The sequence below is a fragment of the Eublepharis macularius genome, chromosome 13 (assembly GCF_028583425.1).
Source record: "Eublepharis macularius isolate TG4126 chromosome 13, MPM_Emac_v1.0, whole genome shotgun sequence".
In the NCBI taxonomy this organism is placed as follows: Eukaryota; Metazoa; Chordata; class Lepidosauria; order Squamata; family Eublepharidae; genus Eublepharis; species Eublepharis macularius.
Genome location: NC_072802.1, coordinates 50,855,480 through 50,999,658, shown reverse-complemented (window position 1 = coordinate 50,999,658; position 144,179 = coordinate 50,855,480). Strand labels below are relative to the sequence as shown.

Here is a 144,179-nt window from a genome sequence, read left to right as displayed (position 1 = left end):
GGCAGGGAAAATGTATACTTGCATTCTTCCTCGTATAGATTGCTTTCTTCCTCGTATAGATTACAGATTTTCTTGTGGTGTTCTCCAGTTTTGCAATCCAGCTCTGTTGTATTGTTTGTATGCCTAATACTGTGTCTGTACATTGTTCTCTAAGTTTGTAAGCCAGTTGTATTCACTGTTGGTTGTATGTTTAATAGTGTTCTTACTGTGTGTGTGTTTTTTAAAGTGTGTAATCTGCCTTGAGTCTCGGTGAGAAAGGCGGACTACAAAGGAAGCAAATTGTCACCTAATAACAAGCTCATGGTAGAAACAAGACTCCCAGGTTCCCAGCTTAGTCTCTTGTTTGTAAGATACTAGACGTCTGCCTGTTAAAGGATTACCAACACTGGATTGGTGGGCTTGAACCTGTTGCCTCAACAGCCACTGCCCTCCGGGAGTATGGTGTCTGCAGGCTGCCTCTAGCTAAACAAGCCTTCTTTTCCTACAGTTCAAAGCCACTCTGGCAAAGATGGACTATGCCAAGAAGTCTCTGGGCCTGCTCTCTCCACGGTCTCTTTCCAAGTAAGTAGCCATAAGGTGACTATAAGTGGTGGGGATGTTTTTTTTTTTTAACTTTGCCTTGGACCAGGAGCAGGTGTGGCATCAGCAGTACCCTTCTTAAGGTGACATCGTGCACTGCTAATCCCAGCCAGCCCAACCCATCACATTGTGTCAATTGTCTCATTTTTTCCCCTACTGTTTTAAACAGACCAGGTCATACCCAGCAGGCAAATCAGGTGGAGGTTAATGGATTTCCCAAATCAAACTGAAAAACCAAGGGGTTTTTACACATTGGTGGTTTGCCCCAGCTTGAACATGGTTAGGAAGCAGGTGATTTTCCTTCTTCTCTAGACAGCATCATGGTGCTTTTGTGCTCTTCCGGGTATTTCCACATTCTTTCCAAAGCCCATTTTACTTCAGTCTTCCTGGAAAGGTTGCAATGACGGCAGGGTGGCTTCCATGTAGACAGGGAAGTGTATGTCTTGCCCAGTCCCACCCACATCAGTACCATTTTCCCCTCATACCAGAGGGCTTTTAAAATTGAAGAATGCTATTGTGAGATTACTGTTTATTGTAAAAATGTACTAGTTCCCAGCTTTCTTTTTTAAAACTCAGTCTTATCCCTTTTTGTTGCTGAGTAATAAAGGGAAAGGTGTAAGCTTTACACCAGGCTAAGAAGCCACCCTCAAGGATTTACAGGCAGGACACAGAGACTAAGACCTGCCCTGGTTGCCCTAGCAACTAGAATTCAGAAGTACACAGCCTCTGAACAAGGATGTTCCATTTAACTATGATTAATTATCATTGATGGTCCTATCTTCCATGAATTTGTTTAATCACCTTTCAAAACCATTTTACTTTTAGCTCATCACTACATCCTGTGGCAGTGAGTTGTACAGGTTAATTGCATCTTGCACAAGGATGTCATGGGCAATGCCCCCCCCTAAACTCCAACTCCTAGGGCTCCTGACAGGGAGGGAATGCTTGTTAAGTCAGATGAAATATGTAGGGCAGATATGAGTTGAGATTCCCAGAGCACAAACCATGAGCTCCTAGACTGATTATCTCACTTTTTCCCCTAGGTGTGTCTCTGCCAGTGCCTCCATGACCCACCAGCTACTAGCCACTCCTACTCCCCGTGCCCGGCCTTACCGGGTGAGCAATTGGGAGCGTACCGTGCGCAAGGGGATTATGGCTGACAGCCTGGAGGACCTCCTTGAGAAAGTAAGCGTTTGAAGGTCACGTTTCTCAGGTAAGATGGGAGGGCAGTTGTACTGTGGCAGTTGTAATTGCATCTTTGTTCATTCCTACAGGTACGTAGCGCCTTGCTCTTGGTGGGTACCATATCAATTGTCATAGATGAGGATGGCACCAGCGTGGAAACAGAAGAGTTCTTCCAGACACTAGAGGAAGGCACTGTGTTGCTAGTGTTAACCAAGGGTCAGGTCTGGCGCCCGGCCAAGGTGAGCACTGATGGGCTAGGTCAAACTCTGTGAAAATGGGAGGGCTAATCCTGGAAATAAGGTGCCGTATTAAGTTGGAAGGGGAACGTTTGGTGACCCTGGCGATGCTACGATGTGAAGTGGCCACTGATAACCAAAGCTGGTCAAATGATTCTTTGTAGGGACATTTCCACATATCCTTAAAGGGGCAGTCCACTCACTGAATGCTGGCAGCTTTTCCTCTTGATTCCAGATGCCTCTATTTGCAAAATGGTTGCAGGCTCTTTTGCTTCCATTTTTTCGGCACCTTTTCTGGGAACACATTCCATGAGTGGGCCATTCCTATTAGGACGTGCGGAAACAGCCTAGGTCTGGGGTTGGGCAAATGGCATACATTAAATTTAATATCCATGAAAACTGGAATTACTGCAATTGAAAATACTTGCTAAGGAATAGGAATAAGAGGCATAGGCTAAGATAAAGAGGTTCCATGGTGGGAAGGGATAGTTTGCCAGTAAAAAGCAAACTTTCTTGGGATTGTTTCTGATCTCCAAGCTTTCAGTGAGGGTAATCGGGGCTAGAAATCTGCTTATTTTTATTAATAAAAATGAAAACTGAGATTCATGGGGCAATTGGAAGGTCTCATTGGTGCTTTCTTAATAAAAGGTTTGCATGCATAAGATCCTTCAGGCATGTTCTAGTTAGTTTACTGTTGTGTGAAGGTTTTGAAAAACCTAATATGCATTTTTCCCCCCTCTTGGGCAGTCGGCTGGCTACCAGCTGTCACTATCCCACAGGCCCCGGCACAGGATTGATGTGGCTTGTGTAACCTTTGACCTCTACAAGACCAATCCTCAGGACTTCATTGGCTGCTTGAATGTCAAAGCTACCCTCTATGGCACGTACAGTATGTCCTACGATGTGCGGTGCTATGGGGCCAAAAGGATAATGAAGTGAGTGATAGAGCTTTCTTCTTCTCTCCCCCTGCCCTGCCCACCTTCAGCCCTTCAGTACAGTACAGTTTCCTAAGATAAATGTCCTTTGAACTATCTGAAAGCCTAGGTCTCATGTGCAGGTTACTGAATAGCCTGGACCCCTGGTGAGAGGGTAGAGCTGGAGAGAGTTTTGTAATGGTTAAATAAAGGCCTGCTTCTTGCCTTCCTGTTTAGAAATGCCCAAAGCTGTTAACAATACACACAGAATGATAAAACAATTGGTAAAGTCAGATAAGGAATCTTTAAATGATCAAGTGAAGTGAGACCTTGTGTGTCTTCCCTTACACATATTTGATTCCACAGGGAAACTGTACCTATGTTTGTGACCTCACTGTCAATCTGAAGTCCAAATGGCAGTTTGATTTCTGTCTGTTTTCCGAGGGAATATTTTGTGTGAAGACTCTAATGTGAGAATTTAGGCATTTTTTTTTTACCTCAGGAAACTGTGGTTCTTAAGGTTATACGGGACAGGAGAGCTTTGTGCTCAACAGGAATTAGGGATACCAACCTCCAGGAGGGGCCTGGAGATCCAGAATTACAACTGATCTCTTGATAGAGATCAGTCCTGGAATAAATAGCTGCTTTGGAGAGTAGACTCTATGGCATTATACTATCTCTTCCTACATCACACATTCATTGTAAGGATAAAATGGAGTAGGTATGAAACCTGTAGGCTGTCCTGAGTTCTTCAAAGGGACATGGCACAGAAATGAGTAGGCAGGATTTTTTGACACAGCTGTCTTGAGAGCTGGGAGGGAAGATACACTGTCTCTCCTTGGAAGGGAGGCCTTCCTGGCCTTGTGTGTGGGCCTCTGTGGCCCAGACAGAGGAGATGTGATCTGACCTCTCCATGTCTGGCTTTTTAAGTAACTGTTGGGATTGCAAATTGCTTAAGGCAGACATATGAGTCACTATCAGGACAGGCATATTACCCCAAGAGAGCAAGTAGATATTCTGGGGGGCCAAACAGTGTAGGGGAAAGCTTCAACCTCCTTCTCCTGTACCAGATATGAATTGGGGGCCCTTTTGAAGGGGACGGGAGAGTGGGTACATTCATGAAACTCCCAATGTCTTGCATAGTTTCTCGGTGAAAAAGAAGCGCTGTGGGAGGGCTGTCTTGTCCTCACCCTGCGTTGTTTTCCTGCTGTAAATCACTTCTCCCCCTGCCCCTATTAGCCCTGATGTAGGTCCTCCCAATCTTTCCTCCATGGGCTGAAAAAGCAGGGGTGGAAGTGTGCAATGGCATAGAAGGAAAGCATTAAATCTCTCTCTCTGCTGCATGCTATTATATCATTACAGTTTTTTGCAAGTGCTCTTATGTGCAAAGCAAACAGAATCCAATTGGTGACCAGGGCTTCATTCTGTTTTCAAAATATTTGGATAGTGCTGCTATGAAAATAGCAGTTACCTTGAATTGTTCTCTTAGCTGCCAGGGACACTCCCCCTTTGGGGGCGGGGTAGGCTATTGCTTAATTTTCCATGCTGTCTTGTTAATAAATATTACTCAGAATACAGAGGGAAGAAAATCTACCCTCTTCACCTTTGATCCTGAAGTTGGAATCCTTGCTTTACAAAGTCCTGTGCACCTTTCCTCCGTCCTGTGAAAAAAATGAAGGGGCCAAGCGGGTGCTCAGAACTTTAAACTTGACATGTTCATTGTGATGGTTCAGTGTTCAAGGAGGGATATTGCATACAGGACTTTATCTTCCCAGTCCCCTTAACTTGAAACATGGACTTGTGTCTTGGACATGCATAGGAATTCCCATTGCAATATGTTAGACTAAATTCTGAACAAACAACCAGGACCAACTTCATACTACCAATTTGTCCTGCAGTTTGCCTTCTCTAAGCTGCCAAGATGGGGGACAACTTTTCAGGATCCCTGAAAACAAAGAGGTTTGGGGATGGTGCTGCTACTATGCAGCTGTTAAGGCAGTGCCCCTTTTATTGGAAGGGAGGGGAGATATGATCTTGGCCTAATAGCAATCTGCCTAGACTAACTCACAGGGCTGTTGTGAGGATAAAAGCAGGGCTTTTTTTCAGGGGTTACTGACACCTCTTGGGCATACAGGACTTGAGGGGGGTGGGGGAGAAGAACATCATGAGTACCAGCAATCCAGCACTTAAAAAAAAAAGAGCATTGAATAAAAGTACACCGGAGTTCACTGACAGACAGGTGGGATATAAAGATCAAGGAAACAGAAGAAAATATGAGCTCCTAGACATGAAAAGCTAAAAAGCCAATGAGAGCTTATGTTACTATATGTTGGTCCTGAAATTGCAGCAATTTGTGTGTATTTATGTTTGTTTACTGGGACAGCCAACAATCAGTCTATTCAAGCTAACAGTCATGTGATTTCTTTTATGATGACTGGGTTGGGTCAGGAGTGGCGGCAACAGAGGCCCGTAGGGAATTTTTTTTTTAATGGGCCTGTGATGATGCTGGGCAACCTTGGCCGAATCCACACATTCCCGCTTTTTTTCCCGCCCGTTATTCGCTTCTCAGAGGGCTGTTCACATACACTTACCTCAATCCCGCCATTCTCTCACATCTTTCACGTTGCACCTCAGACGAATTTGTCTGGCATTCAAACGTTTCTCTTGCGCAGTGTTTCACAAGGAGACCGCCCCCTTCAAACCACCCCACTTCCGTGTTTGCAGCCTTTCCAGAACACCATCCCTCTTTGCCGTGCAATTATCAAGCTTTTCCACTCTCTCCGCAGCATGCCTGACTGCCCTCCCTTTCCCTTTTTTTTAAAAAAGGGGACTTTCCCAGCATTGTTGCACAATCCCAGCCATAAATCTTAATCGGGGTGCTCCAAAATCCTCGCAGAGACATCAAGGGGTGGCGTCATTTCCATGTCATTTTTAGGATGCTGGACAGTCGGAAATGTTGGTAGCTGTTAAAATTAATTTTTTTAACTGTTGAAATTACCGTTATAGCAGAAATCCATCATTCTAACATTACATTCAAGCATCAAATAATTAGTCTACCCATTTGGAGAGTTTGGATCACCCCCACCTTAAATATCAGTTCAAAGGTAGGGAAGTGTGGATTCGGCCCTTGTGTCTTTGCCCTGCAGCCCTTCTGGGTCTGTGACAATGATCCCTTCTTTTCACAGGGAAGCTCTACGCTGGACACTCTTCACCATGCAAGCTACGGGCCATGTGCTGCTTGGCACTTCCTGTTACATGCAGCAGTTGCTGGATGCCAGTGAAGAGCAGAAAGAAGCCTCCTCCTCAGCTCTGCATAGCCTCTGCTCTCCTCCCACCAGGAAGATGCTGCACTGAAGGTGGTTCCTTCCTGTTATTTATGCTCTGTATTGACAGCTGTTGGCTGATATACCAGCTCCTGCTATGGAGTAAGGTGAAATAGCGGCATCAGCACTCTTATGCTCCATGTGGCCATAAACACAGTTGGGAGAAAAGTTGCTGGGAACACAACACAGGGTGTCAGATTTCTTCTTCATGCATCTGGTTGCTCAGATGTATTGTGCGGTGGAAATGTGCAATTTCAGTGTGCCAAGAAGCACTGCTTATTATTACTTGGACGGCCTAGGAAACTTGCCTAGACTTTTTTTCAAAAAAAGAAGAGACTGTCTGTTATGGATGCGTTACTTGCCTGGTGTCCCGCCTTGATGAGTATTGTATTGTGAATACATAATATTAAATACTGTTTCTTAAATCATGACCTCCCCCCCTTTTACTCTTAAGCAGAAAGAAAAAGCATCAACTTAATGCTGGTCAAGGAATGTGCCAGTTGGCAGACACTCCAAGAAGTCAAGATTGCTCTTGTGCAAGCAACTGCTTTTCTAAACTTCATTAGGGAGGAGGGTCATTTATTCGGAGGTAATACTACCTCTACCCTTCCTCTATGAGTGGACTCTGGGGGGTGGGGAAGAGTTTCTATTTAAGCTGCACGATTTCAGTCTTCCTATCCATTATCTGCTCTAACATGGAGACAGGGGTAAGCAGAAAATAATTACATTGGTCCTGTATTGCAGTATTACACCACTGCATTGCTGAAATTCAGGGCAGCCTTATTGGTTAACACTTCCTTCTAGGTCGAAGATCACAGCCTCAGCAACTCTTTCCTCCACCCCCAACTATATTAGACATTTATGAAGGCTGCCCTTGGCCTGTTGCATGCACTTCCTCTGCAACAGACTGACCTATGTTGACTGCATGCTTTAGGGAGCTCACCCAAACACTGAATATATTGTATTTGGACCTAGAAGGAAGTGTTAACCAATAAGAGAACACAAGTTGAACCTAGGTATTTCATCTTGTGTGTTTCGACTGTTAGAGCCAAGCTACAAGTGACATCTTACCCAGGTTGGATACTTGTCAGTTTACCTCAAGTTTTGATGGGAAATGTAGGCATCCTGGTTTTACAGCGTGCCTCTCCATTACAGCTGCAAGACCAGGATGCCTACATTTCCCATCAAAACTTGAGGTAAACTGACAAGTGTCCAACCTGGGTAAGGCGTCACTTGTAGCTTGGCTCTAAGAGCTCAGTCTTGCTTGGACTCTGGATGAAAGTCTGGAAGTCCGCTTATTGGCTCAATGTGGGGAAGCAAGCGATAGCTTTATATTACCATCTAAAAGTGGGAGGGTGGTTGACTCAGAGGGGTCTTTCACATGGAAGCTTTAATACAGTTTGGGTACGGAATCACAGTGAGTGTTTTCTTTGTCATCATGACATCGTTGTCCCCCTTGGTGTTTTCCTGTGGCTTCCTTAGTGTTCTGCCTGAGAAAACCTGGAGGATCAAAGGTAGTTTTTGAGAGAGTATGAAGATATAACAAACTATAGAAAGACGGCAAACAAATGGCAGTGTTGTCAAGGAAGTTCAGAGGGGAAACAACTGCAGTTCAGCACCCAAACAGCAAGAAAACTTCTCTGTGAAAGACGTCAGGTCTAAAATTACATAACCACATAACTGCCAGAGCTGCTGTCAGAAAAATGGCTGTCTCATGTACCATCAGAGAATAAAACTGAGAAACTCATAACATCATGGCGTGCTTATATGTTTGTGTTTTCTCCTACCTTTAAGATAGGTTAGTCGGGCTGGTCTAAGGTCAACCTGTAAGCTTCTGGTCTGCACCACATTGGTGTTCTAGAGTCCAGACACAGATGGGATTCTGTGTACAGTACTGGCTGCACTGTCCCAAAGGATGTTCTAGATTAGGTTCAATGAAGAAAGATAAAAATGTTTGCTTTTTCAAAGTGAGACAGATTGCACACACAATGTACTGGTGAACTTCCTTCCCCTAGGGAATTGACTGGCAGGTTTAAGACAGGTGTATGTGGGGGAGTATGCCCAGTGCAGTCTGTGAAGTACAGAAGATGTGATAAATAAATCAAACCTCCATCTTCAGAGGCGCTGTATCTCTGAACATGAGTTACGTGGGTCAGGCAACAAGAGGGAAAGGCTTTCTCTTTTGGGCTCCTGTAGGTCCAGCACCCGGCTGTTCACTGTGGGCAACAGAATGGTGGACCTTTGAGCTAACCCTGTAGCAGCGCTCTTACGGGGGAAAGGGAAATGATGCTAGGAGACCAGTGAACTGCTCTTCCCAGTGGGTGTGTTAAAGGCAACTATGGAAGTCTCCGGCTAAGAAAAAGGCATGGCATGGGGACAGGTTTGTTTTTGTAAAACTCTAGAATGGGGAAAAGGAGGCAAAGGGGTAGCCAACTAGCCATGTTAGTCTGTTACAGCAAAATAAAATAAAAGTCCAGTGGCATCTTAAAGATTATATTTCAGTATGAGAGAGATTGCCGGTCATTTTTTCATTACTGCTCAGAAACTTTCAATAGGGAAAGGATTAAACCACCTTCCCCCTCTTCTTCCTTTGCTCTTTACCTTTAACAAATGCAGGGAAGATCTATTCCCAGCACTTTCTAACCTTATTTCCAGAGGAATATTTCCAGATTGGATACAGGAGAGCAAACGTGGGGGAGGAAGGAAATGGAGGGCCTGTCCTTCCTGCCTACCTATGAACTTTAGTAAGTTTTTCATCACTTGCTTTCTTAAAAAGTCTCCCCTCCCCGCCCTGCCCCATGCTTTTGACACCTGCCGACCTCACTGCAATTAAAGAGGAGAATTACGTGCGTGTGCTCATGCGCATGCGCGTTCCACATTATTTGTGGGGAAAAGCAGCACCTGCTGCATTTCTGAATGTGACTCAGAGCCTGAGTGTAGGAAAAATAACAAAAATGTATACACTTACATGATCAATAGAGCAGAGCCTAAATTGCTCTTGCAATTTCGGGAGGTTTATGTCTTTTTGTTCCTGAAGGGCCCTCACCACTTCAAGTCCGTTAACTCCCATTCTTGGCTCCCACACGGCTAAATTCAAAGGAACGGATATTGACTTGACTCTTTGTCACTGCCAGTTCCCCTGTTCGTATAGCTCCATTCAGTGAGCTTGCAGACAACTTGCATTTCCCTGCCATTTAGAGCAGCCGTACAAGAACAACATCATCTTAACCTACTCTAAATGGAGCAGGACTGAGCAAGCTCACTCATAAGACAAAGAGCACTTTAGATGCAGTGCTCGTCAGGATATAAATAGCTTTTCAATCATCATTCAGGCTGGAGGGTGCATGCTATATCAATTTCCTGTAGGGGGGTTGTTTAAGGCATAGTTTGACCCTGTATTCTTAACTGGGAGACACAACAACATGGTGCGTGTTTCTGCTATAGCATAAGAGCTACCAGGCAAATGCGTTCCTTTTTCTCCAGCCTTTCAGCTAATAGTTAACACTTGTTTTCTTCATATACCTCAATGGTCAAAAATACTTATTCAGTGACTTTTGCCGGTTGCGTAACAGCTTCTGCAGTCATGCCCAGATGCCCCAACCACCCATGCCCCATCTCCCCAACTGGAGCAGGAAAGAAGAAAAAGTAAGTTCCTTCCGCAGGCACTCACATCAGGCCGTTTCCACACTACTTTCCTTCATCTGGAATGCTGTGGAACGCTGCAAAAAACCTGCGGAAGATAGCGCAAACCTCGCGTGAGAAGACGCTATCTTCCGCTTCTTTTTCACGACGTTCCGCAGCGTTCCGGATGAAGGTAAGTAGTGTGGAAACGGCCTAGGTCTGTTTGGGGCTTGGGCCACCCACTACCAGCAATAGGCATTCAAGCCCACTTTGCCTGGGGCTTGGGCAGCTGTTTATGCCTGCTCCATTCTTTGGTCAGTAGTTGAAAAACGGAGAGAGCCGCGGTAATAAGAACACTTGAAGGAGAAAACGCCGTGACTATCTTACTACAAACAATTTAAGAAATTGACATAAATTGTTTGTAGTAAGTTAATCGCGGCATTTTCTCCTTGAACCATCCATAGGTCAGGCAGCCAGCTCTCTGCAACGGAGTCCCACCCTCCTTACACTCAGAGCCAAGCTACAAGTGACGCCTGACACAGGTTGGACATTTGTCAGCTTGCCTCAAGTTTTGATGGGAAATGTAGGCATCCTGGTCTTGCAGCTGTAATGGAGAGCCACACTGTAGAACCAGGACACCTACATTTCCCATCAAAACTTGAGGCAAACTGACAAGTATCCAACCTGTGTAAGATGTCACTTGTAGCCTGGCTCTAAGCAAGCTCCCAACAAGGAGGGGTAACAGCAGTGATTGTGGCGCCCCCTCTGGGCTTTCCCCCAGGACTCCAGAATCACTAAGACCACCCACCTGCAGGAACCTCATTCTACTTTAAAACGGTATGGAATTTCTCTAGCTAGTTCACATCCCATGTCATGAGACCCTAATGAGGATTTTACCTTCCCAGCCTTGTTTTATCACCGCCCACAATATAAATAAGATTCTTTTTGTTGTAATCCCCAGAGATACACTAGGTTAATCTGAAAACTAAGTCAGACAATTTTTCTGTATGATGACCCTTTCTCAAATTAAGAAGCCCAGGTTTTTCCTGGCCACCTACCCCAAGTTACCTTGGACATAAGGGATGCTTAGGGAATCTCCCTGTTGTAGTAACTTCAATCCAGAATCTGAATCTGATTCAATCCAGGCTAGTGTCTGCCTTCCTTTTCCTTCTACTTTGGCATGTTTGTGCCAAGTTCAGCCTTGTAGAGGTGCAGACAGACCTACATAACACCAACTTCATAAGAGAGAAAAATAAACTTCCTCATAATTGAAGTTAATAGCAAAAGGAAAAGCATACAGTTATACTCTTTGCTCAATACCTACTAAACAAAGGGAAAACTGCAATATTTATTTTTTAGGCCTAATGTTCCTCTGTGAGAATGAATTAAAAGATACCATTATTCTGCTCAATTATCCACATTGGTTTCCATCATTTTGTGTTGGTTTTCTCAAGATCTGCTCAAGAGTCCTCCCCCTATTCTCAGCCATCCCTCACATTTCCCATTCAAAACCCCTCACATTTCAAGCACTATTAGACTCTACCTCTTTTACTTGTGGAAACATATTCATCTGAGCAAGTGTCTTCCATGGTTTTAGTTATTTACTTACTTCATTTATACACTGCTCACCTTCACAAATGAAGACCCAATGTGGTTTACAACATTCTCCTCTCCTCCAGTTTATCCTCACAACAACCCTATAAGGTAGGTTAGGCTGAGTGTGTATGAAGGGCCCAAGGTCACCCAGCAAGCTTCTAGAGTGGGGATTCGAACTTGGGCATCCCAGATCCTAGCCTGACATTCTAACCACTGGCACTCATATAATGGAGTAATAGAGAGACTGGTTTATAATTGAGTGCCTCCTAAGAATAGCACTGGGCGTGTAGCCAATTTTAACTTTTGTTTCCAGCAGAAGTGCCTCAAGAACAGCTTCTCTAATTGTAATGTTTCCTTTTGTTTTATGTCAGGATTTCAGGTTCCTGCTCTCAGGTTCATACAGCAAAAAGACGTGTCCTCAAAACATTTACAAAGTGATACAATGCTCAGGAACCCTGTCTGGAGAAAAAGGCATCAAATCTCCCCTCGGTATTTATGTGTGGTTAACTAAGGCTCAGTTCAACATGTTAACTCACAGAAAGGGGGGACTATAACCTCTGGGGAGTGCAATTGAGACCTAGTTATTCATTCCATACTAATTATTCCACAGTAAATAAATAATCTTCTGTAAATGTTCAGTTCCATCTGCAGCTTGTCTGTCAAGTCCGATAGGTTATACTCACCACACAATTAAGTACCCTATTATTCTTGTACGATCACAAATAAGAACCCTTTAGGGAATACTACAAACCAGCTAGATAAAGCCTGTGTGTCCATTTTTACTGACTGTGGGTGACTGAGGGGGGCTTAAACAAATAAAAGGAGAAGCCAGACTGTGAGATTTGGACAGCCAGAGAGTAGTTAGCACAAAAAGTCTCCCCCATCTCTTCTCCCCAGTCCATCTTGGTTGTTACCACACTGGCATCAACTGTTAAACAGATTAAGCAGGGGACTGATGCAAAAGATCCCTACCTGAGACTAGACATGGGCATGAACAGAAAAAAAACTTAACATGGTGTTTGTTGTTCGTTGCCATCAACGAACAACGAACATTGATGAACATGATCTTGTTCACGAACATATTCATTGTTCGTTGTTCATGGGGGCCAGCAGGCTCTCCTCCAGCCATCAAGATCCCTACCGCATCACTCCCAGAAACCCTACCTGAGCAGGCAGCAGGAAAGGTACCAATAATAAATAATAGCTTGGCCCCTGAGCCTGGCAGCAGCCCTGGAACCTGAAGGGGTAGATCCCTATCCCACCACACACAAAGAAAATTCAAGCTCCAATGCACTCACCCTGTCTCTCTAACAGCAGCTGTCTCTCCCTGAAAACTAGAGCTGGGAGCCCCCCTCCCCCTTGGTCTTTTCCTCTTGTGACAAATTTGGAGCTCCAGTCCACACTTGGAAGGAAGACCTGCCTATCAAGCTAAACTGGGCTTAGATTGTGCCCATCTCTCTTCGTGAGGCCCCATTCTAAATGAACAGGTGGTCGTTGCAAGCCAGACAGTCTGGCACCTGCAATCAATTCCCTTGGCAACTTAGGCAGGGATTGTCTGAACTCTGTCTGAACTCCTGCTGTTGCCCAGGAAACCCCAATCTAAGCCCAATTTAGCTTGCTAGGCAGGTCTTCCTTTCAAGTACGGAGCTCCAAATTTGTTACACGGAACCAAAGAGCAGGGGGGAAGGGGGGCTCCCAGCTCTGGTTTTGCAGACAGTGGAGAGGGAGAGACATTTGTTGTTGGCATTTTGAGAGACAGGGAGAGTGCATTGGAACTTGAATTTTCTTTGTGTGTGGTGGGATAGGGATCTACCTCTTCAAGTTCCAGGGCTGCTGCCAGGCTCTGGGTCAAGCTATTATTTATTACTGGTACCTTTCCTGCTGCCTGCTCAGGTAGGGTTTCTGGGAGTGGCATGGTAGGGATCTTGATGGCTAGAGGAGAGCCTGCTGGCCCGCACGGACAACAAACAACAAACATGTTCGTGAACAGGTCATGTTCGTCAATGTTCGTTGTTTGTGGATGGCAACGAACAACGAACACCATGTTCGGGTTTTTTCTGTTTGTGCCCATGTCTACTCACGAACAGCTTGTTCATGAACAGCAGATCGGGCTGTTCATGGGTTTTTAAAGTTCGTATTGTTGTTCGTGCCCATCTCTACCTGAGACCTTGGAGAGCCACTGCTGATCTGAGCAGACAACATTGACCTCGACGGACCAAAGGTCTGATTCAATATAAGGCAGCTCATCTTGCCTACTCTTCTAGTTAACAGAGAACTAACTAAGCAGGGACTCCGCACCATGAGACTAAATGAAATTGTGAGGCAAGTATCAGAAAGGAAAATAAACAGACCCTCCATTGTAGTGTATACCTAAACATTGCAGGCAGTATCTTTAGTTGCCTTGTCTGCTCTCCTCCTCCTCCAGGTAGCTTCAGAACTGTATACTTCCAATGAATTATATATGAAATTCCCTTCTATGGAGTTAGATCATTGTTCTGTCAAGGACAGTATTGCCTACTCTGGTAATGACTGCTCAGGGACTCGGGCAGAAGTCTTCTCCATCACTTACTAACTGATCCTTTTTATTGGGTATGTCAGTGATGTAACCTGGGACCTTACACATGCAAAACAAGTACTTTAACACTGAGCCACAATTCCTCATCTTTTCCTCTCTCTGCCTGTTCTGCCCTTTGGTGCCTTGGGTCAGCTCTATCTCTAATCACAAGAATTGGCCTACTGGTCCCAACTGGGAAAGTGAGCCCAGCCCTTGCCAGACATTCTCTCCAAGTGATGTCAACCTGAAGTGCACTACATGCTTAAGGCATAATATCGTTCTCTGTATTGTCTGTCTCCACCACCCTAAGCAAGCAAGCCTGCCTCATCCCAGTTCCTGTGAGAATTCCCTATCACGGCTGAATTGTTGGCCACAATAGCCTAATGGGGATCCAAGAGGCCAACGTAAAGAGTAAGCAAGGCAGCAAACACAGGCTATAAGGAAACTAAAACTTTAATAACAGTACATACATTGCATTATTTTCTGTAACAGTGCAGCAAGATTGACCATCAGCAGGTCACAATAAAAACAAATACAGCCAGGACAGCAATACAGCTAAGTGACTGAGGCCAACCCATAGCAGCTGCTTCTTGCAAAATGTGCAGTTTCGTGATCCAGGCTGAAGGATTTCCCCCTGTGCCGTTGGGAAAGTGAAGGTGACCAGCCTTTTAACTTCAGCCTCTTCCAGAGGGTGTAGATCAGCTCCTCTTGCAATATTTAACATCGTAAATTGCACATATACAAAACAGTGTTGTGTAACATATGCAAAGTGACCAGATTAAAGGGTAGCACCAGGAAAACTTTGAACAAGTGGGTGGTAGTGGGTGGGGGGGGGGGAAGAGATGTGCAAAGGCTTGTGTTCCCCCAGCAGGCTTTGGGATAGCACATGCTACAGGGTCTGGCCATAGACCTCATCGGAGCTTAGACAGAGGAAGCAGGAAAGAGCTACCCCCTCTCTTCTGTACAGGTGTCCTGAGGCATTCTCACTGCAACATCTTTCGGGAAGGAAGTGAGCAGAGTCTGCGCAGAGCCAAGGGGGAGTCTTCACTGCCTTGCTTTTCCTCCTCGCTGGCATCCAGCAGCTGCTGCACATAACAGGAACTGCCAATGAGGACATGGCCAGTCGCTTGCATGGTAAGGAGTGTCCAACGCAGGGCTTCCCTGGGAGGGAAGGGAACAGCAGAGCAGCAGGAATAGCAAAGACCCATAAGCAAGCTGGCACCATTCTTAACTTAGAAGAGGAACAGAAGTTCCCTCCCCTCCCCCACACGTTGGTGCTAGAATTCAGAGTCACCTACTTAAGCTAAATTGATACAAGGGGGGGAAGTATTTATTATGATACAACACAGCAACAGAAAAGCTAGTGGACAACATCTGGCAGCAATCTAAACAGCCCCTTGAATCTACACGTATCCTTCATGCATTAGCTATCATAGCTGAAGTGGGACCTTGACGTATGGAAATACTATACTTCTACATTCCCAGTACTAGAGGAAAGAAATGTCCTTTCATGCCCAGAGGCACCTTGCTAACCACAGCTGGAACACAGTTTTGGGTTTCCATCAGATTTATTAAGGAAATTTGTTTGCCACTTCTTCAGACCTGCTTAAAGGCACTCACGACCCAAATTATTATTATTTATTATATCTATATCCCGCCCTCCCCGCAAGTGGGAAATAAATTCATTCCATTCTCTCTCATTGAATACAGCAACTTGTGGTGGCCTGCAGGCCTACACCATGCTTCAGTGGGAGCCACCTGAGGAGATTCCAAGTGGCGGGGAATTTTAATCCTTTTCTAGAGCACAGTTGTGTTCTTGTTCCTTGTGCAGCAGCACTGTACAAATTCTAGCTCAAATTTATACCACCATATTTACTAGTCTAGTTTAGACTCAGACCTAGAACCAGTGTCCACACTGTAGTTCCCATTGCTTCATGCCCCCACTTTCTCTGTTTCTCTTCAGAATAATGTTTATTGTATGCAGTCAAAAGCCATTAACAATTAAGCAAATAAAACACATGATGAGCATAAATGATAAAACTATAGAGCCCCATGGCGCAGAGTGGTAAGCGGCAGTACTGCAGCTCAAGTTCTGCTCGCAACCTGAGTTCAATCCTGGCAGAAGCTGGGTTCAAGTAGCCGGCTCAAGGTTGACTCAGCCTTCCATCTTTCCGAGGTTGGTAAAATGAATACCCAGTTTCCTGGGGGTAAAGTGTGGATGACTGGGGAAGGCAATGGAAAACCACCCCGTAACAAAAGTCTGCCAAGAAAACGTCATGATGCAACGTCCCCCCATGGGTCAGTAATGACTTGGTGCTTGCACAGGAGACTACCTTTACCTTTTTATAGTGATAAAAACACAAAGTACATTGAAGCGATTAGCAGCTTTGTTTACACAGGTGATGGAGTCTCACCATTAAGGACCACTCGAGTCCAGATTAGCTGCCAGGGCGAACTGTGCTACTCTCTAAGAGACAATGGATGCAAATCAGAAAGGAGGGGGGTGGGTTAGTTTTTCCACCACAGGAGAAGAATCAACATTTTAAAAAAAATTCACCAAGCAAAGGGCAGAACACCATAACATTTCACCATACAAAGGGCAGAACAAAAATATAGTGTGAAAGGTCTTCGGGAACTGAAGCTCCATAAACCCAAAAACAGGCAGCAATCTGTATTTGCGCATAATGACCATCTAGAATAGCTGAGGGCATGGAATGAAATCTCAGAGAAGTTAAAGCCGTTCTAAGACTAGGAAAGGTGATTTTGGTCAAATACAAGGCTCTACTATGGCACCTCTTGAACAACTTCAAAACTACGGAAAAAATTTGGAACACAGAGTTGTACTTCTGCCCAAAGCAGCATTGATCCTAAAGATCCCAGGCAAGTCTGAAGGTAGTTGGTTATTTCAATTGACTGTTCACAGTCAGTTATAGATTGATCTCCCCTACTTCTCTTAAAAGCTGCCTGAGCCCCAATTGCATGAATTTTATAACAGTGGGAAGTGGCCCAAAAAGAGAAGTGGTCCCACCGAAGGAGCAAGCAACAAACCTAGGCGTTCTTCACCTCTGCTCCATCCTCTCAAGCTAGCATTAGATGGCTAGTTTGACACTTACAACACAGCCCTTTATTTTTAATTTTATTACTGTGTACACTGTATAATAAATATTTATTTTCAATATATTTTAATGGCCATAGCTTGACTCTTGTAGCATCCATGGTTTGACACTTACTTCATGAGCCTTCTGGCCCCATAGCAACGCATGTCATATGAGATGCTGTATGCGCCATACAGTGTGGCTTTGAAGTTCAGGCAGCCAATGAAGTCCTCTGGGTTGGTCTTGTAGAGGTCGAAGGTCACACAGGCCACATCATACCTGTGGGGAGGTTTGTGAGACAGGGCGAGCTGGTAGCCTGAAGTCTGTGCAGATATAGAAGCATGTGAGTGGGCAGACAGGGACAGCTTTAACATGGTCTGTGGTGTGCCAGTGGCAGATTTATGACTCAGACCCCCCCCCCAAGAGACTCTCCCATAGCAGTGCCTAAAGGAGCCAATGCATGAACATATTGCAACATATTATGCCCTGTACTTACCTTGAGAGGGCTGCTGCAAGTTTTAGTTGGCAAACTGGAGCTTTAGTGGGGGGGGGGGGCAAGCAGGATCAAGGGCACACTCTGTAACGTGTTATTGTTGATAGGAAAGATTTTAAGGCAGCATAGAAAAATCAACATGCGCCACAGCTTCGCATTTATTTATATAGCACTTTTACATACAATAGCTATGTAATCTCATGTTTCCTTCAGTGCCTGAAGATACCAAAGCCTCACTACATTAAAAAATGCAAGTGTGACTCCATCCAACTGAGCTTAGCCTTTCATTGGCCAATAGCAGCTTATTGAGACTCGGGGCCAGTTCTCTTGGCAAGCAAGTTCTGAGGGCTCTAGCCACCTCTACATTTCTAGCTTGTATTTGTTAATTCTGACACCATGCTGCCGAACTGAGATTTCTCAGGTTGTTTCTTCTGAAGTTTCTATTCTCCAGTGCTTGATCCTCTGCTGATCTTCTCCCTCCAAGGGAGCAGGCTTGCCAGCATGTTCTACCTATACTCATCTCAGGAGCTTGGGTGGAGTGTGCCTTTCTGAGCAGACTCTCAGATATACCATGCACTCAGGGCTTTTTTTCTGGGAACAGAGGTGGTGGAGCTCAGTGGTGGAACTCAGGACCGTGCAACGACATCACTTTAGGTCAGCTCGAACAAGGGGGGCATTTTTTAAAGTTTAAATCGCCCTCGGCGAAAATGGTCACATGGCCAGTGGCCCTGCCCCCTAATCTCCAGACAGAGGGGAGTTTAGATTGCCCTCTGCACCGCATGGCGCGGAGGGCAATCTAAACTCCCCTCTGTCTGGAGATCAGGGGGCAGGGCCACCGGCCATGTGATCATTTTCAAGAGGTGCTGGAACTCCATTCCACCCCGTTCCCGCTGAAAAAAAGCCCTGCATGCACTGAACTAGTCTTCCTCCTACTGGCAAGGAGAATGCCACCATTCTTCATAAGCCTTCCAAGGTGTGTTAAAGTCCACGGGGAAGGACAGCTATGCATCACTGGAAAGGGTCAGGAATATTAGGGTAGTCACAAACGTATCTGCTGAGATGCAGGCATTATTGGATCCAATGGCCTTTCCTGGCCAAATGCTCCTAAATTTAAGAGAAGCAGCCACACCCACTAACCACTGGCCTCTGCTGTGGCTCACCTTCACTGGATACCAGGATTGTCCTTTGGTCAGCACGAGGAACACTGTGCCTTCCTGCAGTGTTTGGAAGAACTCCTCTGTTTCCACAATGGTGCCATCCTCGTCCAGGACAAGGGTGATGGTCCCCACCACTGGTAATGCAAGATGCACCTGCAAGAATATAAGCACACTAGGCGAGGTCTGACTAGGCAGTATTGCCAACTCATCAGAAGGGTAACTAGAGAGGTTTCAGCATCTGGGCTTGTGGCCAGAATTGGTGAACAAAAGCAGCACTCTACACACACATCATCACATGCACTGAAGTACCAGGACACCAAACTTGGGAGCCCCACTGAGCAGTGGCTGAAACAGCACAAGATCCCAGGGGGCTCATGCGCACTCTCTCCACAGCCAGGCTCCCTTCAGCCAAGGGTAGCCAGAAACCACAGGAGAGAGGAGGCAGCAGCAGTAGCCTATGTGGGCATCATTTCTGCTTCTTCAGCTTGTGCTAGACTGAAGCTCAGGTAGAGTCCTTAGGCTTGCCAGCCATAGCTACAGAACAGAACGTTCTTCCTTAGCTCTTCCCCCACGCCTGAGGGATGCACCAGACTGCCTCTCCACAGCCCAAAGCTTAGCCCCACCCAGGCACAAAATCTGACACATCTTCTAAAGATTGCTTTCACCTGGCTGCAATGCTCTACATTCCCCTATGTCAAGTCCAGGTTACTTGTACTAGGAGGACTATGGGATGCTACATTGCACTTTTAAGTGGCTTGATAGTCATCCCCCCCCTCCCCCAGAGAATTGTACTTCTGGAAAATCACGAAAAGCACAATTCATATGTAATGTCATAATTTGTTGTACTGATTATTGCATGCATATTTCATTTGTACTGTATGATTTTTAATTTTTGCCATCTTGTTGCATTGCTTATGGTTTCTTTATTGCATTGCTTTCCTTTTTCTAATTTTATTTTACATCATTTACACCCTGCCTTTCTCCCTATCTAGAACCCAAAGTGGCATACAACATTGTTCCTTCCTTCCATTTTATTTTCACAACAGCCTTGTGATGTAGGTTAGGCTGAGTCCATGTGACTGGCCAAAGGTCATCCAGCAAGCTTCCCTAGCATGAGCCAGGGTCTTCCGAGGCCTGCACTCTAATTGCAACACCGCACTGGCACACATTTTATAATCCATTTAAATGCATTCATTTTGTAAACCAACTAGAGCTTCAGCAAGAAAGATAAAGCAAATAAATAAAATGTAGATATACAGCTAAGAAGCACAACACGTGGCCCCGCCCCACACTCGCCTTCTCAAGCAGATCCCGTAGGCTGTCTGCCATGATCCCTTTGCGTAAGGTACGGTCCCAGTTGCTCACTCGATAAGGCCGGGCATGAGGAGTGGGCATGGTCCATCGCTTTGGGGTCACGGGGGTGGAACCAGCAGACACACACCTGAGGCACCAGGGGCAGAGACATTATTTCCACTTGCTCCTTTCTGCTCTAACCAACTTCCGAGTTGTGAGAGGGAATGAGCTGCTTTCTTGCAGGGCACGAGGACCAGGGTTTTAACGCTTGTATTTCTCCATTGCTTTTTAGTCTTCATACATGCCATAAAGTCTATTTTCCTCCCAACCTATTCTCTAACAAGCTTCCCATTTCTTACATGCTATGAATGCAAGGTCCAGCATTTGTTGAATGAGATTTGATCGATATTGCTATTAATAACCCTTCTCCACTCCCATCTCCAGCTGGTTTCATCTCCAGTGTAGAAAAGCCATGAAAGAAGCTTGAACTTACAAGTGGTCATGGAATTAGTCAATGTCCCTAAAGCCTCGATTCTTCCTCCCACTCATATGCACACATCATAGTATAACTGTAAAAAAGCTTTGCCATCCACTCACTGCAGCCACTTGTGGGGACAAAGATAATTCCTACCACGGCTGCCTTCAATGTTATCTTCAGCTCTGGCCTTCAATAATTGCAGCTTTTCTTACAAGATGTCCTCCCTTCATTCTCTGCCAGGGATACCATTGGAAACTCTTTACTTTCCCAAGCACCGAGAAGTTTCAAGGAGCACATAACAGCTGCCAGTGCCCTTGTGAGGTGGGGAGAGGGAAACTACTGAAGGCTCGTCATTTTTATGAGCCCTCTCTGCACATTTCAACCTCTAGCAGGAACACAGTTCTAGCCTTCAAAGCAGAAACAGTCCCAAAACTGCTTCTTGTCAGCCAGTTGAAAATTCTTAGGAAAGCCTTTGGACAACCACAGTTAATTAAAAACATGTCCCCTCCATCTTTGCCACAACCCTTGTAAGGAGTGCATGATGTGCCTATCAAACTGATTTTGTTGTTCAAGCAGTATCATTAGGGTCTAAGCAGGACACCATGTTCCTTTGCAGAGGTAGCAGGTGCCATATATTACAAGCTCCAACATTTTCCTGGATAGGAACAGAGCAACTGCCATGAATTCCTGGAATCTACATTAGAATGAAGCTGTACAAGAACTTACCTGGACAAAGATCGTGGGGAGAAGAAACCCAGAGATTTCATGGCATAATCCATTTTTGCAAGCAATCTATCTGACCTATGCAAGGGGAGGTTAGAAGGAAAGTAGAAAACACTTAGTTTCCTTCCTTGTTTGCTTTTGAGACTAAGCACTACAAATACAGAATGGTCTATGAAAGCAGAGTTCTTGAACATCTGCATGTTCTACCATGCTGAAAAGACACGGAGTCAGAGCCAGAGGGCCAAGCTACAAGTGACAAATGGCACTTGAATGGCAAGTGAACAGACTCACAGGTATTCCTTCCTGTTCACTTGCGCTCCACTTGATCACAGAGTGCAAGTGAACAGGGAGGAATACCCGTGAATCTGTTCACTTGCCATTCAAGTGCCATTCATCACTTGTAGCTTGGCCCAGAGCCAGCTTTTCTGAGGTTACAGAGAGATACGTTTTGAAGCAAGGAGAGCCCAGGATTTCAGTTGTGTGTTGCAAGCTCACTAAACCACTAGCAGCTGGATTGCTCTGAAGTTAGCTCTACTGATTCCAGTGATGCTTATTTCCAGGTAAATGCACATTTGACAGGAGCTGTCAGCTTCCCTTAACAAGCTACTGGAACTTTGGTTTAATCCAATGCATATTGTTCAGCTTTGAACTCAAACAGAGTATTAGCAAGGGCACAGGAGCCTGTGTTGACTCCTTTCACTGGCTACAGTGGTTAAGTAGTTCAGCTGCAAATCAGCGCTCTACTGGTTTGAATCCCACTCCTGCCATGTGCTCAGTAGGTGCCCTTGGGTGAGCCACTCCTCTCAGCCCCAGCTCCCCAGCTGCATTGTGGGGATAATAATAACACTAACTTGTTCACCGCTCTGGGTGGGTCACTAAGCTGTCTAGAAGAGTGGTATATAAGCACAGTTGTTGTTGTTCTTTTCAAAAATACCCAGGAGGACACAACTCATGGAAACTTGTACAGCTAGCACAAGTCACACACAAAAGTGCTGCCTATAAAGACTCACAGCTACAAAAACAGGACACAGTTTTACCCATTTGCATGACCCTAGGCAAATATATATACCTTTGCAGCCTTTCCCATACTATTGCAATTGCTACATCCCTATTCAGAACTTTTAAAAGGCTACCAGTTCGTTGCATGGTAAGAACACCAGCATCTCAGCCCCTAAAAGAGAGCCTGGGCAAGGATGCACGACTGCTCTGCCAAGCCCACGCAGAACTACACCTCCCCAAAGCAAGCCACAACAGTGAAGGTCATTAGCAAATTGGTTTGCTTAGTAAAGAGCTTCAAGGGATGGGGAAGTTCAACCTGGGGCAGCTTCTGGAAGTCTGTTAGTGCAACAGACGGAACAACTAACCCCATAAAGTTTCTAAGCTACTCCAGAAGGAAACAGAAGCACCTTCTCGTAAGCATATCAGTCTCAAAAACAGTTGAATTAAGAGTCATTTCTCTCCCCATGGAACGAGAGCACGACTATTTAATTTGGCAATGTACCAGAAAGCTCTAAATGGAGGAAGAAACCAGATTTTTAAAAAAAATTAGCACCTTGAACTCTAACTCAGGGCCAAGCTACAAGTGACGAATGACACTTGAACGGCAAGCGTATGTCTCCCTGTTCACTTGCACTCCATTCAATCCACTTGCCATTCAAGTGTCATTCGTCACTTGTAGCTTGGCCCTCTGACAGTCTACCTGTTGGGCAGGACCCAGCAGCTAAGAAATTAGTTCTGTGGCTCCTTAGTTGCCCTGGAGGAAATGGTAGCTTCAGAGGGTAGACTGCATGGCATCACATCCCCACTGAGCTCTTTCTCCCTCCCAAACACCTCCCTCCCCAAACCCCCAAGGACTTCCCAAACCAGAGTTGGCAACCTTAGCTTCCCCATAGGGACCGACAACCCTAAACAGAGCAAAAGTAGATTAGAATAAGAGCTGAAATTTATTTATTTATTTACGTCATTTATAGTCCGCCTTTCTCACGGAGACTCAAGGCGGATTACAGTGTATGAGGTTAATACAATCAGTATCAAGTACATTTCAATACAATCCCATAAGGTAAACAGATACAAGTTTAAAAGACATAGCATTAGCACGGACAGAGTAGAAAAAATACTGGAGCAAAACATAATAGGACTAACATAAGACAACATGGAGCGCTGGTTGTACATAGGAGTACATATTTAAAGCAGCAGATAATATATAAGGCAAAAATAGTAATCAGACTGCATTAACTTAATAACTATCCACTGGAAGGCTACCAGCAAGAGAGTGTGATGTACATGTGTGTACCTCAGCTCTTAAGAACTTATTTACGTTTCCTCCTGAAGGCCTGTATGGGCAGGGCCTCACTCACTCAGGCCTTGTTCTGCACTTTCTTTGTCTGTGGGCATTCTCTCCCGAGCAGAAGCAATAAAGAAGCTTGGTGAAGCCTCCCTGGGTTTCCTGCATGTTGGATACAGAGCAAGACTGAAGGAGGGGCCAAAGCAGGAAAGGCAAACTCCCCCCACCCATGCCTCAGAAGAAACTACAGAGAGGCACCTGCTTAGATGCTTCTGGTGGGTTGTATTAACCAAGGAAATAAGCTCCCTCCGTGTTTAAGTAACTAAACCGCCTTTCTTCACACCTGCACTTCAACAAACAATTCAGGACAAGATGTGCTCATCTAAACTCATTTCCAATACCCAGGATTTCCTTCTTTAGTACACCATTAATGCCAACCAGAGAGCAGAATCACGACAACAAAAGCCTTCCTTCATTACCATCACTGAATACTTACCCCACAAAACCTCCCAGTCCACTCCATCTAGCCCCACTACAGCTTCCGGCTCAATTTATATGATGGCAAGCCCCGCCTATCATTGCCTATTAGCCAATCACATCCCCTTAGGTAGTTGGGTATTAAAAATAGGTTTGGTTATAGCTAAATTCTGGGATGGTTGGCTCTGAATTCTTCTGAACTGAGTGCAACTAACAGCTGTCAACTGGCTGGGGGAAAAATCTGTCCCTTTAATAGAGGTTTAAGGGGCAAGAAATGGGCAGCTGAAACTTTTCATAGCATGGAGCTAAATAATATCACCATGCAGATCAAATTAATGTTAAAAGGAAAGCTAGAGGAACCAGCTTAAAAACTGGCAGCTTGAGGAGCAACTAAGATGGGGTGATCATAATTTACATCCTGAATCCTCCCCATATTTACTCAGGAAGCAGTCTGACTCAATTCAGTGGCTAATACATTAGTAAGACATGTAGTCCACCCTTACTTGGGACAAGACAGAATAATTAATTTGGACTTTCTTCATTGTAAACTTATATTAAGCATTGCAATTATGTCTATTTACTCAGGGGTATGTTCCAATAAGTTAAGACTGCAGCCTTGTTAGGTTTTGGGGACTGATGATGTTTTCTGTCACTATTAATGTAATTATTTACAGTGCGTGTCACCAGCCCACATGGAAGCAGCTGCGTCATTTGTTTAGAAGAGTGAATTTCACAAGCGAACTTTCCCCAGCAGTGGTAGCAGAGTGGCAGGAAAAGCTACACCTGCCAAAACTTTCCAATACAATTGGATGATTTAAAATTCTCTCCTGCTTTTTTTTTTAAACAGAGCCATTAATGGTGTGGAGAAAACCTGTGAAAAACAACAAAATATAGCCATTCAAGAGAGTTAGATCAAAAGCAAACTATAATGGCTTCTAAAGGGATCTCAAGAGACTAGAGGAGTAGGAAATTATATAGCCAATAAAATTCAGCGCTGGTTGGCGCAACGTCTTTTACTGCTGGAAGGTGGGAGGGAGAGACAGCTCTAGCTATACCCACAACTCACTGGGTTCTGCATTAACTATTTCTGATCAAAAACTTCATTTTGAACAATTAGCTGGTCAATTGAGGCATTCCTTTGCTTAGTCTGATTTAGTCTGTGGAGCAAGAAATTACAGGGAAGAGGAAAGGGAGGGAAAACAGTCCCCCCACTCTTTCTTGTCAATCTCCTTGGCCACATCCTGTTCTCCCCTTCATTGTAGAATTCAGTTTCCTACTTTAATTTTATTTTTAGCAGCACAGCAACCTTTATTGGCATCAATAATACAGACATTTTTATTTTAAAGAAACAAGCTTCTACATGTTATGGCTGCAAGATATGCTGGAAAAAAATGTAGTCAAGGCCCGCTGAAACTTTTTCAGTTATTTGGAAACCTTTTATAGGTGGTTAGGTGTAGACCTGCCACTGTAATTATCATACTCTTATTTCTGTTTTGTATGAGGTTTGTTTTATTTTTTTAATTATAAAAACTCCTGCTGAATTTTTGGATATCAAAGGCTGCTTAATATGAATCTCAACAGCCAGAACAACTAGGTTTGACAGCTTTTAAAGGGGCCCCTCTAGCTGACCCTTTAATTTCAATTCAATCTGCTAGCAGTTATCAGGTTATGTTATTTATCTCCATGACATGAAAAGCTTCAGCTGTCTACTTCTAACAACAACAACAACAACAACCAATTTATATACCACCCTTCAGGACAACTTAATGCCCACTCAGAGCAGTTTACAAAGTATGTTATTACCTCCACAATAAACACTCTGTGGGGCTGAGAGAGCTCCTAGAAGCTGTGACTGACCCAAGGTCATCCAGCTGGCTTCAAGTGGAGAAGTGAGGAGTCCCATGCTCTTAACCTTTATTAAAGAGACAAGATATTTTTTCTGGCCAGCTGGCAACTTTAGCTTAGCCCAGGGAAAGTTTGTTAAGTGCAGAGACAGAGCATGTCTGGGGCCACGCTGAGAGTGCATGGCTACAATACAACTTCCTGGGATGAACTCAGCACTTTGGCTGTTCATCAGGTGGTAGGGAGTGACCTTTAACTCCTGGAGGCTTTTTTCTGTTCTGTTCAAGACACCTTTGATTTCCCTTTCCCAAGAATCAAGAAGAAAGGGGGCATCCAGAAATATGTCACTGGTGCCACACTAGGAACTGCAGCACTTCAGGGCTTCACTTCCACTGGAGACTTACTCGCATTTTGCTTTATTTCCAAAAATTCATCCAGAAGGTAAACAAAGATCTACTGCAGGCAGCAAACACACCAGTGCAGCATTAGATTCTCAAGATCAGCTGCCACAAGACCCTACAAGGGAAACTCCAGCAAAGCTCTATGTTTACAGTATTTCCTTACAAAATTTGGCTTTATCATAGGTATGCCATAAAAAAAGAGTGAGTCATTTTACATTTGCATACAAGTTACAGTTATGTCCAATAATAGTTTTTTTTATGAGTGTATAACATTTTGGGGGAGGAAAAGTGGCATGATCTATAGCTTGATCTCAGAAACTAAGCAGGGTCAGTATTTGGATAGGGGACCCCAAAGGAAGACTCTGCAGAGGAATATAATGGCAAACCACCTCTGCTTCTTGCTTGCCTTGAAAGCTCCTTGCTGGGGTTGCCACTAGTTAGTTACAACTTGATGGCACATTCCATACACATACAACATTTTAACAGGGGGTCATTTTTACACTGAAGGTCATCTTCCTTTTGGGTCAATAGGGCACTATACAGTTCGCCCATCATCATGCAAAGGTGCTCAGGGTGTCAGGCATGTGATCGCTTACCCTCCCACTTCATCCTCACAGCAACCCTATGAGGTAGGTGAGGACAAGAGCAAGTGACTTGCCGAAGGCCTCCCAGTGAGGTGCATAGCTAAGGAAGAATTTGAACCCAACTCTGCTTTGACAAGCTGACTGCTTTGCTACACCAGCCATTTACTCATCTCCAAATTCAAAACTATCAGACTGCTGCCATTTCTTACCCCAGTATCTGTAGAGTACATATCATTCAGTCTTGCAGATGAATTGCCTGGTCAGAAAATCAGCCACTGGCATGAAGAAACATTAATGTTCTTTGGGCAAACCTCTGCACACTCATTCACAGTGATCAACTGACCAGTCAAAGAACAATGGGTCCCTTTGCCCCTCTGGTGCTCTTCCTCTCTTCATTAGGAAGGGCATAGTCCCACCTCCCAATTTATATCTCACTGAATGAGACTGATGATCTCCTAATGGCATGAATGGGAAACAACCTGTGGTTTTGAAATAGATTGCAGAGGAGCATGACCATTCAGCTGCACCAGTTTGACCACATCAAGTACAATCTGCAAGAGGAGAAAACCAGCAAGCAAGGAGGGAAGCAATGAGGGGAGGAGGCAAGGGAGAAGAGTGGGTATAAGGCTAGCTTATATCTTGGGGCATTGGCAAGCTGCTTAGCCCTGCCAAGGACTGGTTGCCATTTCTCAACTGCTGCTGCTGGCCCAGCTCAGGCCAGCACTCAAGCCACTGGTTGTCTGTGACTGATTCCCTTTGCCTGCCCAGTGACCCTTTAGAAAACATCCAGGTAGAGCCTGTACTGTAGTAAGGACCTGGGAATGCCAAGACCAAGCACCAATGCTTAATCTCAGCCAGGACTCACTTGGAACCTGCAAAGTACAATATTAATGCTAATTAGTATCTGGATATTTTCTGTGAATGCATATGTGAGCCCTACAGAGCTGGTTTCAAAATCTTAGGAGCCTGCAGGCAAATGCCCAACTTGCCACCCTCTGGGCTGTATAGATCACCACCTGATCACCTGCTCCTTTACATTTCACACAGACTTCAAAGACCAATCGAGGTGATCTCTTGGTGAGCGTTAATGTACTAAGTCAAATTACCAAGGGCAGGTAGAGAAACATTTGTGGCAGCTGTTCAATAACTCTGGTCAACCCATGTTGGCTTTTAGCAGTCCTGCCATTTGTTGAGCTGGTTTGCTGGTTGCTGATGTTACCTGAGAAGTGCCATCTTGCTGCAACTAAGAGTAGGAGCAGCGAATTCACAGGTTCAAATCTTACCCCAGCCACAAAATCACAGGTCTTAAGCAAAACACTTTGCTTTATTGACAATATGAGAGTAATAAATGTAGCCTTCCTGGTAGAGTGTAAGACAGACCAATTAAATGTGGACGAGCCAGCATCTTGCCCACTTTTCTCTGCCTTTGTCATTCTTTGTGGTGCTACAGCCGATATATTCAACTGGAACATCTGTTGTGTCGGTAACATGCATGCTTTCAAGCTACACAGAATTCTCCTTAAGGTAGGATATAAAGAGGATGCTCTCTATATTCTTCAAAGCATCTCCACTGATGTACAATGCAATTCTAAAACAGGTTGCACCTACCTGTAACTGTTGTTCACCAAGTGTTCTTCTGCGCAGGCACACATGGGAACTGCGCATGTGCAGGTATGTTATGCATGTTACAGGGTTGCACCTACCTGTAACTGTTGTTCATTGAGTGTTCTTCTGTACAGTCCCACATGGGAACTGCATGCGTAGTTCCCATGTGGGACTGCACAGAAGACATGACAATGAAACACAGTTACACAACTCTAAATCTGTTGAAATCAATGGGCTTAGACGAGTGTATCTCTGATAAGGAATGCATAGGTATTCTGCTCTGTTGGTAAAAGAGCATGAAAGCTTTCAAGCTACCCAGCTTTCTCTTTCAGCCAGAATGATGAGATGGTTAGGAAGTTCTTGCCAGCTTCTCTCCGCCCTTGCCAAAATGATTCTTTAAGGGCACCTCAGCAGGTTTCCAGCGGAGCCAGCTGCCCCAGAAGGGAGCAGAGTCAGGACTTCTCTGTCTAATGGGAGAATCTGTCTCTCGTACATTCCGGGAAGTGTTATTAACAATCATTAGCACCCAGGGAGAAAGAAGGGCAGTAGGACATGCCAGGGTCACGGGCAAGACAGATTAAAATGTCCCGCTGCCCAGCCTTCCACCTTGTGCCGTATGTTACCCAGTGAGTTTTGATTAACAGTTACCTCATCAGTTTCCAGCATCTAGAATTTTTTGCAGGGCCTTAGAGAGATGTTGCTGAGCTGCAGTGCCGCTCTTTCTGTTTCCACTCCATATTTGAAGGTTTTTTTCCCCAGGATGCCTGTATAAAATATATTAACCTTTAAGAGATCCATTTTGTCCTCCAGAGGTTGCAGCAGAGAGTCACCTAGCATGTAAGAGCTGAGTGATAGATGGTTCACAAAGTGGTGTGGATGGAGTGGTTGCATGCTAGAATGGCAATGAAAATTTCAAAATATTCAAAGCATGTTGGGGGGGGGGGGGGAAGGGAGATTTCCATTTTGCCACTCGGAGTTTGAAGGTGACATGTCAGATTCCAGCTTGCATTTTCCATGGGAAATGTTAGTTCAGAATTGGAAATGAGAGGGTTTTAGACTTATTCTCCTCTCTTGGTTATTTTGGCAGTATGAAATCTCATAAGTTGTCAAACACTAAACACTATTGCATGTCCTCTGTTAAATACTGTCAAATACTACATACTATCTCATGCCAATTGTTGATTATCAGAAACAAAAATCAGAGCATATCAAATATATGTACTAAATATTCACAGAATGTCCAGTTCATTTGGAAGGTTTTGCAGAATGTCTAGCCAATGTATTCTGAAAATCTTGTTGGTCTCTAAAGTGCCACTGAATTCAAATCTTGCTCATTGTCCTGATTGTTATTACAGGCAATCAGAAAGCCTCATTTCTTCAGGCTATTTCGGTGCATTGCTGCCACCACTCACTTTACAGAAGGATGAGGGTTCCCCTTGCAGCACTAGAGAGGAGCAAAGCAGCCTTAGGGTCACAGCACTGTCCTTGTTCCTTCTCTGCTGTAAAGATAACACCTACTAAGGGACAGATGGCTGGTAGCAAGTGGGTTATCAGATTTCTGGGACCTCAAATCTGAGACTGGGGGGGGGAGGAAATGTGGAGATAAGGAGTACTGCTCGTCAGTTTAGAGGGGGAGCTTGGTGTGGTAGGGTGACACCTACTGGCACTTGGGTCAAGATGTCAAACCTGGCTAAGCCTAGTGGCTCAGGGGCATGGAACCAGAGCTATCAGCAAAAGCTGTCATCAAGCCATGCATAAAATAGCTAAATCCTTTGGCTCCAAAGAGCTGACTAGCACTATTAAGGATTATTTAACTATTATGGATTTATTTACTTGTTGAATCTGTGTGCAATTAAATTTGAGCCTGCGTTGCAGTTCAATGGACCTATATATTAGTCTTGTCTGCCCAACACACAAATTCCTTTGCTTGAAAAAGAAGATGGCTTTAATCGATGTTGGTGTCATTATGGATTACAAAGGAAGCAGCCATAACACATTCTCTCTTTTTGTGCAATTCAACCCTGAATATATCCGAGAATGAATTTTTGCTGAAAACCCTCCCACCATATATTTTTGCCAGTCTCCTCTTCACAGAAAATTGATTCCCCCTGCCCCGATCTCTATCATTTTGAAACCTGCCAAGACACAGAACAGCATATTCAGCACCATGGACAGTGGCAGGACGACAATTACATGCCACAGACAAACCAACATCTGACTAAGGGTGTTTTCTCTCTAAATTCTCAGCTTTCACACACACACTGAATAATGCACTTGCAATCCATTTTCAATATACTCCATAAATCATTTGCAAGTGGATTTTGCCATTTCAAACAATCCAGTCGCATAGTGCATTGAAAGTGGATTGAAAGTGCGTTATTCAGTGTGTGTGAAAGTGCTCAGTGTCTAGGCTAACTGTACCTGCTCCCAATGTGAGACCTTATTGTTGGAGCATGTCTTGGAAAAGGTAGGGGGGAAGAACAGTTGATGGTGTGGACCTCATCTTCCATGCTAAATGCGAATCTATTGGAATCTGAGAGTCTTGGGCTCTGCACAAACCCAGCAGCAAACCTTAAACATATTACAGTGGCTCCTTTTGAGATAAGAGGAAAGTTTTACTGAGAGTGAATGGATTCATCTTGTACCCACTGGGACAAAGGACTCATCCAAAAGCTGTTAGGGGAGACCTTGGCTGAATCCCACAACCTGACTCAGGACAGATCACCTTGAAGACGATATCCTGTAATTGGAAATGGCTCTGGTGAGACAGAAACCACCGTTTGGATGGATATGTTTGCTGGGGGCTTCTTCTCCTGGCTCCCCCACCCTGTCACTCCTTTCTAGAGTGCCAACCCCCAACAGTAGACCAGGGGCTCTATGGGGCTGCGTTGTGAGCTAACACCAGCTGCTTCCTGGTTCTGGTGTCCCTCTGTTCGGCTTTCTCGGGCAGTATATTCATATGGCAGATTCTCATTCCTCTCTCCTAACAGGCTGGGCAACACATAGCTGAAGGGAGAAGCCCTCGCTGAATCACAGAATTTATGACAGGTGGACAACCAGTTATCATTTGATCTGACAGACGCTCTTCTTTCCCTCTCCTTCTCATTTCCTCGACTTTTAAATCCACAGAACATATATAGAGAGGGTCAAATGATGATCACTTCAGGTCTAAGATGAAATTGTGCGCAAATGTGTGTTACCAATTCCCACATTCCTTGACATTTAATTTTATTTAACATGAAAGAATTGATGCCGACCTTCTAATAGTCAGGTGAGTTTTTTTATTTGTAACCTTATGATAAATCTCAATTGTTATGTTGGCTCCATTTTTGGATCAATAAAAGAAAATAATGCAATGGGGATCTTTTTTTATAACTACCTTGCCAGTGCTAAAATGTAAGATGAGGAAAGGAATCCAGACAAAAGAAATGCATTCTCAATTTACAGAAACCAAAATAAAATGTGTTGTAAGGTCAGTTCACTGATTTTTTTTTTAAGGCAGGAGTTTTCCATTTGCCTTTTCTCATAATTTTTATATCTTGGTAACATAACAATCCTAAGAACACGCCCCATTGAATAAAATGGGATTTACTTCTTAGCAGGGCTTTTTTTCTGGGAAAAGAGGTGGTGGAACTCAGTGGGTTGCCCTCAGAGAAAATGGTCACATGGCTGGTGGCCCCGCCCCCTGATCTCCAGACAGAGGGGAGTTGAGATTGCCCTCCACACTGCTTGGCAGCGCGGAGGGCAATCTCAACTCCCCTCTGTCTGGAGATCAGGGGGCGGGGCCACCAGCCATGTGACCATTTTCAAGAGGTTCCAGAACTCCGTTCCACAGTGTTCCAGCTGAAAAAAAGCCCTGCTTCTTAGTAGGGCTGCTTAGCATTGCTCCCATAGGCACTTGGAGCCCCCTCCCCCCTCTAGACAAAGGCAGGTCAAAAATATGACCGACAGTACCATAGTATCGAGTGTTAATAAGATTTGAGAGCTGGCCAGAACTTCAGAAAAAGAACAAAATAAGACCTAGCAATCAAAGAATTTTTTTTACCAGAATAAAACATCAATCCAGACACATAATATAAAGCAGAACAGTGTGCTAAACTGCTAGAAGGCAACTGCAAAATAAAGCACTTACTACTGCAAAAATTTTTTTACCAAGGCTGACAACCAATTAAGAAATTAATTGAAGGGCGTGAGAAGTAACTTAAAATTTAATAAACAGAAGCTGCCACTCATTGCTAGGAATTAAAGCCAGCTTTAATATTTTATTCTTCATTACCTGTTATAGTGACATGGCGGGATAAAAAGAGTCTCTGAAATAAATGTCCATCGTTAACTTTTAGTTCCATCAAAATTGACCCTCACTAGTTAGACAACCAGCATAAGATCCCAGCAGCCCTGTGTTTCAGACCCAAATTACTGTAGGAAACTAGCCATATGGCAGTGGCAAGTAGCATGGTAGACTCATTCTGCAATAGTCATGCATGTAAGTTGTACTGATCTACAAACCAGGTATACAAGTTCTCCTTCCGTATTATAGCAGAAAGTTTAAATGGCCAAATGTAATAGTGAAGCAAGGGGTGGGGGTCAGGGTGAGTAAAGTAAAATTTGTCTACAATATAATCATGTTTAGTATCTACCACTTGAATGTTCAAAGTAATCCTGAAAACATCCCTGTAAGTTTGGTCACCATCATATTGCCGAGGCTGAAAGACATAGTAGCTTTTTAATGCTACCTAATGAGCATTACATGAAGCTGAACCTGTCTATGAACCTGAATCTGAATCAGATCACTGGCTAAAGGCAAGCTAGGCTGAGTGGCTCTTGCAGCATTACAACCCAGGCTGCGGGGGCTACTCCATCCAGACCTTGCCAGAAACACCATTCATGAGTGTCAGCCAACCTGCTGCCTCCTCCTACTTTACCACCAAGTGGCCTCCAATCATCTGTGATACAGGAGACAGTAAGTGATCCAGCCAGGTCTGAGCTAAATGGCCCCTGAAGTGCTAGCTTGGGTCTGCCTGTTCCTGCTGGCCAGTGGCCTTCCAGGGCATTGACCCACTTGGAACTTTCCCTGTAAATCACATGGCCAGCCCACCCCTCCATTAGGATCAGTATTGTCTGCCCCGACAGCAGTTCTCCAGGGCTTTTCCAGTAACTGCATCTTCAGGCTGCTTTAACTGGGGATTGAACCTGGGACCTTCTAAAGTAGGAGATCAACCACTGAAACACAATCCTGGCTTTCAGCTCAGCCTCTTAGCCATCATGCTGCATTTGCTCTAAATGGGCCTTTGCTTCACCCCAACTTCATAGCTCTTCTGTGTCTGGTCAGCAGGCAGGGCCCAATGGTTTCCTCTGATCTTGCAGTTCCCGGACCATGCAGCTTCATCTCCAGTGAGTTAATGGCTGGCAGATTCTTGATAAATGATCCCCGGTCGCACTGGAGGCTTTGCTTTTGTGGTAGTCTCCTCTCCAAGAGTGAAAGCTTGGATTTTCAGTCACTGGACCCATCAAGCTCCTGACCTCTTGCCCACTTGAAACTAATGGAGGAAATGAGGCCGGAGCAGATGGCCTCATTAAGGAGTGCTGACCTCAGCTTATATTCAAGCTGTCTGGCTAATAGGGCTGCCGCCTTTCCTACGGACAGAGTCTTGGCCCCTAACAGCTGCTTAGGAGGCTGAAACTAATATGAGACGCCTCCTTCAATCTTACCACATTACCATCGGCTGCACCTGTTGATAGTTTCCCCTTGCCATATGCTAGTTAAAAGCAAAGAATTGTTGTCCAACTTGGAAAAGAGTCGTTTTGGAGGGTCTGTATTGTCTGAACAGCATTTTTGTCTTCCCCGTTGTGCAGTAGCCCCCACCTACACGCTTATTCAGAATTTATTCCCACTGCATTCAGTGGGATTTGCTGCCAAAGAGGTGTGCACAGGACTGCAGACATAGTTAGGCAACATTACACAGCAGCCGTACCTGTGATGAAGTCCCTCTAGTGATGCCCTCCTGTTTTGGTCTTCTCTCGTTTCTCCCTACTGGCACCCACTGCCTCTCCCTGGTGTACATTTTACAAGATAGGTAGTCAAAGGAACAGATGAGAGCATCAGATTGTGCTGCAGTTTGCAGCGTCTCCCTAATTTCCCAGCTGCTCGATGTTGACAGCTTTTCAGAAGTGGTATTAATTGCATTATAAAATGTGGTAGATCCCAGGATATCCCCCTTTCCCCTTCTCTCTCCTTCCCTCCAGGAAATGTACGATGGGGCAAGATGCATATACATGGCATATAGGTAAAGGTGCAAGCACCGAGTCATTATTGACCCATGGGGGGATGTCGCATCACGACATTTTCTTGGCAGACTTTTTACGGGGTGGTTTGCCATTGCCTTCCCCAGTCATCTGCACTTTACCCCCAGGAAACTGGGTACTCATTTTACCAAACTCGGAAGGATGGAAGGCTCAGTCAACTTTGAGCCGGCTACCTGAACCCAGCTTCTGCCAGGATCGAACTCAGGGATAACTCATGGCATATAAATGGCACAAAATGCCATGAATAAGCAAGCATGCACAAACATTTTTTTAAAAAACTATCCCTAAAATAAGCCGTGTGGGATTCAAACGATAGAATCTGCTTATTTGGGCATCAGTGTATCACTTGGGTGAGCCACTAAAGGCCAGAGAATGAAGGGTGAATTGTTTTATCCACCCTGGCCATGCCACTGAATTATATCAGCTTGAAAAGCAGAGCCTCGGATTTCTTGGTTTTGCTTGAAATGTTTTTTTCAGGGGGAAGGGGGACTCCAGTCTAGACAAACTGAGTGGCAAGGGAGTCTTCTTTTCCCCACACTCAGCTGCTGCAGGAGGAAACAGGATCAACCTTGGCCAATGGGTAACTGGGGCATCTATCCTAGGGACCACTCTGGGGTGTATGTAACTGCCCATAGATCCATCTCCCCAATGGAAGAGGAGAAAGAAGAAGAGCAGGAACATCCACTTTGCCCAGAGTTGGCAGCCAGCTTGATGGCAGCCGCATGTGCCTGCCCTATGGCATCTTCTTCTGTCTTGCAGGAGAGCAAAAGTTGCCTTTTGCTTGGCCCCAGCATGGGAGGGAAATTGGGGGGGGGGGAGGTTGCAGTGATTCTGGAGCCCCATCCTGGACTTTTACCCAGGGCCTCAGAATTACTAAGACCACCCCTTGAGGGGAGGGGGCACACACAGCCAACTGCCCATAGTTGGGAGACAAGAAAAACTGCCCTTTCTTTAGCCATCTGGCACCCTCTTCCTTGCATGGTTTTCTTTGGCACTTGTTGGCCATGCTTGGGACCAAAAACAGTTGGTGACCAAATTAGTGCCAGGCCTGGAACTATCCCTGGATGACAGCTAGACTTGGCCTTTCCTAGTGTGGCATCCTGTCCTTGTTCCAGGCACTGCTGCCTCTCAGTCCGCTTGGTCCGCTGTTGCCTCCCTGTATATCTGCTCCCCCTCTCCAGCTTGCTTATCTCTTTTCATGTCTTTTGCCTACATTTCACATCCCCTTTGGGTTGGCTTCTTGGCTTGGGCTCTTGCTTGACCCTGGCTCTACCAATGGCTTTGACCTCCTGCAGATCAGCTCCTGCACTCTCTCCAACTTTGCCCCCAATCTGGTCTCGCACATATGGACTAGCACTGTCATCAACAGCCACAAACACATTCACTTTCTGCTATCCCATCACTAACTATGCCCACCAAGGGCATACAGGCTTGATGCTTGGATCCTTCTACTTAAAGAAGAGATGGTAGAATAGCAGAAGTCATATGAACACATGAAACTGCTTTATACTGACAGCAGTAGTCTTCTCTGACCGGTAGAAACTCTCTGAGATCTCAGGCAGAGGTTTTTCACATCATCTACTATTTGATCCTTTTCACTGGAGAACATTGAACCATGGATCTTCTCCATGCAAAGTAGATGTTGTACCACTGGGCCACAGCCCCACCTGTGCACAAATTTAGTACCATGTAGGTACGGATATATGCCTTCATTGTGATGTGGTGTGGTGGGCGAATGCATCACGTAATGAGCTTCATGTTTGAGTGGGAATATGAACCTGGGCCTCCCCGTCTGTAATTTGGCATTTTAACTCCTGCACCACGTTGGCAGACACCAACCACCATTGTCAAAACCATGTGGGAACCCTCTCATGTGTGACTCAATTCCTAGAATGGAGAACCTCAGGCAAAAGATTTGGTCTACATTGATCAGGTTCAGACATGCATATCTGCCACTTGTTGATTTCTCTGCTGTCTTTTGTGAGAGGCAGTTGAACTGGATCCAAGGGGAAAAGCACTGCCTCTGAGGTGACCTCAGTCCAAGTTGAAGGGTTGTCTGGAGAGTTGTACCCATTCAGTTATGCAAGTGGCTGTGTGATGTCTTCAAGCTGTGAACATGCACGTGTGAAACAGCCCTTGGTGGTTAGCTTGGCCCTCAGTCCAGCATTAAGCTTAATCTCAGCCCCTTGGGCTAAGAACTGCACTGTTCTCTCTTGCTCCACCAGTGAGCCAAACTCCACTGTCGCCGTTCTGTTAAACTCTGGCGGCAGCTCAGCTCACTCTTTTCCCATCGGAGAGCTTTTGTTTTGTATAAACATGCTAAAATTAGCTTTATGTTTCGCTCAATTAATTGCTCTGACTAGGAGACACCTGTGCAATCAGCGCTCAGCCACTGCTGGATGGATGTCTCCTTTAACCTGTTGGCTTTGCTCTCTCAGCCCAGTGGGGATGAAAGGGGTTCCTGGAAGTTTGCAAGAAAAAAGGACCCGAGAGAAAAACACCTTTCACACCCTCCCTTTAAACTAAAGCATACAAATAAGGTTAATTTGCAATAATGAGAATGACTCAGGGCTACTAGAGCAGAAATGAATTTTTTGCTCCCCCAAATTCTTGAATAAATGAAAGTTGTAACAATAAAGGGCAGTATTTCCTACTCTGACTGGCAGAAGCTTTCCATGTCTTAGGTAGAGCACTTTAGCATCTATTACTTGATCCTTTTCATTGGAGATGCCAGGGATTGAACTTGGGACCGTCTACATGCAAAGGAGAGGTTCTGCTATGGAGCCATCTTGTTCTTCATTTGCTCATGCTGAAAATCTTGTAGGTTAAGGTGCCACTGGACTAAAATCCTGCTGTTCTACTGCAAAACAACACAGCTACTCACCTAAAATCACAACGATTAGTGATTGTAGCTAGGTTTTTCTGACCACCTGGAAGCTCTTTTAAGTTTCCTTTGTGAACTCCAAATTCAGTGGGCAGTCCAAACCTATTGGCAGACTCCAAAGGAAAGCTCAGGTGCTCTGAAACACAGCAGGTTGGGGACAACAGCCCCACTGGCACCCTCTGGTAGGTGAAAATATGCTTTCTGGTAAGATAAAAGAAAAGCAGCATGACTGCGGTTATTTTTAAAAACATACTTGAGCACCAACGGTGTGGTTAAAAAGGACAGACATTGATACCTAAGTGACAGCAAAGATGACACCTAGAAGGAGCTCCATAAGGTAGGGGCAACCACAGCAAAGGCCCTGTCTCCGGTAGACACACCTAATTTCTTGTGAGGAAACACCTGGAGAAGGACTGCTGACAATCTCCACTCACCTGCAGCTTCATGTGGGTTTTAGATTGTGGAGGCAGGAGGGGAGGTGTTCAGGCAAAGCTTTTAATTGTGATGCCAGCAGAGGGGGCTGTGCCTGCTCCTGCAAGGCTTAATTCTACCATTTTCCATCAGTGCAGTATTGGGCAGGGTGAGTCGTCAAGATGACTACTTACAACACTCACATCCCAAACTGCAAAAAATACCTGCAAAACACCTTGCACACCCCACAACCCTATTTAGTTGAAGAGATGCTTTAGAAAAGGCTTAATTTGCCGTGCCGCTTTCCCTCCTCTTTCAAGTATGCATTTCCACCCTCTTGAAGGGTATAATGCAATTATCACCCTCTTCAACGGAATATTTAAAAGATACTTATTATTCACTGTAATACAATTTAGTCCTTTAGAGAGAGAGAGAGAAATCAATCCATAAACCATTGTCAGCATAATGTACTGTGAAGCAGAATAAAATCGATGCTTTGTGGGTTTCTGCGATCTGGGCTGAGGCTATTTTACCCACAGAAAACACTGTATGTGTTGTTCCATGCATTTAGCAAGTTTTATGAAATTAGAATACGTGGGATCTTGAGGGCATGTAGCCATTAATGAATCTTCACAGAAGGTCTGGAGAGGAGAATGAAGTTCAAAGTAAAACAATTTCTATTAGATAGGGCTGCCAACTAGGCTGGAGAAATGTCCTGTCCCTTTAATAGAATTTTAATGAGATGTTATTTACCAGATTTCTATATTTACACCAGTGCCATGAAAAGCTTCCATTGTCCAGTCCCATACATTAAGCCTCTATCGATCAATGGCCAGTTGGTAACCCTGTTATTAAGATGGCAATGGAATTTCATACAGTTCAGATTACAAGATTAAAAATGAAGTTTTCTGTAGAAAAGAATAATTACAGTGGAATGCTATCTTTGAAAATTCCAGAGTTGTTCATAAGCTGTTTAAAAAAAAAAAAAAAGAATTATGTAGCTATTATTCTGGAATGTCCAAGAGAGCAGTCCTAAGCAGAATTACACTTTCTAAACCCATTCACATCAATGGACTTAGAACGGTATAACTCTGTTTAGGAATGGAAAAAACCCTTAATGTATCTTACAACAACAACATGTAAGTTTTCAGGCAGAGATACTGACATATGAAGCCGGCCTAACTATACGTTCACATTTTCCCCTGGGTTGACGTGATCAAATATGTATTGTGAGTTTTGTTCTGGGAACTTAGTCCCAAGTATGCGGGTCCAGTTCAGATAAACACCATGGTATGCAGGGAGAACAGGCTTCAGCCTATGGCATGAAGTGGCCCAAGAGCTATTTTCTCCATTCTGGGCTCCACATGGACTGATGGCGTACATCTAAATTCCCCAGATGAGGCAAAAAGCACCCCAGGTTCCCTTGAGTTCAGGAAATAGTGTTTGTGGAGGGGAAAGGATTAAACCACCTCTCCTCATGCACTGTGGTGCTGATCCAAAATGGGCCCATATAAGTGTGGCCTTAAATTCCCAGCACTGAACTTGTAAGCACAATTATTATTAATATATGCCATATTATTATATAATAATAATAATATGGCATATATATTATTCATATATTATTAATATATACCTGGGGAAACCACATTTAGGCCCTTATATGGAGTTAGGACAGTACCCACTGTCCGGCAAAGTCTGTGTAGGAGTTTGAGTGGAGATTCTTTCCTAACCCTGTTTCTTGGATCACCAGTGACTGAACCTTGAACTTTGTCATGTGGAGTAAGATAAGTTAGCACTGCTTAGTTATGCTGAGGGGCATCTCAGATGCCAGAGGAGAAACTGGGTAGGATTCCCAGGAGCCAGGGGAAGAATATGATGGATGTAGGACCTTGCAGGCTGGTGTGTGTATGAGAGAGAAAACAACAAACTTGTACTTAGTTTAAGTTTAGAAAGGAAATAAGAATTCTTTATTATAGGAACTCCATACTGTGATAGGAAAGAAGAGAGAGAGATTCCTATCTATCTAGTCTAAGGATGGGACTGGATTGCAGGTCAAGTCCTGCATCCATGGTGCAAGATGGAAAGAAGGATGTCATGCCCTGTCCTCTCTATCTTTCTAACTTTCTAGTTTCTCCCCCTCTGAACTTTGAGGAAAGGGACAACATTGATCTTTCTAAGGGGGGTAGAGCTTCTGTGCTTTGCAGACCCTCGCTCCTCCCTATGAGTAGCAAAGGCATATTGCATTATTTATACAAGTTGCAGGAATGGGGGGGGGGGAGTCCCCTGGCAAAGAACCTGGGTCTATTGGTGCAGAATGTGAAGGATCCATTTTGTTCCTTGTGCCAGGGAATGAAAACTGGGAGATGGCTGCAAATCCAAGGAAGAAGAAGCTCTCTTATTAGGCAAGGAAGCAGCGAACACTTGGCAGGAGAGATAAAGTGAGCTGACAATCAGAGTAACAGCCAGTAAAGTGCCCGAGGAGTTGATTCAATTTGTCGAAACCCGCTTGGGCGAGATTGCCTCGCACTGAGCCGCCAGCTCTAATTGGGACCAGGCAGGCTTTAAATGACACCCTCCGTCGCCTTCACCTTCCCCCTTTGCACACTGACGGGATGAGACTGGACCAGACACAGCAAGCCCTGCAGCTCAAAAAGAGGACAAAACCCCAAGCCTGGCAGTGCAGTCTCTGGCCCTTTAAGGAGCTGCAAGGGGGTGGAACCAAGGAGGCTTGACTTCTTCCTCCAAGAAGCTCAAGGTCTCTTAGTATGGGCTGTGTAGGCAATCTTGCCTGCACCATGAAGCAGAAAATGTCTTTCTGTATCTGTTTTTGGTTTGCATCATATATTTTGCTAACAAGATTGCATGGCACTAGAGGAAAGGCGGCTTAATAGCCAGTCTCCAGTTAATTCTTAAGATGCTCTTTTTACATCATAAGAAAATTAAGGCAGCTTGCCCAGCCCATTGTTCACATGCTTTGTTTTTCCCAGTTCAAATCAATTACAAGTTGACGTTATCATCCCCCTTCTCCAATTTTAGATAAAAGTCTTGTTTTGGAATTGCAGTCCACTTGAGCGTATGAACAAGGGCTACTTTAGAGATTAGCAGGTCACAAACAAGGACTGTGTGTGTTTGGGGAGGGGGTACTGTATTTACCGGCCATCAACATAGCTTAATGCCCACTTAAGTAGGCGTAAATGCCCACTGAGGAAACATCATTAGCTAAGAGTTGGGCAAAAGCATGGAGAAAAGACCATCCTTTCATATTGTAAGGTCTTCACACCATTTCAAATGTGTTTCAAATAACAAATTATTTATATAATAAAGCCATTGTGTCTAATATTTCTATAACGTCCTCCCTCTCCCCACATCTACAGAAGCATATTAGATTGAAACATACTGACTTTTTATTTATTTATTTGTAATATATGTTATGTATAGTGGATTACACAATGTAACTCAATACTTAAGATTAAACATGACATGACTTGCTCCATTGCTAAAGGATTTGAACTCAAAAACACTCATGTCCAAACACAACATGAACTACTCTGGCTCATCTGACGAAGAGGACTGTGGTTCTCAAAAGCTTATGCTACAATAAAGTTGGTTAGTCTTAAAGGTGCTACTGGACTCTTTTTGATTTTACTCTGGCTCAGAAGCTGCACTGGAAATTAAAAGCTCGCTTTGTATGCCTGCAAAATTCAGTGGGACAGACCTTTGGATACCCACAACTTTCCTTTCTTTTTCATGCTGAAAAGTGGTTGCATAATTGTCTGTTCTGGGCCATGACTCCTGCATTTCTAAGCAAGCAGCCAGAAGGGTGTGTGTGTTCGCAAGTGATTTTCCATCTCCCAACCACAGCGGAGATAAATGTTCTATCACCGATCAGGCAACCTGTGTTGTCCCTCATTCTCTCAGTCTACATTTCTCTGTGCCCTCTCGCTGTTTTTCTGGCCTGAAATTGCTGCCAGCAGGAGCTGTGGAGAATGAGAAGTGTAAGGATGTGAGGAGAATGCAGAAGGTCAAACCTCAAGAGGCCTCCAGCCATGGAGAGAAATGCAGCTGGAGAGCCGGGGCAAGTGGATCACAGCATCTTTGTATGACCCTATTTAATTAAGAAGTAAAGTACTGAATGCCACACTCAGTCTCCTGGCGTGTTTTGCATTCATGCCTAATACAGGAGTTCTCTTTTGAGGAGGAGGGGGGAGCGCACAATAATAGTTTCCATACTTGTGTGTTAGGTCTGAAAACACTGCAATAGGCTGAATTTTTAAATTTTGCACATTTTAGTACTGAGGAGAAGATTCTAATAAATTCATTAGCTATATTTTCAGACCAGTTTGCCCCTACTGGACTTTTGTGTCTCTGTGCATGTACACATTGCACTCGATATTTTATTTTATTTATTTATTTTATTAGTCTTCTATTCTGTCCTCCCTGCCGAGTTTTGCCAGTTTTCAAACGAGATTTCGGTGGAATTGTTCCCATCCCATACAACCCCCTCAGGAGATGACTGAGTCCCCTGCCAAGCCCATCCCTGTTCATCCATACAACTTTGCATACACAAAGGCATTTCCATACCAGCACCTCCCCTCTCCTCCACTACCACCTCTAGCTACCTTCTGTGTACCAAGAGCTGTCTTAGATTTGTGTTTCAGGGATCTGAATATCATGCAAGAAGTAATTGCTTCTTATAGTGTATACATCACATCCCAAAGTTGCTTCTGGTAAATAGGTTTTAGAGGTTCTTGTATTGTTCCAAAAAACTACAACGCCTGTTTAATCAGCGGTAGGTAAAGGCAAAGGCAAGCACTGAGTCATTACTGACCCATGGGGGCACGTTGCATCACGACGTTTTCTTAGCAGACTTTTGTTACAGGGTGGTTTGCCATTGCCTTCCCCAGTCATCTACACTTTACCCCCAAGAAACTGAGTACTCATTTTACCGACCTCGGAAGGATGGAAGGCTGAGTCAACCTTGAACTGGCTACTTGAACCCGGCTTCTGCCAGCTTGGGCTGCAGTACTGCAGCTTACCACTCTGTGTCACAAGGCTCAATCAGAGGTAAGAGTGGAATAAAAAAAAGAGCACTGCATGTGTGTATACACCACTGGAAGAGAAAGCTCTTTCATACTATTTCCAACTCACTTAAATCTTTTTCTTTCTGCCTCGTTGCATGGATTTATAGATTTACGAAGGCTGAGAGGGGCATGGAGGTGATAGGAGAATGCTGAATGGCTTGATTTCTTCTTTTTGCAATGTCCGGATCTTTCAAGGGGCTTACAGACAAAACAATAAATAATAAGCCTCCATAGTAAAACACTGCATGAACATTCACCTGCCTGCTAGAGAGGGAGACACATCACCTGAGAAGGTTGTGTTGCTTTTTACATTGCTTGGAAAGGCAGTGAAAGGCAAGAGGGACATCAGGCCAGGCTAGAAATGGCCACAGAAAGTCGCAGGGTTGTCCTGCAATGAAACAACGTGAGGTAGCAAAGACTGACAGTCCTGAGCTTTGAGAGGCAAATTCTCTCTAGGCTTCTCTTGCACTGAGGCCTACTGAAATGAACACAAGCTGAGCATGATTATCTCTCATTTTGTGGGATGTTTGGTTTTTTCTTAACTTGGAAGCCAAGCTCTTGGAGCAAGGGATTTACCTTAATCTCTGTGTGTAAATGGCTGGGGAAATGAAAAGCACTGTATTAATTAGAATTAGCCACATTAAAGAGCTGGGGCTTGACAGTGCTACTAGCTGCCCCCTTGTGCATGACACACTTTATAAATGCAGAACATGTGCTCTGAGCTATAAGCTGTTGTGTCTTTTTGACCCCTGAACACATGACACTGTCGGGGCCAAGCCAAGCCCATACCCAAATTGACTCAGGCGGGAGGTTTTCCAATCCCGATTCTCTGCTGCTGCCTGGAACCAGATCTGGGGACTTCAGCCAACACCAAAAGTGCAGAAGGCAGAAGATACTGCTCTGTTAAACAGGCAGGAACAACAGGTAAGATTTCTGGAATTTACGGCCAACCTGGAAGCTTTATGCTTCTGCCAATTGTAAGGACCTCTGCACTTCTGAGTGAACCTATGGATAATTCCCAGGTTTGGCCTAATTCCTGGTTCAAGTCACAGAGTCCCTGACAGATTTCATTGCTGATGCTCTTGCCTGGATTTCCAGGTCAGAATCCTTAGAGAGAAACCATTGCTCAGCCTTAGATTCTTTGATTGTCTGTTTATTGGACAATGTAAACAAAAATGGTAACCTAAAATTGACCAGGAACAGGAAAATGAGCACCCATCAAACCACTTCACTGGAAAAAAATCCCCACACTACATTTCTAAGGGTTATCAGTCATTCATGTTTCTTTGCTTGGTGCATTGCTTAATCATTGGATTTAAAATATGCATTTAAACACTTACATACCACTTTTCCAAGCCAGTGCAGAGAGGTCTATAGTTGAGACACATTTACAAGGGACATGTAAAACACACACAAATGAAAAGTGATTCTCAGATTTGAGAGTGGGACTTCCCCTTGGGGGGAAGATAGGATACTGGTGTGTAAAGTTCAAGGAGAAGTATAGGATCCTTAAGCAGGTAAAGCTTTCCTCTCCCAGCCCATTAGTCAAGTCCTGAGTGGGTCAAATGCCCCCTTCAGCCAACTTAAACCCATTACTGTTCCATCCCTTTCCCTGAAACCCAATATAAACCAGTGAGGAGTGATTAAAATCTGCATTAGAAAGCATCCCTTCCTCTTCATTATCCCAAACTAACTTGGAAAACAAGGAAGTAAAGGAAAACCCCCTGCTCCGTTGTGAAAACTCCATGGGTGGGATTTTAGAAAGAGGGGGGCATCTATTCCTCTACTAATACCAGTGTTAGATTCGTGCCAGAACAGGAGTTAATATACCTTCAAATGAAGTACCCAGTAGGGTACTTCAGTAATTCAGAGTGGCTATAGCATAGCGGTTAAATGGCAGGGCTCCAAATCAGCACTCTGCTGGTTTGACTCCCACTACTGCCATGAACTCTGCAGGTGGCCTTGGGTAAGCCTTTCAGCCCCAACTCCCCAGCTGTATTGTGGGGATAATAACAACACTATGTCAATTGCTCTGAGTGTGGTACAAATCTGTCCAGATTTGGAACCAAAGCACATGGATGTTGTTGTTGTTGGTTATCGTTTTTATTATTAAGAGAAGAGCTCAACTGGATCAGACTATCTAATCTAGCATGCCTCTGTGAAGCTCGTAGGCAGGCATGAAGGCATTAATTAGCCCCCCTCCTGCTGTTGTCTCTTCAGCAACTGGTATTCAGAGATACACTACCTCTGAAGATGGAAGCTCTATTTAGCTTTCACAGCAAACAGCTGCTGGTAGTCTGTTGTTCCATGACTGTGTCCAATCCCAGCATGCTGAGTGATGAAATTTTGCCATTCCTGAATCCACTGCCAATCAATTTTACTTGGAGACTTCAAGCTCTAGGGTTTTGGGACAGGTGGGAAAAAGTCTCTCTCTCCCTCTCTCCCAACCATTCATAGTTCTATAAGCCTTCATTGCATACCCAGACATGACAAAGGTTTATAAACTGATGAATGGTATCTTGGGATCTCAGGAGCTTCCCAGAATTATGGCTTGTCTGTCCTCCACCCAGCACCTTAATCCGGATTAGCATCACTGACATTATTAATGTGACACTCTGTCACACTATTTCTTTCTCAGCACCAAGGGAGTAACATCAGTGCTAATATAGCAAATAGGTTACTGTACTTATAAGAAAATACAATCGCTCTAATGGATACCATCAGCGACCTGGTTGATTCCATCACTCCCAGCAGACCAGGGTGCCGCTGGTGGGTTGGTTGCTTTCCGAAACGAGGCACAGAACAATATTTCTCAGAGCCAAATTGCTTGCGACTTCAGGGATCCATGCTCAGATCCCCAGATGGGTAATTTAGAGTTGATTCAAATGTTTCGAAGTCCACATATCCCCCATGTGGAATTTCAACAGATGCATTCTGGGAATTCAGTATGCAGGTGCCTAATTTGAATTGGGACTGCAGTACATGGGAAGAATGGCTTAAATTTCCCCCCATGCCATCTTCTCAACCTGGAATGGCCTTGCAGAGTCCCTGTGTACCTATTTGGAAAGCTTATATGTAACAATATCTACATGCTAGTTTCTACAGTGAGCTTTCCTCATCTCTTGATCTAGATAATGTAGAGCAGAATACAATATGATCAGTTTGTACCTGTTTTGCATACTGCATTTGTCTTTCAGGACCCCATCAATTTTGCTTATCAGTTGTAAGAGATCTCTAAAGTCTAGGAGGCACTATAAAATCCAAATCATTAACCAATCAGATTTGATAGTGCAGGCCACTATTTGTCTCTGGCAGGCTGGGGATTTGAACCTGGGTATCCCATAATCTAGTACAACACTCTAGTCCAGGAGTCTCCAATGTGGTGCCCGCCAACATCTTTTGCAGTGCCCACAAAGTGTTTTGATAAAATGGGTGGGGCTTTTGCAAAGTATGGAGTGTTGATTGGCTGTGCAGGTTTTTAAAAACGTTGCTTTGGCAGAAACTGCATCCACAGCACAAGGATCTTCACTGTGTGACTGAAGGTAAGTTTTAGCAGCCATTTTGTGGCTGGTTCCATCTCCTGCAGCAGCCATTTTGTGGCAGCCATACTGTTGCTGTGCCCACCACACTGTGTCAGAATTCCAAATGTGTCCACAAGCTCAAAAAGGCTGGGGACCCCGTTCTAACCATCATACAACACTGGCTTTTAGCCCACCCTTCCTGTCTCCTCTCCAAATAAGAGACTCACAGCTATCTGGAACCAAAGAAAGAGGACAAACTGTTCGTGCCAACGTAGAAAACATTCTTGCAGCCTGATCATATTCTAGGAACGAGGAGGAAGGGGAAATGGAGAAGTTCCCCAAGAGTTCAGTGGGATGTGGTGCTGAGTAAACATGCAGTCATACGATGCATTTTTACACAGAAGTAAGTCATACTGGGTTCAGTTGTGCTTACACCTAAATAAGTATGCATCATACTGCAGCCTCAGGAACAAAAGGTTGCTTGCACGAGGGAGACAGTGGTGGACCCTGCAAGTAGCGATGGCGGGTACTGAAGTTCTGAAGAGTGCAGCTACATTCTGAAGGCCAGGCAACTAAGCTGCTTTATATTTCAAGCTAGTAAGAAAAATGGCTGTGCTTTTGCTCACAACATTAATGTTACATTTAGCCCAGATTTCTGCTTCCAGCAGTGAACAGCAAGATACCTCTGCAAAGCCAGTGAATAGGGCATGAAGACAGCAGGCCTCTCAGGTTCTTTATCTCCGGGAGCCAGGGTTTTTTTCAGCTGGAACGCAGTGGAATGAAGTTCCGGAACCTCTTGAAAATGGTCAAATGGCTGGTGGCCCCGCCCCCTGATCTCCAGACAGAGGGAAGTTTAGATCGCCCTCCACAACACTGTCTGGAGATCAGGGGGCGGGGCCACCAGCCATGTGACCATTTTCGCTGAGGGCAATTTAAACTTTAACCCCCCCCCTCGTTCCAGGTGATGCAAAGTGACCTCATTGTGCTGTCCTGGAAGTATGCATGCACTTTGCGTGTGCGCATGTGGTACCAGGGGCACCACCTCCCGCCAGGAGTTGCCCCCTGTGCTGGCAACCCACTGAGTTCCACCACCTCTTTTCCCAGAAAAAAGCCCTGCTGGGAGCCCTTATTCAGAGGTATACTGCCTCTATACATGGAGGCTCCATATAGATGTGTCTCAAGAGTTCTGGCAGAATCAGGATATGAGTATCAAGCAATATAGAAGTAATTTGTTTTTATAATTTTACAAAAGCAGAATTTTAGTAATATTAAATGCTAGTTGGTCATCTTCATGGAACGTTAAATCTGGGAGACGGGAGCACGTTAACTTCTTAGTGAACAATCAGGTTGAGTACTGCTACTGTGTTTTTCTTTCCTGACATCTCTGAGGGCAAGGGATAGAAATGTACTTATTTTAAGTGCATTTGAATCATTCATTCGCTGATTCAGTTTAATGTGAGAAGCAAGCCAGAGCTATAGGAGACGCCGCCTGGGCCCTTTAGAGGCATCTTGGGCTTCTTATTTGAAAATGCAAGAAAGGTGTCCGACACAGCTCTGAGCAGCTCAGGCTCTGGGTCACAGCAAATTGAGAGAGGGAATGAAGGATTCAGATATTCATCTATTCATCCCCATTCTCATTACATCTGCAGTTTTGTGGCCGGAAAGACAAAATTAGGTGCTCCTCACAACTGTGGATTTCTTTTAACACATAGCCAAGGATTACTTTCCCTTTTTCACACATTCATTATAGGACTCCTATCCCTTCCGCTCTCTCACTGATGTGTTAATGGCTTGAGCCAAATTGGGAACTCCCCAGTTTTTACTGGGAGCCCACAAGTCGCAAGTGAGGCCCTTTCCACCTGTTACTTCAGCAAAAAGCACCTCCGTCCGTCAACTGCTGCCCTAGGCAAGCACCTAAATTGTGAGTGTGACAGCCACCCCAGCAACACCACTATCAAAGTCATTCTATAGTAGCAAGCTAGAAAGAGTGGAAATGTACCATAAGCAGGGCTTTTTTTCTGGGAAAAGAGGTGGTGGAACTCAGTGGGTTGCCCTCGGAGAGAATGGTCACATGGCTGGTGGCCCCGTCCCCTGATCTCCAGACAGAGGGGAGTTTAGATTGCCCTCTGCACGCTCGGTGGCACAGAGGGCAATCTAAGCTCCCCTCTGTCTGGAGATCAGGGGGCGGGGCCACCAGCCATGTGACCATTTTCAAGAGGTTCCGGAACTCCGTTCCACTGCGTTCCTGCTGAAAAAAAGCCCTGACCATAAGGATTAAGCCACCATGCCAAATGCATCCATCACTGCGTCTGAGGGGCCTTCAACATACAGGCAATGAGATCATCCCATCTGGGACTGAGAAAAAATGAACCAGAATTTCTGTGTGCAGCGCTGTTGGCATGCCTCCGTTGTGGGATCCCCTCCACACAACCCTCTGCCTGGTGCTTAACTTGATTAGCTTTTGGCATCAGATTCAGACTTTGGGGGGCTAATAGACAGCTTTTTAATCTTTTTTGATGCCTTGTATTTGGTTTTTATGTTTTTATTTTTCTCTGTTGCTATTGGTTTTATTATTTCACTCTTGCTTACAACTGCTTATTAGATCTGGTCCGGCTTTACTTAGTACTTCTTTTAATGGTCACCCAATGAATTTTATGACTAGTGGAGATTTGAATCTGGGCTTCTTCAGTCCTGGATACCCTAACCCAGTGATCTCTGTCATGGTGGTGATAAAATAAGGACCAATGGTGGGATCAAAAAAAGGTAGAAGTTTGTGATCTATAGCTATAGGGACTCCATACAGGCCACCCTGCCCCGTGAGTGCCAGCTACATGAAGAACCAACCATCAGGCAGAACACACACTCTTGAGGCAAAGAACTTGTTGCAACATGTAAGAACTCAAGACAGAGCCCAGTCTCCAGGCAGAAAATAAAGAAACATTCCCTTAAACAGGCTGAAGCAGAACCAATCCAAACTCAATTTGCTCACTCCCGTGTTCCCCTCCCCCTTTATCTTGTGACTTTTTAACTGTGATTGCCAAGATGGAGTCTGTTAAGTTTGAAATGGACACGACATCTCCAATACGGCACCTACCTGCTTCTTCCTCCATGCATGACATTCCCAATCAAAGGGCCAGTCCTGACTTTCCTTCCTTACTGGATCAGTAAGTGCTTCAGTCAGGTCAAACCTCAAGAAGTATCCTTTGGGTCACGAGGGAGCACGCATTTGGAAATGGCTGTGCCCATCACAGGAGGATGCTTGGATTGAGACCTTCCCGTCTTTTGGTATTTGTCCTCCAAAGCAGCCGTATTGTGTGATGCTTTCCACTACCTTTTCTCAAAATTCCAGAAGAGTTCAGAGGCTCGACAAGGCTAGGGGACCCTGCCTAGTCTGACTACAATCCTTCTGCGTCCTTATTCTCAGCCATGACTGGGAACGCTCCCAAATCGATGGATTTTTCTACCCTTTACCCTTTATAAACTGAACAAGGAACACTGATAATTGGATGAAGGGCAAGGGGAAATCATGATCAATAGACAGACTGACCTTTTTCAAATCAGTTTAGGGGCAGCCTGGATACCTTGACCCAAAGCCAGTAATTTTTCAGTGGTACCACAGAACGAGAGAGGTGGCTCCCAAGTCAACTCTGAATTTGCCTGTTTAATGTCCAGGCTTCTTGATCTTGTATAGACGGATTGCTTTAGCTGGTTTAAAAATAAAACACAGTTTCCTTGGGAGCTGTCATAACATTTTTCAAGGGCCCAAGATCAATCTTGGACACTCTTCTTGGCTAATTCCCTGCAGAAATGCTCTGCTTTGGTGCACCAGTGTTCATTCCCTTTTCAACTGCTGGACGAGTCATTTGTAGCAGTGGCTGTTTTGCTCGGATGTAAAGCTTGCACTGAAATCGAGTAGCAGGCCTTTCCTTTGAGTACACTCCCCTTGCCCATCTCCTTCTCCATCCTCTCCCCTCTGCTCTCCAAAATCATTTGACCAGAAGAAATCAAGGATTAAAGACAGCAAGAGAATAATTTTACTCTGTCAGCAAAGGTAGCTTGCATTTGTTATATTTCAAAAAGAGTCCAGTAGCACCTTTAAGACTAACCAATGTTACTGTAGCATAAGCTTTCGAGAATCAAGTTCTCTTCGTCAGATGCATGGTACAGAAACTGGTCAAATATAGAAGAGGAGGGGGGAGGAGGGGAGGAGAGAGAAGATGCAGTTGCAATGTTTTGGTTGCATCCTCCCTCTCCCCCCCTAACTGCATCTTCTCTCTCCTCCCCTCCTCCCCCCTCCTCTTCTATATATGACCAGTTTCTGTACCATGCATCTGACGAAGAGAACTTGATTCTCGAAAGCTTATGCTACAGTAACATTGGTTAGTCTTAAAGGTGCTACTGGACTCTTTTTGATTTTGCTACCACAGACTAACACGGCTAACTCCTCTGGATGTTATATTTCAGTTTGTGTACTTTCGTGGACCTTCAGGAAACCCTTTGAAAGAGGGAATTTTTCTGATGGTGTTTTCTCAAGGTCCAGTATTGTCCCCCATGCTTTTCAATATCCACTGGATAAGATTGTCCAAAATTAAGGGATGCAGCAGATAACATGTTCACCTGAACTGGAAGCAGTAATATCCCTGAATAGGTGCCTAGAAGCAGTAATGTCCTCCTGGATGAACCAAATTAAAATTCAATCCAGGCAAAAACAGAGCTGGAGATTGTGGGGCATGCATTTGCCTGGCGAACTGGGGAGATAGTTCTGGACAGGATCATGGCATCCCAGAAATAATATATATCTCTTTTATTTTCTATCAACCATAGATGTATCCTCCCATTTCTCCAAGAAAGTCAGGGTAGCATATATAATACTCTTCTTGTCCATTTTATCCTTTCAGTAACTCTGCAAAGTAGATCAGGCCGAGAAGGGGGGGGGTGATCCATGGTTACCTAGAAAGCTTCACCAGAGCAGGGATTTGAACCTGGGCTTTCCCAGACCTAGTCTAGTACTTCAACCACTCGAGCACACCTTCTCTCCCCATTATTTATGCTGCTGGAGAAACCTACATATACCACAAATGGCACCTCCCAGGGCCATTTCAAATTGGGGAAATGGCTCGGTACAAGACTTAAGACCCTCCGCCCAGCATATCGTGGTCCCAAACCAAATCGGGGTCCCATATACTCAGTGACTGAGTTCCCAGAGGTGGAGTCACAGTTAGCTTCTGGTTGAAAGTCTGACTGAAAGTCCTTGAGGCAGACTTGGGGAGAAAAATGTAACATGTAGTTAGGACTGAGAGAGGTACTTGTTCAAGGTCACCCAGAGAGCATCATGGCTAAGTAAGGAGTGAAATCTCAGACACGCTTTAAGCACTACACTACCTTGAGGGTGATCCCCAGATCCAGACTTATTTCTGCATTCCTGTATTGCAGCTGTGATCTACACCATTCTTTCAACTTCAGGTGATCTGACAGCGGTGTGCGCTCTTGAAACACAGAGATCTGGCCAGTTATTCACACCCCAGTGACTTTCAGATTCGACTATTGCAATGTACCCATCATGAAGCTGCTCTTGAAGATTATCTAGAAGTGGCAAGGAATTCATAATACTGCTGCTGGGTTTCTGACTGGTGTAAGCAGATGGGATCATCTTATACCAGTCCTAAAAAACAAGAATTAATTTCCTACATCATTTCCAGGTGCAATTCAAGATACTGGTTTAGTTCTGTAAAGCCATACAAGTCCTGGGATCAAAGTATCTCGGAGAATGTCTTCTCCAGCATGAACCTTCTGAGAATTAAGATCTGTTTAGAGCTTTCAGCAACTATCTTTTGTTGGGCATGATTAGCATTCATTAGAAGCAGAGAATTCTTGGTGGTGGCTCCAGTTTTGTGAACGATGTTCTCAATTGCATAGCATTCTATCTTTTTAATCTATTTTGTCAGGGGTTTTTTGGGGGTAAGACCTTTCTTCAAACGTATTTCTGGTATCAAGGCCTCTTTTCATATTTATTCTGCTGGTATTCTGTTTCTTGCTTGACTGCTTTCTTTTGCTTTATTGTAGGGATATTATGTTTTATTCTTTTAAATTGTACAGCCTCCTTGAAAATCAAGGATTAAGAGTGGTATATTCATACTGTAAATATCTAACATCCATCCCATGGCTGGCTCAGAGCTGGAGAATTGGCACTTGTAAGGTTAACTTTGGATCCTAAATTTTGGCAAAAACAACCTCCTTTATGGCTTTTATAGGCATGGGGGCATTTTCAACTCCACATGTAGCAGATTTCAGCTTCCAGGATTCTGTGGGAATGACTTAAGCATTAAATGTGTGTATGGGGGAGGGGTAACAATTTACCCCTCCCCATTTGGCTGGAGAGATGTTCAAACATTCCCCTTTGAGACTTAAAAAAAAAAGTTCAGAAGTCCCAGTCTACTTGTGTACCAAATTTCAGCTAGTGAGATGGCACTCTTTGTCTCTCTTGATTTAAAGGAAGTGTGCAAATGTCCCTTGTTCAGATTTCTCAAGGAACCAGGATATATCTTGGAGGATATATGCATTGTATTCCACTTTCCTAAGTCCTGTAAAAGTGCCCTAACAGCATCCACAGCCCACCCCCAGTCAATTAGACCAAAGGAGGATTATGTATGCTCGTAACTCATAACAGCGATAAGGCTGCAGGAAGACCCATACAGTCAAACAGCACTTAAAACGCTATTCTGATAATAATCCTATTAACATTCCCCTGAATCCTGAGAGACAGGTCAGCAGGATCTGCATTTCACTGGCTGATGGGTTTAAAATACAGAGTAATAAAAGCATGGAGGGGGAGGGATTCCCCCCCCCATTGCTAAATGATATCCCAGTAATGCGAGAATCTCAAATTATTTTGCAAAAAGGAAAACACTGAGAAAGTAGCTTTGTTTAGGAGCTTTAATTCCCCAAAAGCAGAGTTCAGCTTTCTTGCATCTTCTGTCACAGACACAAATGCAGAAAAACTGCATTATTTATAACAAGGATACTCCCTGTCTCTACGCTTGATACTGAAATTGGGTCAGCTATTCTTCTTTTAATCTTTTTTTTATTTTCCAAGCTTGTGCTTAACAGAACACACACTTCAGGCATCTCCCTGTCCTACACCCCCACCCTTCCCTACTTTTCCTGTCACTAAAGGAGCAGAGTCCGTTTCCAGGGCAGAATGGAGTTTCAGATATGGAGGTGAAGAGAGAGAGGCCAGATCAAACCATTTTCTGAGCCAATTATTAACTGCAGGGTGGCGAGGCTGTGCATAAAATATGGCAAACAGAACCATCAGCCTAGGACAAGTCCTCATCAAAAGCTAAATTTAATCTCCAAGGGATTTTTTTTTCTTTTTGCTGCCAGACTGTGCAAACACAGAGAAGATAAACAACTCTGGTGGTGCATTCATTAAGTGGCGCAGGCAAACCTGGGGCTTTGAGAATGGGGATGCGTGGATTAGCACGACACCACCAGAACAAGGCTGGCCATTCCCCAGAAGGCCACGTCTGCCCTTTGCTAGCCTACAAGAGGCCTTGTGCTTCTTGGGAACAAGTCTTGCCAGTAAACTACAGATATTAAAAGCATCACTTCCAGTTCTGACTTAGCTCATGTTAAACAGATCACATGTTTATTAGCAGATCTAAGAAGGGGTTGCATCGCCACTGAAAGCATCTTAGGTAAGGCTGGGGCAGACTCTGACCTGAGGCCCCAGAGAACCATTAGCTATGTGCTGGGCCAGATGGACCAGGGCCCAGCCTAACTAAATGGGTCGCCGCCTTTCATTTGAGAGTGCAACCTCTTCCAACGGTACACATGCAACCAAGGCTGGCTGAAGTTCCATGTCCACTGTATTGGTGTATTAAGTATAACTGCCAAGGGACTCAGGGAAGCATACACAACTGCCCTCCGTCCCTCAGTGTAATTTTCACAATCCCATGAATTATCTTAGACTTGAGATATCATGAGTCACTCAACGAATTTTATGTTTGGGCCCAAATTCTTACCATTGCAAGACTATATGCCAATGCCACACCTGATATAATCTCAGAGGCAAACTTGGGTTTACTGCCATAGGATGTTTGGAATAGCTCTGAACTGGAGCATGACCACCATGCCAAGCAATACTGGTGATCTTTTTGTTTTTGCGCATCCTGAGAGAAATGGGCACAAGATCCATAGACATCAACGTGTCCCTCACACGATGGGCAGTTTTTGCCTGACTTACCAGTGTCACAAGAGGTAGCCTATTTAGCAAGCAGGATTGACACAAGAGCCACCTCTCCCCACCGGCAACCTACAGAGCGTTTGACTGACAAACCATTGCATCCCTTCAGAGCCAAAGAACTTCACAACTAGATGGGGAATACCCAGGGATCATATTATCTGGCAGAGAGACACAGCAAAGGGGCAAGCATCTGACAGGGAAAACAGGATCATGGAAGTATTCGGGGCAAGGAATAAGAAACATAATTTAAGAAAGGATTTGGAGATAAGAGATAATAAGCACAAGAGTGTTCGTTTGACGGGAAAGCAAGGGAGATTTCCAGTACATCAGTCAGCAAGCAAGAGAACTAACACAATTAAAGATGTGCTAGTCTTTCAAGGACAAAAATTCAGAATTTCTTCAGGAATTATTGTTATTACTAATATTTGCTTGGCTTGGCAGGATGCTAGACACAGATTCCAGGAGAACAGCTGGGTTAATCCTGGTATAATCTTTCATGGGCCACAGCCCACTTTGTCAGCCAGACATCTGATGCAGAATACTCTGGCCCATGAAAGTGTCTTCCACAATATATTTGTTCGGTCTTAAAAGTACTGCACAACTATTAACTATTTTGGCTGCAGCAACAGACTACCAGGGTTACTCCTCTGGAATCCTTTTGGAAACTCACACATAACTCTTGTTAAAGGCTCTAGGGTAGGTGCGACTATCCTTCAAGTCACCTTCCTCCACTTCAAGGAGCCTTTCTTCAATAGAAGAGCAACTTAAGTTGGAGGAAGTCTTCAAACTGGGGCCAAAAGAAGAGGTGGGCTATAAATATTTTAATAAATAAACTTTGCTCAGTGGAGTAGTAGGACAGGGGTAGGATTCATCCCACTCTGGCTGTTTATATATGCTTTCGCATTAGTACCATTCAAAAAGTGACATGCAAATGTGAATGAACCATTCCTGGTTGAAATTACTGTGGCTTTTTGCATTTGTTCCAATATACAAGGCCTTTCTTTCTGTGAATTCCATTTGCGCCTTCAGTAGAGAACCCTGGAGGGCCAGTTCACACACATTCATCCCTCAGGGATGGCAGCATTGTCATGACTGAGTGCACCAAATGAGTCATCTCAGGTCAGTCAACAGAGATTGCATTTCAATACCATTCAATATCATTGGTCTTCGGTGGGTGAGTCAGGACCCCAAAGTGGGTTACACTCCAACTTAAAGTGAGTCATCAGCACTATTTTCTTTCTTTTATAAAAGAGACATATGGTGGCCAGATGCTAAGGAGGAAAGGCCCTGGGCACATTAATCGTTGTGCAGGAGACTGAATAACAGCAAGGTACAGCTCACCTTGACACTCATCACATTATGTCTTCATCTTTCAAGAGCACAGGAGTCTTATCCCCATTTTTCACCTGGCTACATCAGAGAAAAAGCAAGACCCACTTTTGGTTTCTCAAGCTATGTGGCAGGTTGTGATTCACAGGTCTGAAAAGGTTGAGGATGACAGCTATATGTCATCTCAGGGACAATTCACACATTACAAAATCCTTGTATCCCACACATACGCTGTTGACAGATGTGGCTTGGGAATTATGTGCTTGGAACTTAATTCCCAGTTGTTCAGGGTCCAATTCAGGACCATGGTACACAGGGGAAGGGGACTTAAGCCTTCCCCTTCCCCCTCCCCTACAGTTTTCTAAACCTGAATTGGCTCTGGGGAGCTGCAATTAAGTGTAACCCATCATTAGTATATGTAAATTTCCCCAATGGGGCAAATAGCAACTTTTGGTTGTTTCAGGTTGGAAAACAGTGTGAGGGGAGACGTAAGCTCTGTTTCCTTGCATGCTACTGTCCAATCCAAATAAAATCTCAGCACACTTGGGAATTAAGTTCCAAGAACAGAACTTCTGGTCAACGTGTCTGGGATGGTCACATAGCAGACAGGAAGACTTTGTGATATGTGAATTAGGTTTCTGAAGACCATACTTTGCAATGGAAACAGCTGAAATCAAAACCCATTAAGGAATCCAGGCTAAAACTAGACATTTCTACATGCAGATAAAACTTCTGTGCCAGAGAAGAGAAACTGGTGGAGAAGCACAGTTGATTGCTTATTTGTATGTTACGTCAGTCTTAGAATTGCTTACGCTTAGTTTTAGCATTTCTTCAATTCTGCATTGGATTCTTGCTAGTTTTAAATCTTTGCAAATTTGCATTTATATATCCTATTATATTGTTTATTGAAATATCTTTGAAATTGACTGTATTGACTCACACTGTGTAATCCGCCTTGAATCTCAGTGAGAAAGACAGACAATAAATAATGTAAATAAATTAAAATTTTGGTAAACCAATAGGATTGGATCTCAGCCCCCTTCTCCCTTCTGTGGAAAAGAGATGGAAGAAAAGGACTTTGAGGTCTCACTTTTGAACAGTTCTCCGTAAGAGTCTCTCTCTCTCCTCACAAGAAATAAGGAACATGATCAAAACCCCATGGATCTGATTGCAGAGCTATAGAAATAACACAGAATAACACGTTTCAATGTTTTAACATAGAACACTCACCAGATTGATTCCAAAAGGAACACACAGTAAGATGGACTCACCTCTGCATGCTGGAAATTCCTTGACACAGAGATAGAGAAGGACGGCTGCAGCTGTGGTCTTGTGTCAGAATTACAAAGAGGGTATATGTGGGGTAGAGTTGATTTGTGAACTTGTAGTTCACAGATGGTATGTTTAGCATTCTGAGATAGGAGGCTCATCTCAGCAATTAAAACCACCTTGCAAAGTTGAATAATAATAGACTAATTGTGGTGCTTTTGTGTTGTTTTAGGACACACTTCCCCAAGATGGAATATCACAACTTCTCTCTCTCCAAATGTTCAGAATTTTTATTAAACCTAAACAATAAAACAGTTGGTTGTGCAGAGTATATAACAATCCATGGAAATAGAAAATAGTGTCTACCTGTACCGGATCTTGTATAAGGAAAAATATAACAGGGGACAGGTGGGAGAGGCTGCTTCAGACATCTGAATTTCAGACAAACTTTTCTGAAAGATTCAGTTCAGATGAGGACATCTTTAAAAATAAAAGTGCTAAGAAAATTCAACTGCTAAAACAAGCCAGGGCAAGTAGGTTTACTGCATCAAGCCTTGGGCTGAACATCTGGGCCAAACTTAAGCCTGGTACCTAGTGGCAATGCTTAAGAGAAGAGTGCCAGGAATCAGACTATCTAGATATTATGCCACTCCCAGGCCAGAGTCCCTGCTCTGTAACAGACAGCCAGGTACATCAGTACAGGGCTGCTCCATGCTTTAGACAGCAAACAGCATTTTCCCCTGTTGAAATGCAATAACATTGTTCTAAAACTGGACAGCCAATCTGCACCACAGGTGTCAGTTCAATGGGCAGACAGAGGTTTTTGGAGAGGATCAGAAGGGCGTGTGGACCTGGCCATGGCAGAAAATCTAGCTTGCACTCCTACCTCCTACTTCAATGCTGTGGTACTATCTGCTCCCTGGTTCCACAAAGTAGAGGCAAAGACAAACCAGTTGCAGCAGATAGTCTGTGTCAAAGCATGAATGCAGAGTAAACATAAGTAGAATTTGAAAAGTTTAAATTTTGACTGATAGTGGCTGGATTGAAAGAAACTAGATGGTGGGTGACAACTTTGGAGGCCTTGGTCCACTTAAGAGCAGCTGGACATCAGTTCAGTAACAACCTAGACAACCATCTTAGACACTAAAAACAATTCTACTGCAAGTCTTGTGGCTTTCTCAGGAAAAGATGGATACAGGTGTACATCCCTAAGGCTTCAATGCATGCAGGGTAAAAGCATAAAGGGGAAAAAAAACAGCAGCACTTAGAAGATGTCAGTTTCAAAATTAATGGGTATACAAAAGCAGCTTTGAAAATGTAACAAGCCCTTAACGGTAAGAGAGAGAGCTGTTGGGATCAAATGTCTTTTACTCCAAAGGCCCATCCTTATCAGGCATCCAGAAAACAGTTTGTTAAGTAGGAAGCCGTGTTTAAGTTATTGGGGCGTTTGAGCCTCAAGAGGCTGAACCTGGCAACTGCCTGGACAACCATGTGGATTTGACTCTACTGGCTCACTCTCTTTGTCAAAGCAAGCCATTGTCACTTGAAGAGCTTTTGCTAGTAAGTGCAGTCTTCTGCTTGCGTCTGCAGAGAGATTACATGAGGGATGAGCGAGACAAAACTACGTTTACAGGTGTGGCAGTGGGGAAAGCTATTGTTGTTGCGATTTTTTTTGCTAACAATATTGCTTTGAACCTTACAGAAACTCCACTTGGGTTAGAACACCAACCTTTACAACTTTCAGCTTCTTATATTTTATGACCTTGCTAATGATATGGAAAAGGGAACTGTTTACTGCCTGAAAAGTAGACCGTTGTCTAAGATTTAAAAAAAAAATACACGTCTTGTGATTTTTTTTTTAATGACAAAAAGATTTTTAAAAACCACTTGAAGATGAGCAGTAGGGCAGTGTACCCATTTTGCCCACTAGGTAATCATCTCACAATGCTTTGGGTGTTGTATTCTGCATGGCTACACATTTCTGATGGAATAAAACCAACCATGTTGTTGTATGAAAGCAAGATTCCAGCTATGGTGGCTGGACAAAAAAAGAAAAAGAAAGAAAGACGGGCCAGCATAAGTCTTCTAAAGACAAAATCCCTAGAGGGCAGGATTTTCAGTGGTCAGTGCTAGAGGTCTGTTGCGTGCATACAGATACATTCTGCATCCTGCACAGCACCTTGTCAGAGCTACTGCACTTCCAATTTCCCAGTACCTCATATTCTCCCTTCTTCCTTGCCAGGTGCAGCCCCAGTTTTTGCTTTTAAAAAAACCCCCAAATTTGCAAAATTCCAAAAAGATGTACCTCATCAAACCGTAAAAGTGGGAGTTGCACTCGCCAAGCACCAAACTAATGAAGGATTTCATCTTCTCCGAGTACGACGCAAACCAAGACAGGCCCTCCTTCAAAGCTCAGCACACATTCCTCCCCTTGAAATGGCTCAGGAAGAGGGCGAGAGTCCGTGAGAGATGCCAGAGCACTCCCAGTCCAGACTCTTGTACAGTTCAATGAGGATCCTGGCTAAAGAGTTCATTTTGTTGCACAAGCACCAAAACCATACAATGGGTTTTTGGGCAGAACTGTAGACACTAAGGTTAAAAATCTATACATGGGAGCTTCAGCAAAAGGCTACCCCTCTCTGCCTGCAGGGGGAAGAAGCATCATTCACGGCACTCCTAGGGAGGGCCAGCTGGGGAAAAGAACAATGCTACGATGCCTTTCTGTCTCAGGAGGAGATTACAAGTCACAGTCAATACAAACACTTTAAAAAGCTAAAAGATATATCACAGCTGTGTGTTATACAAAGATTATTAAAAACTATAATTCTATGCTAAAGAGCATCACACTGGACTCCTCCGACAGCCAAAGTCCACTGCATGTGAAGAAGGTCCCAGTCCAGATGGCAACCAGGGAGAGATTGCAGCTGAGTCCTCCAGAAGGTTCCATCGGGTGTGAGCTGGCTCAGGAGAAAGTACTGGCTCACTTATTACAGCTCCTCGAAGAAGGCCACACGGGACTTTGTGCTTTGCAAGGTGAGCTGAGGAAAGGGGGGAAAAAAGAAAAACACATGCATAAAGTAAACAGGGTACTGGGATTTCCTTGCTTGCTGATCAGTTTATCCTGGGAGAAAGTGGCCCTGGGAACAGCAAACAGGCCTCTGTGTCTGCTCTCAGCTCTTATATTTCTCTTTCTCTTTTTAAAAGGGACATGCTTTTAGCAGCAAAAGACAGAATGGCACACACAGAACCCCAGCAAAATCTCAGAAGCAAAGTTGGCCCTGTAGGTGTAGGATTTCTAATGGGCTTCTTTTACCTGTATTTATTCCTGGCATTCCTTCCCAATGTTTAGGAGAAGCAGAGTTCTACAAACTGCCACTAATTGCTTATAATAAAGTTGTGTGCTTCAGATTTTCTTGGCCCAGAACTATTTTTTTCTTTTAACACAGAGTACACAAAGCACTGCCCTTCTATGGGTATGTGCAGATTAGTCACATGTGCCATTGATCAGATGTGCTAAAACACTGGACTTTTCCAGCCAGGCAGCTGGGGCTTTCTACTTTCTGAAACGGAAATATTTCAGTGCAGGTCAGGGCCCCCGTTAAACGTTTGATTAATTTACTTGTGCCTTCTGACAGCCTATCAAGATTTTTCCCCTTGTTCCACAGCCCCTTAATTACCTAGGCTCTCAAACTGCAAGTCGGGACACCTGGAAAGGAAAAGGGGAGGAGGTCCAGAAGAAACAGGACTGTGGCTGATGGGGAATGATCCACTACTGTGAGAAGTGGCTACATGTCACCTTTCTCTCTTTCTAGATCCAAGAATGACTTTACAGAGAGAAGGTGTAGGAAAGTGCTGCTCAATACTTAGAAGAGCCAGATATACCCGATCATCCAATGAAAGTGGGGTTATGGGGAAGAGGATAGCACTTATCCATTCATTCCAACTCTCAAGATAATTGGATGCAGTGGTAGGATAATTGGATGCAAAAATCTCCCCATCCTTCACCCAATAAAATTAAGGTTAGCATGGAGGGGGCAGGAGGAGAAGTTTCTCAAAGGCAGAATAAGCCTGCATGTTCTTTCTCTGTGCTAATATGAAAGTCTGAGAAACACTGGGTGATTTTGCCTCTTCTTTCCCCATCAGGCTAGCAAACCAGGGCACTGGCCTCTCCTATGGTTTGGTAGCCACCAAGTGGCAAATGACCTCTATACAGAACCTCCAATACCATCAAAAGGGCCTGGAACTCTCAGAGTATATTTCCCACCCCTGGCTTCTTCTGTGCTTGGCTTATCTTGCTGTCTAAGAGAAAATGAGTCACTGGGGGAGGTGAGGGAGAAGCACTGAAATATGTATGATAATGGAGAGGGGATGACAAGAGAACACATTTCCCCAGGGATTTTAACAGGAATACCAGAGACTCTGACTCGTAAAGCCTGCCCTCCAACTGGCACACAGTGTGGGCAGGCTAGCTCAGCTTCAGATGCTCATGGACAGCCACCTATTCTGTCTCTCTTCTTGCTTAGTCACATTAAGGCTGGCCCTGATCTAAATGCAATTACGCCAAAGGGAAGTAGAAAGAAGGTGCCACTGCCATCTTGCAAGGGAAGGGTGCCATTTTTCTGGACACAATGCCGCTTCCAGATAGATTCCCCTTCATCTAATCTAACAGAAAAGCTACAATTTACCCTTCTTGCAAGTAACCCTTCCTATACTGTCTGCCCAAGAAGACTGGAGGCAACACAGATCCCTTGCGTTCTCTCCGACTTTCCTGACAGCACACATGGAAAAAATAAGAGACTGCTGTTCTTTACTCCTCCAGTGATCACTGCCATGGCATGCACCAATGTATTTCCTGGTGCCTGCTTGCTTCTTGGGGATAAAAATTCAAAAGGTCTTGAATGGAACAGAAACAAAGTCAGCTTTGGGCTGCCCTCTACCAATTGATGAAGTAACTGAGCTCTGAGTTCAACTCAGGCAGATTTGTCACAGCTGGCTTAGACACAACCGTGGCTTTCTAAGGTTCCATATGAGGAAGTCTCTCCCTGTAGCTACACTGGCAGCCAACCTTCCCCTTTCTTTGGAAACTGAAACCAAATAGCATTTCTTCTTCTAAGCAAAGATCAGGTTCCAGTTTTCCTCTGGTCCTCTTCTGTGCAGGAAGTGCTACTAATTAAGAATAGTCAAGGATGAGTTTCAGAAGAGGTGAAGAGGCATCACATTTGTTTCTGCACAGAGTACCCCTTCAAAAGCTGCACCCCCACCCCCCACAGTAGTTCAACTAGGCATGCTGCCTGAGACTGCCTCTCTCAGCCATTACCACTCCACTCCTTCCCCACCACACTGTAACCACTGCCCAGGAAACACAGCATTTAATATTCCTTCTCTCAACATTTCCCAAATATTTTTTTAAAAATACAGCACAGCATGGCTGCCATTTTGTGGCTGTGCTCACTACTTTTCCTTAAAACTTGAGAGAAGTACCCACATGCTCAATAAGATCGCAGGTTCCTGTTTTAGACCAACTGGCATGAACTGATGGACCACTGTATATGTCCCCACCTCACCAAAAGGCATCTGCCAAAAAGCATGAAGTGGGATGAGGGTCTTGCATTGTGAAAATGCCCTGTTCATTTGTCAATATTCGTTGGCTCTTGCTAAAGAGTCCCCAGTCTTAAAGCCAAACATGAAATGGTTCTCAGTCAAATTACAGATGCAGATGAGCCTTAAGGCATGTTCTCAGGTGGTTGGATAGACCTATGAGAGAACTGCTCATTTTTCTCAAGATGGAGGGCAGTCCAATTGTCCTCTCTTACTCTCAAACACACTCGCTCTTTCACACACACACACACACACCACATATACTGCTTCCCACAATCAACAAGCTGCAGAAGAAAAGGGCTGGTCCAGCCAAGATGTGCACCAGAAGGTCACAGCAACAAGTCTGTGCTTATTCATGTTTTCCTAAGAGATGGCACCTCACACTCCAGGAATCATGGCTCTCTTTTCAAAGCTTCCACTTTTACTAGTTCAACAGAACCGTCTTAGCAGCCAAATACTGCTGGAAGGATTTTGGACACTCCAACCAGCTGCAGAACCCTCTCTGGTGACTTGGCTGAGTAATGTGCTTTGGAGCACCTTTTCTGTATCTTTGTTTAAAAGGAGCTCTTTTCCATTGGCCATACCCCTTTAGAGGCACAGAGAAGTGTAAGGCTGTGCTTGGAGGATCAACTGTGAGGATACTGCTTTGGGTTGTTTGGGATGATTATGCTAGATCTATGTTTCTGGAGGTGTCATGCTTGCTTTACCACTCATTACCAATTAATTATGTTTTTATCCTGTCCCATCCCCAAGGGCAAGTGGCAGTGATTACAAAACAATAAAACAACAACTAAAATGCAGCTTACTAAAACGATGTCATGCCTGGTTAACTCCAGCTACTGACAACTACCGAAGCATATATGGAAGGCATCCAAACTCAAGCACGAGGGAGTCCAATGGAAGGAATTCTATAACTGGGGGCCAGATGCCTCATATCCAAGCCCCACTGCATGGATCTGGTCCATGGACTGAATCCACAAGAAGATGCCTGCCAGTAATCCCAAAGGAAAGACTGGAGAACACGGGGGCTGCCGGTGCTGGCATAGCCTTGTTTGGTGAGGTCAGGTTTACTTACCATGGGCTCCAAATACATCAAACCATATTTTACAAGACAACAGGGATACTCTTCCAATTTGTTTCAGTATCTGTTTTTTAAACATTATTTATTAAAATATTTATAATATAATTCACTTACCCTGGGAAGAGACTCAGTTCAATGTACAAAAATTTAATCTAAAGAATACACTAAAAATGTTTTAAAAGAAAAGCATTAAAGCATAACTAAAGACAACAATCTGGCAGCAAAAATAAAATATGAATATACAAGCAGGGGACCCATAAGGAATTTTCCCCTCCCCTTTTCTTCTTTTTGTTCCCTGAAAGTCCATATAGCCTCTCTCTCCTTTTCCTGCTTATTTCTCTCTTTCCTATCCACTAGTCGACTACCTTTATCCTTCCTTCCCTCTCCCTAGCACCCTCTGCCCAGGGAAAAATCTGGCCAAACTGTGCATTGCTGGCCAGGCGAAGTTGCTTGGTGGGAAATCTACAGGGACTTATGGGGATAACCTCACTTTCCCTGTATTCACCTCCCCACATTATTTCCTGTTTCCCTTCTCCTGACAGGCCTCATATCTTCACATTTTCTTACTTATCTCTCACACACCAAGCAACCAATCTTGTATCTGTCTCCATCTTCAGCTATATTTATTCTTTATTTCCTTCATTTATGTCCATCCTTTCTCCACATTACATTATTCTGTTCTCCTCCATTTTACCCTTACAACAACCCTGTAAGGTAGGTTAGGCTAACACTGTGTCTGGCCCAAGGTTACACAGTAAGTGCCATGGAAGGGTGAGGATTCAAATCTAGGTCCAGTATCTTAGCCTGAAGCTGTAACCACTATACAACATTGGCTTTAATGGGATGGCTGCTCTTGAACATCAGCAAGCTGCCAGTCAACTGACAGGCCTAGCATGATGAGTCCTCCCACAAAGGACAAAACAGCCCTGGAAATGGCCCTGCTTTTCACTGACAGAAACCAAGGCTTGAAGGTTGGCAATAATGTTGCAGTTGCCTAACACCTGCACAGCCCCACTGAGCACACATTTATTTGTTTCTTAAAGCTACATGCACTAGTTCTATTATTTTGGGGTTTTAGCTCCCCAATGTATTTTTTTTCAGATTCTTTTGCAAAACTGGGCTTTTTTTAGGTTTTTAGAAAGATCTCACTTGTCTGTTACTATGGTCCCAGTGTCTGGACTGAAGGATCTTGAGAATTAGAAACATTGATTACAAGAAAACTTTCCACCTACAGTGATAACAGTCTTCCAATAATGCAGCCAAACAATACTATTCAATTTCTTTCAAATGCTCATCTAAACACTGCTTCACACGAAGTGAACTCCTAAACAGTTACACCTAAGCCAATTTACTTCAACACAGTTAAAAGTATGTAACAGTGGCACCACAGGCAGATGTCTTTTCGATGTCTTCAGGGAGATGATTCCATAGAGTCAAGACTACAATCAAAAAAGCCTCTGGCTGTGGCTGAAGTTGATCTTACAACTCTCACAGATAGAACTGATAGCAGGAATTGTTAGAAAGAATGGCATATCTATACATGTTCATGTAGAAGGGTCTTTAAATATGCAGATGCCAGGTCATGAAAGGCTTTAACAGTCAATTGGAATCTGCAACTAATATGCAAATTGACACAAAGAGGATGCAAACTAACACAAAAATATACAACCAATGCAAAGATTTCAAAATAGGACTAACATAATCAAAATAGCTAGCTTCAGTTAGTAATCAAGCTATCAGTTTCTGGACCAACTAAAGTTTCCAAGTTGTCATTGCCGGCAGTCCCTCATACAGAATGTTGCAGTAATTTAATCTCAGAGGTATATTGCCTCTGAACATGGAAGTTCCATTTAACTATCCTGGCCAATAACAGCTGACACACCTATCTTTCTAAGATATTTAAAAAGCTATCAGCCAAAACCACCACATATTATGGTTATGAATTCCACAAGTGTCATAGGACACAATAGCTACTTTAAAAGGTTAAACCCCTGCAAGAGAATGCTAGCAGATTAGAGATCCCCCTTTCTTTCCTCTTCACATAATTAAGGTTGTCACATACTTAGGAAGAAGCCATGGCAGTTAAACTGGTTTTGTCTTTCTAGTGTAAACACGCTCAGGGCAGAGGGGCATCCCACCTGCCAGTGAAGTAGCGAGTAATTTATTAGTAGCGCAGTAGGCACTAGTAACAGTCGCCTATGAAAAAGGAGACTGGATTTGCTTGCAACGCTGTGGGAAGGGGAAAGTGAAAGGAAACAGCGATGGGACTTCTGAGATAATTATCCTATTTGATTACAGCCTGTGTAATAGGTGTCCTGGGACAAATTATGCCTTCTGGATTAGCAAATGAGGATTAGCAAATGAAAGGAGCATTGTTAATTGGGAACATTTCTGTGCCGACAAACGAAGTGATAAGCAACTCCAGTCAAGAGTCGGGCATTTTGCACAGACAGATCACCTTCCCTGAAATGTCCAACCCATAACTCTTGCTGCTGGCCTCTCTCCCTACCTTTCTGCCTTGCGAGTCTTTTGCTAATTCCTCACAGTTGCCAGTTCCGCTAGGAAAGCCTGAATTGGAGAGGAAATTACCGCAGAGGCTTAATGCCCTCTGCTGGAATCTATCCAGTGGCTGCCTTATACAGCTCGGCAAGCAGCTGCCCATTCTTGTTCTTCTGTGTGCTACAGACTTCTCTGGGTGCCTACAATCTCAGCCACTTCTGGCAACAACCAGTGATGAGAATGGAATGGAACAGAACCCATCCTCAGTTCTGGGATAGTCCTTAAGTGACAGCAAACATGCTTGCAGGATGAAGTGTAATCAAAGGCTGTTTGAGTTAAGGCAGTATCAAGAAACAGGCAGCTTCTGGCGAAAGCAGGGGTGGGGGGCAGGTTTGTCAGAGCTCAGCAGAAACTCAAGTATGTCTTTTACACATGAGACCTCACCCTGGAAACAATTTACACTATTAACTTACTTATGCCTTACTGCTGGAACTACCCCTCACGTCAAAGCTGATGGTACTCAACATTAAACAAACAGAATAATTCTGCAATAAGACATGGCTACTGAGATTTCACTAGGAGTTGCCTACTCACTGGTAAGCATATCTTTTCACCATAAGGACTAGAAACTTGTTCTCTCTTTTATGAAATGAAAGCTTTGATACCCACAAAGCTGACTTGTGGGACCACTACAACATTTGCTGTGGAATTGTGGCACATGCACAGCCTGGGCTGCTACTGCAGGTTAATTCTGCAACATCAAAGGAGCCCTGGTCATACTTCTGTTAGAGGCTCTCGCAGCAATCTGGAACGTACGTGGGAAGCAGCAGCAAGAGGCAGGGAGGGAAGTTCCAGAGGCTGAAGTCAATTAATTTGGGACCAAATGGAGCATCCTTGTCCAACAAAGAATCTTCAAACCCCCCTATGTAAGCCAGGGGACTATGGAATATGCCATTTTTTTGTTATCAAGGGCCAAAGCAAGTTTGCCCACAAAGAGGTGACTGTACCAACAACAGAGAAGTTGTCTACCGTATGTAGTCATATTTATCCTGTCCTTCCTCTAAAGATCCCAGGAAAGCTTATATGGTTCTCCACTCTTCCACTATATCCTCACAGCTATCAGGCTATGAGGTAAGCTTAGGCTAAGAGAAGGTGACTGTCCCAAGGTGAGTTCATAGCTGAGTAGGGATTTGAAGCTGGGTCTCCCCTGTCCTAGTATGACACAGTGCCAACAATAAAGGGTAAAAAAGGCAAGAGAGTCAGTCACAAAGCAAGCCAAAGTACACAGTGTTCATCCTTCCCAAATCCAAAAATCAACAGAAAGGGCTCTGCAGCTGTCATGTAATTCTCTAAGTGCGCTCTACAGTCTTCTGGGAGAGCAAGAACACTGATAAACTGGAGAAGGGAAAAAGGAGCCTCCTGCAATTCTATGAAACAAGATTTTAGTCAACACAGTCTGCCTATCTGTGGAAGATCCTCTGAACTAAATGGGAACTGTGCAAGGACTGTCAGGATAAGCCATGAGAAGGAGTTGAAAAGGGCAACTAAAGTTTACATACTTAAAACCCTATCCCCATTTCCCAGCAGGATTACCTCTGCACAAGATTAATATGCATCACACAAATCAAAACAAGAAACACCCCATGAACACACGTCAAATAGCCATAGCTGACTGCTCAAATTAGCCCAATCCAGTAGAAGTCTTTGGACAGGGACCAACCTGGAATCCAACCCATCATCATCCACAAAGGTCACTGGATGCACTTGAGCTAGTCACAAAACTCTCGCCTAACCTGCTTTTTGCTACCCTGATCTTCTTAGAAAGGGACAGGATATCAATGCAATGAAACATGAATTTACAACTGAAAAAAAAGAACGCCCAAGGTCAATAGCCTACCTGTCTCAGGAGAAATAATTTAAAAGATGCTTATCAGTTGCTGCCTAAGCAAAGCCCAGAGAACACTGAGAGGGGATGGGGCTGCTCATGTCATCCAAGTTCCATACTGCCCTCTCTTAGAGCTGAGCTGTACATTCTCAGGTCTTGAGGGAAGCAGTAAAAGCAACAACTGTTACCAGTGGAATTTTCAGTGGGAGTCAGCCTGTGCCTTTTCCAGTATGGGCCAAAGGAGAAAACTCCAGGGAGACCCATCGCAACATCTTTACACAAATGGAGCCTCTGAGAATTGGGTGGTTCTGCAATACCTGTAAAGGATTCTGGGTCAGGCTTTCTTACTAGTCTGTGCAACTAGCTGCCTCAAGAACTACAGTTACAAGTATGGGATAAAAATATTTAAAGCTAATAGTAAGAAAACTGAGGCTAGATGTTGCAGAGATTGCATAGCTGCCTCCAAATACATCAGATCCTCTCATAAAGTCCAGTAAACTAAAATGGGTGCTGCAGCATTACTGATTTGCAAGTTCCCCATTCCAACAAATAGTGAAAGTTAAGTGAAGTAATGGCTGGGAAGCTCACAATGTGATGATGTCACAATGTTTTCATTTACTAGACATTGCCAGGGAGGAGATGCAGGGATGTTGTTTTCAGCAGCAGCCATGCAATCTCCATGTAGTTTTATCTTGGGAGAATCAGCTCTGCCTACTCTTTGCAAACAAATTGCCTTCAACTACAAACTAGCTGAGCCTTGCAACACCACAGCCAATGTAATTGTCCGGATGCCTCACAAAACACATGATACCTGTACTGGCCTGCTCCATAGGACCCAACCCAACAGGCTGAAGTGTCAGCTGACCGAGCAAAGCTTGTCTCCAGCACTGTTCCCTAGCCCAGGTTTAAACCACGATTTGGCAGCTAGGGTGGGGAGGCATCACAAAGCATTCATCTGGATGCCTCTGCAGTATATATTCAAGGCCTCCAGGGTTCCTACAAGACTGCTTAGTGATGCTATAACTTTGGGACCAGGATCTATTTTGGCTCCTCCCCCTTGTGAAAATCAGGTAAAACAACAGCAGCTCTTATGTGCAAGTATATGCATTCAGAAAATAACCAGTCAAATCCACCCCTAATATATTTAAGACTTGTTAACCTCAGGAGGTTAACTAGTCCAAAATGAAATTACCTTTTGGAACCAAAGCAACAAGGCCAATTCTGACTATTTTTCTTGTGGTGTAGCCATGTCTGCAGCTGTGCTCAGCTTTCACTTTTCATTTTCCCAGACTGTCTTTAAATGTCCATTTCCTGAGTTGTAGAGAGGGGAGGGTCAGCTAAGGGAAAGTGCAACTCGGCAGATATATGCCTCATGGATACAACACCCAACTGGGACACTTTGATCATGTTTACATTACAACATGTTGTGTGGAGTTTTATTCCCCCCCCCCAAAAAACAGAACATCTGGGCAGACAGATGTATCTCTCACATCCACCTGTGCTGTATTGTGCTCTGCTCATCTGTTTGAATAATTTCATTTTCTCTAAGAGAACTCACTGATCTTCATTGAATACCAGGAAGTTAAGTTTGGAAAGTGTTAGAAGACAGATACTGAAAAGTTGAAGCTAGCACAATGCGTGTGTTCGCGTGTATGCATACATGCAGGCTTTAGCACTCCTTGCCCTTTTGATTTAGAAACAAGCCTATACTGGGAAGATCACAGGAAAAACGCATCACCTGGTCGGTGTCCTTACTGTGCAAGGGAGAAATTTAATGATCTGTAAAAACCAGAACTTCCTCTTCTCTCCATCTGCAATTCAGTTAGAATAATCCCTTGGTGGAGGACTACAGTCTCCAAGAGTTTCATCCCAACTAGAGAGAGTGTTAAACAGAGCTGGGAATGTGTAGTCTTTCATTGTCTCTCTTATCTCCCTGAAATTTGACTATCAACTTGATTAACTAATCCAAATGTGCTACAGCAACATAAAAGAATTCAAGCAAAACTATCAATGAAAATAAATGACCTGAATCAGAACCAAATAAAAAATCCTGCGTTCATTCATACCTTTTGGAAATACGCTTGGCAAAGACATAATGTTGTCTCAAGCAGATACTGGCCAACAGCAAATAAGGTTCTTGGATTTAAAACCTTTCCCCATATCTCCAAACAGGAATGTGGAGAAGAGGAACAAACCATATTTCTTGACCCCCAACAGTCACTCAGAACAATTCCATCACCTCATAATGAGTAGCAAAATGTTCATGATAAGCTGCAGGGGTGTCTATTTCTAGGACAGGAATTGGGAAGGACAAAATTTTGTCCAAGGAGATCTGGCTAGCATCCCCTATTGCTGCAACCAATTTTTATTTGTTAGTCCAGGTGTGCAATGAATCCTGACAGCATGAGGCACAATCTCATGAACTGGGGAGTTTCCACCCAGCTCTGGAGCTGATCCACATCTTTTGTCCAGATGCCTCCCCATATCCAATTAAAGTCAGCCGTGTGCAAACGATCTCCACCATCACCCCACCGGAGGAATTAAGTTTGCTTTTGACTGAGCAGGCTGCCACTTTCCTTCTCTGATCCTGCAGGGAATGTTTGTTCTGGAAACTGTAGGCTCGGAATAGATTAAATGCTCTGGCCTTGGACCGGGGAGGAACTCCAGGCAGCTGTGTGTGCTTTGTTTGGCTTTCCCTGGCGCTTCCAACATGAGCGCAAAATGCTCAGGTGAATATGCTTTGATCCTGCCTAGCATTTCGCCTGTCAGCCTGCCTATTGCTTTTGACAGTCACTGGACTTGAGGGGTAGATCAGAGCAGCTCTGAGGTTGCCACATACTGACTGCATCCAGACTGTGCCTGGCATGACAAAACCTGACACATCTAGCCCACTGGAAAGAAGATCAGAGCCCAAAAAAGTCTCACTGAGTTTCTGTGGAGAGGCTGCTAGGTGGCAAAGAGTGGAGCCACAAGGGCAACATCAGCAGGATATAGCAAAAGGGAATATCTTGAAACAGTTAATGTGCTGTTTTGTTCCCATGTATGTTTGCGCGCATATGCACATATATGTTAAATGCAGAGCTCTCTGTCCCAAGACAATCCCACCAACAAGAAATTTTGCCCATCAATTCTGGAAGCTGCCAATTTCACTCTTCCCTGCATCAGACTAATCAGCTGTAGCAGATAACACACTTCTGTGGCCAGCACTGCCTACGCTGTTGTCTGCAGGGAGAGTGTGGTGCAGCAAATGCCACTGGTTTCCATGCTTCTTTCATTTAGTTTTTCTTATCCAAATAACCTGGCAGTTAAAGATAAGGAGTTACTTATCCAACTACCCCCATGCCTGTTGCTTCTTCCTCAGGCATCCCCATTTCTAGAAAAAAACTGGATCAGCCACAAGCTGTTTCTCTCATGCAGCCAGGGTGGGCTGGAGAGGGACGTATGTGAGTTTCTTTTTCCTTCTACAGCAATGCAAGAGAAATGTGTGCGCAGCAAGATCATGCAAGCCAATCAGAGTGATTAGGAGCAAATTTCATTTTTGTCGCAGAAAGAAAATTGATTACACAAGGCAGTATTGTGTGAAGAACTCCTTTGTGAAGGGAGGGAGGGAGAAAAGACTCTAGAATGCACTACCAGGACAAATCAAAAGGCAAAAAAAGGAGGGATAAAGAGGGAAGGAGGGCTATTAAGCTGCAGCCATTAGCAAGAATGGTCTAGAGGTGCAAGAAAGGGAAAGAGGAACGGAATATGTCCTGTTCCTCTGTGCTGGGCTTCTCCATTCCCCAGGGGGTCCAAGTTATTTGATTTTAAGCAACCAATAACTACATTGCAGTCAGAGCCGTTTTACAGCAGATAACTCAATAACGACAGACACTGAACTTCTGCTAGCTTGGCAAAATTACATGGAATTGAAATGAGACCACCAAATCCATTTAGATTCCTTCACCAATAAACGAGATTATGGTTGAGTGGGAGGAGAAAGAACAGGAAGAGGAGAGTGAAAATGCTCTTTTCCTTTCAAGCAGGGTGTTTCAGTTTCCAGGCACCACAGAGCCCTGAACACTCCAACAGATGCAGCAGCAGGGTCAAGAATATCAGAAGCTGTCCGTTTCATACTCCAGAGAAAAAAAATGAGGAACAGAGGCTTTGGGTTTAAAAACTTTGACAGGTTCTTCTTCTTCAACAGAAAAATCAAAAAGAGTCCAGTAGCACCTTTAAGACTAACCAATTTTATTGTAGCATAAGCTTTTGAGAATCACAGTTCTCTTCGTCAGATGCATGGAGGGCAGAAAGAAACTGGTTAAATATAGAGGAGGAGAGAGGAGGGATGTAAACAACTCCTTTGATATGGAGATGCAAACAGCTTATTTTGATGTGGGGATCAGTTTGTTTGTGTAAAGGTTCAAAGGAGTTTGCCGTGTTAGTCTGTAGTAGCAAAATCAAAAAGAGTCCTCCTCTCTCCTCCTCCATATTTGACCAGTTTCTTTCTGCCCTCCATGCATCTGATGAAGAGAACTGTGATTCTCGAAAGCTTATGCTACAATAAAATTGGTTAGTCTTAAAGGTGCTACTGGACTCCTTTTGATTTTGCTACTACAGACTAACACGGCTAACTCCTCTGGTTCTTTAAGAGAGAGAGAGAGAGAAAAGTTGAAGTTGTTTTAGTAGGGATGATTTGAAGTGGAGGAGTAGGTATGGAAAGAGGTAAACACACACACAATTTCTATGCCCTCTGCAAGTTGCCTGAGTTTTTTTTAAGCTCAAAGTGGTCATCGGGGCTTCACTGCAAAGATGCACATGCAATTTTAAGTTAAGCCCTTTGAACATTAATCATTCATCTTTTGGTTATCTATGCCATTATCATCGCCTTAGATTTTAACAGCATAAAAAGTTAACGGCATCTCATTTACCTGTCCCTGGCAAGCTGCACAGAGACCATATTTTGCAGAAAGAAGGTCACCCTGACATCTTTGCCACTTCCCTTTGAAACCACTTTCAAGATACTCCCCAGGATCCCCCACTGCTTGTAAAAAAAGCTTTCTATTAATGTACTTGCCGTTATAATTGGAAGAAAGTCAAATTTGTCCAGACACTATTGAAATTCAGCATTCAGAAAACTTATTACAGACACACATGTGCACCCTTTTCACGATCTCTTTTTCCCCCTGGCAATCTGCCACATCCTCCTTTGTTTCAAAAAAGACCAAAATAGTTTACCTTGAACCAGACTTTCAAAGCAAGCTATGAAACAGCTGGGGAGGAAAAGGATAATACTGAATAAGGAGGATGCTGCACATATCAGAATGAATACCACTCAATTTTCTACATCCAGATCTATCATCTTATTCTACGTAATCTTAAGGCACTGAAGATATAACTTATAGGCCTCTCAAAGGTTAGTAGTATGACCAGCAACAAATTATACATGGCTCTTTCCATCTCTTTCAAACAGATGTAACAGCATTTGAATTCAGTATGGAGTACACAGGTGTGCCATGCAGGCTTCCATCTAGGCACTGACCAGAGCCAAACATGCTTAGCTTTAGCAAGATTGCTCCATCATGAGTCTTCAAAACCATACCATAAGACATAACTTTGCCTTTATCTTAATGGGAGACTAAGGATCAGAAGTAAGTTAAAACAGAGTTTCCCAACCTGTGAGCCAGGACCCAAAAGTAGGTTGCAAACCCTTTAAAACTGGGTTGCAGACCAGCCATCCCTAATGGTGGATCATGCCCTTTACATCCTTCTCTTTCTCTCCTCTCCTTTCTAGCTTCTCACATTCTTGCCTGGCCTTCTCCCTTTGCAACAATGAGGGGGGAAAGCTGTCTGGCAACTAGTAACTTTACAATAGTAAGCGGAAGAAAGGCGGGGGGATGGAGAATAAGTGGTTGCTGTTCAGTGCATGGAAAAGCAAGGAAGAAGAGAGAAAGTGGTGTGTGCAAGCATAGGCTCTCTCTTGACACTGCTCCTTCATCAGCCCAAGCTCTTGCCCAGCCATCTGCAGTGCCTCACAGCCCTGTACCTGCTGTGGGAGATGTACTGCGTTGAGGTCCTTGGCACCCACCACTGACATTTGCCCTCTTCTCACATCTCCTCAAACCAGTGCCTCACCTCCCAGCATCTTCTCAATCTCTTGGGCCATCCCGTGATGGGTCACCATATGAAGTAAATTTAGACTTGTGGGTCACTGTACCAAAAAGCTTGGGAACCACTGGGCTAGATGATTGTGCATGCTCCCAGTCCCTTCCCAACACATGCAAATTCCCCCCTCCTTTCCACTGCCCCTTAGATACAGCTCAACTGGAATGTTACCTCTGGTTAAGAGCAGTGGGAATTCACATACATGATTAAAATAATACAGTAATTAACAATAATACTGCCATATGCATATATTTTAGAGGGAAAGCAGCATGGGATTAACTTGTCCTTGAGTTTTCTTGCCCACTGGTCTGACTTTTGCCCTATCACACTGAAGATTAAACGCACTCTGTTTGCCAACCTACTTGGATGATTGTCATGGAGCAACAACTCACTCAAACAAGTGACTGGCTTGCCTCTGTATTGAATAACATTATGTACAACAGCTACCTCTCCCATAATCCTTGCCCCAGGATAAAAAAAAATAATGCTGAAAAAGCACAGGGGATGCAATCTACATGTGAAACATTGTTTGACAGACACCAATAGTGGTAGCCCTTCCACTGAGAAGGAAGGAAGGAAGGGAACTGATCAGCAATATTGTTTTCCTGAATGAAAGGAGAAATGTGCATGCTCTGTCTCATCTGTTTACTACAGTCCTCATTCCTCTGAGCAGCTAGTTATTCTCATCCACAAACCCTTCAGAAAGGTCCTACTGCCATGTAGCTACTTCTCTGTAGCTCTAAAGGGACTGGCTGAGTCCCTCTAGACTCACAACTGGTACATTAGGTCAGCCAGATGGCAGGAACCAGGCTTGAAAAGGGGCCTACTGCCAGACAGTGCTCCCATGATAGCCAGGGCCAAAGCAGTCCAAAGTTGCCTCCAAACTGCTTTATTTCCATGCCAAGACACAGTACACCCTAAATCCCTTGGCCATCACAGAAGCCAGTGTGGTACAGTGATCAGAGTATCAGAATAGGCCTTGGAAATCCCCACTCAGCAATGAAGCTCATTGGGTGGCCTTGGGCCAGTCATGCTCTCTCAGGCTAACCTACCTCATGAGTTTGTTGCAAGAATAAATATGGAGGACAGATTAATTACACGTGAGCTCCTTGAGGGATGGGCAGGATAAAAATGTGGTAGATAGAGTCTGGGAGGCACAATCAACTCAGGAGGTACCTATCTCAAATTTAAGAATCAGATGAGACACATGCAACACCTGAGTACAAGGCCAGGTCTAGGAAGTCAATTTACAATTTCATATTTAACACCAGCCACAGTGGTTTAGATACAACATTATGGACCACGGTTGGCAATACATTCAAAGTCATTAATCCGCTCCAAGTGTGTGACTGAGGAGGAAGCACACCAACACAAGACTCATTCATATAGCACCAAATGACAGTTTGGCATTATATCTTAATTAAACCACGGCCAGAAACATGTGTATATATTGCAAAATGCATGCTGTTGCTGCATTGCAAAAAACAAAGTCTAAAGCAGATCTGCCTCCTCTGGCTGAGTATTCATTGCAGGATCATCAACTGGCCAAAGAGAAACCTCTAAAGTCACACAGAGAATCTAGACAACATTGCATCCCTAAGGCAAAAAAGCCTTCCTGAAGCTCAGCCAGCAGGAATTAGTAGAGCCAGCATGCTAGATGGGGAGAAAATCAGTTTCCAGGAGATGCCTGTGCTGGGCCCACAGAACTCATAAAAAGGGATTAGCATGTTAACCACATAATTAAATACGAAAAACTTAGCAGACTTCTTCAGCAGTTGATGGGAAGACCCAGAGGTCACAAAAATAGCCTGCAGCATATCAAGGCTTAGTTACAGAAGGGTCTCTCTCAGCTTAGAGATTCCTTTAGACCTGGCAGAAACAGAAAGGTTTTCTTTATTCTAACTTATATAGAGTTGGATTTCCCCCAAACTATCAACGATGCTGGGATTCTCAAAATAAGCCAGAGGTCAAACTGGAGAGCCAACTGTTAAGCTTCATCACACAGTTTCCCCCATGTGCTTAGAGCCCTCCTCTCAAAACACTAACCTACTACCACCACCCCTGCATTCCCCCTCAAAGCCTTTGGTTTTTAACTCTTAAGTTTGTATTCACACTGAAACGAATGAACAGGTCAGTGCATTTGTTCACATTCATCATGGTTACTTTTGCTACTTTCTCATTCCCCCATTCCCTACTGCAAAATTTTGGCTGTCTTAGGACAGGGACCTGTCTCCACTTGCTTATGTAACAAAGTGCCATGTGCTCTGATGGTAAGCTAGTTAATATACCACTTGAACCTTTACCCAAACTTTTCAGAGGTCTGAAAAAGTAAAATCAACTACCTCATGTTCATTTTCTGTCCCCCCCTCCCGCTTTTTTATCCTTAAAGCACAAACTGGCAAAAAGTGCAAGATCAGGGAATTTTCATTAGGTAACTGCTGTCTAAATGAACAGAGAAAGCTTCAGATATTATACAATTTGTGTCACTTAACTTTAGTCAAGATGAACAAGCCCAAATGGTCTTTACAGTTCACATAAAATAGCTAAACCTCATTACCACTGCTGAAGCTAGTGCCAGGAGAGAAACAGGAAATCTTTAGGGCTAATGGTGGTGCTTTAGGTTTTGTAGATGCTCTCTCAGACAAAGATGTAATTTTTAAAAATCATGCTCTTGATATGCGTGGCTTCGTTAGAGCATGGAACGGGAGAAAGTAAAAAAAATGGTGCAAAGAAACACAATGCAGCATTCCACAAAAGCGTGGAAGAGAACTTCTGAACTTCTTTGGATTGCAGGCTGGAAAACAACAGACACCCCAAAATATAAAAGTTTTTCTTAAAGGCGCCTACTGGTTTCTACCTGTGGATATAATAATCTGTTGAAAAGTCCAGTAAGAATCCATCATTCTCAACTCACTAACATACAGCACAAACAGAGCCAACATCAAGACAAGGTGTCTAGCTTGGGTTGGCTTTTAAATGAGGGCTCTACAATAAGGGTGCGAGAAGGCTGCAATTCTACACAAGCAGAGAAAAAAAGCACAAGACATAGTGAGCAGTATACACAGAATTTTGTTACTTGAAACTCAGCTTTCCTGTTTTTTAAAAAAGCAAGTTTCTAGCCCTTGTGGTTATGATGAAGATAACATCTACAAAATGTGCAACGCTTAATGAAATTTCAGAATAAGGTTACCCATTGTTTGGGAGATGGAAATGTAATGTCCTGCATTAATCTGGGACTGGCAGAAACAGAACCAAATTAAGCAAAATTAGTGAAATAATGCAGATATGCTCAGTTTGCATAACTAGCAGCAGTTGAAGAATGCTGCTTTTCTGAATGTCAGTGCTGTTTAGAGCAAACACGCCTACCAGGCTCATCTATACAACTGAATCAACAACTTCACCCAAGATGATTATTATTTTTGCTCAGCATCTTTTAGCAAGTTAGGTAAAAATATGAAAGTGCTAGTATACATTTCAAACTAGCATTTCAAGTGCTAGTATACATTTCAAACATGAGTGTACCAACACATATAAACCTACACATAAGTAAGCAGTGCCAATGGCAGTCATCAAAGACAGTCTGTTGAATCAGCCAATGCTCAAGGCATTCAACAAGCATGGGCTAGTGGTTCTTTTGGTAAGGAACATGAAGTGAAGTGACTCTTGAAACACAAAAACTGATTTTAAAAGGCAGGCTTCAGAAGGAAATAAACACATCCAGTCCAAACAAAGTGCAATGGTCCAAAGAGATTCTCAATATCAGAACCTGTGAGAAAGACGGCATACCATTCAATGGAGGGTATCAAGTGCAGTCAACTCAACAGCTGTACAGGGGACAACTGACCTGAGACAGCCTCTTCGTGCTACCAGGCTTGATGTGATACACAATATCTTGGATGAATGTAACAGTAACAATGTGATCAGTCACTGTGCGACAATCATTGCAATCAATCAACAATTGTGGGATTGTGCTTGGAACCTGTTGACTGCAATTTTCATGCCAATCACCTCCAATGTCAACGTTAGGGTGAAGGAACACTGAAGCCTTAACTTGAAACATGTGCCCCAAAACAAAGATTTTTAAAAGGTGTGGGATTCAAGAAAAACAAGTTAGTTTAAGGAACCATGCAGCAAGAAAAGGACAAAGATAATGCAAAATATAACTGAGGACAGCACCTGTTTAACCAAAGTCGCATGCCATCAGAGCAGAATTCCATGGGTTTAGTGCAGTGGTACTAAATCTGAAGCTTACAAAGAGCCACATTCACAATTATCTTCAACCAAAACAGCCACAGTTACTTGTAAGACTTGCACTGCAGGGAGGCTCGCAGCCGTTTCAAGGTTGAAGCCACTTGCTAATCAGAAGCCCCATTCAGCAAGATCCTTGCCCAGTTTCTGGAAATATGGGGCAAGTGTCTCACTGGGGAACAATGCTCAGAAGAGCCACAGCTGGCATAACATGTGGCTCCTGAGCCAATGAGTGAGTATCACTGGTTTAAAGCATTGTGTAACAGTTGCATTTGTTTTGCTAGCTTGGTTCCAGACAATGAAGGTTGTCCCATGTTGAGCTTCAATCACAGTAAATTTTCATATTGTCACAAAAACTGGGCCAACAAGGTGCTCCACCTGATGGACAAGATGCAACGAATAACTGGGCAAAGGCCAGGAAAACGATGGGCACGAACCGAAATACGAACTAAAGTTCATCACAAACCGGGCCACTTTTTTGTTGTTGTTGTTCACGAACTGATAGTTCGTCAGAGCTCATTTCTGATGAACTGCAACAAACTATGATTTTTAGGCTGGTTCATTTGGTTTGTTTTTGGGTTCATCACTGCAGACAGCCTGGTGCTGATCAATCAATTTCCTAGGCAAAGTGGGAGGGGCTTTCTGCAGACCTTCTGCTGCCCTGGAAGTGATGTATTCACAAACCAGTTTGCAAACTGGGCAATTTCATGCTGGTTTGTGGAATGCAATGAACCACGAACTGCAACAAACCGCCATTTTCCCAGTTCGTGCCCTGGTCAACCACCTCCACATGACCCAAAAGCAGCCACCTACAAAATCAAATAGACTTCTAGTGCTGCCAGAAAGTAAACATTTCCACTATCATCTTTAATCGCCTCAAACATTAGTAGCTCAAAAAAAAAACCCACCAGGAAATAGATATTAACTGGATAACCAAGAATCTAATTGTTCCTCTTATCCTTTGCCTTTCAGGATTCCACATGACAGCAGACAATTAGCAGACTCTGGCCCCGGCTACACCACCTTAGAACTGACAACAACAGCAATGAGCTTCAATTAAGGTTGGTCTCACAGGAACATTCTTAGCAGCTTTCCTTTTAGCTGATGCTCCCACTTCTTGCGGACATCGACCCTCCCTTTCCTTCACTGAATTATTCTGTTGAGCAAACAACAGACTGAGAAGCAAATGCACAGAGCAGGAGGTGAGCACATCCTTGCAGAGGCAACCAAAGACTACAGAGCTGCTTTGAAGTGCTGGATTAGAGAGGAAATTGGCAGCTTGAAAAGTTTTTAGAAGATTTGTTTTTCACAAAATTCTCTTAGCTGCAGACTGAAAGGGTGGGAAGAAACAAAGCCACCTCAGAAAGTGAAAATCAAAAGTAGGTGACAAGTCTAGATGACACAGACCCCTTTTCTCCACTAGAGAGCTTCAGCTTGACTGGGCATAAGGCAGGTGCAGACAGCATGGCGGGCAGAAACTTACGAGGAAATCCAGTGGCAGAGTCTGTCATCGTCCTTTTGCTGAAATTATGCAGCAATCACTTACCTGCCATAGGTGAGTCACATAAAGGTCTGAAGAGCATAAACCCAATTCAATTAATCTCTTTCCTGCCCCCTTTTGAAAGGAAGAATCATGCTAATTGTTGCTACTGTTTTATGCTCTAAGTTTTCACACTGCTATTATTCTATATAACTGTCTGATTTGTCACTACTCTTTTTTATGCTCTAAGATTGTGCTGCTGCTATTAGAATTACTATTATCATCTTTATTTTAATTATGGGAATCTGAATTTTGTATAGTTTTATGACTCTCTTGTAAAGCATCCTCAAGAAACTTTTGTTTGAAAGGATGTCCTAGAAAAAATTTAAATAAATTACTGCTCCATTATACTATAGATGTTATGGAGAGAAGGGACACCGGTCTACCCCTGCACCATGTAAGGAAGGTCACCATGTGGTAAGAATATGAAAAAAGGCTTTATAAAGGAGTGTTCCAAATGGTCTGTATTTTCTTTGTTGGGTCTCCAACTAAGCAGAGATGGCAAGGTAATTTTTAAGACTGTCATACTGACTGCTTTCCCATACCAAGCATCCTTCTGTCAAGATGGATCCTGCCCCAATAAAACAAGCTTGGACAAATGCAATTGCCCACAAGGCAGAAAGCTGCACCAAAAAGGAGGAGCATTCAACTCGGATGGGAGCACAGCACCATGTGGTTGTTGGCAAGTCACAGAATCTCAGACTTGCAAAGCACATTGCTGAGGTGTTATCAGGCTTAAGCTACTCTGTGGGGTTTGCAGTGCTGAAAGCTGGCCATAGCTGCAAATTTTCACAGGCAAGCTCATGCACAGGTTAGTATTACAGATTACCATCCCACCACCACACACGAAGTACCTTGGAATAGCCTACTTTGAAGTCTCAAATGCAGATAGGTCTTCTGCCCTGGGCTTGAGGCTAAACCAGCAAAGTGAAAAACAAACACACAAAGGTCCTTCGTCAAATTAAGAGTGCCAATTCCTAGTTATGTATTTTCTACAACACTTGACCAGAAGTGAGAAACAGTGGTTGGCAATTACTAGAAAATGAGGTGGTAGGCAGAACAAAAGTTAGACATATAGAACATATGGGGCACAGTCACCCTGGGAAGTTCTGTGGAAGTCCAATGTAAATGAATAGAAGTTTTGCTAAAGTTCTTGTTCATTTGATTGGAAGAACTTCCCAGGATATCATGTACCATGTTAGTCTGAGGGGCGGGGTGTCAAACACCATAATGTCTTGGGCCTGCCTTGGCAATTAGTAAGTCCAGTTTGGTTTACTTCTATTTATTTAAAATATTTATATTCCTTCTTTTGACTAACGTAAGTCTCCGAGGCAGTTAAGAAGAACAGAAAACAAATCTTTAAACACTACAATTAAATCATGAAAAATGCAGCAATCGCAATATGAGTTAAAATTCATCTTTAAAAGGGCACAAAACAACTTAACAACAAATAAAGGCTGAGACTATTTTCTTGTAACAGTAGACATCATCCACAATTTAATTTTTAAAAAACCTGCTAGACACGCGAGCTGTTTTGAGGTAGACTGAAGAAAGCAAAAGGAGAAAGCGCTAATCAAGTTTTCCATAAGCCAGGCTGATGGAGCATATCCTTACTGATAAACACAGGAGAAGCACCAATGTTTCTCCTCTGTGCTTTCTCTGTGGTGGCTCCCACTTTATTGAACAGTCTGTCTGAAGAGGCCAGGAAAGCTATATAATGGGAGATTATCAGTGGGTGTGGTGAGGAGAAGCACATGACAAGCTCTGCACCAGGCCCAAAGAAATGATGCTTCAGCTGTGCGTGCCGGCAGAACTCCCCCTCCCTCATTTCTTTAGATCTTTTTTTGAGCTGCAATGATTACATTTAAAATCTTTTGATCAACAAAAAAAAATGTGTTGTCAAATTAATTAGCAGAAGTGGGGGAGAGGGATGTGGCTGATAAACACCAGAAAAGGCACTCCCCCTTCCCTCTACTGATTTTCACAGCTGGTGGATTTTGCCACCATCACAGGTGGGTCATACTAGCAGGACCCAAGCAGAGCAGGAAACAGCCTAAGGTGGTGTCTGCTGTAACACGCACATAAATTTATCTGGGAAAAAAGCCTATGGGGTTCTTTTTCTTCAGCAGGAGAAAGTTGAAGATGATTGTCCTGGCCTATCTCAAAAGATCTGAGCAAAGAGATACAGATGAACAGTCACAAGCATCGAGCCTTTGAGACAAAGCAGGAAAGAAATTAAAATAAAACAAAACAGAAGAGATGGAACAACTGCTTAGCTTTCTTGTATACAACAATCCCTCTGTCCCACGAGGTTTATTTTAATAAAAGTTAAGTTATCTGTAACTTAAAGTAAGAAGGGGAGGAATTTATTGCTGACAAAAGCCCTGGAGATCTATAAAAGATATTTAAGGCAATCTACAGAATTCCTTTCTCCCAGCAAATCATTTACAAATGTAGATATCACCACTTCTGCAGCGACAGGAAGGTTAGGAGTCTCCAAAAAGTATTATTCTATAAAATAGCAGGTAAACAGGAAGAAATAACGAGTAACAGGCTATTCTGCTGTGACAGGAGGAAGCACAAGTAGTAAGCCTACTCTAGAGGGGAAAAGGTTACAATAATCTTAATTCTAACTCTTTTTCATTTTCAGTAATGTGGGAAGGGACATTTTGAAATGTGTGGATTTTCCTTACCTCCTCTGAAGGGTTTCCTGGCAAGAGCACTTAGCATTCTAACAGTACATCTCCATTCACATACTAAGCTTTATTTATTCCTTTCATTTAAAAAAAAAATCAAGCATTTTTCAGCTAGGGGGACATAACACTAGAGCTGCTAACAGCAGGATAAATTTAAGAGAGTTTGATTTCTCCAAGTAAGAATTTAGCATAATCAGTACCAGCCCATGAGTAAAGCTTGCACTAAGAAGGTGAGGTGAGACCCTGGCCAGGGTACTGCAATGCAAGTCACTCCTGAACTTGCATATGGATGGATCACACAGAAGTGAGCAAAATGTATGAATCTATTGTGGGATAATTCTTTCCCTTTCAGCTAGAGTTGCCAGCGGGCCTGAAGAAAAAAGTGCCCTGTCCCTTTAACAGAGGCTTAACATGTTGAGCAGCATAGTATGGAGGTAAATAACATCAACTGCAACAAAATGTTGCATTGAGAGAAATTTTCTGTAGGACAGGTGTGTGGGCTAATGGACAAGGCCAGAATCCATGCACAGCCCAAAGGCTGCAAGCAAAGCACAGAGTCAGCTTCCAGCCAGCCTAACTCCCCTCAGGCTGCACTTGTCATAAGAGAGATCCCTCTGTGCCTCTCCTAAGAAAACCTTGTGAAGCAGAGGGTTAATCCCTTGCTTTGCAAACTTTCCTTGGCTCAGTGAGAGGTCAAGTAGATCCTCTATTATTTGCCAGCAAGCCAGTTACTTCCCTTCAGATTAATAGCAGCTGCCTTCACATGGTAATGACTCTCTGTTGTAGATTCACTGCCACTGCAAAGGCAGAGACATTCACAGCAGCAACATGGAAGTTTCTTCCACTGGTACCACTTCTCTCACGTTGCCACGGTTTCATGTAAACATGAAAAAGACACTTATGTGCGGCCCATTTTTTCCCTGCTTTGAGGGGTGTGAGAGGGTGGTTAAAATTTACATTTTTTCCTGCTGTTTTAGAGTTCCACTGTCCTGTTTGTTGGTGGCCCTGTTTTGCTGATCTAGAGATCTGCATGAAGCTATCTACTGCACTAGTACTCACTATGAAGCCCGTGGAGAGCCACATTCACAATTACTGTAAGCTAAAAGAATGACATTTACTCCCATCCCTGGCATAAGGCCTATAACTCAGGGAGGCTTGCAGCTTACCTCATCCGCTGGCAGCAGCTGTTTCAAGGTGGAAACCACTTGCCAACTGCAAGTCCCAAGAGGCAAGGGCATTGCCCACTTTCCTGAAACATGGTGTAGGTGGCATATTGGGTGACAGTACTCAGGAGAGCCACAGGTAGCTTGTCAAAGGGCCACTGACTGAGTATTGCTGACCTACTGTTAGAGAGAATGATTAATAATAAGGCTACTGGGGTGTGCGATTTGGGTCATTGCAAATCGGACTCGATTTGCAATGACTCAGGATTTCCGAAGCAAAGCATCCCGATGTGATTTGTATAGCTTTGGGAAGCTTTGGATCAAGGGGTTTAAATGCCCCTTTCCGTGTCGCTGCAAAGCAGCACGGAAAGGGGCATTTAAACCTGCGGATCAGCTGTTTGGTGGGGAGATCCCCGCTAAGCAGCTGATCCAGCCGGCGGGGGTTTAAATGCCCCTTTCCATGCAATTAGATATCGGACACAATATCTAATGCTGTTTAATAATGCAAATGTAGACAAGTGCTAGTGGGGTTTTCCTGACTTTCATTCAGATGTTCTAATGCAATTGGTGTGGTTGCTGAGCCTGATGTCTCCGCACAAAGTGGCCTAAATTGAGCATTACACAACCAACGGCAACTTCCATTCTGCAAAACAGTACCATGGCAAAGTGCTGTACCTTTTTGATGGTGTTGTGTTTGCTATTTCCCCTGTCGCTGTTCTCATTGTGCAATATATCCATAGCTGTCTCCCTCTCCTTCAACTTTAGAGCCTCTATTTCAGTCTTCAGCTCATTTAGCTGCTCTTGGAGATGCTTGCTCTTCTCCATGTACTCCACTCTGGTAACACACATACACAAAGAAGTTTGCAGTTAGCTGTGAAAGCAAATTATTTTGCAGATGCAGCTAAAATACACAATAGGCTTCTTATTTAATTATTCCTGAAGCATTGTCAAGAGGATAGAATTGATACTACTTTGAACTGAACCAACAAGATATGCTAAGGCAGGGTTATCCCACTATTTGCAAACTTGTAGAAGTGAAACAAGTATGAATGTCATCTAGTCCAACCTCCTACTAAATGTTATGGAACACTGTCAGATATACGAATCAGAAGCCAGGTGAACCCATTTAGGTGCAGGAGTAATTAGAACAATTAGAACACTTCAATAGTAAGACAACAAGATGGGGCCCATGGAGGGCAATTTGAAAATTCCACTTCAGTCTCTCCAAATCGCCTCTTCCAGGAGGCTTGAGCAGGCTGATACCCCTTTCTTTTCTTTAACTGATGCTCAGTTGCTCTCAATGTGGGGCATTTTCACTCTCACAAGGCCATCTTTTGAGGATTTCTTTTTGTTAATTTACAGTCATATTTTTCTGCATACCTGGTAAGTCTCCTCACCTCACCCACTTATACAAAAATTCCTACTTTGCCTGCGGGGAAGGGGGCACTCAGTTTTGTAGTTTTTATATTCCGCAGTGGGACCAGACATGTTATTATTAAATTTATTTAGAGAGAAATATTATCTGTGTGATTTCCCACCACTATTTCCCCCCATCGTACAAGTTCCTGTCCTCCAATACCATCTACAGTGCCATGCAGTGCACCTAATGAAGGGAGCTGGGGTCCTGATCCTATAAACAGGTGCAAACAATACTACTGAAGTTTAATATGGTCTAGAACCAGGGTACTCTCTCTTTCACTCCTCAATGCCCTTTCTGCCAGTGTCTTTGCTTTGTTTATTTTGCATAGGGGCTTTGTGCTTTGCCCCTATACAGTGCCAGCATAGTCTTCAAGTTACTTCTAGGAAGGCTCAAGGCTACCTACTTCTCTTTCTCTATCTCCATGGACAATCTCTTCATGTCTGTATCCTTGAAGTCAAAGGACAAGCTTTCACTGATGAGGCTGAAGGTCGGCAAGTCGGCAGGCAGTGTGGTTGTACTTGAATTCATGGGCTGCTAAAAACAAAGCAGAGATTAATCACCATTGCGGGTTAACAGCAGCTGCTTACCCTGACTCTGAAGAGTCAAGAACAAGGAGACAGCAGGTGGCACTTGTGTAACAAGACACACTACTGGCAGGAGCCAGTAGCTTACTAATGCCCTGGCACCATTGGTAACTGGCCATGATCTTGCAGCTTATTGAATGCCAACAACGAGATATCATTAGTCTCCCAACAGGAAACACATTTCCTCAAACTGCTAAAAAACAAACAAAGCCCTTTTTAGAACATATATAAAACAGTATTTCTACGCTGAAATTCTGTGTTTGATACAACCTATTTCTAACATTTGGTAGCCCACTTTATATTTTAAAGAACCATGAAGGCTGCTTTCTAGCAGAATACCAAAATGGAACTAAATGCAAAATAACTAACAAAGGACAGTGCTAGACAAGATGCATAGGGATCCAATTACAGATAAACAGTGCCTTTTCAGATCAGGAAATCCACACAGGAGAACTATTCCAATGCCACCAGTCTGCCCGCCTGCCAGTCCCAGTCAGGATCAGGCCCCTATACATGTGTGTACATGTACACACAGATACACAGACACCCACACACAGTGAGCTCCATTTATGGAACTCCCACCATCTTGTCTAGTTCTGCCCTCAAATGTTAAATGCATGTCTGGGTTGTACCACTTCTGACAGCAGGTAAGTTTTTACGTAACTGAGTGCCATGCTATACAACTCCCCACCAGCACCACACACACTGTATGTTAAGGAGAAGGGTTCTAGCCTAACTTTCTCCCAAAGATTCTTGTTTTCAGTATGCAGAGATTTTTAAAACTTATATGAACATCCACCTGCAACCCAAAATAAGCCCTGAAGCCATCATTCTGTTGCTTGCTGATTTTCTCTCTTTTTTTTTAATAAAGGACAGACCTAATACTCTGATTGCTTTGGATACTGGTGAGCCGTACACCTTTGCACTTTTGGAGGCTGAACATATCAGATTTCCTGCAATAACAACAGTTAATTGTACAAACTCCAGATGAGCTGCCTCGTCAGTCTGTAGCAGCAAACATGACTCTTTTGGGGCACTGTTAAGACCAACACATTGATAGTGGTATATGTTTTTGTGGACTGGCGACCTTTTGGTGAGATGCACAAAGCGTTATTCTCAGTTGGCAGTTCATAACTTTTTTTAGGACAAAATACAGCATAAGGTCTGATATGCAAGGCATAGCAGTAGATCTGTGACCTTTCCATGCAGTCCCCAAATATGAGAAGAGCAGCAGTCTCCAATAATAACACTATCTTTCTAGCTACACTAATGTAACACCAGTCAGGCAAAAGAAACCCCACTAAGCCCTAATTGAATAAAATTGAATTTGCTGGGGGGGAAATCTAGTTCAGCTATTTCACTCTGGAGTCCAAAATTCTTTTGTTAAATAATGGTGAATTTGAGATCAGCTGCGGAGCAACCTGGGAGACTGAAATGCTCTCCTGCTGGTTTCTGAATGTTATTATTTTTTATGTCAGATTTGTGCTCATTTCTGCTTCTTCACAGAGATTGACTTGTTTGTCCTAAGCAGAAGGCCATCTCTGGCATATAAAATGACATACATTGTGCAGGACAACAAGCAGCTAAATAGCTATTATTAGGTACCATCATAGTGTTACCTGAGCAGATATGGAGACTAAGTCAGCATATGTGTTTGTAGTTCCTCCATTGCTATCTGTTGGGTGAGTTCATCATTGCTGGTGAGTAGCTGCTTTAAATTAGGAGATCTGTATGTAAGTGCAATCATCCAATTATCAGACTGCCCTGGCTTGATCTCTGTGTTACAACTTGAGTGCTGTGTCATATGAAATTATATCAGAATCTGCACACATGCACTCACACACAAACATCTCCAAAACAATGGCTCTGGTGCACATGCAGGTACACCAATGTGTACACAAATATTCATTTATGCAGCAATTGTCTCATGCTCTTTGACACTGAGGTATGTACCACTTACTCGACAAGAGTTTTGTGCAAGCTCATGTCCCAACACTGAGGAAAAAGGGTAATGCCTGCCTGCATAGAACTGCAGAACTACTAACTTTTTTCAGTCTTCTTACGGATAGGTGTGTCAGGTTCCTATTTCATGTGCCAAGAGTGAAGGAAATAATGTCCCCACTGTCCAGCGTGCATACTTGCAAATAAACTTACTTGCTGGTACACTTTCCATTTTGTTTGAACAGCAGGCTGGCACATCTACTGGTAATAGTAAACTTACTCATGGTTCAGTGCACCTGCTTGAACCAGAACATGTGTCCTTCTATATCTGCCATCACTTTTGTTGATTTTTTACTCACATTTTAAAAAGCCCCTTGAAATGCAGTGCTTCTGACACTGTCTTACTCTCCCAACTGCTGCTGCTGAAGACTATGGCCTTTTAAAGGGACTGTAACTATTGCAGTGATAACCCAGGTGATCTGAAAATTCCAGCTAAGCATGGAAGAAGCAGGTGTGCAATGAAACAGTAAGGGCTCCTTTTAGAAATCCTTGGGGAGCACAGCAGTAGGCTGTATAACAAGGAGACGCAGTTCTCAATGGAACATTTCTAGGACTGATGCAGCTGGAGGGGTGGAGCTAAACTTCTATCCCACAATGTTCCCCTTAATTACACTTCGACTCCAGAGGCAAAAATATACTTGTGATGCCTGCTGATTAGCTCCCAATGAGAACACGGGGTGCATGCATGATAAGAAAGCCTGCTTTGTTCTGTAAGGGTTTAGACAAGGACACACCGGCCTGATGGTTCTCAAAAGTACTAAGCTCCTGTAGCTAGCAGCCTTCCAAAGCAGGATTCTTCCAACATCAAGATACATAACATAGCAATTTAGAGTTAAATTGCTATGGGTTAAAATTTCACCCACTATATCTAACAGGTCACATGGCCTTAAGAACAGAAGTAAGCCCCAGTACAGACACCCAAATTTGTATTTGTACTGTAGTATACTTTGCATGGAGACAGCAAGTTTCAAACATTTAACAAGCTTCATACGAATTGTCTCAGTAATCCAACCACTTGGTAAAGTCAATTAAGATATAATATGCTTAGAACCACCGCCTTCCACATGAACTCTCTGAGCCATTCTCTGTATTTCTCTACAGTCTGCAGCAAGCTGGGATGCAGGACAGGGTATTTTTGGCTGCAGTGCCACAGCTAAGAACACTTGTCCTTAATGTTGTTGTTTTTCAGTGAATAGTGAAAAAGCAGCTACTCAAGAAGCTGTTAGGATTGAAATTTGTTCTTCATCTCCTCCTCCTGATGCTTCTTGTATTGCTGGGGTGGTTTGATTTTCTGATTACTCTGGTTTTGATTGATTTTCACTGGTTTCTTTTTGTATTGTTTCAGTCTTGTTGCTGGCCTACACTAAGCTCTTTTCAAATAGAAAGGCAGGAAATAAACATTTTGAAAAATAAAATTAAAAACAATAAAATCAAGTATTCCCGTGTGGCAGATGGTGAGATTTGCAGCAGGGACTTCCTGACTCACAGCCTAGCCTCCAGAGCCCCTGGGCTGCATTAGCTCTCGTGCGGCAATCACGTTAACCTCCTTTAAGGGGTTGTAAGTATTTCAATCATAATGCATACTGAACAGTTCGGGAGCTTTGCAAAGAAGTTCCGTAAATATTATAATTATCAGCCTTTACAGATCAGTCCAGTATCTTAGGGCCTGCAGGAACCCACCTCTTCCCTTGGCTTCTCCTCCTCCTCCCCTGCCCTCATGCCAGATCAACGCTTTCAGTTCCCAACCAGCTATGTGGATGAAAAAGCTACAAAGCCCATCAAGGACCAAAGGAAACTGGCCCGATAACCCAGTTGCTGGCATCAAGCCTGCTTAAATTAGCAGCCCTGGCAGCTAGCACAACAGGGAGAAAAAAGAGCCAAGAGTATTTGTTCCAAACGGTTCTCCAATAAAGCGTGCAAGCAGCCAGTGCTCAGCTCAAGGGGCCTCTGGCTAGAAATGCCACACTCGGTTCCCCACTGCATTCAGTCCCTTTAAAAGATTCTGAAGGTTTGCAGAGAGCCTCAGAGAATCTAGGGGGAAAGCCATTAAATTCAAGCCACCTTTGTTCTGCTTGTTTAAACACTCACTCAGGGTGATGCAGTGTGATGGTAAATGCTGTAAAAGGAACCTGCTTATAGAGTTTATTTGTGACAGCAACAAACCTACCCCCCCCACCTCCCCTAAACGAGCCAGCAGTTTAGTGCCAAGGGAATTTTTTTTTAAAAGACACATACCAAAATGTGCATTCAACACACTTGCAAAGGAATACCACAAAAGTGGGGAGGGGGGTATAAAAATACATCACTCATGGCTCCTGTTTGTGAGAGAAATTCTAAGTCTGCTTTATCATTGCACATGATATTCTGTCTTTGTCACGCTGACATAAGAAAATCCTGTTTACTCACCAACAGAAACTAAGGCTTGATAGAAACAGAGCTCTAACACAAGTTGTCTCAGGCACCACCTTGATTATGGCCCCCTCCTCCCCAAATTACCAAATCCCACCACCTGAGTGAACAGCAAGGGACAAGCAGCTACAGGAGGAGGAGGGTGCAAGCTGAATTTCCTGGGACAACAGGGATCAGGTCTACCAACAACAAAAGGAGAGATACAGTACAAGAGGCCTGCTGTCATGTAACTAGGGCTCACCTAGATCTAGAACAGTAGCATGGTCAGCAGCAAAAACAAGGCCATATGACCATTTCTGCACCTGCTGTGCTTTATGCCACAAAGAAAGAAGGCAGGTTATGATGCTAGGACTGTGTCAGGATGTCAACTCTCTAGCCAGAGTACCGCCATGTTATCTCATGTTATAACCAGTAGTTTTCCAGTTTTCCTCCCTCTAGGCCCAGATGTTGTCCAGGCCATTCATACTCATGGGAGCGAAGAGGCTTATCTATCCAGTCCAGCCAACGACCTTGATGTCCTCCTCTTCTCAGGCCTTTGCAGACAGGACTAAGGGGGAGGTGGGACTGGGTGTTTGATGTATTGTAACTTTCGTTTTACATGCCATTCTCAACAAAGCTTTCATTCAGCCAGGGGCCTCTCCAGCCCTTGGATCATGGACACCTGTATCCTGAGTATAGTCTTTCAATAAACCTTTTGAACCAAGAGACCTGGTGCTTCTTGCAGAAGGGGGGGAGACGAACTCAAGATAACTGGGATTCCATAGTCTGACAGACTGCCATATCTCTGGATGCTGAAACATTGCACTGTGGGTAAACATTGCTTTTAAAGGCCAGCCTAAAGAGAAGGTGGTCCCTACACACAGGCTTGGAGAGCCAATTGGATGGTAGGCTCAACCTCATTCTTCCCTGCCCTAACCACATAACTGCCCTCCTACATGGCAGGGTGATGACTCCTTATCCCAGCCAATCACTGGACAGCTTCGGTGTTGCTGGCGCCCAGGTGAAAGGTTGGTGGGGTTCCCATCATGCTCAGAATGCCGCCCCCCAGCTGCCCCCCCCACCCCCAACATTTCTAGCATGGTTATTTTTATCTTGTGAACTGCTCTGAATGTTTTTAATATAAAAGCAGTCTAGAAATCTGGAAAATCCGACTCACTATTATGATCACCCTTCTTCCTCATCCCTGCTGCTCTACTGCCTGCAATCTCCCTATCCATATTATGTCCCACATTACCTCTCTTTCAGCTCTTCCCAAACATCTAGTTTTCCACTTATCTTTTTCCCAGCTGAACATCTTTCCATGGGGGGGGGGGGGGAGGGAGGGCTCATAGCTTCTCTTTCAGAAACTTTAAAGTGTGTCTTGTTTCGTGGCTGTCCCTTTCCCTTTGTTCTCCCATCTTTTGTCCAACTTCTGTTGAGCTGTCAAGACAGGGATGATTTTGCTGCCTCTACAATCCTACTATCTACTCCAAGCATTAGAATTTGCCAGGTTTTAAACGAAACAGAACAGACAAATCCTGAACCTGCAGAAGGAAATAACTTAACTCAACAACACTACATGACAGCAAGTTTCACTGCTTAATAACTGATTGTTTAACAATGCATAGACTTTGCTCCTCTTAAGAGTTTACTGCCTTTCAATTTAATTAGGTGTCTTGTTATTTTTCTACTACTGAGGAGATGGTAAAGGGATTTGAAGAGTCAGCCACCTGGTAAAATCCAGGAACAGATGCCTAAATTTCACTAACACAAAGCTGACCGATTACATTCAATAAGAACACAGCAGGGAAGTCTTGTAAGGATCCTTAAGATGAGAAAGGAGCACAAACACTTCTTTTAGCAGATCATTTTGCGCGTGTTTTTAGAGGAAGATTTCCATGGCCTTTTCTATAGACCCTAGAAATACACACAAAAGAGCCTTTAATATGGAATTCAGTAGCAGAAGGTAAAACCCCTGGAAACAAAGGACTTCATTTTGAAACAGACCAAGTTTCTAGTCCTCTTGGTGGTGTGTGACAGAGATTGCTGGCAGTCTCTGCTTATTGTTCCATGGGAGGACTATTTAATTTACCAGATGCTCCTCATGTCCCCACCACCATCTCCTTAGTCTTACAAGACTATTTCTCTAATTCTCAATAGTGAAAATTGTACAAAGGAATGCAAATTTATGGATACAGATCTGCTCCATTTGCATAATTTCCAATGTAGCATTTGGGCCTTTGGAATGCAGAGTAAAGAGGCTTCAGTATCGGGGGACAGAATAGTAGTACAGAGAGTTCTTACTGTGTAAGATGACTTGCTGGTAATTTCCAAAAGCTTCTGCTTGGCTCTGCGCTCAGAATCACGAGCTTCCTGCAGGTCCTGCTTGAGCTGATCTGCCTCCTTTGCCCTGTGTACAGCAATAGAAAAATGAGTCCAATGGCCAGAGCTGGGCAACGATGGATCTAGTCCTACTCTATAATCATGGCCCCACGCTTACATTTCTTCCTTCTTTCCCAAACAGCAGGAAATTGGACTGCCTCATCAGCACAACTATTGTTCAGGGCAAGTTGTAGGAATAGTTTGGTTCAGCGAGCAAAAGTTTCTACTTTCTAATCAAAATGATAATCTAATGTTGCTAATAAGGGCAGTTAAGTCCACCCATTCCAGATAGGATAAGCAGTTCTTAATTAGGGTGCTCAAGAGTACAAGAACTGCTGCTCACCCCTCATATTTGACAGGTCCTTGGGAAGCTTCCTAGGCAGATAAACGGGAGGGGGAGAAGCTGGGAGAAATATAAGCAAGCCACCGCTTCTGAACAAAAAACTGGCAAAAAGAATGAGATGTTTGGCAAGCCAGACGTAGAAATAATGAATAAGAGAAGGCGGAAGCCTGAACACAGGAGGAACAAAAAAAAAAGAGCCCGGTATGAAATTAGTACTATTGTTAATTTATCCACTAATGAATGCAACTTATGACAAGAGCCCTTGGCAGCAGCCCTCATATGCCCCAAAGATTGGGAAAGCAGAGGCCTGGAGTACAGCAGGAGCCTCATGAATAGGAAGGGAGGGAGAGATCTGCAGCGAGATAGTGGGACAAGGGGGAAAGTAATTAATTCCGTTTAATATCTAGAGGCAAAAAACTTAATTAATGGCATCTAAGTGGAGAATACAGCTCGGTGTTTGCTAAGCAGCTGAATAATCAGTCGGTGCTCAAACCTAAGGGCTCACCCAGAAGGCACTTCCTCCATGACTAATTTTGTACAGTAGCGCTAAGCCAAAGAGGGGTGTGAGAGAGGGGCTGCAGGCTCCCCATATCCACCTGCCAGCCTGGGCAAATACCCCAGAATCTCTGCTGACATCCAGCAGCACACAACCCCACATCCCAGGTCTCACTTATGCTACGCCAGGAGAAGCGTAAAGTCTTTCTCCTGCCATTTCTTACCTTCTCCATATTCATGCGTAAGAGAGTGACTCTCCTCCCCCATGTCCAAGAATTTGGAGGTGTGGAGGAAGTTGTTTATGAGCACACAAAGAGGGCAGTTAGTAAGCCAAGCCAGAGCGAATGTGTGTGTGTGTGTGTGTGAGAGAGAGAGAGAGAGAGAGAGAGAGAGAGAGACAGAGACAGAGACAGAGACAGAGACAGAGACAGAGAGAGAGAGAGGAAAGCAAATAGCACTGGAGGAAAGTGGTAGTAAAAAGTGTAGAAATTTTCTTCGGTAAGCCATCTACTCAAGAGTCCCGTGGCGCAGAGTGGTAAGCTGCAGTACAGCCCAAGCTCTGCTCACGACCTGAGTTCGATCTTGGTGGAAGCCAGGTTCAGGTGGCCAGCTCAAGGTTGACTCAGCCTTCCATCCTTCTGAGGTTGGTAAAACGAGTACCCGGTTTCCTGGCAAAAGTCTGCCAAGAAAACGTTGTGATGCGACGGCCCCCCATGGGTCAGTAATGACTTGGTGCTTGTACAGGGGACTACCTTTACCTTTTAAGCCATCAACTCAACTGGGCCACTTGCACTGATCCAAATATGATAATACTTGTCATTTATATTTAGAGAAGTATAATTCTTCTATTTACAGCATTCTTAGTGCTTCAGGTACTCAACAATATTTTAAAAACTTGTAAAGTAGGTCAGTACCATATTTTACTTGAAAGGAAAATGACCCCAAATGTAAGATGAACCCCATTAGAAATGTTATACAGACAGAAAAATTATTATTGGATGTCACTGTAACTTGTGTGTGGATGTTAAATGACCCACCCTCACACACACACACTTTTTTATGGCATACCTAGGAAAAAACTTTGTCTTGCATTTGAGTAAATCCTGTATTTTAAAAAAACATTTATGTTTCAATTTTGCTTTTAAAATTTTTAATACAAACTTCATCTACAATATAAGTATTCATCTCCTTTCAAAACAGTAGAAACCTAAATTTTACTAGTATCATTGTTCCCTTTCTGCAGATTTGAGAGAAGGGATGGGGGAGTACTGGAGAGGGAAGAGTGGCTTAAAGCCACTTAATGTTCCTGGATTTGAACCAGGTATGTTACCACACCTGGGCCATTTCCAGATGGCTTACCTGCCTCCGGAACGTGGCGCCATCTTGCGGGGAAAACGCGAAATATCGCGTTTTCTCGCGCGAGTTTTGCACGACGTCACGCGATATTTCGCATTTTCCCCGCAAGATGGTGCAACATTCCGGAGGCAGGTAAGCCATCTGGAAACGGCCCTGATCAGGGATTTGAACCTGGTCTCCCTGGCTCTAGTCTGCTACTCAACCACAACACTATACTGACTAATGTAACATGGATGGTAGCAGGAAGCTTATTACTTCTATATGCTTGGGCACAGTCTGAGCTAAGTGATCTTTTGTTTTCTACTTCTGGGCATGCAAGAAAAGGCTTTTGGACAAGGCCACAAAGCCATGTGGTGCACAGACACAATCAACAGGGCACATTCCTGAGTTACTCAGCAAAATGAACTTCTAGCTCTCAGAGATACAGAAGGAAAAGCAAATGGGGTTTCATAATAAGCACAATTATTTTGCTCATAATGATTTGTCAGAATGTTATTTGATGGATGTTTGTGTGTGTGGGGGGGGGGGGGTAAAGTTTTAGCCATTCATTTGCAGGAAAAAACAGAAGCAAAGTAAAGACTAAATATTTTGGGAGTACTGGGGAAGGGGGATGAGAGAGCATGAGCACACCCACACAATACTTGGATAGAACAAAAGTACAATAATTATTACTGCTGGTGTGCGATCCAGAAGAAATTAGTCCTGAATAAAAATCTGAGCAGGTAGAGTAAAGCATGCAATGAGGTTCACCTTGCACGTACACACACTCACCAATCTTACCTTCGTTCAGATTCTTCTGCCATCTTCAGTGCCAACATCTCTGCCTCTAGTACCTTTTGCTCCATAAGGCGTTTTTCATCCTCTGTCCGGATGGCTGTAGCCTTGATCCGCTGCATCTCCTGCTCTGCTTCAGCTGCTTTCTGAGCCAGGAGTTTTGCTTCCTCTTCTGTAATCTGGGCTTTTTCAGCCAGTAAGTCTGCTGTTTCTTCAGAACGCATCTGTGGAAGAGGGAAGGAGATTTACATCAACCAGATCTGACATATATCTGCCAGTAACCACCACTGGTCAAACAGATTACTACATCTGGTGTCCAGGAAAGCTTTTTTAGTGCCACAGTTGGGACCATTGCCTTATTATCAGCCCAGGGGCCTTGGCAAAATGCTCTTCCACTACTTCCTCTCTCACTCTCATGTAATCCTCCATCTGCAGGGTAGCTGCATCCTTCTATTCCATCTACTGTCTAGCACTGGTGCTGGCACCAAATGCTGTTTCTCCTTGGTGCTGCTGCCCACTGAGAACAAAGCTGGGAGCAAGAATAGGCACCTGACATGGCTGCTCATGGCTGCCAATGCCTGACAGCCCAGGATGATGAGCAAGCAGCTAGTGGTGGTCACCCCGGACAGGAAGGAGGACAAATATCAATGGCTGCCCCAACTGGAAAGGAAGAGGTGGCAGCCGGCAGTGCTGCTTCTGGTGCCTGCTATCACCTGCTCCCCAGAAGGCAAGTGAACACATACACGAAGCTGCCTTAAGTAAGTCAGAGCACTGGTCTTTCAAGGTTAGTACTGTCCACTCTGACTGGTTGCAGCTCTTCAGGCTCTCTTGCCAATGTCTCACATCACCCCCTACCTGATCCTGTTAACTGGGAGATGTCAGGGATTGAAGCTGAGACCTTCTGCATGCAAAGCAAATGCTCTATCACTGAGTCACAGCTCCTCCCCTTTGGAGCATAAGCAGGAAGACACAGATGTTAAAAGCAATACCTCACTGGACATGGAGGTTCCACTGTTGAGAGAGAAGGGTGGACAGGTAGGAGATAAGAGGGAACCAAAAGAAACGCTTTCCCCCAGCCCTACAATTTGGAATGAAATGACCAGATTCAAACAATCAATTTTCCTAAACAGTTGCATATTTTAAGCTTATAATGCAGGAATAGCTATATCAAATTAAGGATGCATAAAGAAACCCCTCCAAAAAAGGAATGAATACAAGTTTTCAGCTGCAAGGTAAGCTCTGCTGTTTCCTAACTTCACACCCCAACAGCTTCTCCATCAAAAGCACAAAAACAATGCTTCTCTGCTTATCACTTTATTATTGCCTCCCCTCCAAGTTCCCAACAAGTTTATGTTTACTGGTACCTATTCAGCACTTTATTATTTTTAAAGTTTTTGAAGTTAAATTTTGAAATCTAGTTCAACTGCAAAAGAAATATGACTTTGTGATGAATCCAGTCAATCCACATTATGTAAACCCAACTCTGAGAACAGAGGAAGTTGTTCGGTGACCAGCACAAATGCCAGCTCATCAGAAATGGGCAAATCTGTCTTTTGCTATAGATTAGAAGCACTGTTTTTCCCCATAGCCCAATCCTTGGAATTAGACCACACGCATGTCAGATAAGCAATGAATGTTCTTCAAATGCTGGGTATGCTGTCAAAATGATGTTATGTCTGTACATACATGAAAGTCCTTCCTACAATTAAGTTCCATGCAGACATCTCAAAATGCAAATGCCAGTCACCTGAACACATCCTACATCAACACTGACTCCATGTGTCTGGAACTGTGACACAGGCCTGCAAAATCATCTGCTGAAGGGACTTACCAGGGCTTCATTAGCCATTGTTGCCTCCTCTTTTAATTGCAACAGCCTCCTCTCTAACTCATCCCTTGTTCGCTCAGCCTCTTCTCTCATCTGTTTCTCTCGGGCTAAACGTTGGCGCTCCATCTAGGGGAAGAGAAAGGGATGAAGAAGAGAAGTTGCAGCTAGTAAGAGCAACCAATATGTCCAGATGTTTATGTTTTCTGCATGAAAATGTCAGATTTCTGGAACTATGGAAAGTAATACCAATCCTATGTTTACATGGCACATGAAGTGAATTAACAAAGACTTATAAATTTTTTTGTAAAAAGGAGTAATTTCCTTCCTCTTTACAAAAAAAATGTAATTGCTGCCAGTAGCAGCCTTGAGAGAGCCCACTGTGAAGGTGCCAGAGGAACTCCAGATCTGAGCACCCTCAGATTTCTCAGCATGCATTCAACAGAATTCACATTCCAACTCTACATTGCCCCACTACTCTCTGCTGGCAAGATATGAGGTGGATTCCAAGAATAAAAAATAAAACAATTATTATTTTCCAAAGTTATAAACAGTAAAAACAGAATAAAAAAGATCAACAGCAAAATACTACTTACGAAAAAAAAGTGAAAACAAATATTTCTTAAGGAATAAGGCCACTAGAGTGAACAGCCAATAGGAGACACATCAGAGGAGAAATAGAAAAACTGACCAAAATTCTGAGTAAAAAAGAAAGGCCACAAGGAGTTCCAAAGATGAGGAGCGACTACAGAGAAGGCTCTGTCCTGAATGACAACCCAATACAAATTGGGACCACCTCACTCTCCCCTGGTTGTTTTTTTAACATTAAAAATACATTGGGAGATGTGATAATGAATCACCAAAGTAATATGTAGTTCAGCTGTTCCAAACAGTGGCTTACTATTCGAACAGTGCAACACCAGACAGCAAGCCTCTTTTGAAGTTGAGGGGACTGTACAAAGCAGTTTATGATACAGCATGGTGGGTGGGGGGTGAGTCTTAAGAAGAAAGTGCAAAGAACCTATTTGGCCATAAGGACTAGAAACTTCCTTGTTGTAAATCAAAGCTGAGAATTTCAGGACAACAGATTCTGAACTCATATAGTAAGGATATGGATCGATACTATTCACAAAGCACTGAATTAAAGGACCAGGGGAAGACAAGTTCACAAAAAGATGAGACTCTATGGAGAAATTATGGAGAGTATTATAAAGTACTTTCTACACTCATTATTTGCAGTTGTTGTTAATGTCTGGGACATACTAAACATTACAGGGAGGCAACAAGTATTCTTCTGATATTCCTATTGCCCTTGAATTTGTTTCACAAGGTATTGATTCTAGCTGCCATTACTCAGACAAGCCTCCCTCTCCCTAAAAGCATCTGCCAACTTCAAAGCAATGATTCATTCCCTACTGAGCCCCCGCCCGCCCCATCTAAAGCCAACATCCTCGAAAGGGCTGCAGAAGAATCCTTTCAGCTGGTCAAAATAATGTCTTGACTGACCTAGTGACAGATCAAGACAGGCATTTCTCTCTGCACACAATTCACAGCTCAGCATGCTGCCCTTACATTCCTTTCGGACCGATTTGGTTTGTGCCGCTCAAGTTGAACTAGACACAGGCTGTCTCCTTGGCAAACCCAGAGAGACCATCACTGTACTAACTTCCCCAAGAAATGAACTCTAAGTCCAGAGTAACATCTCTGACATGGGCAAATCTAAGCACAGCCCTTTAACCTGGTGCTCTGATGGGCTTAGCATCTCCCTGCGCAGTAACAGACTGAACTGCTGCTGCTACATAGCAGCTTACCAAGAAGCAGCAATCTATATTCTGAACAGCACCATACAGATTAGCTGTGTGGGTTTCAGCAAGTAGAAAAGGTCTACAAGTAGAAAACAATGATTCATACAATCCAATTTGCTGATGTGTGCTCATTGGCTCCACGCTGCTGCCTGCAATGTGCTGTGTCTGCCGGCTGGGCTGACCTGCAGAGAATAAAGGAGGCCAGGCCCAAAATTAGCATGCAAGCAGCATGCAACGGAATGTCGGTGTGCATTCCATCACCATCTAATTAGGACACGGGAGCGCACAACTCTCCCTCCCAGTCCTATCTTAACTGCAACCAACCTCCCCCAAACACTGTGGACTTGCTAACACCAAACTCCATACACAGATCTTGGGATGCATATACATTTAAAGACTGGGAGTGTGTACACAGACATTTAATATCTATACATTCGCTGTCTCCATTTGTGTTCTTGGAAGGTAAAAGCCAAGAAAGGAAAGAAAAAGTATCCCCTAACTGGCAAGAAATTACAAAATGGAAACCTCTCAATGAACACTTTGTTAGTAAAAACAATGTACAAGAGATCATAAAAGGATTTTTGTGGGCCCAAACAAAGTTAGATCTTTGGTTTAATTTACATGTTAGGCATCTCTTTGTTCATATGGTTGCTTGCTACACATTGTTGCCCTTGAACACTGACAGCCCAATGAAATTTGGAGCACATGTATGGGACATTCTGTTTCAAATCTGACACCCATCTTAAAACCTCTGCACCTGTTAGGGAACTTAGAAAGACACAACCACAACGGAACACAGGATCTTTCTGAACCATTGAGATATCATAATAATACTTCTCCATTGCATTTATGACATAATTCTTTGTTTGAAGTTTACGTATCCAGTTGACACCTGTACCCATTTTATTTTTAAGTATGGGAAAGATACAAAACAGATGGTAACGCGTATCTGAAGTGAGGCATCACAAACACTGTGATTTGCTACTGGTAAATCTAAATATATTACAGCAAATACATTAAATTTAATTTGTTATCTACAAAACAAATCCAGGAGAACAATGATCACCTATACAATAATTGTGGAAGTGATGGTAGACAGAACATGAGCAATGTTCTAATTATCAAAAGGATCCAGAACAGTAAGTACCATAAACTTCACCACTATGTTGCCTTGCGTACTATCTGTTGATTTAAGTATGTGCTCCTATGAACTACCTGTGCTTCATGCTGTCTAATGTCAGCCCTAGAACTGCTTGTTCTGTTTCAGCATTTCTTCAACTCTGTAATGGATTCTTACTAATGCTACTTCTTTGTAAACTTGCGTTTATTTACTCTATGGCATTATTTATGGAAGTGTCCTTGAAACTGACTGTACTAATCTCAGACTGTGTAATTCGCCTTGAGTCTCAGTGAGAAAGGCAAACTATAAATAAATATCTGCCCCCTTTTTGGAGAAGAAAATGAAAAGCAGCATGGTCCATCAGTCCTATCGTGCTGTCGACCAGCAGTTCTGAATAATTCACATGGATGTTAGAGTGAATGCTCAAAATTTGGTCAACACTAATTTTCGCATTAAAATATTTACAATTCCAAATTGATTTTGTTTATGTCAGAAAAACTGCTACATCTAATAGTAAACTGGCTGGTCTCTGTGTGGATAATGAGAGCCACACAATGGTGCCACCCACAACAAACAGGACAGAAGTGTCTACATAGTTAAGGGTCTTTCCAAGTATGCAGGAAAATATGACTTTGTACATTAACTATGTCCTGACATGGCCCAGGCTAGCTCAATCTTGTTAGGACCAGCTAAGCAGGACCAGCTCTGGCTAGTATTTGGATGGAAGACCACCAAGGAAGCCTAGGGCTGCTACACACAGGCAGGCAATGGCAAAACCACCTCTGAAGTCTCTTGCCTTGAAAGCTCCATAGGATTGCCATAAGTTGACTGCAACTTGGAAAAAAAATAACCAAAAAGGAGGGGGAAACAAAATCCATCTTGATGAGGATTATGTTCCAAGAGGCACAGAATACTGAATGTCAGTTATAGGAGAAAAAAGGTCCCAAGAGGATGGAATTGGCTTGCTTACGCCCCTCAGAACACTGAGAATCCTGGAAAGGGAGTGGTATGATTTCCATGTTGCTCCCCACATACAAACCACAATCCCTCAGAAGCCCTCTGCAACTATAGAAATGTATTTTTCCACAACCATGTAAACAACTACATTTAGGTGTGTTTTTCCTGAGCTTGTGCATATTCAGAAAACTTGATAGAGATGATCAACACGTCCTTGTCAATGTCAACATTATCCAGAATTTCAGGCATTCATTGTAACATATATGCAGCAGATCCCTTTTGGGATGTTCCGTGACTCTGGGACAACAACTCCAATGGGTGCCAAAAACTCTCTCACCTGTTTCCTGGCCTTCTCCTCCCTGGCTTGTGCTTTCATCTGCTGGACCTCAAGGGAATCTGCTTTCCGCCTCCTCATGAACAAGTCATGGTTCCCAATGCACAGCTGAAGGATCTGTTCCACCCGACAACAAGGACAGGGGATAAAATGCAATACTCGTTAACACTGCACAGTGCCTCAAAAGCATCTTTGTTCCACTTGCCTCCTAGAACCTCATGGCAACTCCCATGAGAAGAATTTCCAGGCAGTCCTCACCAGAAGGCTCAGAGATGGTATGGAGATCCTCTGTACAATGAGGGTAAATCATGTGGGTGGCTAGTCTGTGTGTTGCAGCTGCCATATGGAACAGCTGATGTACAGAGTTGGTTTCAGGCAGCATCAGCATGGCAACTGTAATGTGTACACCAGGTTTACATTCCCACTGAGGCTGCATAATGGCTCGTTCCTGCTGTTCTCATAGTTGTTTGCACTCTGTCATGTATATTTTCACCCTGGCTTTTTTAAAAAAAATCCAAAGCAGCTCGGGCAAGGGTCTGCTTAATACTTTCATCTCTGGCCATTTCCCACCCACTCAAAAAACAAAATCAACACAGATTCAGCTGATTTTGTTTCACAAGAGAAAATATGCTGGTATATGGATCATTGCCCTTACAAATTGAAACACAGTTGGGATTGATGGGGGTTGTGATGTTGAGCAGAAACAGGCAGAAAAAATAGCCCCCTGCACCAGCCTTCCATTCAAGACCACTATCACATAGATGCATTTGGCGCAAAAAAAGGAAGGGAGCAATAAACATGACTGAGCATCAAGATTAGTTTAGGCTTTATTCAGGTTCCTTCAGAGAATTCTAGGCCCTGATTTCTTGCAGCGTTTTCCATAGAGATGAACAGGTTCCCCACCTCCATTCTGAGGGTTGGCTGATCTCTGGTTATTCCTTAGTTTCCTGCTACAGTAACTTTCCTTTGAATTTTGTCACTCTTCCATTTAGTACACACTATTAGTGCACAATCCTCACCTCCTTACTGTCCATGAAGGCCAAAGAGCCTGGGAGAGAAACTGGAGAGGGATGTCATCCATGGGTGAGTACCTAGGACTCTGTATTTGTGGGAGAAATATGCCCAAATCCTTCAAAAGGTCTCCTCTAAGTGTGCACTCCAGGAAAAAATGAGAAGGTAGTCTAGAGATATGTAATTCTCTATACTAGGATCACCCTGACCTGGATAGCCCAGGTGAGCCTTATTTCATCAGATCTCAGAGGCTAAGCAGGTCAGCCTTGGTTAATAATTGGATGGGAGACCTCCAACGAAGACCAGGGTTGCAGAAAAAGGCAATGGCAAACCATCTCTGTCAGTCTCTTATCATGAAAACCCTGCCAGGGGTCGTCATAAATCAACTATGACTTGACAGCACTCTCCACACACATACTAGGATCACAAAAAGCACTCCAGGGCTTAACTGAGACCCCCTCCCATTAGCTTTTCTAATGTGATATAAAAAAATTATATCATGTTAGAGTATTCAATTAGTTTTCAGTGTACTTTAACAGGCAAAATATATTGAGGTCTCCTGGCATTAAAGGATACTAGGAGCTCAGGTGCAGGATTATTCTCTTGCTAAACATTATTCAGGTGTTTAACCTATTGCCTTTAAGACTCAAGGTCTGTGGAAGAACAGGCAAATTAGTGTTTTCAGCTCAGAAAGAAGTGTCAGCAGGACAGCACAGGAAAAATAATAAGGCCCACTAGACCAGTGCTCTGACTATTAGGCTCTTGAATAACACTACGCAAATATAGTCAGAGTTCAGAGAGGAAAACAACAGGGGTCCTGGAGGAAATGGTTTACCCAAGAGCACAGTGCTCCAGGAGACCAATTTCTGAGTGGGACCTGCCAACCAGTCAAACAAAGCCACTCTGCTGCTTCAGCTGTGTCTTGTTCCCTTGTCAAGCAGGCCCTTCATGCAAGACAAAAGTTTCTCAGAAACATTCAGAGAACTGCTGTCCTGCCTGCCTTCAAATGCCCCAGGGAAATATCCCTTTCAAGGGAGGCATACAACCATGGCTGAGGGGTGGGTTTTCAGATGAGACTAATAGCTCGAGGTTTTATCGCCAATTTGCTTTATGGCCCATGTCCCTTTCTAGGGCACTTTATGTCCAATTCTAGGAGTCTCTATGAAATAAACAAGACTCAGAAGAGCTTGCAGTTTAAATATAGAAAAGGGGTGGAAGACAACATATAGAACAGAGGGAAATGTGAGGATAAAACCCAGTCAGGAATGGGGGAAGACGTGAGGAATGGAAGAGTCAAGGATGACAAAGGATGAATACAAGCAAACCCAACTACACGTGCTCAGAGTTTCTAGCACATTTCCTTTCTAAAAATCAGCCACATGGGGATTCATTTGGGAATCCAATTTGGATCAGAACTCTGGCACGTGCATGCGAGTGTGAAGCCTCTCCCCTAACCCCATGCATCATGTTTCCAATCTGGAATGATCCCAAGGCACTGCTATTTGTGGCAAGTACTGCTGCTCCAGTGCAACAGTTGTGTCTTAGTACATACTTACCAGTTTATTTACACGTAGCTTTGAGGAGTTGAATTTGAACACATCAGTTTTTTTATCCAATGGCTTTATCGTAAACTGTAAGAGACATAAAAGTTGTTAAACTCATACACTGAAAAAGAAAAGGGAAGGAAAAACTAAGAGGATATCGCATGAGGGTTAATCCAGGTTAGCAGAGGGCTAGAGGAACAGGCTAGAGGTTCATTTTCTCGCCAGCTGCCAAAACAGAATCAATCAAGGGACAACTGTTCCCCTGGGATGGGAAAGCTCAGTACTTCAGAGGTCTCATGTACTTCAAATATTTTCACAGCCCACAAACTAGATGTCACATTAAAGCCAATCTGTAGAGCCACTAAGCACAAGAAGAAGATCATTACAGGAAGGCACACGCAAATGCCTGGAAGCAGCCACTGCAGTTGCAACAATCCTGTAGGGTCCCAATTGGCACCTTCATACCTTCATCTTCCCCTCCCCAGGAACACACAGAAACAGATACAAACAGTAAGTTTTTGCCCAAAGACAATACTGAGTGAAAGCTTTATTCATCAATGACAGAAGAGAGGATTTCATTGCTTGTTTTTAGCAATGAAAATCTGGTTTGGTTTCTCAGGTGAGCTGGCAGCCTTAGAGTGAGGAATGTAACTTGCTGCCTTGAATTCTTCTCCTGCAAAAACTCCTATACTTGCTGCTAGCAATTGGGCAAGGGAAAGCAATCCCAGTTTCAACTAATGAGTTGATCACTGCCACAGTAGATTAAACACCTCTGATGTGTCAGCATAGCTGTACTGCGCTGCTATTAAGCCTGCTTACTATCATGTCAAATCTTACTTGTGGCCATATTATTATGAGCATTATTGACAGGATAAAAGATGACAGATCTTTCACTCAAGGGGCAAATCTATTACTGTCGATTATGTTCAAAGCCTAGTGGATGAGGTTTCAGGCCTTCCGTTCCTGGGGGAATGCACAGTCAGGAAGTTTACAATGAGAAAACCTGCATAAAGACAGCAAAAAAAAAATCTCCAAAGAATAAAAAGTAAGTGATGTAATAAGATTATTTCTCAGAGTAGATTTTTTTCAAGAGGGACCATCATGAGCTAATTGCTTATGGCTTGAGTAATAAAAGTAACTGAAGTGGAACATCTTAAGCTTTTTGCCCTTGCTAGATAATGCTATTAAATGACCGATCCTGTTGCCTACTCCCACCTGCTAAAAAAAAAATCACATTGCTAATGTCTTCTACGTGAGCATTTATCTGAAAATTTCAGCCCTAAAGTAAGGAAATGGTAGCCAGTGTTGTATGAGGAATTGAAGCTCGATTTATGGAGGAATAAAGCTCGATTCATATTAAAACTATGTTTGTGCCTCTGATTTTTAAGAGCTGCAGAGCCCAGGAAGTTCAGAAATTTTCTGCAGTGCTGTTAGAAGAATAGGATCCAAAGGCTCTAACCCTTACACCATGGTAGTTAAAAGGCAGAACACAGCCACGGTAGGGCAGGTAGCCTTGCTCAGGCTGAGCACACCAGGGGCAGTTCCATTTTTAAAAATGCAAACACTCTGAATAATAAAAATAAAATAAAAACAGACTGAGAGCTTCTATTGTAGCCTTTACATGTCTTAATGCTCTTCTCTAAGCATTGGCAAGAGCAAATTTAGTCAAGCAAGAGATAAAACTATCCTAATCCATTATTGTTGAATTCACTAGTATTTGTGTAGACAGGTGGGGAAGGGCAAGGAGAAGCAAAATATGCCTACCTCCTTGTCACTATAAGAGACATTCCGAATCTCATTCCACGGAAAGGAGATTTTGGGGGTCAACTTGTTTTCCAGGTCATATATGTGGAGACCCAAGGCATCAACTCCCAGCAGCAGTTCAGTTCCTTTCTTATTCTAAAAAAAAAATGACAAAGGGGCGAAAATACACAGGATTTCCATTTGGGGCTTCTTAGCAGATCTGATGCATGAGACACAATCCATCTAGCTCTATCCAACCTTGTTCCAGTAGCCCTGCAACATCAAAGGGTGGCGACGAGGGGGGGGGGGGAAGTGTCTTTAGGCTTTCCAAGGTAGAGTGAGCTGCAGTACCAATGACTCATTCACCCCCTTGGGAAAACCTCTCAATGGCGCAGGTGAAACTAGAACAGGGAATGTGCCAACACAACAAATATTCTATACAGAACTCTCCCTCTGCGACACAGAAGCTTCTTCTGGCAACTATTTGAAGAGCTGAAGACTTTCTGCTAAGCTGCCTCTATTAGGACTTACCCTAATAGCAAAGTAATTCACACCATACATCTCTAGGTCCTGAGCAATCTTCAGATACTCCATTTCAGCCTCATCCCTGCAACACAAACAGAGGGTAAAAGTTTACATTTGTAAAAAGTTCAGCAAAATGGGGAAGCTTGTAGTTCGTGCACAAGAGAGTGAAACGGGTTCTTGACTTCACCAGCACATCAAGTACCAGAGCCAGCACTGTCTCTGTTTCAAGGCATCAAGTTTTTGTTCACAACCAAGATCAATAAAGATCTATAAAAAATCCAAGTCTGCAAGTCTACTGCATTTTAATGTCTATTAAAATGGATGCATAGCAAGAGAGAGAAATGACAAAAATGTTGACCTTTCTCCATTAAGATCCAGAGTAATCTTCTACTCCTGGACACCCTAAGTTTCAGTTCTGCAGTGGATACGAACACAAAGATTTTATTCTCATTGTTAGAAGGCTATTTATTTCTTTAGATATTTATAATCCACTTTCCTCACCAATTGGGACACAAAGCAGCTTACAACACTGTCTTCCCCTCCTCCATTTTATCCTCACAACAACCATCCTGTGAGGTAGGGTAGACTGAGAGTGTGTGTCTAGTTCAAGGTCATCCACAAAGCTTCCATGGCAAAGTAAGGATTTGAACCTCAGTCTCCCAGATCCTAGTCTGAAACTCTCTAACCACTACACACTAGGGGGTCAGTGTGGTGTAATGGTTAGAGTGTCAGACTAGAATCTGAAAGGCCCAAGTTTCATTCCTCACTCTGCTATGGAAGCTTGCTGGGTGGCCTCATGCCAGTCATATAACTCAAGCCTCACCTATCTCAGAGGGTTCTTGTGAGGATAAAATGGTAGAAGGAAAACAATGTAAGCTGCTTTGGGTCCCCGCTGGGGAGACAGGTGGGTATAAATGAAGTAAATAATAAAAACTTCACAACACCAACTCTCCTGTTGAAGGAAGGGAAACTGGGATGAAATAAGTGGGATTAGGGAGACTAGTTATTTTCTATGTCTGTCTCCAGTATCAGAAATTACTCAACCAACAGACCTGAAACTTAATAGGACTTGCAGCAAGGATCTCACAGGAGGATGTGTGGGATAACATGGTTTGTCCAGTAACTTCCAAATCAATCCTAAACTTTACTATTCACTATTCTAAAACAAACAATGATCAAAATACAGCCTTCAAGCAGGACAACAAACACTACAACTTATCAGAATTTCACAGAAGACCATTTTCAAGCTTGGTGATGCTCAAGGGTAGACAATTCCTAGCCAAAATATCAGAAACAAGATGGCAAATAGATTATCATTTTAAACTTGCTGCCTGAGTCAAAGATGTTTTATCATAATTCTTTTTTCTAAGGCAACTGCAATGATCTTCTAAAGAAACTTTACAACATCCTGGCAATAAATATCATGTTAATAAGCATAAAACTACACATTTGAGGTTTAGCCAGTATTGCTGAGGAAGGGACATGTGTCCACCTGACACTGTGGGCAGAGTTCAGCAGATCGAAGGTTTGCTCTTTCCATATATTTTGCAGAGGTCAGGCTTACTGGGTACCCTAGTAATATAGAGAGATCCATGTGACTATTTTTCTATTCTATCATACAGTAGGTTTTTCTTATTTTCCTACCACTTTTAGAAGGACAAAAGAAGTTCAGAAATTCCTCACCTCAATATGACGTTACTCTGAAAAAACAACTGCATGAATGGGCTCCACAAATAGCAGTTTCCTACGTTTTGGGAAGCCCATTGAGAAGAGTAATCTCTGATAGGAACATAACTGCAGTTGTATTGACAAGCCCACTTTCAAATACACACACATGCTGGATCTACTTTCCCAATAGTATGATCTCTCACAACTGTGATCATATGGGCCTTTCCTACCAAACTATTGTACTCCCTTCCTGGAAGGCTGACAATCAGATGGGAAAGACCCATGCAATCATCTCCACGACAAATGCCACTGCAGCATTCACACACATTCTCATCTGGCCCAGGTGAGAAGCCCCACCTGCAAGCGATGGTTAGAATGAACTTTGGTAGGCAGCATATTTTCAGGGTCATTTTCCTAGGCCCATAGTGCCCCCATAAGGACAGTGGCAGGAACCCCAGTAAGCCAGAGACAGGCTTGAACATCATGCACTCCAAGCATATCTTTTAGTCACTCTACCACCAAGAGCTTCAGTCCACCTAAGATATCTTTCTTGTATTGTTTTAACCTGTTGTAAGCGCCCCTGGAAAGAGAACCAATATGGTGCAGTGGCTTGAGTGCTGGACAACACTTGGGGGGGGGGGGGGGACTCTGGTTCAAATCCCCACTCAACCATGAACCTAAGTGCCCTTGAGTCGATTTCTCTAAATCTTTTTTTTAAGCAATACTGCAGCCATGTGGGATCATGCCACAGGCTGTATAAAGGGAGTACAAGCTGCTCTACTGAGATTCATTTATCAGCCACAGGGCTGTGTTTCTTTGAGACTCACCTGGCTCTGCCTCGATGTTGGCCATACCAGGCTGTTATTCTTTCCTCCCACATTTCTGGGGTCATCTGGTAAAGGTTTATAACCTGGGAAGGGGACATAATGGAAGCTTAGCTTAGCTTATTGGCCTAACTATGGTTTTGCTTCAACAAGATGCATCCAGTATGGTTTAATAGGTTGAGGCTGACCAAATTTCCAATCCCACCACAAGCAGGATACTAATTGTCCACTCCTATGTATGTCTTCTCAGAAGAAAATCCCACTGTATTCACTGAGCTTGTTCTTAAGTAAGCATGTGCAGGATTGCAAACTTAAGTTGCAAACTTAAGTTTGCAAGAGCCAGTTTGGTGTAGTGGTTAAGAGCACAGGACTCTAATCCGGAGAACCAGGTTTGATTCCTCACTCCTCCACTTGAAGCCAGCTGGGTGACCGTGGGTCAGTCACAGCTTCTAGGAGCTCTCTCAGCCCCAGGGGATAATAATAACATACTTTGTAAACCGCTCTGAGTGGGTGTTAAGTCATCCTGAAGGGTGGTATATAAATCGATTGTTGTTATTATTATGTTATTATAAGTGGCCTTCAAAAAGCTGCAAAGTCTTTCAGTCACTGTTACACATCATCCAAATGCAGGTAACAAAAGTAATAAAACACTTGTATGGACATTTACACATATCATTTTTACATACTTTTACCAACACAAATATTGAGTCAAAAAAGCAACGTTATGAGAAGCTTTATATTAATCAAAATACAAAGTTACACCTTGTCCAGACAGACAAGAACTTGTATTTCCTAAGGCCTTCAGAAGCAATTAAAATATGCTGCAATGAAGGAAGCAGAAAATCAAGTTATAACCCTATTTCTCACACTGGTCAAGCCACCAAACCTTGAAGTAGCATAACAATGATAACAGTGGCTTAATTTGGACTCATGCCAAAAATGTAGCGGAAAGGTCGATGTTAACGGGGGCCTGGAACAAAGTTCAAACACAGTCATTAGACTGACACAACTGAAGACCAACAGGTTCCAGACACACAACCCGCTAATACATTTGCTGCATGAACTAGAGTCTTACCCGCTTGGGAAGTAGCTCCTCTTGAGCCAGGAAGCCCCGCTTGTGAACCGTGGGATCGTAATCTCCATACTGCAAAGGCACAAATACTTTAAAAGTTGAAACAAGCTGTAATATGCAGCACTGGTTAATAAAGTACAGAGACGGCCTTCCTACTGGTAGTTTCCAGGCACATGTAGTTTCCAGAGGAAGTGCAGAAGTAAATCCCATTCAGAACAACACAGCGTATTCCAGGTCTTGGACTATGGCAGGGTTAACACAGTAATTTGTATTTGTTGTAGCTTTGCTGCTTTCCCCATCCCAAATATTAAAGCCCGGGCTGCACGCCCTTGAATGATACAAACATCAGCACCAAGGTAATCAAAATTCTGCAGTAAGATGTATTCCGCAATCTATTAAAATTCCATAGATCAGGCTTGCACGTATTATCTTGCATATGATTTATTCTGCTTCTGGTAGTCATAGGGGGAGAAGCAGCTAGGCCAGGCACTAAAATCCCGTATCCTCCTGACAATTGTTTTGTGTGCCCTCATTCTGACTCTAGAGATTTCATCAGCTATCCACTTTCACGCCTATAAAAAAATCTCAGGCATTTAATATTGAGACAGCATTCATCATATGATGTAATTCTTGGAACAGAGAAAATGGTCCATCGGGTTCTGGATTTTGAAAGCAGAATCTTCAGGAACAGCTAGAAGATTATAAAGAGCTAGCCACACAAACACAAAAGATGACACTGGTGGCTGAATCTGAATTCATACGGATGTTGAGGGGAAGGACCAGAAGACATCAACTAGGGACATGGGCAAGGGACTGATCATTCTGCAAATGGCAACTCACCCCTGCTGCCAAATAGAGCTTCTATTTGTGCTGTTGGGGCAAACCAACAAGTCCTTACAAAAGTCCTGATCAGGTCCTGAATCCAAGATTCCAGGGCTTGAGCAGGGAACTTCATGGCCCAAAGATGGGACTTTGACTAGCAAGCTAATGTGGACTGCGTGTGATCAACCCTCCAAGCCCTCTTCAGCTATACAAGTAAATAAAGATGTGTAGCATCAGCCCTTGTGATTGGCAGGCAGCATGGCCTCTAGATTAGCCAAAAGAATAAATACTGGGAGCTTGGATTTTTTTATTTGCCTGGACAACAGAACAGTGCCCTCTGCTACTGAACTTCAGGTTCCAGATTCCAGCTAAAAGACTGGAAAACATTAGGTACAATTGCCCACCATCCTGGCATGCCAATTAGCTGGTTGAACCACCAGGGTATTTTATGTGGCACAAACACCAGCTTGTTAAGAAACGGCCTCAAAGCTGTTGGCAACCATTCCAGTCCCGTTCCATCAGGATTCCTGTTAATGCATTTGACTATCAACTTTCCTTGCAAGTAAGATTTAGATCGGCAGTCAGTCAGAGATGCTTCAGACAGCAGTCTGTCCTGCTGCCAAAAGCTCTTTTACCTAAATTGGGCAATTAAATATCACTGTTATCAGACAAGAACACCAAATCATTATTCACATTAGTACACAGGATCCATCATTTTTTGTCGATACTCTTCAAATAACAAGGAACCCAATGAAACAATCGCTTTGAAAATTAAGGATTCCAGCAAGCTGCTCCTATAATATACACAGAAAAGACATAGCACAAAAGGACATGGAGCAGCCACCTTGGAGTGGGTGACACAAGAGTGAGTGATTTACAAGCAATATATTCAGGAAATATTTTGATATGGATGTGCGACGTGCTGATATTGCCCAGTCAGAAAGTCAGGACATGATTTCCTTCCATCTTTAATCCCAGCATGTACAACATTTTCCTTCTCCGTGTCCTCTGAGAGGACTCAGCTCAGAGAGGAAGGGAGAGTGGGTTTAACAAGACAAATGGTGAAAGTGCATACAGGAAGTTAGGAGACACTCAATCAGCCTCCATTTAAAGTTGGAGCAAAAATGCCAGGGCTCAGCATTCATGACTTGCATATGTATCATCTTGGCAGCAAAGCCATTCCATGCCTCGTATGAGACAAGAGGGGCTTCAAGACGGAAGTGCCAAATTTGGCGCTAGCACAGATGCAAAGGAAGTGCTCGATCAGCATCTGACTCAGAGTTTGATTCATGTAAGAAATGCTGCAAAAGCTGATCCAATGAGGTTCCACACAGGCATTTGGCAGCTCCTGTAGGTTCCAATAAGAGCCCAGATATTTTTGGTGGACCTAACCATATTAAATACATGGCTGGATAAAGGATGGCCAAAAGCGTTTTATTTCAACCCAAGAAAAATCTAGGCTTTCTGGCATCAATCTTAAGAAGAGTCCAGTTCAAGCAAAAGTTGTGAATGGGGTGGTATGTTTTAAATAGATTAGTCAGAGCAACCAAAGTTTTAATTCCAAGTTTATCAGTGCAACTGAATTCATACTTCCAACAGCCACCATGAATGTCTGAGGAGGTTGGCAACCAGTAGCCTCAGACAGATTTGTGAGGTTTTTAGTGCCCACAATAACTATGAGTACAATTCCCCCCACCCCACCCCAAAATGGCTGATTGTCACAATAGTGCAAAAGCTACTTGATTAGCAGTTGGGTGGCTATCCTTGCATTCTTTCAAGGTTTTTGCTCTGGGGCTACTGGCAGTATGAACCAGCCTTTAGAAGCACAGTAGATTCTGGACTTCAAGAGTGACTTCTGTCATAAAGACCGTAGAGACATAATGGCCTAACACTCTCCATTCTACACCAAATGTAATAAAAAATACAGCTATGAAAGATCATTTCTCCCCTTCTTTCCCTTCTTTAGATGAAATGGCTATGCCTTTTCATTTAGCAGTAAAAACAGCAATTAACTAGAAGCCAAACAGGACCAACCCATGGCTGCTGACAATATTTTAGAGAAAAATTTGGCTGTTTAAAAATGCTGCAAGGGCCCAATCCATAGTGGTGGGGGGTAGGTTTTGGCACTTGGAGGGAAACAAGATCACTAGGTCCCACCATGCTGCACGCCCCCTCATAGAACTTTTTGAATGCCAAATTATTCTCCAAAATGGCATTGATGGCCACAGGTTTGGTCCATGGTTGCCATAACATCTAGTTTGGCTCTAAGGATGCCCAATACTGGTGGGCCTTAAACTTGTTTATTACTGCAGCTGTGTAACCCTTGGTATGACAGTACACCTAAGGCACATTCTATATTTTATGCTTCTAAATTTAGCAAAATAACTAAAACAAGCTATTCCTTCTAGGCATTAGTTTAGTGGTAGCCTCATTTAACTATCAGAGGCACCTAAGAAAAATTGCAGTCTTCCTTCAAGAACTTGAAAGAAGTACATTCATCAAGGTTTTTCAATAAATGAATATGAATTTCATTGACAGGTGAAAAGCCAAACCATTTTTAAAAAAATATTTAATCAGTTGTCATTCTTACTTATGAGTTTGTGATTTAACAAGAATAAACCTAAATGAAAAATTAAACAAGTCATTTCCACCCCCCACAGAAATCATGAATAGCATAAATATTTCAAGAGATGCTGGTTCAAATTATCTAACAAATTTAAAAAGAAAAAACATAAAAAGCTTTTCAATTAAATTAGGTCTTTTAAGTGTCAGGAAAATGGTTCTTCTTGAATGAACACTGATTCATGTTTCTGTTTATACTTGTAGATTGTTTCTCTACCACCCAGACATCTGGTTTTCCTTGTAACACATAAATTTTGTTTTCATTTATATTCGAGGTAACTAAGTGTTATTAGTTTTAGAAATAACAAATAACAGGAAAAAACATTGGCAGGAATCAGGGTGGTACAAAATCCAAGATGCTGCAACAAGCATAAATACTTACAATGACTCTCAATTTTCAGAAAAATTCTTTTGAATGTTTATTTCTGTGAGAAATGGTCTTTATTTATTTTTTTAAACATTTGCTGCTCAAAACAAACATATGCCCAGTGCTGGGAAATGGTCAGGATGGCAAAGAATTTGCAAAATACAGTGTGTGTATTGCTCAAAAACTACTTTCTCTGAAAAGCCTTTCTGACCTCAAAGACAAATGAATTGGATTCGAATTATATGTGCGTAATTCCCTTGATCCCTTGCTTCCCACTACCTCTTTCTAGACTGCAGGCTCTTTGGAACAGGGACTTCTTTTTCACTTGAGTTATTCTGTAAAATTTCAAATACCTCAACAGTACTATATTATTTTTATTACCACAGAGGATTAGATTATTTCAGGCACAGAATTCTAAGACGAGGGACAAATTAATTTCCACGTAAGGCGGGCACATCAATTAGCTAGTTGCCTACTATTTGATCACAATCAAATATTTTAAAATATTCCTTTTTTAAGAAGTTGTCAAATATTCCCTGAAACCAAGAATGCCACTGCATAGGTGGCAACACGTTTCATCATGGTATCGTTTGTTAGTGAGGCCAACAAGAAACAAGGGCTGCTTCTCTCACTAGGACCCTTCATGGCTGAGCGTTTCATGGCTGAACGTTTCAAATTAAGCCTGCCATGCCTGACACAGGAAGAAAGCTCTAATTTTACAGTTTCAGAGACAGAATGCAGCTTCTCCAGGGAAGACTTCACAAGTTGGATATATGCTCATAATATGTTGTAGTTCAGAAACAATGTGCTGCCCTGCTCAGAAATGCTAGGGGATTACTTCAACATCCCAGAACAAGACCACAGTTCCTACCCTCCAAATGGGCTTAAATCCACTAGCTGCCATGACACTGTCCCATTCTATACATATGGGTGGACACAGATACATAGATATCTTCAAGTAGTGTGGTTAGTTAATTGAAATTTGTGCGTATTTTGATTCTTCTATAAAGTAAGACTCGTCGTTTTCATTATATTTCCAAAAACAAATCATTTTTCTATAACATTAGCCGGCAACAAACAATAAGAGAAGAAATCTCCTTTCCTGCCCTATGAATTCTTACCCCAAGAATTGTGGTTAGGTCAAAGATGAAGGACAGAAAGAGAAGTACAGTCGTTGAGAGCAATGATGATGTGTAGTTCCTACAGCTACCACCCTTTTCAATAACTGGGGGAGGACACACTGCCTCTTGCCCAACAAGACAGAAATACCACAGCAGACTAATGAAAGGGGACTCTCCTCCTGGAACTCCTATAATTCTTAAGATAGTCCAGCACACATAGCCATGATTGGGCAAAAGTAGGCTCAGAATTCAATTCCTGAACCTTCAGTCAGTTCCTTTAGCTGGCACTGACTTCAGTCTAAAACAATAGATGAGAAACAAGAAGACCAAAATAGGGAACCTGAGGTCCAGGAGAGCCTTGTTTACATAAACAAAGATTCAAAAATTGATATTCCATCACTAATTACCTTGAGACTTGACCATTCCAATTTTGTACCTTACTTAAACAATTCTTTCCGTTAGTTGTCATCACTGGCCCTTTTTGCCTTTTGATTAGCTAGCCAGTTATTATTTATGATCGTTACAAAACCCTCAGGATAGTTCCCCTCCCTTCCACTGTTCTGTAAAAATCACCAAGGTGGAAAGGGAATCCATGAGGTAGGGGTGCTTGTCTCCAGCAAGCATGCAACTAGACTTAACGAACTCTGAAAATGATCCCTATGTACAGTTTCCCAATGAAACACGAGGTAATATCATATTCCCAAGCATGTGGACAGTCAATAACAGGCAAGAGCTCACTTATAAGAAAAAACATCTTATGCAATAGTGTAACAACAGTTTCTGAGCTCAACGGGTAGAATGGGCATAGGCTGCTATGCAAAGCTGTTTTCTTGCCAATTAAAGTTGTTCTACACACCTCCTGCTTGAGAACATAATGCAGGTACAGCAAAACCACAAGACAAATGCTCACCCATTCCGTTTAATAGCAAGACGGCCAGTGGGTGTTCAATACAATACACTCCTTTGTGAAGACTTATTAAGAGATTCATCTGCCCCAGCTGGGTAGCTCACTACACAAAATCACAGCATTTAATTTTAAGGTAAAAGATAAGGTGCATTAGTCACCACTTACAAGGACCACAAAGAATATGACTCGATAAAAATAACCATTTATCAATATTTGTGTGTCTAGAACATCATTTTACTACATAACTACACCGCCACCAGTAGTGCCTTTTTTGTTTGAACAAAGGTGAGATGACGCAAGAAGGCAGAGTACAAAGCAGTCAGTGAATGGAGGAGCTGTGAACATTAGAGAGGCAATGAACAAATCCATCACCACTCCCTGTATGATTGCAATCAAAGAAGTCATCAAGGAAGACAAGAGCAAAGTCATATCACACCAGTGACAAAGCTCATTCCACAAGATGGCACAAAGCAAAGGTTTGAGTATGATCACAAATGTACACCTCCGATGAGCAATTTGTCCTCAAAAGCTTCATTGAAAATATAGCTTGAAATTCAGCCAATTAATTTAGAACGGCTTGTCACGAATATGCCAGACAACAACTTGGGGGTCCACTGTGCTACCTTTTCTAAACGTTATTTGGAAGCTGCATCCCCTCAAATTTATTAAATGGTCCTTGAAAAGTCTTAATAGATGAGACAAAAGTCACAACAACGTGACATTTGAGTGCCAAAAGTTTCCAGAGTCTGGGAGTTTCAGTTCAGGAATAGGGGTGTGCACCAGAAAAAAATTCGGGTTTCCTGCTTCAGTTTATCCGAAGCAGGAAAAAACTTCGTAAACACCCAAAACCCTAAGTGGCAAGGCGCTTCGGATCCGGGTATTTAAAGCGCTTTGGTATGCTCCCTAAAGATTCAGAGCATACTGAAGTGAGGGGGGAAGCTTCCAGCCCCTCCACTCCCACCACCAACACCCCCCACCCCACTTACCTGGCCCTGGAAAGGGGTATTTAAACCCCTGCCAAAAGCTGCTTGGCGGGGATTTCCCCACCAAACTGCTGATCCCAGGATTTTAAATGCCCCTTTCCGTGCTTCTGTGCAGGCAGGGATTTCCCTGCCAAACAGCTGATCCTGAGGTTTAAATGCCCCTTCCCATGCCGCTGTGTAGTGGCATGGAAAGGGGCATTATAAACCCTGGACGGCTTCCATCAGCGGCTTGGCAAGCTGCTGATCCAAGGGGGGAATGCCCTTTCCCCACCGCGTCGCAGCAACAGGGGAACGGCATTTAAATTTTCCTTTCCTTGTCACTGTAAAGCGGCGGGGAAAGGGCATTTCTCCCCCCCCCCTTGGATCAGCTGCCTGGCCAGTGATAGGGAAAGGAACTTCACAGTGACAGGGAAAGGAACATTTCACTCCTGCAGGCTGATTCAGGGGTGAAATGCCCCTCTCCCTGCCGCTGTGCAGCAGCAGGGAGAGGTGCATTTCACCGTGGTAGGCTGCACTCAGCCACTTGTTGGGGAAATCCCTGACGAGCGGCTGATTCAAGGATTTAAATGACCCTCTTCATGCTGCTGCACAGCGGCAGGGAGAGGGGCATTTCACCCCGGCAGGCTGCGTTCAGCCACTTGTCGGGGAGACCCCTGACAAGCAGCTGATGTGAAGATGAAATGCCCCTCTCCATGCTGCTGTGCAGCGGCATGGAGAGGGGCAATTCAACCCCTTGACCCGAAGCTTCCCGAAGCTATACAAATAGCTTCAAGAATCTTTGATTCGGGGTTTCCAAAACAGCCCCAGTACACTTGGGCCATTTCGGAAATCGCAATTCTTTGCAAATCAGGTCCAATTCAGGTATTTTTCCCAAATCGGAAACGTGAATCACACACCCTTATTCAGGAACAATCGATTTATTTATTTATTTAATCGTTTCGTTAATTTGCTTTCTATTCCTCTCTGCCCACAAGTGGGCTCAGAGTCTATCACAACATTTTAAAATATACAATAAAACAGAAACGGGACTGGAAGGAACCCAGGACAGAGGAATCCTTCAGGAACTCCTGTAGCTGTTCCGCCACTGCCTGCTCAATCACCTTGTCCAGAAACGGGAGGTTCAAAACCAAGTGGTAACTGGATGGGTTGGTGGGGTCCAAAGATGTTTTTTTCAGGAGAGGCCAACCACTGCTTCCTTCAAGGCTCCAGGAAAGACTCCTGAGCTTAAGGAGACATTAACAATGGCCTCCAAGGGAACTCAAAGCCCATCAATGCTGGCCTTCACCAGCCACAATGGGCAAGGGTCCAAGGGGCAGGTAGTAGGCTGCACCACCTGCAGGGTCCTGTCAACCTCGTCCTGGGAGAGCAGACTGAAATGATCTAACATAAGTCCAGAAGATGGCCAAGGGGCCTCCAGTTCCCTTACTGTGTCAGTTGTGGCTGGTAGGTTATGGCAGAGAGACAAGATTTTGCCTGCGAAATAGTTCCCAAAGGCCTCACAGCTAATATTCGAATTATTAATTTTACAGTCTCCCTGCGATAGGGAGACCAAAGACCAAACAATTTTAAACAATTGTGCCGGGCGTGAGCTCGCAGACGCAATGGAGGCAGCATAATATTCTCTCTTCGTTGCCTTCACTGCCACCTCATAGGCTTTCATAAGCATCCTATAAGATGTTCTTTCCTCTTCATCTGGATTCTGCCTCCACGCTTGCTCAAACCATCTCAGCTTCCGTTCATCCGACGCAGCTCTTCGGTATACCAGGGTGCCAGCTTAATACAGGGGCGAAGAGGGCAACGGGGGGCAATCTCGTCAATGGCTTCAGAAAGACAGGAGTACCAGTCCTCCACCAGCACATCCAACAAACCACCAGGTGGCATCGGGTCCCGCAGAGCAGTCTGGAATCCAATGGGATCCATCAGTCTCCACGGGCGAGCATAAATCTGCTCTCCGCCTATGCAGGGGGGGCTGGTATGTCCAGACAAGCCTTCAAGATGAAGTGGTCCAACCATGGCACCGCTTCAATCACGTCCAGGTGACATAAATCCCCCTTCCAAAGATCAGATCCAGCGTGTGGCCCGCTTGATGATTGAGAGCTGATACAAACTGGGAGAGTCCCAGTGCTGCCATGGAAGACACCAGGTCCACAGCCTGTGATGAGGTGGCTTCATCGACATGAACACTGAAGTCCCCCAGAACTAATAGCCTGGGATACTCCAAGGCCCAGCCAGTCATAGCTTCCAATAGATTTGTCAGGGTTGCACCCTGGTATACCGTCTGGTGTACCAACAGCCTAGTGCACTAGATTCTACAGCTAGTGCACTAGGCTGTTGGTACACCAGACAGATCACCAAACTCTCCTCAGCACCCCACACCAGGCCCACACAATCAATGCCAGCAATCTTTGGGGTGGGGAGCGGCCTGAAGGAGAAAGACTCTCAAATGAGCATCGCCACCTCTCCCCCTTGACCACTTGTTTGGGACTGATGAAGGACCGAGAAACCTGGGGGGGGGGCATCAGTTCCTTTAAGGCAACTGTCTTGCCTTCTCCCACCCAGGTTTCAGTCACACATATCAAGTCCATATTATGCATGGTAAAATACTCATGCAATGTCCTGCTCTTGTTATTGTGTCTTCTGGACTGGAACCTCAAAAACAGTAGGCAAATAATAATCTCTGGTAAATGACAACATCCCACTATCATTTTCCACAGAGACAAAACCATCAAAGCATGTGCCAGGACATGACACTTAAGAGGTTAAAGGGGGAAAAGACAGAATATAATCTAACCCAGAATGGGAGGAGGAAAAGTCGGTTAAGCACCTACCTTTGCTTGGACTGCATAGGAGGCAAGGAGAACAGATGCCTCAGGTGGACAGTAGATCTTCTCATCTAAGATCTGCTTCTTTACCTGAACAAAACATTCAAGCAGAAATAACACTGCTACATATGGCAACCCCAGAAAATATCCATAGTTGGTTCTAATAGCAGCTGCCTGCCAAACTGTTAATTTTTAATTACAATTCTTACATTTGCATACTTCAAGATTCCATCATCACCCATAAAAGAAGATTATAAAAGGGGCTTCAGCCAGTTTGGTGTAGTGGTTAAGAGTGCAGGACTCTAATCTGGAGAACCAGGTTTGATTCCCCACTCCTCTGCTTGAAGCCAGCTGGGTGACCTTGGGTCAATCACAGCTTCTCAGAGCTCTCTCAGCCCTACCCACCTCACAAGGTAATTGTTGTGAGAATAGTAACAACACACCTTGTAAACCACTCTGAGTGGGCATTAAATTGTCCTAAAGGATGGCATATAAATAGATTTTATTGTTGTTGTTATTGTTATTCCTCCACTGAGTGAAACTTGTGCAAACACTTCCAAAGTCAAAAGTAAAAATCCTTATTCAATAAACACAACAGAAAATATTCTTGAATGGTACCAAAACCCCATCAATTTGGATTGACTGGCTCCTGTGCCTTTTAAAAAAAAATCAATGTGTAACATCTGACATTAATACTGAAGTTACCAAATTTTACTTTGGCTCCATATTAGTTGGCTATACTCAGTTATTCATGATTAAAAGTCTGAGCCTTGATCATATTTTAAGACTCCCCTAAGACTAGTTAGAAATACTCCTGTACCTGCAAAGCAAATAGGATGAGTTGTGAGCTGCTCCTTTTGGAATAAATTTGCAACCCAAGACTCAAGACAAGCTGAGTCAGACCTGGGCTGAGCAGATAACCCTCCACTTTCACAGTTATTTGAAGCCTGGGCTCTTGGGTCTTAATGTGTGGCTCACAGTCCGTTACCCTGAGCAAGCCTGATATTGGCAGAATCAGCACCATCCTGGAATGTCTTGATGACTCATCACCTGCTTTAAGACTACATTGAGAGCCTGTGATTCTCTTCTGCTAAGTTTTCATTCAAGGGAGAAAGACTTCCTCCAACAGAGAATGACTTCTTCTGATGGAGAAAGGATTCCTTTGAAGGAGAAAAAAGCCTTTCATTGTTGGTAGAAAAGAGCTGTAGGATCCAACACATGGCCTTGGTAGGCTGTTCTAGTAATCAGGTTCTTCAGGCTATACATGCACCAAAGGTCACATAATTAATTCTTCAAAGTCACCTGACATCTTCAACAAATCTAGTAGCAGTTTCCTTGATAGGACTGAAAAATACAAACTTCTGTTTCACCCTAAAAGAATTTCTCCTGCAGTTTAATTCCCACTGGGCTGGCCAAGCCTCCAGGCTCCTCTACAAAGTCACTTACCTGAAGAAAGAATAAGTGCTGAGTTATCTCTTGAACAAGCTCCTCCTCAGCATTCTCTGGATAAAATTTGGCTAGGAAGTGAAAAGTGACTGGCTCCTCCTTGGGGACGTCATGGTCCAGGACCTGCAGGATTAGAGCTTCATTTAATCTCTCCAAAACTACACAGATTTTCTTTATTATAGTTCAGATGTTGCCCTTCTCAGTGACCCACCCTGAAGAACACTGTCATGCAAAGGCAATAACACACCACAGCACAGAGCATGCTGTAACCTGTGCCTGCAACCAAAGATTATTTTTCTGTCCAGCTGAATTTGAATTTGGCTCTTCTTAGACTCTTAAATACCCACAGTTCTTGCTAAGAAATCTTAGGGGAGCACCCTCATCCACAACAAGTGACACCTTAAATCTTGAATCAGTCCTTCTGTTCATCAGTAACACTTCCATCTTGTTGGGAATAAACTGAGGGTTAATCCCAACAAGACGCAAGGTCTTGTGAGCTGAAGGTCCGACCCAGGATTTAAGGCATCACCCATTCTGGATGGAGTTGAATTCCCCTTGAAGGAACAGGTCTGTAGTTTGGGTTGCTCTTGGACCCAGGCCTACTGATGGATTAGCAAGTGGCAGCTGTGGCCAGGGGTACCTTGTGCCAGCTTCAACTGATTAGTCAGCTGCAGCCTTTCCTGAGCACGAAGATCTGAACTGTAGTACACACCCTGGCTACATCTAGATTAGATTACTGCAATGTGCTCTACATGTGGCTGCCCCTGAAAAGTGTTTGGAACCATCAATTGGTGGAGAATGCTGCAGCCAGGATGTTGACTGGTGGTTTACAGGGAACGTATCACTCCAGTCTTGGCTCATCTATACTGGCTCTCAATTTGTTACTGGACCCAATTCAAGATGCTGGCACTGACGTTTGAAGACCTATATTGTTTGGGACCAACATACCTGAAGGACCACCTACTACCTTATGAACCTACCCGACCACTGCAGTCATCTTTGGAGCCCTTACTCTGGGTGCCAAGATAGGTGGGTGGCAAACCAGGAGAGGGTCTTCTTGGTCATGGCACCAAAACTCCAGAACTCTCTCCCACGGGAGATTTGCCTGTCCCCTTCTGTTGACATTCCCTCAGTGACCCCTCCTCTCTCCCACCGATACTTTTATTGTTGTTTTTGTCTTTTGTATCTTTTGTCTTTTGTATTTAGGTTTTAAATGGTTTTAATGATGCATTTATGTGTTAGTTTTTATGGCTTTTAAAATATTTTAATTTGTATATTATAAATTGATTAACCACCTTCATGGCCCTGTGAGGGCAGAAAGGCATGGTAAAATATTTGTTAATAAATAACGCATGATGGTGGCATAGACTTTTTGTTTTAAAACATGGGGTTGTACCACTAGCTGTAAAGCAAGTTAGAGGATGATTTAAAACTGAAAACAAGGGTGGTCCCCAAACCAGCCCCCACCCCAGTGCACTTTTCCCAGTCTGGCTTACTTCTAGTCACAGAACCCAGCAAGAAGAAACACAGCATGAAAGGAGCTGTGAGAGCATAATGAGGGATGGGGAGGGTTCAGCACCTCTGTCCTGCCTGCCACCCTCTGCCACTTTGCAGTTACAGCTGTGCTACAGGTATTCTAACAAGCAGGACTTATATATGGAAATGTAGACAGCCCTTAAACCAAACAATGTTATCTAGAAACTTTTCAGCTGTGAAGATGACTAATGGAAGCCAAGATTTAGAAGGGTTTTTTTTTTTTTAGGATCAGATTTGGTTCTTTTAAAGAAATTTTTCAAAACCCAGAAGATGCTATATCTGTTAGTCTATTCCATCAGTGCAAGTACAGGCTTGCTCTCCACTCTATGTGTGTTCTACTGATTTCTAAACATTTTGTGCAGTAAATCTTTTTTTTAAAAAAACTATTTCTCAAAGAAAGTGGTTAACAACCTGGAAGTTTATAGTGTTTGGAACTATTCTACACAATGATATTTAAAGTTCCGCACTTCCATCTCAGAGTCTTTCTCTATATACTTAAAACTTCAGATACTGGGGGCGCCTTGTTAGAAAACAGCAGGGTAGGGTAGTGCACTGGGTCACCAGGACAGCATGCGCAGGGCTTAGCATCACACTGCTGACTTCAGGGGATTTTGTAACAGGCACCTGGAAGCCTCGATGAGCAATGTAAACACATCACACTAAAGAGAATAAACTCTCTAATACAATAATATATACCTGGAACCCAAACGTTGTTGAACTACAACTGGAACCAGGTGTATGCTTGCAACCTGTACCATTAGCCAAGCCTGGATATGTCCAGTAATCCTGGGTATTTAAACAATTTGCTTTGCAAAAGTTATACTTTAATTACAACTAGCAGCTACCTTTAAAACTATTTCTTAGAAACTTGCTAAAGTAACAAGCCTAAGCTTCCTTACTAACGTCCTGCTCAATTACTTCTGAATAAAATGCATAAGATTTGGCTGCATGGTTACCAGAGAAACTGCAGCATAGTTAAAAGTTAAAGCAGCTAATTCTTTAGTTGCTCATTACAATTGGAAAAGTAAGATACAACATTTAACAATGTAACAATGCAACCATAGGCAGAGTTACACCCAAGTCCACTGAAGACAATGGTCTAACTCTGCTTAGAACTGCAGTGAAAATCATACAGCTGAGGCTAGCATAAATATTTAAAATATTTATGTCAATTTAACAAATCTAAAACAATTCAGTCTACTTCTTGTAACATGACAAAACTGGAAATTTAGGATACTTCAAGTGCACAAGCATTAATATTTGAAATGCAAAGTGAGAGCACTGCTCTGGTATATTAATGTAACGGATCTTTAATTGAATCATTAGGGATTTGAAAATGGCAAAAATCAGTGAATGTCCTTTATTCAAAGGAGGAAAGGGAGAAAAACAAGGCCATTCATGTTACATTGTTTTAGTCATTCAGAATAGCTGCCATTTCACATCAGCCAACTGGATTTATTCAAGTACTGCAGCACACAAAAGATGTACCTTTATTATATGTAAAAACAAGCCAATAACAAAATTTTAAGATTCCAAACTCATGTCCACAGTCACACAGAATGACCCAAGTAAGCGTATCAGTTTTGGCTTTAGGCAGTTTGAACTCCTGTGCCAGTATATTCATATCTGACAAAAGTACAGTGTCATGAAATTATTCATACAAACTAAATATTCAAAACCTTAAAGAGTTGTATAAAGCAAAACCTCCAATCAAAATGATATATCCAAAGTAAAAGATGGAATATTTAAATTAGAAGAAGATAAAGCAGGGGAGGGGGTAAAAAACTAAACCCACCAAAATGAAAAAATAAGGAATGGCCCTAACAATGCGGTACTACTCATTACACCATTAATTACATTAATGCTAAAATAGGACTAATTCCACAGAACGGCAAAGGTCTTTTAAGATTAGTTCAAAATTTTAGCACCAAATAAGAATACAGCCCACAAAACTGATATACTTCTAAGATGAAGGGATTTCATCTACAGGGCTGCTTCAGTCCTACATCCAAAATACAGACTTGTATACTTCCCTGTTACAAGAAACCCCAAATCTGCCAGACAATGCACTTCGAAGATTTTTTTTTTGCAGATTCCAATGTTCTATGACATCCTGTTCTTTCAGGAAATGCTCAGCCCAACTTGTCTAGAGCTCCCAGCAATCTCCCATTTAGGCACTAAGCAGTTTCACATCATTTAGCTATAACAATAATCCATTACTGGGTGCTCTGACAGCCTGGTGGGCTAGTTGTCATAATCTGAGTCCTCCCCCTGTACATGCACACATTTGCTGAAGAAAAAGATACATTTTTACCTTCTTGTCCATTTTGAGCCAGGCCATAGTGTCCTTGATCATGTACTGCAGTCCAAAGAACCAGGTTTCACGGAGGCCTAAGGTCCTACATACCAGATCAAACAAGTCCTTTCCTTTCCATTTCACCTGCAATACGGAAACAAAAGCAAATAAATGTGCAGCCTCCAGTTCTCTAGTCAAGTTATTTTCAAGTTCATACATAGCCTTGCTATTACGTTGGAAAGAGCAAAAACAATGCAACTGTAGAAGTGGATCGGTATAAGGCTTGCTTATGCTATCCAGGTTTAGATGTTATCATCTCAGGGTTCCCCCATCTAGAGATAACTTCTCCCATCTACAAGGAATTACAGGATATTTGAGACTACTTTCTTGGATTCAATCATTAATACCATTAGGCTAAAAGAAAAAAAGAACAGCTGGAATAAGAAGCTCAATAATTGAAATTCATTAACAAATCTAGTCCCTTTTACTTAAGAAATGCCAGTGGTGGTTTCATTCAAAAAAGGTAAGTGCTTCCTATTCTGTACTACAGCCACTGGTTAATATTCATGCTTAGATGCACCAGCAAATTTAGATGAGATATTGGAACATTCTTGTTTCTCACAACAGCACTGAGAATGTACTTTTTACATTTTTGTTTGCTTCCCTTATGTTAACATGGAAAAGCTGGCCATTGTGTAAGACAGACAGAGGAAGCACCACATAAGCAGTATAAGCATAAGGGCCGCAAGGGAGAAGAGCAGAATCATTTATGGAGGAAAATGCTCCTGGGGATATGGAGAAGACAAGGGAAACATGAATAGGAAGTCATTCTGAAGATAAAGAGTCACACAAACAGGTAACAGTCCCCTAAAGGTGTACATTGTTATTTTAGCAAAGTAACTAAAAGATGGCCTTCATACACATTTCTTTGAACACTGTGTTTATGGGATGTATTTATAAAAGGGCGGCAAAGCATCCTGGCTCATTTAAACAAACCCATTCATTGGGATTCAAGTTGCTACATAAAGTTTGAAATGCAACCTTTGCTCTGCCAAATTCACCTGATTCCCCATTAAAAAAACATTTTCACAAACATCTCAGTAACCAGCTACACTTGTGCCCCAAATACACACAAGCTCTGAAGAATGTTTCTACCCACTTAAAAATAAAGGTACCGGCAAAAATCTACTTAAGATCAAGTTCACCTTCATTGCTCAGTTTTAGTGTTGTAAGGTGACACTTAAGTTGTTTGGGTAAAAATACTCTCTGTTTGAAGAATTTATTTCAATGAAGTACACAACAACATAGTGTAAGGCAAGTAGCCGTGTTGATCTGTAGTAGAAGAGCAAGATTTGAGTCCAATAGCACCTTAAAGACCAACTAGAATTCCAGGGTATGATACACAGACACTCAATGCATATAAGCAGCCCAGCTAAGTGGCTTTGTGTCATCCTCAATCTTGGCTGCTTCCATGTGGAAGTTTGGTTCAGTTTGTTGTTTAAAATGGAGTGAGAGTTTTCTTGGAGCATCCACATGACATCCCCTAATCAGTCTCCCCCATTCTGCTGTGATCTTTCCCAGACTTGGTTTGGAAAAGATTGGTTAAGGAGCCTTCACATACTCTATGGATGGAAAGGTGTGCATTTTTTCAGGTTCACCCACATTCGTACCATTTTCCTTGCCTTGGTATCCCTTAGCCGCCATTGCCACCTACTGCTACCACCAGCGGGCTTTGTGTGTGTTTGTTAAGCAGTAACTGACATACATACATGCAGAGAGAGAGAGAGAGAGAGAGAGAGAGATCAAGCTAAAGTAATATGTCATTACCAATTTTAAACTATAGTGATATGTTAGTTATAAGCTGCTGCCATGTTTCAATTGCACTGCTGCACTTTCTGTAATCGCCACTAAAAAAAAAAGAGTGCTGCTATTTTTAATATCTTTATATAATGCTTTTAACGTTTTATGATAATGTTTAATGAAATGTTTTAAATGTTTTTAATGCTGTTATCCGCCCTGAGCCTGCTAGCGGGGAGGGCGGAATATAAATATGATAAAATAAATAAATAAAATAAATAATTGACCTATCACTACAGCTTAAAATTGGAAATTGATATCTCTTTGTAAGGTAATTCGATAGTGATATATCAATTGCCTACTTTAAAAAGGAAAGCCCACACAAGAGCCTGCAGCGTTGGTGGGTGGATAGCAGTTCTGGAGGACTTGGGCAAATAAAATGCAGGGAAAACTACCACATGGGCATTTTATTGCAAAGACAAGAACATGGAAGATCATTGCCTCAGGAATGCTCCTCTTATTAAAACAAGGTTTTGCTTCTTTAAAAAAAAACAAGAAAGGTGAAACAAGAAGGTAAATGAAATGAGAAGAATCTTTAAAGCAATAGGTTAGTCTGCTGCTGCAAAAACGTAATGAGCCCAATAGCACCTTAAATATTATTGTTCTACTTATTTATTATGGCATCAGCTTTCACAGACTACAACTCACTTCATCAGATGCAAAAGCAAGCAATACTTGGTCTATTCATGGAGGTAGAACACCTAGGTAGCACGCAGGGACATATGGCCCTTCTTCAAAAACCCTAAGGCAGAAAATCTCTCCTCCCTGCCTGTCAGAATCTTTCATTTTTAGGATCACCTGTACAACATCAGCATCAATATTAATGTTCACACATGGCAAAAACTACTCTTCTTCACTGCCATTCGTTCTCCAGCTGTTATCACACACTGCCCTCTTGTGGCTACTGCTTCTTGTCTCAAGGAGAATAGATTTCAACTTTACTAACTGCCATCACTCTTACACAAGCACACAGTTATTTTGAGAAATTAAGACAATGTAATTCAAAGAAGACAGGCATATTTTGAAAATATTTGTCATGTGCTTTACATGGCTAAAATTTCCATAATGCAATGCTTTATGGAGCACCATAGCTTACAGTATTCATTTAGGCGGGGAGGGGGCGGGGGGTGGGGGGGGGGAAGCAAACAGCAGAGTGGAGGGAGGAGATGGCAAAATAACAGCATCACAGTCCCACACTGTCTGTGGATATTTGGACCCTCTAACAATAAAGGGGTTCTGAAACGCCATTATACCCAGTCTAAGACCTAGATTATTTGGTGCCAAACGAATGTCTTTTGAGCAGAATCAGGCAGGAAACTCTCCATTGTAAGGCCTCACTGAAACACGAACTCTGGCACATCTCCCATTCATTTCAATTAAGCCAGTACAAGAGAACGTCCCAGTTCCCCACGCATCAGACCTCTCAGTCTCAGGCCAGCTGAGGTGTCCGCCTCAAAGCAGGGCTTCCTCTGCTTACATTAATGTGTGGTGCAGTTTGTGAATATGTTGTTTCCTGCCCCTTTGCTCGCAGGCACTCTTTATTCATCACATTTTATCATCCTCTTCTTCCAAAAATGAGCAAGATTTGAGTCCAGCTAGCTCCATTTGACTCTCAAAAGCTTATACTCTGGAAATCTAGTTGGTCTTTAAGGTGCTACTGGACCCAAATCTTGCTCTTCTACTGCAGACCAACACAGATACCAAACTGAAACCTTCTTCCAAGGATGTAACAGCAGTGTGCATGGTTCTCTAGATGCAATCCTTACAACAACCCTGTGAGGTGGGTTAGCTGCGTGACTCACCCAAGGCCACATGACGAGTTTCACAGCAAGCAAGAATTTGAACTCAGGTCTCCTTTGCACAAGATTAGACAGAAAGATATTTACGATATTGTTCCTCTGTCATTCAGAGATCAAAACTGGCTTCATATATTTATCATGAGGTTATACCCTAATGGGGCTAAATTGCATCACATGAAGCATCAGAATTTTGGTTGCCCCCCAAGGCAACCTTTACTGCTATTGTTTCAAAGTTTCAAGAGACAGCCCATGTGCAAAGAGCTTCATCCATTCACTAAAGAGGCAGCAAAGAAGGCACTTGCAAATGCAGGCCGCTGCAGTCTGCCAACAAGAGGCTTTCATCCACAGATGCAGATTTGTACCCTGTGGAATCAATGTTTTCAAACTCCAGCTGCGTTTTAGACTACAAACGACATGGAGGCCCTCCCCAGCTGGAGTACAAAACCATCCACAGACTGCAAATGAAGTGCAGTGTTATGTAAGTCAGTGCAAAACCTATGATAACATTCTCAAAACATTAAATATTGCATTAGCTCATGGGAGTGGGGAGCAATTGGCTGGTGCACTGCAGGATGATTTCTAAGATTAGTTTAAAATACTGATTTTCAGCATTTCATAGAGATGCACATGTGTTCCCCTGCAGCTGCAATTTGGCCCTCTGCATATCAACTAGCACTTGCATGACTGTTTATGCTCTTAAGTTTTATGCTTTGACTCACAAGAGCAGTAATATCAATTTAACTACCATCAGGAGAGGCACAGAATCCAAGTTTGCCTTGTGTGTGTCAATAAGTTTGACTAACCACATTAACATTCTTTGTTGACGTTTAACTAGATTAACTAGGGTCAATTTTTAATTCCATTTGGATTTTGTCGAGCATATTATGTAGCATTATATACTGTTGTTACCAAGAACTCATTTAGACAACTTGTTTGCTTGCCTGTTTTATACATGTCAACTGGACTTAACTTTTCTACTATTTTAACACTAGGTCTGGTGAAGTGCTCCAGTGCTCCCCAGACCATGAGTCAACACAATCTGGAAAATCTTTCCAAGATGCGTTAAAATACTATGCCAGAATGTTCATTTCCAAGGCCGGTTCAATGTGTTAAAATCAATGGAAAGAGTAAACGTGCACTGACTCTATAAAGTGAAAAACAAATGTAAGCATGTAAACCAGACCCTAAATTCTGCTTTCAAATTTAAATATGCATTCCATACAGGGCAATGTTTCCACAGGCTAATGACATATTGCAACTGCTCAGTTTGCGAACAACAAAAAAATCCAGAATGAACAAAGGGAACAATTAGAACATATAGAAACAAGTGAGGATTCAAGCATAGTCTTGGCCCCAAACCCTATTATAAACTCAAACCAATCCAATTTGTAGGAACATGCAGTCTGTATTATTGCACAATTTGGGAGCCAAGACCACTCAATGCCCAACTTTAGTTTCTGAGGCTGCATCTACACTTTTGCAAGTCTGCCACACACCGTCTGATCTGCACAGTACTACACATTAGATTGGTAGCAAGCAGGATTAGCATGCAGCTGTCATAGGGAAGCCCATCACAGATATTGCCACAAAGACCTTCCAGATCTGCAAAATGATAGCTCCTAGTTGACATCAAGATTGTTCTAATTGAGACCTGACTCCACAAACACAGGCAGAAAATAGAATGAAGGTAGTATTCAGCGCTATACTTGGAGATCCATAACCACCATCTGCGAGGACATTCTGAATTAGTTTGTGAAAACAACAACCATATATCTTATCCTTAAGTTTTACTTGAGGGTTTCCCTTAACCTGTTCTCTATCCCTTCTGTCACTAAGCCCACTGTGAGGCTGTCTTCCTATGATAAACCCAACACCATCAGCAGTAAAAACATTATTTTGTCAGTTCACACAGTCAAAAGCCTTCATCAATATGATGAGATTAGACTAGATATAAAATCTGGTCCATTACGCACACTTAAGATACCTTAAGTATACACCCAAACTGTAAAGTGGGAACACAACAAATACATGCATCACACAGGCAAGCTTCTTGGAGAGGCATGATTGGCTGCATGCATGTACACTTGTATGGACAAACCTGGGTTTGCATCTGCACAGCCAGAGTGATGTTAAGAATGCTAAACTCAGGCCAGGGCAGCATAAGCTATTCATCCCCATCTCCATTTTATTCTCACCACAACCTTTTAAAGGTAGGTTATGCTAAGAGAGAGTGACTGGCTCAAGGTCACTGCAACAAAATTCACAGCAGAGTGAGGTTTTGAACCTGGGTCTTCTAGATCCTATTCTGACATTCTAACCAATAAACCATGCTGGTGAAAATCTCACCTAGCTGTAAAGCTTACTCAATGACCTGGAACCAATCACCATCTCTTAGACAAACCTCCCTTGTACATTGTTGTGAGAATAAGATGAGGCAGAACCATGTAAAGCTCTTTGGAGGAAGGGAAGGATGAAAATAATGTCACACCACAATTGTGCAAGTACCATTATCAAGATCCTGCAGAGACAGAGACTTACAAGGAACAATGGACAAACAGCCTGCAGGAGACCGAGAAGTCTGTATCGCCATTCTTTCAGAGGTTGTGACAAGATTTAGCACAGAAACAACTGATGAAGGTCACTGCCATCTAAAAGCAAAGGCTTGAAAGCAAAGTTCCTCCACTGCCATAATCTAGAGTTGTAGCCAGAATGATATAATAAACCCAAATCTTCAAAATAAGAACTGCACTAGAGGTGAGGCCATAATTTAAACATGGAACTGCAATCGCTCTGATACTGTCTGCGTGTAATGGGGCTTGGTGCACTCACGCTCTCTCTTCCTTTTGATGCCCCTACTGAGCCAGCGGCAGGAGAATGAATGTTCTCTCATAGGTGGTCCTGTCATATTCCATTAGCTTTATCTTAACATGGTTTGTTAGATATATTTGCGAATGCTGGAGGAATACGTGGACAAACTCACTTATAAACACAGCTAAGTGCTGCAAGGCTGTTATTTTGTGGGCCAGGGATTTATGATATTTACTAAGTGTGGAGCGCTTGTAATTTATCAGCACCAAGTGTTTTAAGTAAACAGAAGTAAGCACTTAAAACTCTGCAGCCACTCAGTGGAATAGGGGGGGCAGCCAGCTCAGATGATTGCTGCAATTGCATTCTCCGGCCGGAGGTGTCAGATTGTGGTGCAGGGGTGGGGGGAATCTATTAACAGGGTATATATTATTTCTTAACTTGCAACAGAAGTTATTTGTAATTGGCAGCCAGCCCAAGCGTCACTCCAATAATACAATTTATATAAGTATGGTTTCCTTCCTACAAGCGTCACACAAATGCTTCTCAGGCAATTACACCCATGAAGCTGCAGCAAAATATTAGCAGAGAAATCATTTACCTTTGTCTAAGTGAAGTAGAATAAACAACACAGAAGCTTTGTGCAGCTGGATTCATCCCTAAAGTGATTCTAAATTACGTTTTACCTATTTTTGTCTGTATATCTCAGAGCTCAGGACACATACATGAGGGTTATTCCAGTTTATTCTCACAAACTCTCTGTGAGATAGGTAAGGCTGAGAGATTGTGATTGGCTCACAATCACTCAGGGAACCCCATGGCTCAGCAGAGATTCAAACCTAGGACTTTCTAACCTATACAAAACACAATAACCAGCACACATCACTTCCTCTGAAGGCAGTGATATTTAAAAAAATTTTAAATGACATTTCCCCCCCAGAGGAAATTCTTCCCAAGGCAACACAAGATAAAGACAACTCCATCAAACACATAGAGAAAATAACATCAACAAAAGCAATTCAATTCCCAATAATAAAGTACAAGGATAAAGGTTTAGCTAACGGTCCAAATGCCATCTTAAAGAAATAAAGATTTCACACCGTGCTTCTGAAAGCACAGAAGGATGATCTCAGGTGGGCCTCACTTGGGAAGAGGCAGCACAAAAAGAAGTCTCAACCGTATCCCTGTCAACCTACATCCTGAATTGACGAGACATAGAGAATGTTCGCTCCTGAAGATCTCAATGGAAGATCGTTGAAATCCGCAGGAAACCAAGAGATTGGAAAAACTGCTTGTTCCCATATAAATCAGCCCCATGAGCCAAGATCTCCTGCAGAGGTCTTGTGCTGTGTGTTGTTCTGATGGATGGTCATCAGGCCAGGGCTTTTTGTGGTGATGCCTCCTCACAGCAGTGCACCCAGCCTGGACCTTTTTCTGTTCACTCAGAACCTCTATTGATTTAGCTGATGAAATAGTATGGGTATTTTCATCTCATCTCAATCTCTGCTTTGAACTTTTATACATCACTGTAATGTTTTCATGTGGTTTTATGCTGATTTCACATTGCTGTATTTTGATAAACATTGTCTTTTTAACTATGCCACCTCACAAGCTGACTGGCTATTGAAGACTTCCTTGTTCCCAAACTGTGGAAGTCAGGAGTTTGCTGTGTACCCATTTAATTAAATAAACAAATGGGGGGAAAGTGGTGATCTAGAAGATCTGACAAGCATCATTCACCCACCTATCTACATTTTTTATCCTTCCCTTCCTTCAAGTAGCTCAAGAAAGCATGCATACATTGTTCTCATCTCCCTTGTTTTGTCTCACAACCGTTCTGTGAGGTAGGTTAGGATGAGTAAGAGTGACTTGCTCAAGTTTAATCAGTGAGCATCATGACTAAGTGGGGACTTGAACCTGGTTCTCACCAATCCCAGTCCAACATTCTACTCAGGACATAACATTGACTCTCTAATAAACTGATTTTAGAGGGGTTTAGATTAGACTATGGCAAAACACTTTACTTGGGGGTGCTCTTGGAGATCATTTGGAAACTACTATTGTTATAGAATACCACCTCCCCTCTGCTGATGTGTGCATATTGACATATCAGTCCTAAAACATATGTCTTAGTTATGAGTTTGTTTCCAGGCTCAGCTCAAAGTATTGCTTTTGACCTTTAAAGGCTATATGGACTATGCCCTAGTATATTAACAGGTGTCTCTTCCCATATGAGGGGAAAGCCTTATGGTCTATTAGTGAGGCCATGTTCTGCATTCCTTCCTCTAACTTTGGGTAACATTGACTGCCTTCAAAAAATAATAGATGGAAAGAAGAACTAACATCTTCTTAAAAAACAGGAAGGCATAGGAGGGATAAAGGAAAAGACCCCTTTTAAGCCAGGACTCCTTAGTAATATGAAAGAGCAGCATGTTGACCTTGAAGAGAATGAGAACTGTTAAAATACTGTGGCCCTTAAACTGAAAGGCTCTGTTCAGACATAAGGATAAATAATGGTTCATCCATCAGGATGAAGTCTTCTGCATTCCTCCTCCCTTCGTCGGGCTGCTGAAGATTTCATATTTCCCAGCAAATTCTAGTTTGTCATTCAAATTACCAAGCAATAAATTATGGTTTGACCACTTGCTTATAAACCAGAGATTCAAACTACAGTTTAAGCTGAGAGAACAAACCACAGTTTGTTGCTTTAGAAGATCTGAACATTGTGACAAATTATAGTTCGCCTTGAGCAAAGAAGTCTTCAACATTAATCTAAGCAGCATGTAAGGGGAGGCAGAGGGGAAAGAATCTTGTGAGCCTGAGGACTTCCAAAGCTTGCTCTTGTAATGACAAACCTTGTTTATTGTTGTATTGTCGCAGGCTTTCACAGGCAGAGAACAATGGTTGTTGTGGGTTTTCCCGGCTGTATTGCCGTGGTCTTGGCATTGTAGTTCCTGACGTTTCACCAGCAGCTGTGGCTGGCGTCTTCAGAGGTGTAGCACCAAAAGACAGAGATCTCTCAGTGTCACAGTGTGGAAAAGATGTTGGCAACATCTTTTCCACACTGTGACACTGAGAGATCTCTGTCTTTTGGTGCTACACCTCTGAAGATGCCAGCCACAGCTGCTGGCGAAACGTCAGGAACTACAATGCCAAGACCACGGCAATACAGCCCGGAAAACCCACAACAACCATCTTGTTTATTGTGTCTAAATGCAGCTAGAGGTTCTGTTAAATAACAGGCTGATGTTCTATTTTACCTTGTCTAAGAAAATGCTGGAAACGATGCACAAAAGAAATTGTGATTCTGAGGAACATATATACAGCACCTTACAAGTAACAGGGCACAATGGGAACCAAATAACTGTGCTTGAATTAACAGGAATTAAATTATCAGCAACTGAAGATATTTTTAAAATCACAGGCAGCCAACAGAGGGAATCAAGAGATTCCCTTCAATTTCCTCCTTTAACAAACAGATGTCAAAAAATTTAAAGAGCCACTTAACAGAGCCACCCGCAGAAGCAGCAAACGCTATTTTTATTTACTTATGCTGCATGACAACTTGATAATGACTTCTTAATTAAAACCTATTTCTGTTAAATCTCCAAGGAGACAGTAAACATATCAAGATACCACTACTAAGACTGTGTGTCTTGGCATCTGGTTTGAGATCGACAGACAAGCTGACAGAAAGGAAGGTTTTGATGATAATTATTAGGTTTAATTCCTGGCATTTCCAGATAGCAGGGCTGGGAAAGACCCCTCTCTGTCAGAGACCCTGTAGAGCTGCTGCTAGTCAGAGGAGACAATAGATAAACCAATAGTCTGACTCAGTATAAAGGCTGCTTGCCTGCTTTATATGTTTAACCAAAACAGTGTGGTAGGCAGGATGCATTGTAGAATACACAAGAAAGATAACTATTTTAAACTGGAATGTTTACTTAACATTGAAATTTAAGTTTATAACATGGGAATCTTGCCAGATTGCCCACTGTTTTTCTGATGATGATTGAACTAGATTAGGGCATCGTGACAGCTTCTGACTTTTTGGCAAAAGAAGGAAACAAACTAAATCAGATGCTTTCAGAGGGAAGTGAATTACTGTGATAGAAAGGCGAGTCTAATTCCTGGACCTTCAGACCCATACTAGAAACTAGGGTGATTACACTTAGGTTGCTTTTCTACCAGAAAGGTCCTCAACGTGGCTAACAACAAGTAGTTAAACACGAACTATTATAAAGACATGCTTTAAGTCAGTCAATACAGAAATGAAAGTTTAAAATAAGCCTAACAAAAATATAAATTTGAGAATATGTATTCTCAAAAGGCAGAGGAAAGAAATAGGCAGATTGTGGCATGGCCTATCTCCTTGAGGAAGGAGTACCATAACATAATACTAGTAGAGGGTCATCTCACCGCAAACTTAACACAATGTTTCTCCACTTGATTTTCATTCATGGTGTGTGTGTGAGAGAGAGAGGGAGGAATAAACGGGAGAAAGCCCTCCTCAAATACACTCCTAAGCTCGCTTAAGTTTGTTTAGGAGTATATGCAGTTTCATTTTAAACCAAGTTGGTCATAGTCATAAAATGCAGTGAAATCAAGCTGAGGTCAGCTGGGGAGAGTTTCAGAGAGAAAGAGGGCCCAACTCACCCTGTTTCTTAAACTCTGGTTTCAGTTGTAGGTATAGGTTTGGAGGAAGTAAAAATTAGGTGGGGAGAATTTCCCCCCAAAAGACAGGAGAGTACAGAGACATATCATTTTTATGATCAGGAAAGAGGATTTGTTTTTCAAAAGTGCAATGCTAAGCTGTTAGGCTTCTCAAGCAAAATAATTCCCAAACTTTATATAATGTCTAAATTTGAAAATTGTATTTCCTGAACTGTGAAATCCCTTCCATGTATTATGAGGTAAGACTAATAAAAATATGATTGGACATGCACCACACACTACAAGTTCAGCCATAGCAATTCAAGAACACCAGGAACAGGATAAGGAAACTTTTAAATCACTGTGATGGGGAGGGGGGAGGGAATCCATCATTCATTTAACAGTTGACATCTCAGAGTGCTTCTGCATTTCATTAAAAGAAGAATATTTGACAGACTGCGGACATTCACCCAAACACACATGTTGACAGCTGCACTTGCTGTTCTAATGCAGAATGCATACAGATTACATCATCTTGGACATATCACTTTTCATTTTTAAAAAGATTTCTACTCTCAGTTCTAAAGCATGAAGGGGAGAAGCATGTAGTTAGAAAGCTTGCTCTCTTAAAGCACATAGAGGAACAAATTTATACAGATACACCCCGAGAACCTCAACTGGGCATCTTCTACCTCTTGCCAAAGATACATAAACCTGGCAACCCTGGATGTCCCACTGTCTCGAGCATAGGTACCGTCACTGAAGGAGCATCAGGATATATGGACTCCATCCTGAGACCATATGTTATTAATACCCCCAGTTATGACGGTGATACCATAGACTTCCTGAGGAAACTGCAGTCCATTGTCTATATCCCAGAAAACAGCATTCTAGCCATCGTGGATGTTGAGTCCCTGTACATCAACATCCTCCATCAGGAAGCCATTAGAAGCATCTTTCCTGACAAGACCACAGCAGATCCTGCCATTGAATTCTGCATGTTTGTTCTCACCCTTAACTACCTCAAGTTTGGTGAGAACCTATACCTCCAAAATCAATGGCACAGCCATGGACACTTGCATGGCTCCACAGTATGCCAACATTTTCATGGCAGACCTAGAACAACATTTGCTGAACTCCTACCCACTGGCACCTCTCCTTTACTTGAGATTCAATGGTGACATTTTTATTGTCTGGACTCATGGCAAAGAAGCCCTCAAGATATTTCACCAGACTTTCCATAGCTTCTACCTCACCATCAATCTAACTAGGAATCACTCTACACAAGAAATAAACTTCCTGGACATCACAGTACGGATACACGAGGGACACATACGTACCACATTATACCAAAAACCGACAGATTGGCAAATGTATTTACATGCCTCTAGCTACCACTCCAACTACATCAAACAATCAATTGTGTACAGCCAAGCCTTATGCTATAGTGAGATACTCACTTGAAGAATCTGCAACAGGCATTTTTGCAACTACAGTATTCCCCTGACATGGTGACAAAGATGATTGGAAATTATGTCTATTAATTCTTCAACGAAGAATTAACGGACATAAGTCTGACATCAGAAACCACAACATTTAAAAACCAGTGGGGGAACATTTTAACTGTTCAGGACATTCAGTTGCTGTCCTAAAAGTAGCAATTATCCTACAGAGGAATTTCAAAGGGAGATTAGAAACAGTGACTGCTGAATAGCAACTAAGAGTGAAGACCAAGACAATGCATCCACCTGGATTATATCGAGACCTAGACTTCCTGTCTCGTTACCAATGCTAATTTCTCCACACCTTCTACCCCTCTAACCCCGACCTTGTCAGATCTCAGAAACTACGCAGGGTCAGCCTTGGTTAGTAATTGAATGGGAGACCTCCAGCGAAGACCAGGGTTGCAGAGCCAGACAATGGCAAACCACCTCTGTTAATCTCTTGCCAAGAAAACCCCACCAGGGGTCGCCATAAGTCAGCTATGACTTGAGGGCACTCTCCTCCACCACCACTGCCCCTCTACATATCCCACCGAATCCAATCATGCCTGCTATTGTCATTCACTGGCTATTGCCATTTACCTGCTATTGTCATTCAGCATTTGAAATCACTTATCTCTCCAAGATATAAGGACAGATGGACTCACATTCTAACTGTATCTGAAGAAGTGAGCTGTGACTCATGAAAGCTCATACCCTACCACAAATGTTGTTAGTCTTATAGATGCAACTGTACTCTTGCACTTCTACTGCTACAGACAGACAAACTCAGCTACTCATCTTGATCTATCTCTTAAAGAACAGTTAAATTTCCTTCCGCTTTAACATGCTTCTAAACTACATCATGGATGGTCAATGCACACTCCAGAAGTCAAACTAGCTCCAGAAGCCCAGAAGTTTTAATCAGTCATTTAACTGCTACAGAAGAGGGGGGGAATCAATTCAAGCTATAAAAAGGGCATCAAACATAAAGCCTGGGGTCATATCAGGACTTTGGGGGAAGGGGACAAAAGTGGCACAGAGTATTCCTGTTATACACAAATTCTTGAACCAATTTCATAACAACGCATCTTGACTAAGAATTGCTGCTATATGCCGCAGAAGAGAAATGCTTACTCTTGAGGTCTCCAGGACAAAGCAATGAAAATTTGCATATACACAACACCTTTGAGAATCATGTTCATCCTACAGGAACAGATAACTTACTGAAATTGATTTTAGCACAAGCCTTTGTGCATCAAAGCACATTTCATCAGACAGAAGGGTACAGGATATATGCAACTGATAAAACAAGCTCTGACCCACAAAAACTAATACTGGGATAAATGCTGTTAGTCTTTAAGATGAATATCTGCCAATCTGTTGACCTTTGACTGTGATATGTTAAAACTGGCCTCCTTTTTTATTTTGCTACTACAGAATAACATCCATTTGGATATAATTTACCAGACCAGCAGAACCCTCTTCCCCCAGTTTTAGTATCTAACTGAGGTAGAATTTATTGTTTCATGTCAAATTGACAAAAAAAGTATCCCTCTTTAGTGAACAACTCAGAGAGGTCAGTTTATATGGCAAAGTGCACATCTCTCCCCACAACTATTATCTAGAGAACAATGTGGCCCCCAACAATATAGAAACTGATTGTCCCTGCTCCTCACTGTTCCAGTGTCTTTTACAGTACACACCTAAAGTAAAAAAGGCACTAAAGAAAATTCCAGTGACTTGGATGGGAGAATCCTTTGCCATCCCTCCTTTAATCACCATTCTATTGGAATGTATAGAACACAAGAATGTTTATTCCTTTCCTTGTGAGACTTAAGTAAAGATCACCTGATTCTACAAAATAACAGAAAATGAATACCTTTAAGTTTACTTTTGTACCAGGTAAATACATCTGTTATCTATCAGTTAAGAAGGAAAAGAACCAATTCCAGAGCCCAAAGTGGCAGTGAACTCCCAAACTGGTAATAAGATAGGTTAGCCTTGATGTATTTGCCAGCAGAAAATTGTTCCCCATTATTATTGCTGGTAAAGCTTTAAATTCACTACTAACTCAAGACCTACAAATGCACTCACTGTCAAGAGTATTAAAGGTCAGGAAATCAGCTGGGACAGTAGGTGGCATCTCCACAGAATAAAAATTCAGAACTCAGCATTCATTGAAGAGGCAGAAGGTCTTAAAATGCCGTTTCAGAATTCAATGGCAACATTTATCTAGAATTGCACAAACAGCCCTCATGTCCAAAAACATACTTCCAGTTGAACTAGAAGAGGCTTACAGCTTGCTCCAGGGCATGCCTTCTCAAAAGTAAATCCCACTATATTCAATGGAACTTAGCTGCAATCCATCAATTGTGCAGAACAAAGTAGGGTTTATTTCTGAGTAGACATGCAGAAGATTACACCAAAAACACTCAGTACTGGAGCCTCAAGATGTTAAATGGATGAAAGATTTCTAAAAGCTTTGATATAAAGACAGACAAACTATTTGCTTTAAAAAGACGGCTAAAAGGAAATATGACATTGACAGGTCAAAACTTTGCAGGCATAAAATGCCTTTTGTTCTTTTATAGAAAGTGTGTGTGGGGAGGGCATCTTTGCATTCCCATTAAATGTATGTCGATCCTTCCATGTAGGCTCCATCAAGATACATAATAATTAACGGAATACCATTTCCTTGCATTGATAATCCTGATAGATGCCTACTAGTCGTCAGGAGTCAGGAACTCAAAAGAAAGGGCTGTGACAATAATTCCATTTGCAAAGGAAGCTTTTAGGTAAAGTGCTTTTATTTGACAGAAGAATATGTTTATGTATTTTATATGACTGCTTGTATTTTCTGTTTACTATTGTGATTTGGCAAAATCTATATAAAGATCCGCTTTTTAAAAAGAATAGAGGGCTACAAGGGGAAATGAATTTTTTTCCCTTGACGATGGCAGCAGACCCTTCTGTCCCCATCTTAAATAACCCAGATGTATGCACACATCCTGCTGAAAGTCTCTGTCAAGCTGAGAGCTGGACTTGCCTTTGCAGTGTTAATTCCAAATAGAGCTGCTATGCTGGTCAAATGACCAACCCCATGTTATCACTTGACTGTAGCAGAACATGGCCATAAATTCCACTGCATAACCAAGAATGCTACTGCACAGCTGGCAGATTCCCTCATTTTTATTACAGTGTTGTCACTTGTTAGCGATGGCAGTAGCGAAGGGATGGTTGTTTCCTAGCCCTGCAGTAAATGGAAACACATCTAGTAGCATAGCAAAGCATCTCATACTGGTCACATTAAAGCTGCAGACCTTTCCAAACAAGAAAAAAATGACCTGCTGCCTACTTAACACAATTGCTTTTAATTGTTTTGCAATGTTAACTGTAACTTTTCTTTACTCTTATTTCATATAACTGCAAGTTGACTCTAATGTTCCAGGTTAAATGCCCCCAAAGAACCCATTCACTTCTATATGAACTTTATCTACCATTGTTAAAAATTGTAAGTCCATGCAATAAAGTAAATGTTACTATTTCACAATAACAGTGAGCTGATTTGCTCTGTAATTAGCCTAAACATCAAATATATTGGTGATCATAAAATATTTTTGTTGTTCTAATAAAAGTAACATTTTAAAAACAATACTTCACCAATATCCATGACATTCTTTATAGGTAGCCATGGCATTCTTTATAACACCAGATACAGTGCCTAGAGCTTCAGCATGTCACATCTATGCTGTCAAAATGTTGGATGCTTTGGACAACATTTATATACCATTTCCACAACAAAAAGATCCCAAATAAGGCTGAACAATAAAACTGGTCAATTTACACTTCCTAAAATGTCTTAGTGCTGAAGTTTTCATTACAATTTCTTCTACTTTGCAGAATGCTGCAAACCAACATTTCCTCAGCGAGAACCTTCGGCTCAAAGACAGTTTGGCCACAACCATTACCTCGCAATTGAATTCCATCTCTGCATCCATGGTCATAATCCGCACTGTGAACGTTTTCGGCTGCTTTCTCTTCAGAGAGCTGAAACTCATCCGAGATGCAATGGCACCAGCCATGGCAAAAGGCCTGGAAAGCCTACTACGCCACCAAGGGCACAGCTGGACCCTGCTGCACCACAGAACAAGAGGCTTCAACGGGCAGGAGACAAGCCACACAAAAAAAAACCTAGGAGGCACACTTAGCCCCTTCTTGCCTTCTCTGGAAGAAAAGGCTGAGGCCTAGCAACTCTAACATGCCTCTGAGCCTTGTTTTTAACCCTAATATTTATATCCCTGATAAGAAAGTGTTGAGGTACAAACAGGTATCTAAGTGCTGCCCTTTTTGAAGTGACAGTTTCACAAAGTTGCCTAAATCACAGGTAGGAAGAGCTCTGACAACTTCTGTAGGAAAAAACACTCCCTATTCGTTACAGGGTTTTCTTGATACTTGAATGGGAAAACTACCTAAACAATGAAGAGGCAAAGCACCTCCTTGCCACGCTTTCAGATACCAAGGGGCCTTTAGCTATGGTTTGACTTTGATGAAAGAGGTGCAGACAAGGATTCTCGTGGGAGAGGGGGGAGAATATAAGAGAATTTGCCAAAGTTGCCTCAGCCCTTGATGGAAGAAACTACAATACGGTAAGATCCGCTGCAGTTTATCTCACACTCTGACTTTTTCAGAGAATATGGGCTTATTCAATTTTTTTGCAGGGTGGGCAAAGCCAAAAGGCGGGTATGTAGTTTATTGAGGGTGGCTAGAGAAAGCAACAAAGGCAAAGAACTCAGCAAGAAACACGATGAAGAAATAGCTGGAGGAAGGCAGGCAAGAAACCAGCGGAGAACAGAAGAGCTGGGGTGCCCTTTGCCAAGCCAGATGAGACCGCGCAGCCCAAGGACTTGCTTACAAGGGCGGGGGGGGGGGGAGCGCAAAGTGCTTCTTACATCAAGTGCCTTGGGGGGGGTCAATGTGTCCTGGGAGGGGGAGGGGTCCTTTGGCAAACCAGATTTGGGACCAATTGCGACTACCTGAGAACTCGTGGCGGCCTACTGAACTTAAGGCCAAGGGAGGGGGTTAGTGTGCCTGTCTATGGAAAGGGAAGGGGAGAAGTTTTAATTTGGAAAACTAAAAAAGAGGAGCCTGAACAAAGGCAATAGTATCTGAGGAAAGAGTATATGAACTCCTATGTAAACTTGAGGGGGGGCGGTCAGGGGCTTTTCTTACTGTGGGAGAAGGGGAAAGGAAGGGAGGGCCTTTTTTGAGAAGGGGAGTCCGTGAGAGGAGTTTCTATTGTGGGGGGGGGGGCTCCTCGATACGGACCGCTAACGGAGGAGGACGGGAATCGCCTCAGGGAGAGCGACGCCGCTACTCCGCACCCCCCTCCCCGGCTGAAAAGCTACCCCTCACCTCAGCCATGACTGCCTAACTTGCCACTCCCGGTCGCTCTTTCCTCATTGGCTCACAGACACCGCCGGGGGCGGGCCACACGGCTTAACGACTGCCTTCGGAACCGAGAGGTAAGGAAGAAAGGCGATTGGCCACGCAGCCTACACTCCTGGTTTCCTATGGATAGTGCCACTCAAGAGGCAAAAAGCGCCCCCCCCCACACACGTCCCCACAAATATATATATTTTAAGTTTTGTATAGCAAGCCGCTTCGAGGCCTTTTAATCCTCACTGACAGGCAGGTATAAATCTCCGAAGTAAATTATATTGTGAAAGTCTGTTGCCCCTCCCCAAGCATGTATATATCTGTTGCCCCTCCCCAAGCATGTATATGTTCGATTGGAAACCGAAAATGTATAATATTACTGCTGAGTTTGTTGCCTCTTTGGCGCCAAGGTCGGGAAATTCTCTGCCAGCGTCTCTCTACTCTCATTGGTCACCGCAGCCGCCAGTTTCTCTGCACGTCGCTTTCTCCTGCCAAGTTGCTGACCATAGAGTAAAGATAGAGAAGTTCCCGCCTTTCCGCACACAGAAAAGATTAGTTGACAGAGAGGGAATAGAAGAGTGGACTGCGGGGAGAAGGCCTGTGGACCCACTAGTGGAAGAAAGAAGGCATTACAGTGCAATCCTGAGAGAAGTTAAACCAGTCTAAAGCCTATTAAAATCAATAGATTTAGACCGATGTAACTCTATTTAGGATT

At 43.2% G+C, this 144,179-nt stretch overlaps 3 protein-coding genes across 10 annotated transcripts in view; 1 reads left to right on the top strand and 2 right to left on the bottom strand.

Moving 5' to 3' along the window:
- The window catches only part of LOC129340893 (cell death activator CIDE-3-like), a 7,898-nt gene extending 553 nt beyond the window's left edge, over positions 1–7,345 (top strand). For both annotated transcript variants that reach the window (XM_054995785.1, XM_054995786.1), the window contains exons 2-6: positions 488–561; positions 1,623–1,764; positions 1,854–2,003; positions 2,748–2,935; positions 6,100–7,345. In XM_054995785.1, the coding sequence (XP_054851760.1) occupies positions 509–561; positions 1,623–1,764; positions 1,854–2,003; positions 2,748–2,935; positions 6,100–6,268 (702 nt within the window). In that variant the 5' untranslated portion in view covers positions 488–508 and the 3' untranslated portion in view covers positions 6,269–7,345. The remainder of the gene's footprint in view (positions 1–487; positions 562–1,622; positions 1,765–1,853; positions 2,004–2,747; positions 2,936–6,099) is intronic.
- A 7,646-nt stretch (positions 7,346–14,991) lies between these two features.
- Positions 14,992–21,303, bottom strand: LOC129341556 (cell death activator CIDE-3-like). Its single transcript, XM_054996815.1, has 5 exons — positions 21,251–21,303; positions 20,050–20,194; positions 18,757–18,906; positions 17,239–17,426; positions 14,992–15,169 (listed from the first exon to the last, which is right to left on the bottom strand). The coding sequence occupies exons 1-5, from the start codon at positions 21,301–21,303 to the stop codon at positions 14,992–14,994; spliced, it is 714 nt and encodes a 237-aa protein (XP_054852790.1).
- Positions 21,304–57,755: 36,452 nt separating this feature from the next.
- Positions 57,756–143,485, bottom strand: NF2 (NF2, moesin-ezrin-radixin like (MERLIN) tumor suppressor). Of its 7 annotated transcripts, none has more exons than XM_054996090.1 (17): positions 143,441–143,477; positions 141,997–142,159; positions 125,449–125,574; positions 121,599–121,721; positions 120,159–120,242; positions 110,512–110,580; positions 109,440–109,522; positions 106,951–107,026; positions 106,441–106,575; positions 104,689–104,763; positions 102,125–102,238; positions 97,912–98,034; positions 96,087–96,304; positions 93,035–93,140; positions 86,161–86,291; positions 85,013–85,172; positions 57,756–60,521 (listed from the first exon to the last, which is right to left on the bottom strand). In XM_054996090.1, the coding sequence occupies exons 2-17, from the start codon at positions 142,108–142,110 to the stop codon at positions 60,471–60,473; spliced, it is 1,788 nt and encodes a 595-aa protein (XP_054852065.1). In that variant the 5' UTR covers positions 142,111–142,159; positions 143,441–143,477; the 3' UTR covers positions 57,756–60,470. The 7 variants fall into 7 exon arrangements, with proteins under 7 accessions (XP_054852065.1, XP_054852068.1, XP_054852069.1 ...); XM_054996093.1 differs by adding an exon at positions 81,333–81,392 and having other exon boundaries at positions 141,997–143,476; XM_054996094.1 differs by adding an exon at positions 81,348–81,392 and having other exon boundaries at positions 141,997–143,476.
- Positions 143,486–144,179: the final 694 nt, after the last annotated feature.

Coding starts and splice junctions, on each gene's coding strand:
- LOC129341556 (XM_054996815.1), bottom strand. CDS start 21,303: ATGGATTATGCCATGAAATCTCTGGGTTTCTTCTCCCCACGATCTTTG. Junction 17,427..18,756: donor AATCCTGGTATCCAGTGAAG/GTGAGCCACAGC, acceptor ATATCTGCACAG/ACTTCAGGCTACCAGCTCGC. Junction 15,170..17,238: donor GGGGCCAGAAGGCTCATGAA/GTAAGTGTCAAA, acceptor CTTCCCTCCCAG/GGAAGCCCTGCGTTGGACAC.
- NF2 (XM_054996090.1), bottom strand. CDS start 142,110: ATGGCTGGTGCCATTGCATCTCGGATGAGTTTCAGCTCTCTGAAGAGA. Junction 125,575..141,996: donor AGATGGAATTCAATTGCGAG/GTAATGGTTGTG, acceptor TCCGTATTGCAG/GTGAAATGGAAAGGAAAGGA. Junction 86,292..93,034: donor CCAGCAAGTCATCTTACACA/GTAAGAACTCTC, acceptor CTTTGTTTTTAG/CAGCCCATGAATTCAAGTAC.